Below are 137589 nucleotides of genomic sequence, written 5' to 3'. Positions count from 1 at the left end.
CGTGTTGCAGGTTTGGGAGTGGTCATTGATCTCAGATCATCTGCACATTCATGCTGTTTGCAAGTCCTTGCAAACACTAGGGTGAACTCGGTGGCAATGGGAGAACTGGCAGCCCTTTTGTTGGCTGCAAAAAAATAGCTTCTGCCTTGCAGGTTCCATCCATACAGTTGGCTTCTGATTGCCTTCTTGTTGTTCAGTATCTGCAAAAGGCAGTCATGATGGCTCCATGGAGACTTAAACCATACATTTCAGAGTTCCAATCTCTTCAATCGACGCGTACCTTTCAGGTCATTAAAAATCCAAGGTATCAAAATAAAGCTGCTCATAATCTGGCTGCTCGGGCGAATTCTGGAGCCCTTATGGCTCTTGTAGTCTTTCTTGTACTACTTCTAAACATCTTCAGGATGACTGTGATGTTCTGTCAGCCTTGCAGTCTTTAGCTTCTTGGGGTCCTTTGGACCTCACTCATGTACTGTGTTGTTAAGTTTAAATGAAAGCTCCTTATAAAAAAAAAAGTGTAAAGAGGTGCCTTGACCTTGGCTGCGCCTCCATTCACGACGGGCCCAGAAAGCGGGCCCCAAAAAGCTCAGCGGATTCAGACGAACAGTATAACAAGTAGCAGTATAGCGAACCTGTGGAAAAATGTTAGCGACAAATTAGAAAGACAAGTCACAGCAGTCACATGCACGTCTGGCATGTTACGATGAGGATGATTGGATGAATGAATCAGCAGATGTACATGAATGAAGCAGCTGGAATAGGTATCAACAAATTGCAAATGTAATTCGCCAAAGCAAATTAGCTTTAATCCACAAAACTGAAATAGGCATGTCAAGTTATACAAATTCAGCATAAAAACTACAGCTGCTGCATATCTACTTGTACAGTTTCAGAAATGTTTGATTCACCATTCATACAGCCACAGCAACGTGCATGGGGGAAAGTGTGCCCAAATTTTAACTGGTCCAACAAACTAACTGGTTGGGCAGAACCAGGACATCTACAACAATCCTGAAACTTGCAACGTGCACAGGGGAAGTGTGCCCAAATTTGAAATGGGTCCAGCAAACTAACTGGTTGGGCAGAATCAGGGCATCTACAAAAATCCTGTAACTTGCAGCCAGGGAAAATCAGTATCGCCGGATGTCCTTCGGTGGTTTGAAGTTGATGGGATGAGTTTCTGGTGTTGCGGTTAAATCCTCTTTCCACATCTTTATAGTTTTATCTGCCTCACAAGACACAAGTCTAGATCCACTGACATCGTAAGAAAGGGCATATATGCATGCCTCACTCTCCAATGATCCTGAAATTGGAGATAACAATAGTAAGCATGGCCAATGGAAATTCAAGTTTAAACAAACATATGCAATTGTGCAACGTGCAACGCCTAGAATTTGGCAAATTTCTAGCTAGAACTCATGGTGAAAATTTCAGCAATGATTGATTTAAGCAAGTATAAGTGTATAACCACTGCTACCAGAATTTCTGAAACAACTGATGCTCTCAACCTCCACTCGTAACAAGAAATATTGCGGGGCAAACAGAGGTGTTCTGCCTATCGCTGATCCTATTACCAAATCAATGCATGATGAAAAGCAATACTTACCCGGCTGGACTATAGTCTGCTCTTGTTGGAAGTTATGGCCACTCTTCCAGTCCCAAAACCACATACTACCATTATCCCCTGCACAAAACGCAAAAAGAAAAATCAAATAGTAAGAAGAATTTAACAGTATACAAGCAGATTTGCTATGAAGTCTTGCTGCCTAAACAAAAAATATTGAATGCTCTCTCTAAGTGATTTGAAACTATGGAAATAATGAGATGACCAAGGTCATGATTATTTCACCAGAAGAAACCAAAACTTACTAAATATTGATCTAAATATTGATCAAATGTTGTTCTTCTACAAGTGGTAAAGAAACAACATAAAGCAGAGTATGATGCATACAGTAAGTATAGATGGTAAACTAAACAATGTAAATACAAGCTGTTCCAGAGAACAGCATGGTATCTAAATCATAACTTGGGCCGATAATTATTTTATATATATTTATAAAACATATAAAACCATTATATTAATGAAACTTTTTTATCAGTGCAAATTTGATCTTTCGTACTTCCAATCTAAATATTTAATGATAGTGATAGTCTGGGTTTCACAAGTTTGACTGCATGTACAATGACATGTTTTAAATTTCATTGTAGGGAGGTCCTTAGAGATAAAATCAAATTAATAGAATACGCCACATTTTACAGTACATACCTCCAGTTGCCATGACACCATCCTCATTTACAGCCATAGCATTTATAATAGTTTTCTGCTGAGACCTAACATTAATAGAGATGAGAAGTGTCAGTGGCATGCAAGCAGAGGTTAGCCAGTCAAGAGAAACTAACTACAACGCCAAATGATGAAGTGATATTCCAAGCGAGAACAGATGCAACATGGCAGCATTTAAAGCTCTACTCATTCAGGAACCACCATTATATTATTTAGTAGGTAAACCTTTTTGCATTTATCTTGGGTAAAATTGAATGTCAAGGAGGAAATTAACGAGTTCCCTTTGCACGTTCCACAGAACGAAAGTTAGAGACACTCTATGACTAAAATTAAAAGCATCACTAATCAGTATAATAAAAAGGGTTTAGTTTCCTTGCCATGCCAAATTTGTTTCACTTTGAAACTAATTGAAAATGGTAGAGTAATTGTTGATTTTGAATTGAAAATGGTAAGGAGAAAATAGCCTTTTATCCTTCAAAACACTCAAACCTACTACCTGGTGCTTTTTGACCAAACAGTGCAGAGCTTTTGAAGTTAAAACCAAAACATTTAACAGGGTAAGTACCACGCAAAAGATTCTTTTAAGCCATCAAGCATCTGGGTATGATATTACAGACTTGTTCGGTAGGGTTTTGAGTAATTGATATGTTGCGGACACATTCTTTGGCCGGAAGTTCCAGCGCAGGAAGAAAGGGTCAGCATCAACAAGTGGCTAGTTTGATGCATATTAGGTAAAAGTTTGTTAGTGGCTTGATAAGAAAGATTTGGAAGTTGCTTAAGAGATTTGGTTAGTTAATCTGTTAGAGCCGGCTCTATAAATAAAGAGCTCAGCATATCTATTAGGTTTAAGCAGAGATAAACCCCAAAGGCTCAGAGCCTCCCTGGAGGGCGAGTGAGGGTTATCTCTGCCATTGCTGTTCATCGTTCAATAAACAAGCCACATCATGATAAGATTTGTTAGTCTAGATTTTACTATCTAGGAGAAAAACGCAAATGCCTCTGTACATGTTTGCTAAGCATTTTTTTAGTAACTGAAACAATCAGGATTAGTCTAGATCTTAGCGTCTTACGATCTAGAAAACAACACATAGATATATGGGACATTAGACTCCAAACTACAGTAGAAATTACACATGGATATTAAAATTCATTACTCACTAAATAGATAATAAAAAACATCTAAAACTACATAAAGAAGATAGAGAATTAACCACAATCAGCACATATATCAAGCACTTATTTGCAACATTGTACAACATGCAAGGTTTCTTGGCTTTGTGGTACACAACCCTATGTTAATTGATATTCAAAGGCATTTTAACCTGACATCATACCGTACACATTTTGAATATCAGTCAAGTAGCAATTAGCATATAGTGCAATGTTAGATGTGATAGGCAAACATATAACACAAGTGCAAATATAAGACACTCACAGCATGTTGTGGAGGAATTCCCCTTTGGGCAGGCTAAACTTCTTTATGTTGTCCGCTGATGCTGATGCAAATGATTTCCTGTAAATGAGATGTTATTGCAAAGGTCTATAACATCATAGATGATATGGAACTGAACATGGGTAAAAACTAACTCCTTTGGATGCATCGCCATAGCCCGAACAGACTTCTTATGGTGTGTAAGAGTACACATAGTCCTCCCTGCACGAAGAACAAACTGTATTGGAAAAGGAAACAGAAAAAAATTCACTAATTTTTTTTAAAAAAACATTATAGATAACTTACCAGCAACAAGATCCCAGAGTTTGATAGTTGTATCATGTGAGCCAGTTACAACTTGAGGATCCTGAGACACAATCAGGAATTTAAATATATCCGAGAGTAGGTATTGTGATAGGAAAATAAAATTTAGAGTGGAGTAAATTACAGAAAACTATAAACATTTGCAATTTAAAAGTACAAAAACTACACCTTTGTGTGGTGAAAAACACAGTGAATAGTTGTAGTTTTGTGCAAAAATCATAGTTTGTGTTACTAGGGGCACAAATAGTTGTAGTTCTGCGAAACCGGTCCAGATATTGTAGTTTATTTAATGTTGGGTACTGATAGTTGTAGTTTTGTGAAAAGTACTCCACAATTTATGACACGCACAATATACACAACCTAAAACGTGTCAAGATCATTCTTTCTGTTGCTAATCAGACTTGAGTAAAACTAAACTGTGACAGATACCAGATCCCTTAACCTATGATTTGGCAAAGAACAAGAAATTCCACATGGGTGTTTTGCACATGATCAGATGAAGAGAATACTGTGTAGCAGAAGAAAATATTTCAGATTAGTTGCGACAATGTGAAATGTTGAAATGTTTTCTTACCGTAGGCCGAGCAAACACTGAACAGACAGTGTTATCATGACCTGTCAAAGCAGAAACATGTGCTTTCGTCCGAATGTCCCACACCTGTATATGAAGTAAACCAGATCAATCGTAAAGCTTTGTATGCTGCTAGACCTTTTTCACAATGTGCAATCATTAGAGATTATTTCATACCCTGCAAACTGAATCTCGACCGCCAGTTAATAATACATCAATAGTTGGATGGAGAGCTAGGCAGTAAACACCGCTCAGGTGCCCATGGTAAGACCTAATAACCTTGAACATTGAATACAGATAAGATGTGAACAAATGTTTATATGCAATATAATTACACTGGATTAGAAGTACTAACCTTGTTTTGTTCAAGATCCCAACATTTTACTTGTTTGTCATCACCAGCAGAAAACAAATAAGTATGCCGTTGGCTGACAGCAAGTCCTACATCAACATGCATTATATTACATCCACCATAAATCACTAAATTTCAAACTGGGACAGGAAAGGGTACTGTAAGGGTGTTGAGTGGACCTGGCTGACCAAAACCAAGAGAAACTTACCACGAATTTGTTCAATATGACCAGTCAGTGTAAGCTTCAGTGTTCCTGATGCAAGATCCCATATCTACAACATGACATTAGTTCCAGGAATGAGCAAACTATAAAATACACCAGAATGCCATGGTCGGTTTATGGCTTACTGTAAGAGCGAAGTATGTCTTGCAAGAGGACGGAGAAAAAGCTGAGATGTAACATAACTATCATTTGAATTCCATGTTGTCCCTAGAACAGTTAAAAGTATTGACAACAAACTATGATGTTGTACTAGACGAAGTGGTAGTTTATAAACATGCACTAGGAGTAAGGGTACAAAAATACACTGCAAATCAGCCTTTGTTGCGGTCAGTTTTCAGAACCCAGTTTCACCCTTCAAACACCAATCAAGTTGCATCTATTCAAATAGCCATTAGAAATATTTACAAAAAATCCCAAAATTACATTCCAAAATTCTGAAACAACTTTCGAAAACTTGTAAATTGACAGTTTTTCACTTCTTCCAATCTCTGCCAAGTTGCGGTTATTGTGTGATCTAGTTTCTCAAACCCTACAAATGCATCCACAACATGGTACTTACAACTAGAATCCTACTAGATGCAGCAAGTTTCCACAATAGAATTGAAATTATGAGATGCAAACAGAATAGTAAGGAAAAGGTGTACTTCAGACAGTGGACATCACCTTTATTGTCCTGTCAGCTGAACCTGTACAGAACCACTCATTGCCTGGATCAAATGCTATAGAACGCACCCAACCCAAGTGGCCACTAATGACCTGTGTAAATTTACAAGAACCATTAATATTAATTTGGAGAAAAAAATTAAAAGCATTTATCAGGAAGCAAAGAACATGGAAAGTGAAAGCTCTTGTCATAGCTCTGCGTTAGTGGTTTAGGCTGTCAATAGTAGAACATGCATTCACAAAGATGGAACCTATCTCACTAGCAAGGTGGAATCAAATTTCCAGAAACCTTTCACAAATGTGCCAGATTTATTAGGTAATAAACTATGGAAGTTTGCACTTGGATGGAAAAAAATATACCCGATAGTTCTTCCAAGGAGCATGCCATGCAGGCCTTGGCCATCTACTTGGTATTCTTTCCATCAGTGCAGATGTAGAAAATCTGTAGGATATATCAAGACATCAGCAATTACAAGTGACTCTTAAGTTATAAAATTGCATCAGAAAGTAATGATTGAGAAGTGAACAGATATCTGGGGGATTTGCTTGTTTTCTTGAGAGCATATAAAGCATTTTTTTTATACGACAATATGGATGCACATATATTAAGAAAATACAAAAGATGGCATGTATCCATGAAAAAGAAACAGACACCAGTAAGATGGTTACACCGATGGTTTTCAAAGTTTTTCTAGCATCATCGAATACAATTATTCCACTGTTAATGTAACAAGTACAATACCATAAACAATACTCATGTCATGCTACATGGTACAAGGGCCAATCACTATAAAGCAAAGACAACTGAACAAACCTGTCAGATGATCCAGGAATTGACAATGTTGTATTTTTGCCAGGAATTGTAGATTCACTGAAGATAGTTCAAAAAGAGTAGTTAGTTAAGGGGAAAACAGTACCGTTTTCAACTAGTTTAACAACAAGCAAGGCAATATGAATGCGCTTACGGTGCTTTTGGTAGCATGAGAGGTGCAGGGACAATGGCATTACTAGTGTCTCCTCTCTGAGCATCTTTAGTTTGTGTGCCTGAAAAGATGATTGCAAGCTCAGATAAAATAAACCAAAAAAATGTGTTCACAGCTGCTAGCAAGGAGGCTGCAGTTTGCCAAATGGTTTGATTTTCCAGCTCAAATTATCAGGGTGGATCACAATTCCAAAGGGGCTACAAAAATATTAAAACACTGATTTCACCAGGAAGCGATTCACCACGTTTAGAATGTTAAAATACTGAATTTTAGTCAGAAGCTTGCTAGAAATTTTAACACTGAAAGCAGTTTGTTCCTGTCCCAAATATACAATTGCAGTTTTTTCCTTGCTGCATGATTAGGAATAATCTATTTCAACGGACAATCTTGACAATATCCAGTTTCTTCAATGGAAAGATGAGATGAACGTGGCTTCCAAAAATAGGTTCTTGTAGTACTTGGTCAACATATATCCAGATGTGCTCTGGAGACATGTTGCCAGCAGGACTAAGATCTTATGGAAAGCAAAACTAACTACATCTAAAACATGAAGATCTACTTGTGGCAGGCTATTCAGAATTAAATCCAGACGCTTTTTTGTGAGTTCCTTTGTGAACACTGAACACTAACATAGAAGGACTGAAGGGGCAGGGAGAAAAAAGTTTACACCAGATGGGTTTAGCTGCTGTAAATGTAAATCCTTTAGGAAACATTGCAACAGAATGAGAATTGAGGTACTGATTTGAACCCCATCAATGTTCTGCTTCTGCGTAAGACACTTTTTCTACTGCAGCAGTGATTGTGTTTGCTGAATGAGAGGAATCAGACCATTTATCGGACCACAGGACCAGTTCCTAACTCAAGAGCCAAGACTAGTAGCTTGTTTTGGTGGTAGTTCAGTATCATTCAAGGTTGCTCACTGTTTTTGTTTTGGGTAACTTAAGCAGGGGATGTAGCCTGTCAGCCACTAATGAGTTAGGCATGCCTAAAAACTGCATTTTTCACAAGATATGCCCTAATATCTGGTGCATTTTTTAATAGTGTAGATGTTAATATATTTCTCTACAAACTTGGTCAAAATTAGAGAAGTGGTAGTAGTATGTAAACAACCTACAATCAATCAGTTCCACTAGCTCTAGAAAACTACGGAAAAATAACGAAATCATCACGCGAACTGTTCCAAAAGACCTAAAAACATTTCTTCTTTGAAGAGCAAGAGGTCATTGTTTTTTTTTCCTTGTGATAACAAGAAAGAAAAAAAGGAACGAAGCTAACCTGGCAACGCCAACGCCGTGGACGGCGCCGCCGAAGTCCCATTGCCCTGCCCGCGCCCCTGCTCAGCAGGCAGATCCTTCACCGCCCCGTACTCGGCCCTCACCTTGCACCCAGTGCGAATCCTCTTGCTGCCCCCACCCAATCAACGATACCAAGAGAACACGCAGTTAGGATTCCGTCCGCGTTAGGGTTCTGCGGCTGCCACGGAAGAGAACGGAAGGGGGCGAGCTAGGTTTACCTCTCGGCGTCGGGCGCAAAGAGGAGGGAGTGGGCGGGGGCGAAGAGGTCCAGCGAGCGCTTCAGCGACTTCAGGCTCAGCTTCTTCAACGACTGCGGCTCGACGGGCAATCCATCCGCCGCCGCCGTCGACATCGCCGCCGGCTTGCTCAGTCCGCTCCGCTCCCTTCGCACCTCGTCGAGTCGGCGGCTCGCCTTTGTCCCTTCGGACCTACCTGCCAGTCTTTTCACCAGGGCGGCAGGGCGGTTGTCGACGAGGGCGGGCTCGGAACTGGATCAGATTCAGGAGCGGCGGTTTGGTCAGCGTGGCCCGGTCCAGGTTTTTACGGCCCATGGATCATAAGCCCAGCGAATAATTTACGTGACTCGGCCCATTAGGCGTCTCTTCTTCCCTACCAGTCCACCAAACCCTCCTCCAGCCCCAGTCCGTCCACGCTCCGTTGGCCTTGCTACGCTACGCCGCCGCCGCCTGCTCCGTCCCCGGCCCTCCAGCAGCGGCGTGTGCTCTCCTCACCACAGGTTAGTCGGCTCTCTCCTGTGCGTTTTCCCACCGTACTTCTCGTTGGATCCGCCTCTGTAGTTTCTGTGTTGGATCTAAGAGGTGAAATGGTGGGTTGTGGTTGGGTTCTGAGGTGCCGCAGTGGGTTGAGATGGAGTGAGATCAGGCCATGGATTTACGGGTTAGTTGTCGGAACACTGGAGGAGGGAGCCTGTTGGTATGTTGTGCTGATTTGTGCTTTGGACAAGTGCTGAGGTTCGCTAGATTAGCTGAGGGCTCCTCCGGTGCCCTAGTACCCTATAATACAACTGTGCAAAGTTTGGTCTGAATGTTATTTCCTCGCAATTCTGTAGTTACCATTATGAGCAGGCTTGCACGCCTTTCCTGTTTTCCCCCATTTCTATTAGTTTTTTTTTTTGTAGTTTCTGTAGAAAATTTTGGAGACGCTCTCTGTTAGGCTTCCTCCATTTGTTCAACACCCCAAATCAGCTCCTGGTTTGGTCTATTCCTGTAGTCTGCATGTCCCTACAGCAATGTTGAGTTGGCAACTGTTCTTTTGCAGGCGGCATGGTTCATTCTAACACTGCCGCACCAAAGGTTGATTAAACTGGCGTTTGTGGGAATCTCGGTCTCCTCCTAGGTCGATGCTCTAAGCTTCATTGTGCTAAGTTCAAAATTGCTGCTAAGTTAGTGCCTCATTAGTATGCTGTGTCAATTAAGTAATCAAGTGACGAGTAGTAATATCAGGGAAGATTGTTGATTTATTCGTTTGCAGCGGAATGGCTGTTAGATTGATCAGGGATGGATAGCTACACCTTTATAAGCAAGACTATAGAAAGTTTCCTAGTATGGCACCGAATAACTGCCCGCTGCCCAGGCAACTGATTTAGTTTGATAGTATAACCGTTACTGGTTTCTCATGGACTATTTAGGCTGTGAAGTTTATCTGGCATTGTCAACCCTGTTTTTTATACTATTCGGAACCTTTTTTCTGAAACTTCCACTGCTGCCTCTAAATTGGTTTGCACACTTTTGCACTCCCCTTGTCTGACCATGGGTTTCTCATTGTTGAAAAAATGAAAGGTATGACAGTTAATAGTTCTTTTCTTCTTGTTAACTTGCAGCGGTGAAACCAGTGACCATGGTGATCCCTCCACCAGAAAGGGCAGCAAGAGTTACCCGTTTTCTGAAGCCCTACCTGTTGAGGATGCATTTCTCAAACAAGTATGTATCCGCTCAGGTCATCCATAGCCCAACAGCGACTGTTGCATGTTCTGCAAGCTCGCAGGAAAAGCTCCTGAGACCAGACATGGGGTCGACCCGTGATGTTGCAGCTGCTGCGAAGATTGGAAAGTTGCTCGGTGAGCGCCTTTTGCTCAAGGGAATACCTGCAGTGTCCATCCACATGAAGAGAGAACAGAAGTACCACGGGAAAGTCAAGGCTGTAATAGATTCTGTTAGAGAAGCTGGTGTTAAATTGTTGTGATTGTTATGTTAAAATTATTGATCTCCAGTTAGCATGTGACCTACATTGAGATGTGTTTCTGAAGTTTGCACCAGTGCAAAACGGCGTGAACTTTGCTGTTTTGAAATATGGTGCTAAATGGGATAATTTCTAAGTCAATAAAAGGACTTTGTATTGCTGAATGCCTTAGTTTTGTGTTAAATTGACATGTAATGCTGTCCATCTTAGTCCATAGACTCTTGTCGCTGCTCTCTTTTGGACGATGGTATATCTTGTGATATGTGATTGGAAATTGTGTATTTTTGCGTATACAGTTTCATCGAATCATGCTTGAGGTAATTGCGTGATGTGTTTGCTGTACAACGTAGAATTTGCCATGCTGCTGCTCTAGCTGGTTTTATGATCAGAAAAACGCAGGTCCCGTGGACCCTAACGATAACGAGATACGGGGACAGGCCTAAGAAGCCCAAAAAGATCGGCCCATCGCGGCCCACTTACATCTCCCACAGTAGCAGATGACGGTGGACGGTGCCATCACCGCTTGCGCACCGCCGCCCGCCGCACGCCACCGCCGCCGCGCGCAGATTCGCCGGCTGCGACACCCTGTGCCTCTCTCCGTCTCCCGGTGACTTGGCCGCTCGTCTGCACCCGGCTCCTCTCGGAGAGGGGCGAGGAGACCCAGGCTCTTCGACACCGCGGCGGCGGCTCCTCACGGAATCGGGGACGGTGAGAGGTCCTGGGCCCCCCTTCTGATGCTTTTCTCTTTTCTGATTGCGCGCTTCAGTGTCCTGCGATCGAGGCGCGCTGTTGACTAGCCGCTGAGCAGACCAGGCTTGCTTCTGAATGGCTTCAAGCGCCGGGGCTGTAGTTTCTGTGAGATTGTTCTGTGTTTTTTTTTCTTTTCATCTATCTATGTCGATCTAATCCTTGCCTGCTCTTCAATTGTGGAACTGAGTGTGTTATCCGATTGCAGCTCGAGTTTGCTCTGGGCATCCTCGGTCTAATTTTTCCACAACCCACATCTGAATTTGTAGCTTACAAGACTACAATAGGTCCCGACTCCTGAACGAAGACCAAACCGAGCTGTTTGTCAGTGAAATTCTGGTCATAATTTCGGTTATCATTCTTCCAATACGTCTGTACCGAAATTTCGTTCCCAGCCCTACAAATCTTCAGCGAGTGCGGAACCTGGAAACCAAGCAATGCAACACCCACACCACTCTCCTCCAAAGTACTGCCTTGGCCATCTAGCCAGTGCCGCCATCTTCCTGATCATCTTCACCTGAACCTGCCACCGGCCAGGTTGAGTGAACGGAAATACAAGGACTTCAAATTTCCAGAACAAGCACTGAGGGTTGTCGGAACAGGAAAAATGCTTTTGCTGTATTTTTTTCCCACTGCAAATCATATCTGCTGATGAAAGCAATTAATTAATACTGTGTTTTTAATCCAAATTATGTCACAGATCAAACTGATCTTGCCACTCTGCCTCCCAGCAGGTTGCATACTCTTTGTATGACCCTGAGACTGGTTTAGGCAGCTTGTACAGGTGGATGATGAATTGCGGTCAAGGCTAACACTGCCCAAAACAGGGGAACACCTTTTCGAAGATAGGTAAATTGCATAATACATGTGCATCTTGTCAGTTCTTTGAACTCAACATAAGCTCCTGTACCTCTCAAATAAGTTCTCTGACACCCCCCCCCCCTCTTACATCACCATTCACAGGCACTGGTAACAGATTTTGGTGGTGCGCCTAGAGTTTGCACTGGTACTTTCCTTAAACCATTAACAAATCTTTAGCAATTCAAGCTTAGCTGAATGTCAACTTGCCTCCACATCCAAGGTCCTGGGAAAATTGCTATGTCTCGTCCGGTAAGTACAAAAGAGCAATTATTTTCTATGGTCCACTAGATTTTACTACTCTTACCTTCACTGAGAAAATACAGATGAGCAATTATTTTCTGTGGTCTACAAGATTTTACTACTTATACTTGTACTGAAAATGGAAGGAGCTATATATTTGACAACTGCCGCACCTTTTGTTTTTCCATGTTTTCTGCTTGCCTGGTTGCTGCATCATATTATTCATTTTTTATTCCCAGCTGCCGGGAAAAATGAAACTAAGAACTAATATATTCTGATGTGCACTCCCTGTTGTATGTCTTGACTCTTGATGGATTACATTGACTTCTAAAGAATAGATACCTTATGATAAATTTGTAAAAAAAATATTTAATATAATTGTGTACACCCTGGTACCTGGGAGAGGTTATCTGATGTAGGTATGCAAGAGTTTATCTTAGGTGTAATGTCTTAGCTTATATAAAGCCTGGTGAGGGAAGTGCAATGTGATTCCCTTGTTGTGCCAGATTAAGAGAGTTATGAGAAATGGAACTCTTAACTAAGTCATGGTCTCATGGAGCAACGGGGTACCAGATTAAGAAAGTTATGAGTACTATTATAACTTTACCCAACTTCCCTGTCTTGTAAAACAAAATAGTCAGGTAGGCAATCATTGTCATAGACAGTTGTACCATGATCTCTATGGAGCATTGATGTCGTAGAAAGCAACGTGCGACTTGAAAGACATGATTGATTGTGGATTTTGCTATCTATCATTTTCCACAGTAATGAAAAATGCTCTTGGCTCAACATAGTCTGTTCAGGTTCTGAACTTCTAATGCCAAGAAACTACAAATATGTTCATTTCTGAAACTGCAATACCACTTTGGTAGATTCTGTAGCCTTCTATCATCAACTTAGTATGTCATCTACAGCAATCACAGGATGTATTCTCCTAATTATGTATTTAGGCAAGGAAAACAAGCCTAAAAGAACTAAAGCACAAGGATTGCAATGTGAGAACAAAAATAAATACTCACATTACTTTGAGAACCTGCTGCTGAGACAGCATAGCCTCGCCATGTTGCAATAAACTTCCTTGCAAGTTGATTCACAGCAGAATCATTTTCACCTATCTCATACACCACAAATTGGAATAATTTATTAGCACTCTCTTATTTAGTGAAACCAGTTCTAATTGAATCTTGAGAAACTTACAAATTCCCAAAGGAGTACACCTGTAATCCTGTTGCAATTTTTATCTTCATTATCAACGTCCATCATTGCTGGGTTGAATTTGACCATGCAATGCTGACGCACCAAGGATCCATTTTTAATTGCTTGCAGGGTGAGCACATAGGCGTCTCTTCCAAATGATAACTCCACCCCTTGTCATATAATACACTATTAATATCTTATCTCATCGCATCTTTGCATTCCTTGAGGTTTGAACGTTGAAGGTGCACATGTCGGTCTATGCTGCTTTGTTTGCACTGTGATTACTATGATATATTTTAATCCAATGCTGAGATTTAGTTTACAGTCTTGTTTATGCTTTCTTGTTTGGCAGCTTGATTTTGCTGTACTTAAATACAAAAATCAAAGGCTTGCGGAACAACTGGAAGTCCACAAGTTTGAGTACCGTACTCTCGAGGGTAGATTCAATGATTTAAAAGAGAAGCAGAGGACACATAATGAGACACTTGTCCTAGTCAAAAGTCATTGGGAGCGAGTAAGTTATTCTAACCTGCATACTGCCATAACTATGTATTATAGGCTCTCTTCTGAAATTCCCTTATCTGAACAGCTTCTAGCAGATCTTGATTTGGTTTCTGTTTGCAAAAATGAATCTTTGCACTCGAGCTGTGGTACAGGGCAGAACAATGTACAAAAGGGTATGCAGCTGTACTTTATGCATTATGAATATTTCGGAACTCTTGTATTGTTCTAGAATCATACATGGATGAGCAAAGAATTATATGATTTTATTGGCTTATATAGGGCCTGTTTGGGACTGCCTCACTCCACTCCAAAAACTCCACGGTGGAGCAGCTCCACCAATTTCTAGAGCACCCTTTACCTGCTCCACCAAATCCACCAAAAATAAGGCCCTGTTTGGTATGGCTCCAACTCCGGGTGGAGCTGCTCCACTCCAAAACTCCAGAACTAAAATGGGGTGTTTGGCTAGATGGGTGCTCTCGGCTCCAAAAAAGATCGATTTCAGTGTGGATTGCCATTGTTGCCCCCCAATTAAGGCCCCACTTGTCATCCTCTCTATCCCATCTTCTTCTTCCCCTGGATAGTTTTTCCAGTCGGGGCAAGACGGGCGGCGGGGCTGGGCGGCGACGGGCGGCAGGGTGGGCGGCGACGGGGGCGGCGCTAGGCGGCGACGGGTGGCGGGGCCGCTTGGGCGGCGACAGGCGGGGCGACGGGCGGCGACGGCGATGGGCGCTGGACGGGGAACAAGTAGAATAGAACGAAACGTTTTTTTCCATAACCAATGGCATTGGTGGGTAATTATCCACCAACTCCACGAGAAGGTTCAAAAGAGAGGTTTCTGGAGCAGCAAAAGAGGTGCTCCAAAACTCCACCTCCATTTGCACTACAGCTCCATGGAGTGGCAACTCCATGGAGTTTTGGAGTGGCAACTCCATGGAGTTTTGGAGTTGGGGTGTTTGGCTGAATTTTTTGATGGAGTTGCTGGAGTTTAGGAGTGGAGCCGTGCCAAACAGGGCCTAACTAGGGGAAGCCTCCAGCTCCTTGGAGTTGAGTTGGCTGTTCCAGAGTTTCATCGAGTTGGGGTGTTTGGGATGGAGTCAATTCGATGGAGCTGAAAAATGTGGAGTGGAGCAGTCCCAAGCAGGGCTAAACTTTCTACTAAAGAGCAGTGAACTAGCAATATTTGAGGTGTTTGTTTCATTGCTCTTTTGAAAGGAATTTTGTAACAAATGGTTTACATGCTTGTCTGCAGAACTACCTGTTATCATTTGATGATTATTAAAAAATAAATTATTTATTCGAATAGCAGGCTAACTAGATGGCCCTTGCGATTTTATGCTGTCTGCTTTAGATGTTTCTTATTTTGTCCTTCATATACATGGAAATCTTATTTATCGGATGGAATATGCTTGCCCCCCTAGAAAGGGACTTTTTAAATAGACTTTTGGAGGCTGGTGCCACTGAAAGTTCAGGTTGTTTTCCCAGTCACCATCTGGGAAATGGTGTCGCTCCAGAGCAATCATCAACAGTTAATGTTCTGCAGAAGGCCTTCCTTCCATCAAGTGATCTGTGGCATGTGAATAATGACTTAGTTTATGTTGCTCTAACTAAGTTGCCAGAAAATGGTTCGTTCTGCACCATATTTTTTGTTGTAGAATAGCTTTCGCATGTCACTTATGTTATACTAAGATGTCCTCAATTTACTCATGTAATGTAGAACACAGCAGGCAACTGCACAGTGCTACCAGTAACATATTTTCCAAGCTTCATAAGGTGATACATGCAATAGATAATCTTCACTTGGAACACAGGCAGCTGGCAGGGAACTATCAGAAGCAAAGAGATTCGAGTGCCTGGAACAGAGCTGAACAGAAACGGCTGAAAGGTATTTTTTCTTTGTTTTGTGGATGATTATCTTTTGAGGGGGTTTCAATTTCAAGTAGTATTGGTGTCATTAACTGAAAGTTCTGTTGTGTACCTTGAACCATCAAACAAGTTAATACTAATCTCAGTCAAAATCACTGAAAGTCTTGTGGCACTAATATGTTGTGAAATTGTAATTCTTTTTTTCTTGCAGTGGCACTGCCACCAGCTGACACACTGATACTAAATTTTGGTTCACTATCTGTACTAGCTATTGTGTAATGGTAAAACTAACTCAGACATTTTATGTACTTTCCAAGAGGAGTTGACCAGTGCTGTTGCCAAGTTGGAAGAAAGCAAACACAAACTGGCAGCACTGAAAGCACAGGGAGACAATAAGCATGGGACTCCGGTCCTTGTTCCTAAACTGGGAAACAAAGATGTGTCCGCAGAGAAGGTGAGAGATAAACAAAGAGAACTGCAAGATCTTGAAGCTACCCACAAGGAGTTAATGGTAATAGCAAGTTCTTATTTTAAAGTTCCAAACTATTGTCTAGACATGTACTTTAAGCTTGGGACACGCTAATATGAGCAGGAATTAATTTCAAAGCGTCTGGAGGAAATTAGGAGACTGCACATGGAGAGGATTGAAATTTTGAACAAGTTAGCGACTTTTCAGGTTTGTTGAACCAAATATATCTGATCAGGCACAGAACGCACAATTGCATTATAGTTTTTGGATTCCCATACCTAATTTTTATTGTGCGGTTGAAGGTTAGACCTTGTAATGACAAACCCTATATGACCTGTTTCTTTTGTTGCTCCCAGGATATACTGACAGGTTTCAGAAACATCCGTTCTTCCAAAGCTTTTGAACTTGTTAATGACCAACTTCAGAAGTCACAAGCAGAATTGGATGATCACCAAACATTGTTAAAGAAATTACAGGTGGTTACTGGTCAGTGCATTCATATGTCTGTCTAGCAGATGCGTTTCCCTAAAAGATCTTGTCTTTGGTTAACTTCTAATTGCCATGTTTCTCAGGTTGATACGGATAGCTTTGTTTGGCAAGAAAGACAATTTAATCAAAAAGTTGATCTGGCTGAAATCCCTCAGAAGGTTTCTGCATACTGTGTGTCTAGAATTGCTGACCTTGAAAAGGATGTTCTGAAACTATGTAATGAAAAGAATATGCTGGTGCTGAAACTTGAAGAGGCTTCAAGAGAACCTGGTGCTGTAATTACAACACAGCATGCTTGAACTACTTTTCCATCTGGTCATTGTTTAAAGTAGGAAGTAATAAATTCTTTTGCAACTGTCAGGTCGGAACCAAGTTATCTCAGAATTTAAAGCTCTGGTGTCATCACTACCAAGGGAAATGGGTGCCGTGCAAAGTGAACTGTCCAAACACAAGGATGCTTCCTTACAGTTGCATTCTTTGCGAGCAGAAGTTTCTTCACTTTCTAGCATCCTAACCAGGAAGGTAAATTTCATTTGTTAGTTTACACAATCAGTGTGCAAGTGTTGTGGCATTGGTTTGCCGATGCGTCAATTCTCTATATTTTTTGTAGGAACAAGAAATTGAACAAACATCATGCAGATCTGCCCATGCTGGATCTGATATAAGCCAACTTCAATCTCTGGTAAGTGTTTTTTTTGTTGATCTGATTTGTAACTTCAGAACCTTTTAATATTTTCTGTACCGATTTAAGAAGGTGCAATGGTTTATTAAGGCAATGTTGTTTATTAACATGTTTACATATTATAGGTCCTTGATCTGAAGGAAAACATAAAGGAGCTTAAGCTGTTTGTGGAATTGTATAAGCATGAGTCCACTGATTCCAGGTAGGTTCATCTTATTTCAAAATCATCATTTATGTAACTTCTATATGAGTGATATTTATTGAATAGGGTACTTCTTTTCAGTTCTTGTTTATGAAAAATGTTGAGTTAGTGTTATTCTTGCAAGTTAATTGTTTATGGCATATTATCTCTTGTAGCTTGTTTCCAAGTCTCGTTGGCCGATGTCTGTTATGTTAGCTACTGTAATCTGTTTTTTTCATGAAAATAAATAATCCACTCCTGTTTTTAGTGATGGAATCATCTATTGACCATTTGAACATTGTCTAGTGTCCTGTTCATTTATTTCATGGATACGAATTTCTTCTATCTTCACATATGTTTTTACTCTTTTGTGGCAGACAGCTGATAGAATACAGAGATAGGGAACTCTCTGAATGGGCTCGAGTCCACGTACTCAAATATTCTCTTAATGAAAGTAAATTAGAGCAGCGTGTAATTGCAGCCAATGAAGCCGAAGCAATGTCTCAGCAGAGACTAGCAACTTCTGAAGCTAAGATTGCTGAATTAGGGCAGAAGCTGGAAACTTCTAGGAGGTATTTTATTCATTCATTGTTCACTCTTCCTGGTATTTAGAAATGCAATCAAAAAGACAATTTATTTCTATTTTTTTATAATGGGGGCTCAGGACTGTTGAAATAGTACGGAAGGCATATTTTCTTTTATAAACTTTTCAAGTAAAGTGATATGTGCTGCATTTCTATGGCTCAGAGATCTAGTGAGACTATCTCATATACTGAAGTCTAAATATGAAGAATGCGAAGCATATGTGGTGGAGATTGAGGTGTGGACACCTTTCCATTCCGGGTATGATTATCAATATTATATTTTCAGGTCTCAATTTTTTTTATTACAGAGCATAGGCAATGCATATGAGGACATAATGTCACAAAATCAACAATTGCTACAGCAGATTATTGAAAGAGATGATCATAATACCAAGGTGATAGTTCAAAGAACTAATTTAAGCAATTACATTCATGTGTTATACTCTCAGCGTTATTGTTTATGACTCTTGTATTATTTTACTTGAACGCTTAACTCCTTAAGAAGAGGTTCTATTTTCTCAGTCATGAATTCAGTCTGTGCAACTCATTTTCTTCAGTATTACTCTGATTTGTGCATTCATTTTGCCTTTTCTGCATCGCCGCCTAAAATTTATGAAAACAATTTAGAAGATGATTTAGAGGAATTGGTTCATCTAGTGGAAGAATAAGTAGAGGATGTGGAGGATAAGGGACCACCATGGCTAGGGAGAACCATCAGGTGGGGTAGGTCACTGGAGATGGATGGTCACTGGCAAGTTCAGCAGAAAAAAGGGAGCAGTTTCTCTGGAGAGGGTGGCGTGTTTGGTTGAGCAAAGAGGTATGGGTTGCCTCTGGTCCCTAGGTTTGAGTAATGCTCGTGCAAGTTCAGGGCTGTTGTCTGATTAATTAGCATCATGCTGGGCCATGTCTGTTAGTGGTCGGTCCATATTGTATTACCCCCATCCCCCCAATTCCACCCCTTGGTTTCCCAAATGTGTCGTGCCCCTATATGGTATGATTATCATGAAATGTCACCTTGATGGCAGCTTGGCCTCTTGCCAGCAATGCTTGTTCGTAGCTTTTTGGAGTTCGATTTAGCTGCTAATTCAGGGATGGGATTGAGATTTTCTGCTGTTTGTAACAGGGATTATGTTGTGGGCTTGTGGATAATCAGTGGTTATAGTTGGTGCCTAAAATAAATAAATAAAATGAAATGTGTTGCATGGAAGCCATAGGCAGGAGCACTGACAGATCATTAAGAAGAGGTGAGAACCTGCTTCGAGCAGGGCAATAAATAAAAATTGTTATGTATTAAAATAAATATATATTAGAAGAGTAATAGAAATCCAAAGCTGGCAGTATCTCAGGTTTTCCTTACTCTGATAGCAGGTCAATGCAGTACCAAGTCCCAGTCTTTTTCTTTCTTCTTTCTTTTTGAGAGGAAGTCCCTGCAGTACCTCAGGTTTTCCTTACTCTGACTGTAGGGACTTCCTCTCAATAAAAAAGACTGTAGGGACCTGGTACTGCATTGACCTGCTGTTAATTTAAACCAAATTAGGAAAGCAATAACCAATACATGAGGCTTTAAACCCTGGCAAATAAGCTCCAACGGCTATGGAAACAATGGTGGTTTCCTGGATTTGTATTACTTGCTGACGATGGAGATAGGTTCTGGGCCAAAGGAATTTGGCAACCTGCGAAGTTGAATAATGTAGAGTTCCTAAAGAAAGGGGCATTACTGGGATTCACCTGGAAATTGTGGTTACCATGATTTTGATCAGCAGATTGTAACACAGGAGCTAAGCATTGTGAGCAATAGTCCTGGGCTCTCTGTTCTAGTTTCGTTTCATTGAATGTGCTGGAGATATGCGTGCCATTGTTTGAAGTAGGAATAATGCCAAGATCTTCTACTTCCCTTTGCTTTCTCTTATTTTCCTTATCGGTGACTTGTGCTGGTTCTTTTGGACTTAGATTAGTGGGTTACCAAGGTCCCTAAAAAACTAATATGCATTATCACTTAAGTTTTTCTCAATTAATCTGTTTAAGATGTCTTAGCATATAACCGTCATGAGATGATAAGGCATCATAGTTGAGTTAATGTTTTTGTGATCTTAATCTCAATGTGATCTTTCTGGTAGCGAAACTTGGCTACTTATGATGTATTGATTGTTAACTGAGAAGTTGAGAAAATTGTATTGAGCATTTCAACAAATTTGACGATTAGACCTAGGTTCTTTTGAATTTATTATGATGAGAACTATCTCCATTTATGAAGTTGTAAGAAGCATACCCTTTTTTGGATAAGTAATACCTTAGTACTGAATTGCTACTGCAGCTTTTCATGGAGGGTGTTAAGAAAAAGCATACCATTTTTTGGATAAGTAATACCTTAGTACTGAATTGCTACTGCAGCTTTTCATGGAGGGTGTTAAAGCAAAAGCATACCATTTTTTGGATAAGTAATACCTTAGTACTGAATTGCTACTGCAGCTTTTCATGGAGGGTGTTAAAGCAAAACAGTCCCATGATGCTTTGCATTTGGAAGTGAGCTCCTTGAAACGAAATTTGCAGCATGCAAGCATGTTGATGGATCTGTACAACAAGAAAATTGTCCGCCTAGAAGACCAGGTTGGTGGCGCATTCATACTGAAGCTATACCATTCTGGCATAGAGCTGAATATTTTTCCTTATCAATTTCCAGCTAAGGGGTTGGTCAGAGCGGGTGAGGAGACTGTCAGAGGATGGAATGCAGCAATCTATATCATTGGGAAATTCTCAAAGAAAGCTGGCTGGTTTGCATGGAGAAGCTCCAAAGCTCATGCAGTCAATGGATGAACTACAAGCAAAGGTTGGGAGCAATCGACTGGAAGTTGCTGAGCTGCTTACAGAACTAGAGAAGGAGAGGTGGTTTATACAAACATTTCCTTTTCTGTAAGGCATTAGTTTTTTAATATTTAGTCTAACAAGATCAGTCTTGTTCCAGGTTCAGTAAGAAGAGAATAGAGGATGACTTGGATCTAATGTCAAGTAAAGCCAATTCTCTAAGAGAGAAGAAAGATAATTCAGCAGTCCTGCAAAAGCTTCATCATGAAGTCAAGGAATATAGGGGAATATTAAAATGCGGTGTCTGTCATGAAAGGCAGAAAGAGGTTAGTACTATCTTTAGTTGTGACATACTCCAACAGCGGAATGAACATTTGAATGACATAATTTTTATGATTGTAGATTGTGATTGCCAAGTGCTACCATCTCTTCTGCAATCAGTGTATACAGAAGTCACTTGGCAGCCGTCAGAAGCGGTGTCCATCCTGTGGACTTAGCTTTGGTGTTAACGACGTGAAACCTATCTATATATGAAACAGAACGTTGAAGTTTGTGTGGCACGCATCTAGGTCAACTGCTTTTGGTGCTTACTAATTTCAGATATATGGTAGAGGACCATGGTGGTTTAGTTGGTGATGGAACATAAGCTTTTGTAGCTTGTACAACAGAACGTGTAAGATATACTAGATGTGATTACTGGTGCATGCAGGCATGTATAATGCCGGTGTTGCTTCATGCACCTTGTGTAAAGTCTGTGTGCCCTGCCCAAGCTGGTAGACAGAATAGCCTGACCACATCATCTATTCAGTTCTTTCAAGGGGGTAGAAAGATCCAGCACAAATCAAAATATAGAGCTATCAGTATTGAAACTACTCCCACTATCTAAAAAAAAACTTTATATATACTCCCACCGTCCCATAAGTGCATTTTTAGAGTTCAAGATTTGTCCCAAAATAAGTGTACATTTAGGAATGGGATCTTTTTTCTACTTTCTCTCTTCTCCCAAAGTGCAATGATTACATCTTTACAGGGGTATATATGTAATTTCTCAATCTTTTCACCCAAACTTTAGAAGTGCAATTATTTTGGGACGAAGGGAGTGGGTAAAAATTATTCCACTCACTTTAACAATGTAAAATATATATATTATAAAATTATTTATCATGGTGGCTGTCGGCGGACCCGACGGTGCAACCGTCGTCTCGCCTCGCTGCCGCCCACTACTATCCTCCGGAACCTTCTACATCTATCGAAAATAGAAATTGTCGATCGTCGCCGCCTCGACAACCTGAACACATAACCCCGCTGGTGATATCCACCTCTGGCGATGCGATGGTGCTATCGCCGCCCATCCATCCACCGCGCTCCACCGCCACCTTCATCAGAAAAAGCCTCGCTGGATGTTCCCGCCACCATACGTTTCAAAAAAAAAATGTTCCCACCACCACCTTCAGCGCCGCTCGTCACGCTACTCGCCCAGCCGTTACGCTCGTCGCAAATGGAATCGTTGGGCGCAGCCGCCACGGGGATCCTATCTATACTGTGGAAGATAGATAGAGGTTGAAACTTCCAGTCCACCCTGACCGGTTATAGCACATTGCAGCGCAGCCCACCAAATACTATTTAACAATAAAAATGATGGATGCAAAAATATTGTCAACACTTAAGAAAAGCCGGAACATTTTTTCGCCAAACATTTCTAAAGTTGAATTCAATATTTTTCGAAAAAAAGTTACACCAATATTTTTTAATAAAAGTTGACTAACATTTTTTTCAATCTTCTTCTTCGGCTCTAGCAGCAGGTGGCAAAGAGGCCAGCAAGGGCGGCGACGCGGGGAGGCGCGGCGGGGAGTGCCCAGGGGAGGCGAGGCGGAGAGCACGCCGACGCCGGGGAGACGTGGTGTTGCCGGCCGCGGGGAGGCGCGTTGAGGTGCCAGTGGTGGCGTGGGGAGGCACACTGGCGTGGGGGGAGGCGTCAGGGGGTGGCTCGAGGAGGCATGCCGGCGTGGGGGAAGGTATGCCGGGGGGCGTCAGCAGCGGTGCAGGCCCCACAGTGGGCGGCGGTGTGACACGGGAGGGGGTGAGGCTAGGATTTGAGTGTGGGGATTCAACGGATATGGGTGTTTGCACGAATCTCAAATATCGGGAAGTTCAACCTCTTCCTACCTTCCGGAAGATGATAGGATTCCCGCCACCACCCTCCGTGACCTATCGTTGAAAATTGCTATGTATCTATCAGGCCGTAACGGCCAAACCGGCCACATTGAAACGTGGCCCAACTTAATTACGGTGATTCATTTGGTCTTAAGTCGGTTCGGCCCACCTAGACCCGGCGGCGGCGCTCCGGTGAACAATTTCTCGACGCGTCTTCCGAATCCCTGTTTCCTTGCTCGCTCTCTGCGCGCCGGCAACCTCCAGTCCCCGTACGGCAGCTGCAAGCTTCTCCCTCCTCTGAACTTGGTGGGGGAGGGCGAAGCGGGGTAAGGCCCCCTCCAAGTTGGTGAGGATGTCGGGGTTCGGCGATGGGTACGTGGGGATGGCGCAGGACGCCGTGAAGATCCGTCAGCTGGAGAAGCAGCGCGAGGCGGAGCGCCGCAAGGTCGAAAAGCTCAAGAACAAGTCCTCGGATGGCCAGCCTGGCCTCCTCCAGTTCGGCTCCAGCACCTCCGAGGTAATCACCGTCATGGCGCGTCTCACTGTAATATTCCAAAAAAATTAATATTTGCTTGTATGAAATTTGCAAAAATTTAAAACTTTTTGTATGTATTGTGTGCTTGTTTGAAAATGATAGTCAATTCCCTTCTTATCCCTACATTCTATTTCAAGGAGAATTAACTCACATGCAACAAGTGACAAACTACATTCATATTTGGGAAACACAAGGTAATAGATCAAAACTTCTACTGCATATTTGCAAATTACATCCTATTTACGTGTCATTTTGACATCATGATTACCTCCAAAGTGTTTTTCTCGACAATTGTCAGATTATATGTCCTACTATTATGAGATTGACACCATTTTAATGATTGTGTTCGAAATACTAGCTGTCATATAAGGTCCAAACTATGTAAATCAATTCTAGACTTGACTTTACTGAGTTTTGCATCCCTATAACAGCCATGATGATTTTAAATTAAAATCTTCGGTTAACATATGTTGACCGGTTGTGGATTACTTAAACTCGCATTTTATGATTACAACTATCCAACATGAACCATGTTCGTTAACGTTCAACATTGTTCAGCTTCCCGTGGGCTGGAGTATGGGGTGGCATCCTCTACTAAAGGAGAGCAACCGTCGTTCAAATCAACTGCAAATTGTTATGCGTCATAAGATATCATATCCATCAGGATCTCATATTTTTTAAGTATCTAATGGAGGCCGAGTGTTTTACAGAAACTTCTCTAGAAGTATCTAATGGATCTCATATTGCAAATGGCATAAGACATTTATTTTTGCCGAAATCTTTCCTAAATAGACACAATAGTCTCTAGAACTTCATGTCCATCAAAAAGTACAACAACATTGTCCATGCCATCTGCTCAAAGTTGTGCTTTAGCAAAAAGAAGCTAGGTAAGAGGACAAGATGGTTGATCAATGATGCCTTTTCCCTCTAACTGTTGAGTACTTTATCTATTAATATGCTCTACCTCAACTTCACTGGTAACTCCTAATTATATCTGGTTTTCTAATAAAGTCGGGAAAAAGATCTGTTTTCTAAAAAAATATGGTTTTCTATGTTGTTGGTGTTATTAATCAAATCCTCCACTAGTGATCATTAGTCCCAGTTGGATAGCCTCGTATATCTCGAATATCCAACCGGGACTAATTTTTCGAGACTAAAGCTCCCCATCTTTTGTCCCGGGTCAGTCACCCGGGACTAAAGACACCCTTTAGTCCCGGTTGGTAGGGCCACCATGCATGCCAATGCACGTGGCCCTTTTGTATCGGTTGGTATTACCAACTGGAAGTAAAGACCTTTCTTCTTTTTATCCTGATTTCTTTTCCATATTATGCTAATTGTTGCTTCACCTATATATATATATATATATATATATACCTATATGTATACATTCTTAGCGTATACTGCTTACACGTATACGCTCGTATTGTATATGCGTGTCGTATATATATTTCATGATAGTGTATGCATAATATTAATTATAACTACTATACACACACAATTCTTATTATATTATACATATCAAACTAGTATTTATACAATAATTTGTCCTCTTCGTTCTTATAATCCTCCCGTCGTGGTGTTGCTAGGTTAGGCTATTGAATGTCCATCATAATAAAATTATCCTTTGGGTATCACCTCGTCCACCAGGAATCCTAGGAGAGCTTCTTGGATTGCCAAAAGTTTCTCCTTCTCCAAGAGTTCTTCTCTAATTTTCCTTGGACTTGAAACCTCCGAGTTCCCCGGATTGATGAGATCTTAAGATAGACAAAATCCCCTTCATTGAAGCTCAATTCTCGTCTCCTCTTGTTCGAGTAGCTCTTCTGCCTGGACTGAGCTGCCTTCAGCTTCTCTCTGAAATATTTCAGCTACTCTGTCTTTGGCCTCTTTTATAAAGGCGGGTCCGACTAGGGTGCGTTCTCCCACTTCCGACCACATTAAAGGGTTCTGCACTTTCTCCCGTAGAGAGCCTCAAATGGCGACATGCCTAAACTGGCCTAATAGCTGTTGTTATATGAGAATTCTGCATAGGGTAAACTCTGCTCCTAGTCCTTGCCATAAGTAAGGACACAAGCTCTCAACATATCTTCCATAATTTGATTTACCCTTTCTGTTTGGCCATCAGTCTGTGGGTGATAAGCCGAACTAAAATCCAGTTTGGTGCCCATGGCTTTATGCAGGCTCCTCCAGAATCTAGAGGTGAATTGGGTGCCTCTATCCAAAACAATTTTGCTAGGCACACCATTCAGCTTCACTATGTTGTCCACATAGAGCTAGGCCAACTTTTCTCCACCATAATTGGTCCGTACAGGTAGGTAGTGAGCGACCTTAGTGAGTCGGTCCACTATTACCCATATGAAGTCATTCCCTTTTCGAGTCTTGGGCAAACTAACTACAAAATCCATACCAATCTCATCTCACTTCCAAACTGGGATGGATAAAGGTTGTAATAACCCTGCTGGCTTCTAGTGCTCGGCCTTGATTCTTTGACAGGTATCACAATGGGCGACGAACTAAGCAATGTCCGCCTTCATCCCATTCCACCAGTATTTTTGCCTTAAGTCCATATACATCTTGGTGGCTCCTAGGTGGATGGACTAGGCCAAATTATGTGCTTCATTCATGATGATTTGCCGAAAATCTCCTTCCTTGGGTATGCAAATTCTATCCTTGTACCATAAGGTTCCTTTGTCGTCGACTCTGAAATATGGCGCTTTATTCTCTCCAGTGTGCTTACGGAGTTTCATTAAACCTTGATCCGAACCTTGAGCTTTTCTGATTTTATCCTCCAAGGTAGGCTGAACACTTAGCTTACGATGGGGATTATGGGGGACCATGTGCACATTTAATCGTGTCATTTCTTCTTGTAGATGAGCATTTCTGGGTCCAAGCTGCCCATAAGATTTTCTACTTAAGGCATCAGCTACCACATTAGCTTTGCCGGGATGGTAATGGATTTACATATTATAATCCTTAACTAATTCGAACCACCTCCTCTGCCTTAAATTCAGATATGGTTGTGTGAAGATATACTTTAAACTCTATGGTCGGTGTAGATCTCACACTTATTTCCAATTAAATAATGTCTCCAAAATTTGAGGGCATGCACTACGGCTGTAAACTCCAGATCATGGGTTGGGTAATTTTGCTCATGGGGCTTGAGCTGGCGGGAGGCATATGCCACCACCTTCCCATTTTGCATAAGGACACACCATAATCCTTGTTGGAATGCATCACAATAGATGATGAAGTCCCGCTGAATATCCAGCAAGGTTAATACTGGGGCGGTCGTCAATCTTTTCTTCAGCTCTTGGAAACTCCTTTCACAAGACTCTATCCACGTGAATTTCTTATCATTTCTAAGCAGTTCTGTCATGGGCCGGGCTATCTTGGAAAATCCCTCAATAAACCTCCGATAATACCCAGCTAACCTAAGAAAGCTTCTGATTTTGCTCACATTAGTGGGTTGCTGCCAGTTGGAGACTGCTTCAACTTTCTTAGGGTCAACCGCTAATCCTTCAATGGTCAGAATATGGCCAAGGAAAGCCACTTTCTCAAGCCAAAATTCATATTTGCTGAACTTGGCATAGAGTTTGTGCACTCTCAACTTTTCTAGCACTACCCGTAGATGCTATTCATGCTCCTGGACACTTTTGGAGTAGATAAGTATGTCGTCGATAAAGACTACGACAAACTTATCTAACTCGTCCATAAACACCTTGTTCATGAGATTCATGAAATATGCAGGTGCATTGGTCAGCCCAAAGGATATCACAGTGAACTCAAATTGTCCATAGCGGGTGACAAAGGCTGTCTTCGGGATGTCACTCTCCTTAACCTTAAGTTGGTGATAACCAAACCTCAGGTCAATCTTGGAGAAATACCTAGCTCCCTTCAGCTGATCAAAGAGATCATCTATCCTGGCGAGAGGGTATTTATTATTGATGGTGACCTCGGGATGGAGTAGACTACGGTGGCGGTGCAGCAGCGAGAAGAGGCAAAAATCCTAGCTCGATTAGATGTGTTTTCGGTAGAGGCCGATAGGTCATATATATAGGAGAGCCCACGATCTCATGTCGCGATCGTGATCTAAACCGATTAGGCTTCCATATATCTCGCTGGCTTAAAGACGAAGTAACAAAAAAAGCAAAAGGAAACCGCGCCACCGCAAGGTAGGAGGTTGGATTTCGGTGGACCATTCACGCAGGTGTTGCGCGCCTACGCCCCTTCACCCCCTACCCCGCCCCTTCAAGTTCGTCCATTGACCAATTTAGTACCTCAACTTTCATTTTTTATCAGACTCATCTTTATGTTAATGTGGTGCTCTATATTAGCATGAGACTGATGTGTATGTACGTATGCTTTAAAATTGATATTGACATGTACTCACGTACTTGTGGTATGGTATACATGCTCCACATATGTATTCATACCCTCTCGATAAACACATATATGCTCATATTTATTTTGGATCATACTATTATTGTACTTGCTCAAAATCAAAAGACTTTTCACATTAGTTCCATGTAATATGGAGTCCCGTATCAGCACAAAGGACGAGTTTGATCAAAAACAAAAATTGAGGGACTAGATTGATCAATATGAAAGTTGAGGGACGAACTTGACCCTTGGTGCAAAGTTCAAGGATCCAAATACCTATTTTGCCATAATAAAATTCCATCCGCGATGCTTCTCCATATAAGAAGCTACAAACACTATTGTATCTGCCACATAAGCTGCCCTCGAAACTTTGTTCTTGCCCATACTTGTGTGCGCCAATTTGAGATTCTTGTTGACGTGCTACACTAACCAGGGTGATCATTTATCCCTATAAGAAAAACAATCTGCTTTGGTTAAATAAACCTTTTTGTTTTGGACTATATATTTGGAATTGCAAATTCGGAAGGTTAAATTAGCCACGGGAAAATAGATTGTTTTATGTGTCCGCGTGTAACCAAGCCACTGCTCTTTTTCGTGCGTGCCATCTTCATATTTGCAGGTTGCATGAACACACGCGTTCCATCCAAAGGAGCGAAGGGAGAAGAAGAAACGAGGATCTAGACCATCCATTACAAACAAAAGGCAACCAGGCCTGCATCGCCCCGCTCGGGCGACTCAGGCGGTGGCCGCACCACCAGCCTCCACCACCCCCTCCCTCCCCCCTCACCTGCCGCCGCTGGAGGGGCCTGCCGGATGTTCGCACGAGACCCTAGGATGGTGGTGGCGGGGCATTTTCGCCGGCGAGCGTCGCTCCCAGGTGGGGGAGCGGTGTGGACCAACCCTGCCGGCCAGGGTGACGGTGGTGGTGGATCCGAGGTCTTGGGGACCGAATCCGGCCCCCCGGCTGCTGGATCCGTTCGCGGGCTGGCTCGTTGACGGCGCCGGTAGGTCGGCGACCGCCTGCGTGGACTCACCGGCGAGGGCGCGTGGTTCGTGGAGGCTGTTGTCGGCTGCAGCCTGGAGGACGTCCTGAGGCGATGGGGAAGCTGGTCTGCTCGACGAGCCGCGCGACGAGGGTGTTAAAGCAGCACGGCACCTGGTGCGCGCCGGGCAAGGCGAGGATGCGGCGGAGCGCCGCCGCCAGGGACTCCCTCTAGCGAATGCCGTGGATGGACTCCTCGGTGGCGGAGTAGGGGCTGCGCGCGGCCATCCTCACGCACCGATGCGGCTGGCCTGCCCCTCACGCTAGGTGCCGGCAGTGCCCTGCCCGACGCCTTGTGCGGATAGGTGCTGCCACCGATGGGAGAGCGGCGCCCTCAGCCTGGCAGCCGCCTAGGTGAACAGGGAGGAGGGCGCGAGGCTCGGGAAGTGGCGCCTGTGGCTGCGTGCGGGTCGGCGCTAGGACAGCTGGTGGTGGGAGCGGAGGCAAGGTGGCTGACACCACCTCAGCGTGAACCTTTTCTTCTCCTCGTCAGTGACGCAGGTCTGCAGGTTTGCAGCGCCGCCATGGCGGTGGGACCAGAGGGTGCAGGGTACACTCAAGGCATCATAGTGGTGATACGTGATGCGCCGGGCCATCCTTCTAGCGCAAACGTCGCGGAGGCAACGGGGAGCGAGAAGCTGCTGCAAGCAAATACCCATCGGCAAGTCGTGAGACGCCGGGAGGCGCGCCACCGCTGGGAGGAGCGCGCAACCGAGAGAAGTGCGGTGGGAGAGCGCGCGGTGGTGGGGAGGAGTGCGGCGGCCGGGAGAAGCACAACAAGCGGCCACACGGCGTCGACAGGAAGGTGCAGGCGGTGGAGGGAGCTGCGCGTGGGCAACGATGGAGGGCGGCAACAAAAACGGATGTCGAGATACGGTAGCATGGCGAGTGGAGGCGCGGCGCCGGCATCGCCTCGGCTGGGTTGCTGTAGCAGTGGTCCGGGAGTGCTGAACCATGTACGTGCAGCGAGGGGTTGTATTGCTCCGGGCGAAAACCCTCCCCCAGCCTTCGTGCTGGTGGACATGACGGCGGCATCCTAGGATGTCGTCTTCCCCATTGGGGGCGTCATGTTGGAACTACGACCTTGCTGCACGGGGTTCTCTGTGTGAAAATCCTATCCAGATCCTAGACGAGCGATGGCGGCGCTATTGGTGTCGTGCCCTCCTTGAAGGCGTCATCTCTAGAGACCCAACTTGGTTCATGGCATTGCTGAACTATTATCATGGGAGGTCACAGCTGAGGGCGGCAACTCCGTTCCGTGGTGAGCTGAATGGGTGTTGCCGAGCCCATGTGCAGGTGTTCGAAGTTAGGGTGGCGACCAGGCATTATCGCATAGTTGTCGAATTTGGCTGCTTGCAGCGAACCATGGCAGCTGACGTTGCTTAGCAGCGATAAGTGCGGTGTGGGACTGCGTCGAAGGACGGCGCTTGCGGCAATGGCAGCGTGGGACGACTAGGCTTGCAGCGGACCGCGGCAGGTTGCTCAGCTTAGCTGGGCTATCCGATGCAGTTCATCGTCGGAAGATGGCGCAAGTGACTTCTCTGACTTGTTGACACAGCGGAGAAGGCTATGTACACGGGTGAAGCAACGAGGCGAGGTCGACACACTGCGGTGGCTTGGCTGATCAATGGAGATCTTAGGGAGCGGGGCAATATCGCTCAACACTGTGACAGCGATAAAAGAAATGAATCCGTAACGTGGAGTACTGCGGCGGGCATGGCGAGGCTCCCGTGCACGGTGTATCTTTGAGGCAATGAGAGAGAGGCAGAGTCCAACGGCGGATGTGGCGAGGCTCTCGCCGTTGTCTTATCGAGGCAGCCTGCGAGAGGTCCGGATTCGGTGCTATCACCCTATTAGGTGAAGAGTGATGTTACAGCGGCACTACGGCGAAGGTCCTGCATGACGGTGGTCTTCTCCATGCGGTGCAGTCTGCTTCTCAGTTCAACATCGACGTTAGGTTACGCTGGAAGGTTTCGGCGACTTCTTGACTGTGTGTACGGTGGTACGGGCTACGGTAAGGCTTCGATTCTGTCGCCAAGGTAAGGTGTTGAGAGGAGTGGAGTTCGATGACGTTTGATGTCCCAATCCAACCTGCCGATGTGTTGTAGAGTTGAGTTGTATGGGAGGGCGTGATGCGGTATTACATTGAGTACCCAATCCCAACCTGTCAATGTTTGCATCGTTTTTTTCTTTTTTATGTTTTCATCCAATCTAAGCTTTATCTTTTTTATTAATATAATCGACAGCTCTTGTAGTTCGTTTCAAAAATGTCTGCAGGTTGCAACCGTGCATGCTTGGTCCAAGCAAAGGCTCCAGCCTCCAAGCAGCCATCAAGAAAACTAGGGACCTTTTTCGTGCAACGAGAGAGCGCCTTTGGTTCATGATCGGACGGGCGACGCGCTGCACGTTGACTGACACGTTGGCACGTTGACTCGCACGGCCGGAGGCCGAAGCACCTTGGCCCGCCTTGCTTGTTTTCGCTCCCGAGTCCGAACCCACAATACTCCGGAGGTTGAAATGGCGGCGGCGGCGGCGGAGATGGAGAAGCCCGTGGCGGTGCGGCGCGCGGAGGAGCTGGTGGAGAGGGAGATGGCCGGGCGCGACGCGTCCCACGACGCCGCGCACGCGCTCCGCGTCCGCGACCTCGCGCTCTCGCTCGCCGCCGAGGAGGGCCTCTCCGCCCCCGCCCGCCTCCTCACCGTAACTGACCACTTGCCTCCTTTGTTGCTCGGCCCGATCTCCCACTCTCTTCTCGCGATTTCTATTCGGTTTGCTGATGCGCGTGCCGTTTGATTGCCCCAGGTGGAACTGGCCGCTCTCCTGCACGACATTGGTAACTACCCCCAATTATCCTCTCTCAATTTCATTTGCTTTAGCTCTCCATTGGAATATGATTGGTTTTTTCGTTATTCAGGAGACTACAAGTACACCAAGTAAGGGGGGATTCTATCGTCTTGTTGACTCGTTTGCTCCTTGCATTAAGAGTGAAAGGAAGTTGAGTTTGAGTTAGTGTACCCCTTGTGCTGTGGAGAATATACATTACTTGATATACTGTTGACTGTTGTTGAGGAGGGAGATTGATTCCGGATACGTGAATTTGACTGCACTAATGGATATTGGATAGGAACAATGTGGAGGATATGAGCGTCGTCGAGAAGTTTCTTGAAGAGGTAGGATTGGAGGAATGGCAGAAGGATGAAATAGTGTCAATTATTAAGGGGATGGGTGAGTTATTGAATTGTTTGCATTTATGCATCTGCACTTTATGTTTCTTCAGTGGTACAACTCACATGGGGCACAATCTGGTTCAAAAGGCTCATTCCTCTTCATTAATCATTATGCATGTGTGCATTTTATTATTATCTCAAATCTCAGTTTATTTCTCTTCATGCACTTTTGTTCTCCCCTATGGCAGTCTGCAGCAGTCCCAGCAGAGCATTTTAATTCATTCTTACTATACATTCTTGAAATTATGGCTGCGAAAAATTTCTGTCTAACCCTTTAATAAACTGCAGGATTCAAAAATGAAGTTTCAAAGAAGTCTATTTTTGAGCCCACTATTGAGTTTGCAATTGTACAAGATGCAGATCGCCTGGATGCAATTGGTGCAATTGGTAAGTACTCCTTAAGCAGATTTTTAAACTCTTCATAACCAGAATTTTTTCAACAATCACAATGCAATACAAGTCAGCAAACTCTAAAGCAACAAAGCTTTTTAGTCCCTGACAAGTTGGGGTAGGCTAGAGCCAAAACCCAACACGAGCCACTAGCAAAAAAGGAAACAAAAGAGAAAATGACTAGATATATAATAGAGGACCTAAAGATTGTCCATGCGGAGATGAAATCCAAGATTAACAAGCTCTAGAATCTAGATATACACAACTTTTTTTCAAGCAGTGGCATTTAGCTCTTTATTTTAGTTCTGCTAGAACAAAATCCATCGTACATTTGCCTCACCATTAGTTTACCAAATATACTATTGTGGGAGAATGCCATTACCTGTACATTTAAAGGCACCACAAACCAGTAATATAGCTTTCTCGCACCTACTTGTAGAGGCACTACCTCTCTCAGAGCTGTCATACACATTTTTTTCATTCTGAAACTTTTGCAGGTGTTCAAATAGCATTCATTTACAACTTACTGTAGCTATCCTCTCTGATATGCAGTGGTATGCTAATTGTAATATTGTACCGCTCCTACCCGTATAAAGCTTGAACTAAACATTATTAGCATACAGGTGCGAGATACATGTATGAATTTGAACTGGAAAAAATATCAAAGATAAAACATCTGATATTATACTAGTTTTCATGGTCTTGCATTGTGGAATGTGGATCCTATTTTTTTGGCTTTTAACACAAACGCTTACACTTCCGGACAAAGAAGACCAAAGATGCTCATATATTTGGCTACCCTTTTTTTAACACAAACGCTTACACTTCTGGACAAAGAAGACCAAAGATGCTCATATATTTGGCTACCTTTTTAGTTCAAATAAGAATTATGTGTTTTAATCTTCTCAACTGATACCTGCAGGTATTGCAAGATGCTTTACGTATGGTGGGAGCAAGAACAGCGCACTTCATGATCCTAGAATACTGCCACGTGATAACTTGTCAAAGGAAAAGTACATGTCCAAGGAGGAGAAACAGACATCGATTAATCATTTTCATGAGAAGCTTTTTAAATTGAAGGACATGATGAAGACAGAGGTACTGGGAGCTTTGTTATAGAAGTCTTCTTACAGCTGCATATCTGTCTTGTATAAAATTTCAGGAAGAAAGCATTTCTTACACCTACTGAATCTAGTAAGGGCTGTAGAGCGATGTTTGGTCTAGTTTGCTTCGTTTTTCCATTTTTAGGGAAATTAATTTGCTTCGCTTATACCGAGTGTATGGAAATTAGATTTGTATAGTCCTACTCTGTCATTATGGAATGATTTCATGATTAACAGTCACCAGTTATTTGTTCCCAATTCATTTTTTTTATGCATGGACCATAGTTTCAGCAATAGTTTACCCAGACATACACTCGTTGTAATATTCCCTTGTCTGCTCCATGCATACTGACACATAGTTTCACACTGCGCATAGGCCGGCAAAAGGAGAGCAGAGAAAAGGCATAAGTTCATGGAGGACTTTGTTGCTGAATTCTATGAAGAGTGGAGTGGCAGGGCTTGAAGTTGAACAACCAGGTTTTGATGCTGTATGAGAGGCTGAGAGCGGGCAGTTGGCCAACCATATCTCAACAACTGATGATGCTGTTCGTCTACCTGGCCTATCTTCTGCTGGTGAAATCATGCAAATAAAAGTGTAAAGCCTATAAGAGTTGCTGAACAATGATACGGCTCTGTAATAAGCAGTCAACCCACTTGCCTGGACTTCTGGAGTCCGTAGATGGCGTTGGTCTGCCAAGTGCCCAAGTGCATGGTACACTGTAATGGGGCATGTAGAGTAGTAATTAGTAAATAGTATTGAGTCTTTTGATCTGGAGCAAATTTATTCAAAGAGATGCCGTGGCATCTTGCTGCTCTTGTATTGAAACAATACTGCTAAAACATACCGGTTACATCATCTGAAGCTTCAGTGTTTTGCCATCACACATATTGACATTTACATATACAGAAGTACTATACTCCCTGTACTTGTCTACACTACATGTAAACAGAACCAACCAATTACTTAATAGAAGTAGGACTACAAATAAAAGACGAAACAGAATGAAAACAGAGAACATCATTTCACACAGAATCATCCACTTCCTCTCACCCACAAATTCTTGCAGACCACATGTGCATCCGAAAGCAAACTCCGAATGGTGTAGTAAGCTCTCAGAGCCTGGTGGCCTTGTCCCTCTTGGCCAGCGTCACCTTGAGCCCGTGCTTCATGTACATGGTGAGCGCAATCTTGGGCGCGACGGGGTGGCCCTCGACGACGTGGACGCGGTAGCGGAGGAGGATGGACGCCGCGGCGAACTTCATCTGGTAGTAGGCGAAGTCCTTGCCGAGGCAGAGGCGCGGCCCGCCGTTGAAGGCGGTGAACTTGTAGGCGGACTCGCTCGTGAAGCGGCCGTCCCGGAGCCAGCGCTCCGGCCTGTACTCCCGGCAGTCGTCGCCCCAGATGCTCTCCATCCGCCCCATCGCGTACATGGCGTAGATCACCTTGGTGCCCTTCCTCAGCACCGTCCCGTCCGGGAACACCTCGTCCTCCACGACCTGCGCGTGTATTGCAGCGTATCGTGATCAGCACTTGAATTAGTACTTGTTGTTAGTAACAAAATGAAGATGATCCCAAAGTCTTCTCTTGTTGGCCAATGACCTGTCGGCAAACAGTAACTTCTTTCGTTTCACCTATTCAAAAGATGTGATGGTGAGCTGATCTGGTTGCACACTACTATATGTCGAGATAGGAGTAGCTAAATTAAAGGATGGGTACGTGCAACTACTGAGCGACTCAACTGTTGGGTTGGCCCGACACCCGTCTCTGTCGAAGCCACACAAGATACCCAAAAAAGGAGAGAAGAAACACGAGATGTAGATGGCCAACTTGCAACCTGTAACTCTGCTAACTCCTGCTGCTTACGTGCTGTTCTCCCCCGTCCCCTCCCCCCCCACAGTGCCCAACTCCCCCATGGGCCACGCCGCATTAATCAAACAATGCTTCAGGATATATTATCCAGGCCCATTGCAGAATCAGCCTATCGCGTCACGGTCAATTCATGGCTCCCGTGTGCGTGCAGCTCGCCAGCTAGCTTCCAGCAGCTACTTTTATGTTTCTCTGTCGCTGCAGAGAGTCCGGTGCAGCAGCACACTGGCATCTGTCCAACATCTTGACTTTTTTCTTCTTTTTGTTTTGTAATTTGTACGTATGCTCATCCTCAATGTCCACAGATCACTCTTCTTCCTCCTTGTCATTTTGTTTTGTTGGGTTGTTGTGGGACGCCAATCTCGTTGGTGTAAGTTTTATCAGTGCTCAACATGAATTCCATGCCAGTTCCCTAGTAGGATCTCCTGGTTTGACTCCCAATTTTCTACTCTAATTTTGGAACTCATGCAAATTGCAATTTCCAAGCATCGTACCTCATGCGGATAGAGCCAGCTACTCACACACTTGGGGACTTTGACAGTATACAAGGACGAGTTAGTTTTACCGAACGGCAATGGAAATGTAAAGCGCGTGCAGTGTGCCCATTGTTTGTAACGTAGGAATTTCAGGTGAAAGCAACTCAAATCATATGGGATTGGGAGAAACTCCTTTTTTTTTCAAGAACTTATATTTTCGTATTTCAAACGAGACCGTCTAATAGTATATACTCCTTCTGTCCCAAAAAACTATTCGTTTTGACTTTTTTTTACATAGCTCTAGACATATTATATATATATATATGTGCATATTTAAAACTATGTAAAAAAAGTTAAAACGAATAGTAATTTCGAACGGAGGGAGTAGCATTCTAGCCCCTGTATTCGTTGACGAGTAGATGTGTCTATCCAAAAAAATAAAGTAGATATCGAATTAATGAATACGAAACGTGTGTTTGTTTGTGTATGCGTTACCTCCTTGTGGTCGACGGGGACGGAGGGGTAGAGCCGGAGCGCCTCGGAGAGCGCGGCGTGGAGGTACTCCATCCGCTTCACCTCATCCGGCTGGAACACGAACTCCTCCTCGACCTCCCCCGGCGCCTTCCGCGCCGCGACGATGCCCTCGATCTCCTCCAGGATCCTGGCCTCCACGGCGGGGTTCTTTCCGAGCAGCCAGAAGAACCACGCGAGCGCCACGGAGGAGGTGTCGCGGCCGGCCAGGATGAAGTTGACGCAGATGTCGCGGAGGAACTTGTCCGAGTAGGCCGGGCGGCCGTCCTCGTCGCGCATCTTGGTGAACACAGTCAGGAGGTCCGACCTGCGCCCGGCGTCGTAGCCGGCCTCGAGCTCCTCCTTGCGCTTGCGGATCACGTCGTAGGCGAACTCGTCGACGCCAGCGAGGGAGCGCTGGAGCACGCGCTCGTTCCCGACGCCGAGGGCGCGCATGGCGCGCCACACCGCGGTGGGCGTGAGGAAGCGCACGATGGTGGCCTCGGTGGCGTCCTCGAAGGCGCGCGCGAATGGGATCTCGGGGAGTCCGGGGCGGATGCAGCCCGGGTCGACGCCGAAGGCGATCATGCAGACGTTGTCGAACGTGAGGCGGAGGAGCACGTCCTGGAGGTCGAAGGCGCCGCCGCCCGCCTCGGCGTCGGCGAGCACGGGGAGCAGGCGGCGGTGGACGAGCTCGACGAGGGAGCTGGCGGTGAGCGCGCGGAACTCGGCGGAGTGGAACTCTAGGCTGGCCGCCTTGCGCTGCCTCCGCCACACCTCGTCGTCGGCGCCGAAGATGCCATCGCCGAGGAGGTCCCGCACGTTGTCGCGGAAGTAGGGGCCCTTGGGGAAGCTCCCGAACCGGGTCTTGAGGAGGTGCTCCAGGTTGCGCGGGTCCGCGGTCACGACGCAGTGGAGGTTGGTGAACCACGGCCCGCGGAACGTGAAGGTGCCGCCGCGGGCCTTGAGGATGCCCGTGATCCACTCGTACATGTCGCCGCGGAGGCCGAGGAGCAGGGACGGCAGCATGCCGACGAGCGGCCACGTGGGCAGGCCCTGCGAGCGCCGCTGCCGCAGCGAGTGGATGGCCACGAAGATGGACACGGCCACGAGCAGCTCCAGCGTCTGCACCTCCGGGAGCAGGCTGGCCAGTCCGCCGCCAAGCTTCGCCGCGGCGGCGGCGTCCGTGGCGTTGTGCGAGACGGCCGTGTCCATGGCGCCGCTCATGGCGTTGGCAGCGAGGCTTAGGGGCAGAGAAAGGTGGTGGTGGTGAGCTGTGGGAAGGGTGCGTGGGTTTCTGGAGGGGGTTCCTGGGGTAGCTCCAATATATAGGTGGGATGCCGGTGTGGTTGCTTGATGGCAACGTGCAGGGCCGTTTTGATTTGGTGAGCTGAAAGTCTAGCTCGAACGAACTCCCGTTACTTGATTCTGTCACGCGCGCGAGCTTTATTTCAACGTTAAGCTTGCGCTTAATTTGGGCCTTTTTCCAAAGTGCTTAATAAGTGATTGTACGTGCATTATCCGATCGTACATATGTGTCAACTTGTTTTAAAGATCGCAATGACAGCTGATAACCCTGCAGCGTAAGGCCTGTTCAGAGTCGAACAATTTCCTATAAAATTTCGTGTGATACTCTTGCGCTTCGGAAAAAATATACCTACTTGTTTTTTTAATGATTTAACTATTTAAATACCGGCCAGGAGCTAAAGAAAGATTGGTATGTGCATATATACGAGTATACATGTGAGCGCAGTGTGTTGTGTTTATGCACTAAAGCTCACGCACTTGGCAAATGGGAAAAATTGTGAACATGCACGAATGCTAATTGCGTGACCGTGACGTGCTAATTCCGTATGGTTAAACCAACCACGCTTTTCCTAAAGTTCGGTCATCACTGGACTCGAATTAGCGGTACCCAAAGAGGCAAGCATAACTGTTGCCTGAAAAATCACCGAAATATCTCGACTGTTATTCGCCGATCATCGTGTCGCTGGCGCACCAGGGCGGACAGGGCGGGTGGCGGGTTGGGTGGGTGAGCCGAGCGCTCTGCCTCTGCTCGCCCCCCGTCCCGCTCTCCTGCCCTGCTCGATCGGCGCCCGCCTCTCCCGGTGCCGGTGGTGACCAAACGCAACCACTGCCCCGACCTGTCCTCCGGCCACTGCATGCCGCCTCCGGCTCCGCGCCAGCAGCCTCCGGTTCCCGAGCCGTTTCACGGGTCGTGTCGCCGTAGCTGTTCGTGTCGTGTGTGACCACGAGGCCGGCCGGGGCGTCGCGATCGCCCGTGGTTTCTGCTGGTTTTTACTGCGTTTCCCCACTATTGGCTGGCACGGCAAAAGGTCTCGTTCTCGCTACGCAGGGTGACGCACGAGCGAGTCGCCGGGTCGGTGAGCTAGATCGTGGAAACCGAGTTTCGTGTGTCCGGGCCGGGTGACGTCGTCATCCAGCGGTCAAAAGTCAAAACCCTACCATTCCTTCAGAAAAGAGCCCTCAAGAAGACGCCTGCCGTTACGTAGGTTATAGTAAGATGCTCTTATTACAGTATGCAGCAGTCGGCATCTGCAGCAGATCGGTGTGCAAGCTGCTGAGGATTATGAGCGACTTTGCTCGTCTGATTGGGCGGTGGAATCGCAGTTGCTTCACTCATTGACCTTTAATTAGTCTTCCCACATTGCTATCCGAGTAAAATATATCGGCGGTCCATGAACTGACAGCGAGTGTCATCTAAGTCCCCAAACTTCCAAAATGCACATCAAAATCCCTAAACTTGTTAATTAGGCCCTGTTTGGCACGGCTCCACTCCTAAACTCCAGCAACTCCATCAAAAAATTCAGCCAAACACCCCAACTCCAAAACTCCATGGAGTTGCCAACTCCATGGAGCTGTAGTGCAAATGGAGGTGGAGTTTTGGAGCACCTCTTTTGCTGCTCCAGAAACCTCTCTTTTGAACCTTCTCGTGGAGTTGGTGGGTAATTACCCACCAATACCACTGGTTACACAAAAAAACGTTTCATTCTATTCTCCCGAACCCCACTCGCCGCCAGAGCCCCGCCCGTCGCCGCCCCCGTGGCCGGCCAGCCCCGTCGTCTGTCGCCGCCCCGCCGCCCGGCGACGCCCGTCGCCCGTCGTCGCCTACCGCCGCCCGCCGCCGCGCACGTCGCCCGTCGCCGCCCGCCGCCGCGCCCGTCGCCCGCCGCCGCCCGCCCGTCGCCCGTCGCCGCCCGCCGCCCGTCGTCGCCCGTCGCCACCCACCCCGCCGCCTGTCGTCGCCCGTCGCCGCCTGTCATCGCCCGTCGCCACCCGCCGCCCCGTCGCTACCCACCCCGCCGCCCGTGGAGGGTCTCCCGTGTGCGGCACAGTGCAGTGGAAAAAGGGGAAGAAGAAGATGGGATAGAGAGGTTGACAAATGGGGCCTTAATTGGGGGGCAACAATGGCAATCCACACTGAAATCGATCTTTTTTGGAGCTGAGAGCACCCATCTAGCCAAACACCTCATTTTTGTTCTGGAGTTTTGGAGCGGAGCTGGCTCCATGTGGAGTTCTGGAGTGGAGCAGCTCCACCCGGAGTTGGAGCCATGCCAAACAGGGCCTTAGTTCACATAAGATCCAAATCTCCATAACCCTCATTAAACTGCATGCGTGGCACGCTGACTGTGCATTAACGTGGACCTAATATGTGAGACCCACATGTTAGGTCAACCTACCCTCTACCTTCATCTCTCTCTCTTCTTCTCGATCTCCCGCCGGCGGCGAGGCGCTCGAGCTCGGGGGTGCAGGTGAGGTCAAGCGACGGGGTGGCGTCGGCCCGCAGCCCCGCCCGGATGCTCGCGGAAGGTTGCCGTCCTTCCCGCGTGGCCGCCGCTGCCGCCACCGTCATCCCCCCGTGCCGAGCTGCTGTCTTTCCTTCACCGTGAAGCCTTCTTCTTCCTCCAAGTTCTAACACAAGCAGCATCGTGCAGCTCCCTGCCCCTCTTATCGCCATCTCCAATCGGTCAAGCAAGCAAGCAATGTAGCACGCCGGAATCCATCTCCTCTGATTCAACTCTACCGAGCAAGCAACCCATCAAGTTCCCTCATGCCTCGTTCCAATTTCTCTCCAATCTCTGAATTGCTCCACCGAAGGAATCAATCAGCCACATCTAGTTGCTTTTCTCCCTCCTCTGATTTCTCGGACGCAAGAAAAGTAAACCAGCAGCTTGAGCATCCCCTTCCTCGCGAAGGGCCACCGTCGACGTACCCCTTGCATGTGGGACACGCCGTTGCTCCACCCGCACATGGCCGCCGCCGTACCCCTATGTTGGACCACCACCATCTGCTCCATCCACGCCAGGCTGCAGCCGCCGTTCGTCCCCGGCCGCCCCGCGCAGGGCTGCGACCGCCGCCACCGTCCGCCCGCGCACGAGCACCGTCCACCCCCGCAGGGCCTCCTTTGCCGCCGGCTGCCTCGACTTAGGCCCCGAGCTACTACTGTTGCTAGAGCCTTGGAGGAAAGAGGAGACAAGGGAGAAATAGAGGAGGAGGGTCACACCTAGCTCCACATCAGCATACACATGGAAATTTAATCTAAGTGACTGTGATTTGGATCTCATAAGGATCGATTAAGGATCGATTAGTAAATTCAAGAACTTTAATGTGCATTTTAATGTGCATTTTCAGAGTTCAAGGATCTGGACAACACTAGCTGCCAAGTTCATGTACCGGGTTTATTTTACTCTTTCTGTCTATCCGGAGTATGTATGTTCCTCGTAGGTGATCCATCGCATCGACCCTTGGATGAAAGGTGCAGCCACCTTTTTTGTTTGTTTGTTCGAAGAGAGATGCAGCCACCTTTGACCCTGATGACGTGATCGTCATGTACAAAGTGAAAAAGTAACGTGCACAGAGCTAATAGCCGTGTCCAACATTGCCAATACTCAGGTGCCCTGCCCTTAACCTGCGAGGATTCTTTTTTGGTGACTGGGAATGCATCGCTGGAGTCCTGTTTCTACCTGCAATGCACCCACGGCCACGTCTCGTTCGACGCGTCCCGAGGTAGCTGCGATTGGTTGTCTAACGAGTAACGACAACTGACTAGAGGCCCGGGCACAGGCACACCGGTTGTCAGAGTTACACTTGGGCACTTGGCGTGTAGCGACAGCTTGTGTGCTTAGCAGCCGTATGCCCGTATCTTCTCTTTGGACTGGGGCGATGCAAACTATAACTACTCTAGAAGGAGATGATGCCCATCTTTCAGACTTTCACTGCTGTATTACTCTACGTGTAATATGCTTATGCAAACCACATGTGTCACTGTCACTGGAGCAACGCAAATGAAAAGGAATATAACCTGATGAAGGGGACAGAATAAGCTTCACGATGCAGGATAAAATACTGGAATGGGAGAATCGAAACATCAAACAATTCAAACTGCTGAACTGAAGAAACTGCACAGAAACAGAGACGAATATAACAGAGTCAAACACAAACAACACACATGCATAATCTCATAATCCATTACAGAGTACACAATCCAAATGATAGTTCTAGTTAGTCTCGTTACTGCAATTACACATATATACAAACAACTTAACAGCACAAACACGGTTCAAAGTTCGAGTATCACTGCACATATATGTTTGATGATAATGCAGCAGCAGCAGATATTTCAAAGTTCAGACCATAAGCATGCTCAGCCAGCCATTGAAGAGTGGACATGCACTTCAGGCTCCTCCGTTGAGCCTGAGCTGCCGGAGGTGCTGCTTGCCGGCGAGGTGCTGCTCGACGTTGAGCCCGCTGGAGAGGTGGACGTTGCACACCGGGCACCGCACGTTCATCTCCCCGGCGAGGCAGGCCGCCTTGTTCCGGTGCTTCCGCCCCTTCTCGTGATCCTCCAGGTGCCGTGCCGTCATGCACAGCACGCCGCAGAGCCCGCACGGCACCGAGGGCTTCTTCTTCGCCGCCGGGTGCGGCGGCTTCTTCGGCGCGGACCTTCGCTGGAGTGGCGGCGCGACGGTGTTGTTGTTCATCGCTGGCGCTGGTACCGCGGCGCCCTGGCTGGCGTGCGGCGGCGGCGGCGGGAGGGACGTGCCCGGGGAGCGGTGAGCGTTTGGCGCCGGTTGCGGGACGTGCTGCGGCGGCGACCTCTGACACGGTGACTTCAGCGGCGGCAGGCGAACGCCGGCGAATCCCGGGGGCGGTCCGGGCGAATGCCTCTTTTCCCATGTGGAATGAGGTGGTGGAGGTGGAAGTGGAGGCGGAGGTGGAAGTTGCAGTGGCTGCTGATGTACCTGAAACAGGGATGGAAACAGTACATGATTGCCGTGACACCATGAATGCAGAATCACAACCATGCAAGTTGTGCCTTTATGCATTGGAATTTGTAGAGATGAAACGACCGCGGGTATCAAAGTTTAGTATGAATGCAGCTAACAAAAACTTGCAGTAGATTATGATGTCTTCTTTGCACAACTCTATTAGTTTTTCCAGAGGATTGATGATGCAAAAAAGAAATGTGCTATGCCAAAAACTGTAGCTGCAGCTGTGAACATAAGGACACAATCTGACTATTTTCATACCAAGCAGAAGTTTCCAAGTTCCAAGAATAGTAAGGTGATATGTTATGGTCCTATAGGGTTTTCTTTTCCTCTGAGCAGAGTAAAAAATGTAGAGAGGAGAATACGTGATCTTTGATTCTGAGAAGTCTTAACAAAGTAAAAATGCGGAGAGGAGGATCTGTGATCTTTGATTCTAAGAAGACAATTTTTTTTGTTTTTTTTGTACTAGCTGTCTCCATTGGTGTTTCGTTATAATTTAGTGCAGTACAATCTTCAATTTCTTGTTTCTTTTAGCTGAAAAGTGGAGCTGCAGAGGATAACTAAACTATTTCACTATGAACTAGTGTGTGATAGTGGATAAGCTGCAGCTGTGAGTTAAAAGGGCAGTCAGCGGTGAGCTATCATTTTTTTTAAAAAAAAAAGCCAATGCACTATGATAAAATTAACAAGAGACTGCCATTATTTTCCAAATACTTAGATTTCAGGGTATAAAAGTTTTGGATTTTCAGTGTTGTAGGATGTCCTACCCAATTGCAAACGAACTATCTTATCTTTTGTAATTCTTAATAAAAATGTGAAACTGCAGAGAGGCCACTAGACTTTTCAAATGGCTTCACAAATTCAAATCTACAGGTTTGTACAGAGAATCAGAGAGAAGGAAGCGATGGACAATGCCTCACCGGCGGGGGCGGAGCAATGTTCCTGAACCTGTCCATCAGCTCCTGGTCGCAGGCGTGCCCGTAAGGAGCGTGGTTCCCTCCATCTTCAATTTTGATAACTTGCGGCATTGTCCTCGGAAATGGCGTCCCCACGCGCAGAGCAGATGATGGCCCGATGCGCCACCAAGGCTCGCTGAAAATCTCTGCTATCTGAAGCAGCGTTCAGTTAGAACTTAGAAAGCTGAAAGCATTTCAGAAGGCCCACAAAAAGAAAATCCTAAGACACAACTCATAGGGCAAGAATCAGTTTCTGGAAATAAGGGTCAAGAACAAAAGAAATTCCAAGACATTTAACCATGGGATTCCAGAAAAATGGCATGAAATCGAAGTGCTAATCAAAGTTTCTTCTGGAAATAAGAGGCAAGAACAAAGAAATTCCAAGACATTTAACCATGGGATTCCAGAAATTGCCATGAAAAAGTGCTAATCAAAGTTTCTGGTGGAGACGGAGAGTAATCTAGAGCTCACCAGTAAACTCTTCAAAGCAGCCTTTAACGAGTCTGCCGGATCATCCAATGCTCCAGTGGGCAGACAAGCTCGGTAGGAACAGAAGCACTTAACGAGACGGACTAAGCATAAAAGCACTTGTTATATACTCCGTGTCTTTGTCACGCGTTTGTTGGGCTCACGCCTTCTGCATCGTGACCACTCTCCATCCATGGAAATCACAAAGAGAGATGGAGCGAGCATTCAGCCTGTTGAGTCCGTGATTGTTTCGTAGAAAGATGGGGCCCAGGTTCGGCTATATCTTGAGCCAGAAATTGACAATTAGCTCAACAACAAGCAAATTCTATATCTCCGCACTGAGATCAAACCCAACTCGAGAGGAGCTCGGGTATAACGAGATCGAAAATTAGAGATGACACTGGAAATTGATAAGATAGTTAATTTTGATTTATTTTTACCTTCCCCTACATTCACGTGAATTAGATGCTAAAATACTAAAAGAGATAGTCCATATCCGTCACAATGAAACGACGCCACCTCAAAGCACCTACAAAATACTCCTCGATGCAGCTCATGTGAGCGGTGAGCAAGATGGAAGCCGAGCGGGCGAAAGTAGTGGCAGAACCATGACAATCACCTACGACAGCAATTGTGCTTAGCTAGCTAGCGACGGTGGCTCCACGTCCGACAAAAAAACAGCGGACTATTATCAAAACAAGATAATATGGATAAGAGGCACGCTAATTTACAGGCGGACGGAACGCTCTCCGTCCGGTCAATTCCCAACAGCCTGTAGCCGGCCCCTCCCACGTGTATCTCCCTTTCCCATTCTCTTTTGAAACGCTTGAGGAATATATGTAATAAAAAATATGCAGAAAACTTTTTTAAAAAATCTATATGACAAAAAAATTTATACAGAAATTATCCACACGTGAAAAGTTTGTCAACGAACTTTTGTGAAAGAGAACTTGAGGAAAAAGTAGGAAAACAAACATTTGGGAAAAACGTTTAAAGAAAATTTAGAAAACTTTAGGTAAAATGTTCTGGAAAAAATTGTCAGCAAAAATTTAGGGACAAAAGATTTGTGAAAAAAATATAGAAGCAAAGATTTAGAGAAAAAATTTGGAAAAAAAAGAAAAAGAAAAAATCAGCTCGGCGCCGGCATCGATGGTGGACGAGCACGCCTTGGCCCAGCGCCGTCACTCGCGCCGGCACTCCCCAGCGGACTCCCGCGGAGGATGGCATGCCACCATCCCGACAGGAGGCCTCGCTCCCATGGCGCCAAAGTTCCCCGCGGGGAAGCTCGCCCCGAGGACCGCAGCGCAGCCGATTTCGGTGATGGAGCGGGGGCCGCAGCTCGCCCCTGGCCAGCGTGCCACCGCTCCTCGCGGCGCGGTGGGGGACGATATCCTGGCCACGGTGCGCACCCCTGTCCGCTGCCGAGCAGCTGTGACTGCGCGCGGTGCAGACCTCGCCGGCCGTAGCAAATCTCGAAGAGATAGAAGGACCTCGCCGGCCGTAGCAAATCTCGAAGAGATAGAAGAGAAAAGAGAAGGGGAGAGAGAGAGCACGCGGTGAATGAGAGGAGATGGAGTGAAAGTGATAAGGTTGTTCTACAACAGGACTCACTACGTGAAAGAGAGTAAGAGGAAATATAGTAGGAACGTGGGATCAACCGCGTGGGAGGGAGGTTATAGGCGATTGTAAATTTAATTTTGCAGATAACACGTGAGTAGCAATAATTGGATGGTAGATTTTTTTTTCTCCAGTGCAACGTACGGACATATTTACCAGTCAGTGGAGTATAGTACTACTTATAAATACCATGTGGGCCCATGATGGCAGTGGCTTCTCGTTTCGTCGTCACCGTCGTGGCGTTCGGATTGGGACGAGCGAGCAACCTCCGTAACCGTGAACACGAGTCGGACAAAAGCAGCACGTACATCAATCCGCCGCGTTCCTCCGAATCGGATTTGCTAGTCGATCGAGTTGCGTGACTACTACTCGCGTATTTAAGCAGAGCCAGGGGCAGAAGAAGTTATCCACCACAGCCGCGTCCCTAGCAGCTAGCCAGCGCACCGATCGACAGCGGCCAAGGGAAAGCAACTTGTACGCCGCCGTGGTGCCGGCTCGGCCGACGAGCCAGTACTGTGGCAACGGAGGACAGCCACACCTACCATGGAAACCACGGCGAGCCGTAAGAGGACCAAGGCCTCCGCGCTGCCCGACGAGATCGTGGAGGAGATCCTCGCCCGCCTTCCGGCCAAGTCGCTGCGCCGCTTCCAATGCGTCTCGCGGCCATGGCGCGAGCCGATCGCGTCCCCCCCCCCCCCTTCCGCGACCTCCACTACTCCAAGCGAGCAGGCGGCGGCCGCCGGCTTTTCATCAGGCCAGCTGGGTACTGCGGGCCCTTCCACGCTTGCCGCCATCCCGCCGGCAGCCCAACGACGACGACGGCCGTCGAGGAGGAGCTCCTGAGCTGCTCGCAGTTCCCACAAGGGAACGTCTTCCCCGTAACCTAATCCTGCCGCGGCCTCGTCCTCCTGCGCTGCGTCTAGTACGACGCCCACTACGTCTGGAACCCTTCCACCAGGGAGACCCTGACCCTGCCTGACAGGACCCCATTCAGGATGTGGTCAAGCTAGTAATCCTGAGTTCTCGCTCGTCTGTTAGTTGTTAGTTTCTATCCTAGCTATTCGTTGCATCAATTAGTTTTCTGTTAGCTAGAGTTTTGGGCTCGGCTTGGACTTCATCCTCCCGAGCGCCTCATGTGCATCGTGTGCATGTTGTGCGGCATGATCTGCATGTGGGATGGCACATGCGCCTGGATCATGCCGGGCACAACGGAGGGCACGAGTAGAGCTCGGCCACTCCTTCCTGAATAAGCATTGTACAAATACGTTCGCAATACATACAGAAAAGCTACAACGGTTTAGCGCAGCACAAAAACACTTCCCTGTGTTCATCTCTGCCCAACAGAGCTCGCCGGAGAGAATTCCGGCTAACATTTGGCCTCAGAGCTATTCGATCCCAGGGACCTGATGTCTGCCAGGTCGGAGCCGCGCGGCGGCCTGCTCTGCATGCCGCCACGCCACCGTCGCCCCTCGCTCTCGCCTACGCCCGCCATCCTGCCGAAGTGATCATCCGGCGGACAGTCAAGGAGACCGGCGCCACCGTCCAGTACCCCACGCTCACTCGCTCCAACTATCAGGAGTGGTCGATGTTGATGCAGGTGCACATGGAGGCGGCGGGCATCTGGTACGCCATCAAGCTAGAGGAGGAAGACGTCATCGACTACCGTGACGACCGCCTAGCAATGACGGCCATCCTGCGCTCCGTCCCGCCGGAGATGCTCCCCTCGCTGCGTGGGAAGCGCACAGCGCAAGCTGCGTGGGACGCAGTGAAGACAATCCGCGTCGGCGTTCAGCGTGTGCGCGAGTCGACTTCCCAGCAGCTCCGAGAGAGTTCGCGACGCTGGCATGGAAGGAGGGAGAGACGGCAGAGGACTTCTCTGTCCGCATCACCGGCTTGGCGAACAACTTGCGCATCCTCGGCGATGACATCGCGGACGTAGAGATCGTCCGCAAGATGTTGCAGGTCGTCCCCGAGCATCTCTCCCAGGTGGCCATCTCCATCGAAACTCTCCTCGACCTCAACACCATCACCGTCGAGGAGGTGACCAGGCGTCTGCGCGCCGTCGAGCAACGCCGCAAGCCAGCCCCCGTCGTCGACAACCAGGGCCGGTTGCTCCTTTATGAGGAGGACTGGCTCGCTAGGCTCAAGATCCGCGAGTCCGAGGGAAAAGGCGGCGGGAGCAGTTCCAGCAGTGGGAGCGGCGCCGGTGGCAAGAAGCGCGGCGGCCGCGGACGCGGCCGTGGCTGTGGCAACTCCACCTCACGCGATGGCAACCGGGGCGAGTCCGACCCAGCACCGGCCAGCAACTGCGAGCAATGCAAGCGGCAAATACGGCCATTGGGCCAAAGATTGCCGCAGCAAGCCCAGGGCGGAGGTCCACGTCGCGCAAGCTGAGCAGGATGTCGAGCCCACCCTGCTGATGGCCCACGACACTCTCTTCCCCAACACTACGGCTCCTCCACACACCGCCACGGCCGCCGCCCCACTGCTGTTCGAGCAACGGCCCCTATGCATCGTAGAGGCGAAGGCAGCAGCTTGATGGCGACTCGGAGCGCGACGATAGCCTTTGGTACCTCGACAGCGGGGCGACAAATCACATGTCCGGCTGCAGCAACGCCTTCATCGACATCGACACGGCGATTCGCGGCACTGTCAAGTTCGGCGACGGCTTGGAGGTCGCCATCGAGGGGTCCGGCACCGTGCTGTTTGAGGGGAAGACCGGAGAGCACCTCCCCATCACGGGGGTGTATTTCATCCCGAGGCTGACCACCAACATTATCAGCCTCGGCCAACTCGACGAAGGAGGCTGCGACGTCCACACCAACAAAGGTGTTCTTCGGATCCGCGACAACCAGGGCCGGCTAATCGTGCGAGTCAAGCGCTCGCCGAATCGGCTGTACCAGCTGCGGGTGAAGATTGCGCGGCCACTCTGCCTGGCTACGCATGCCACCAACAGCACGTGGCTCTGCCATGAGCGCTACGGTCATCTCCACTTCGATGCCCTGTGCAAGCTCGAGCAACGAGGGATGGTTCATGGATTGCCGTACATCGATCGTGTGCACCAACTCTGTGCCGACTGCGTCACCACCAAGCTCAAGAGGACCCCGTTCCCATCGCAGGCGAAGCGGCGGGCGGACGGACTGCTGGATCTGGTCCATGGCGACTTGTGCGGTCCCATCACACCGGTGACTCCCGGTGGTAAGCAGTATTTCCTTCTGCTGGTTGATGACAAGAGCAGGTACATGTGGGTGGCACTACTCACCGCCAAGAGCGACACTCTCACTGCCGTGAAGAAGTTCCAGGCACGAGTGGAGGTGGAGACAGGTCGGCGTCTGCGTGTTCTGCGAACGGACAATGGGGGTGAGTTCACCTCCGTCACGTTCGAGACCTACTGCTCCGAGCGCGACATTGAACAGCAGCACACCGCGCCGTATACGCCGCAACAAAACGACGTCATGGAGCGAAGGAATCAGACAGTTGTCGCCACCGCGCGCAGCCTCCTGAAGAGCAGGAACATGCCGGCGATATTTTGGGGAGAAGCTGTAGCCACCACCATCTACTTGCTGAACAGGGCACCCACCAAGGCCGTCGACGGCATGACGCCGCACGAGGCCTGGCATGGCCGCCGTCTCGACGTCCACTACCTGCGCACGTTTGGTTGCGTCGCTTACATCAAGGTGACGAAGCCAAACCTGAAGAAGCTGGATGACCGCAGCACGCCGATGATTTTCATCGTTTATGAGCCGGGCACCAAGGCGTGGCGCTTCTACGACCCGACGTCGCAGCGTGCCGTCGTGTCCAGAGACGCGGTCTTCAACGAGCCGGCATCCTGGACTTGGAAGGACGAGGACCTGAGCACCGGCTTGAACTTCGTCATTGAGTACCGCGACGTTGATATTGCAGCTGCCTCGCCTGAACCCGCAACGCCACCAACGACATCGCCACCAATAGCAAGTACACGCACACCAGCTCCGACAGCGCCGCCACTACCCCTGGCCGAGTTCGTTTCTCCACCACCTGACACGGAGAAGTACCTGGACGCCGACAACGACGATGACATCGAGCCGCGATATTGCACCATCGACAACATCATCGGAGCCACGACAACACCGGGCTATGCCACACGGTAGGTAGCTTCTGAGCTCCATCTGCAGGTTGAGGAGGAGCCGGCCTCTTCGTCGAGGCCGAGAAGCACCCATCCTAGCAGCGCGCCATGCTAGAGGAGATGGACTCCATTGAGAGCAACAAGACGTGGTAGCTGACACCCCTTCTGCCCGGACACCGACCGATCGGGCTGAAGTGGGTTTACAAGGCGAAGAAGAACGCTGCCAGCGAGGTCGTCAAACACAAGGCGCGGCTCGTGGCAAAGGGCTACGTCCAGCAGCCGGGTGGGGACTTCGATGAGGTGTTCACGCCCGTGGCCCGCATCGAATCAGTGCGACTCCTGCTCGCGCTTGCTGCCCAGGAGGGGTGGCCGGTGCACCACATGGATGTGAAGTCCGCGTTTTTAAACGGGGAGCTGGTTGAGGAGGTGTACGTTCGCCAACCTCCCGGTTTCACCGTCGCCGGCCATGAAGACATGGTACTGCGCCTGGACAAGGCACTTTACGGACTCCGTCAAGCACCACGTGCGTGGAACGCGAAACCTGATGAGATGCTGGTGGCGCTCGGCTTCAGCCACAGCGCGTCGAAGCACGCCGTCTACGCTCGCGGTGTGGGCACTTCTCGGCTACTGGTGGGGGTCTACGTGGATGACCTCATCATCACCGGGAACGATGCCACTGAGATCGCCAAGTTCAAGCAGCAGATGTGCTCCAGGTTCAAAATGAGCGACCTTGGCTTGCTTTGTTTTTACTTGGGTATTGAAGTGCAGCAGGCAGGCGACGGCATCAGGCTCTCTCAAGCGGCTTATGCGCGCAAGATTCTGGAACGCGCGGGCACGGGGTCCTGCAACCCGTGCCACACTCCAATGGAGCCCCGCCTGAAGCTGTCGACGGCAAGCACGGCCACGCTGGTGGACGCCACTGAGTACCGGGGACTAGTTGGTTGTCTTCGGTATCTGGTGCATACAAGACCGGACATCACCTTCGCCGTCGGCTACGTGAGCTGCTTCATGGAGCGGCCCACCTCCGAGCACCTCAACACAGTGAAGCGAATCCTAAGGTACATCGCTGGCACAATGGACTATGGATGCCATTACAAGCATGGTGGCCAAGAGCCAAAATTGTTGGGGTACAGCGACGCCGACATGGGCGGCGATGTTGATACAAGAAAGAGTACAACTGGTGTGTTGTTCTTCTATGGTTCCTGTCCAGTGAGTTGGCATTCTCAGAAGCAAAAGGTCATCGCGTTATCTTCCTGCGAAGCTGAGTATATTGCAGGGACAACGGCAGCCTGTCAAGGAGTTTGGCTGGCGCAGCTGCTTGCAGAGCTAAACAGCAAGCGGCGCGCTGCTTTCATTCTCAAGATGGACAACCAATCGGCTATTGCACTCAGTAAGAATCCCGTATTCCATGATCGTAGTAAATATATTGATGTGAGATTTCACTTTATCCGGGAATGTGTTAGAGATGGGAAGCTGGACATTGAGCACGTCCGCACCGAGGAGCAGCTTGCTGACATTCTGACGAAGCCGTTGGCGCGTGATCATTTCTATGTACTACGTGTGAAGCTGGGCGTCGGCAAGATCAGTAAGGAGCTTCAGGATTAGGGGGTGAAATGTGGTCAAGCTAGTAATCCTGAGTTCTCGCTCATCTGTTAGTTGTTAATTTCTACTCTAGCTATTTGTTGCATCAGTTAGTTTCTGTTAGCTAGAGTTTTGGGCTCGGCTTGGATTTCATCCTCCCGAGCGCGTCATGTGCATCGTGTGCATGTTGTGCGGCATGATCTGCATGTGGGATGGCACATGCGCCTGGATCATGCCGGGCATAACGGAGGGCACGAGCAGAGCTCGGCCACTCCTTCCTGAATAAGCATTGTACAAATACATTCGCAATACATACAGAAAAGCTGCAACAGTTTAGCGCAGCACAAAAAACACTTCCTTGTGTTCATCTCTGTCCAACAGAGCTCGTCGGAGAGAATTTCGGCTAACACAGGACGGCTGGTCGCAGGCCTCGCACGTTCGCGTCCTACGGCTTGGGGTACTGCTCCGTGACCAACGAGCACAGAGCAGTGCGCATGTATTGCCTCGACGTCGATGAGCCACGGAGCACCACCACGGTCTGTGAGGTCTTCACACTCGACAAGTCCACCCACTAAAGGTCGGCTGCCACCGAGCCGCACGCATGCCGCCTCCGGGTTAGAGGCAGCTAGGGAAGCTGTGCTCTACAATGGGAACCTGCACTGAGGTCTCATTGGATCGCCCCGCTTGCGATGAATCCCGATGGTAAGAAGAAGAAGGTGATGTTTGGCACAAGATCTTGCAAAGTGTTTATCGTGGACCCTAGCGACGGCATCCCGACGATTGCATTCTCACTAGACGGTGTGCAGCGCGATGGCCAATTCCCTACCATGGGGTTGTTTGAAGAGAGCCACATGTCGGTGGGCTGCGCAAGCGACGAGATCATCCTGCTGTCGTCGCCGTCTGCAGAGGCTTGGTGCAACGTCCTCTCACGGCTTCCGGCACGCACGGTTGGACGGTTCAACCAGGTTCGCAAGGACTGGCGCGCCATGATCAAGAATGAGTGCTTCATTGACTCACATCTACATCAGGCGAACCAAAGTAAGAGCCCCCAAGTCATGTTCACCGTACCGACGGCAAGCCCCACATTTTCAAATCCTGCTTGGAGAATTTGATCATCTGTTCGAAATCCTGCCATGGGCTCAACACAGGAAGCTTCATATGCTATGACTTTGTGTGCAATCCTCTCACCGATTACTACAAGGGCCTTCCATTGGGCGACAATAGAGAGTTGGGGGAACTTCCGTGTACACTGTACAGTGACATTGCGAGGAGGTCGTCGGACCGGCGGCGGCGGTGGCGGTGACGACGCCATGTTCACTGGCCGCTTCGAGCTTGGGTATGATATGGAGATGGGCACGCATGTCTTGGTGCGCATCGCATACAAGGAAAGGAACTTACGACACGGGATTATGAATTGGAGTGCGAGATCCGGAACATCGAGGACATTATCTGGGAGGAGTTGGACCCTCCGCAGAGACCAATTGCTGACACGCCTCCTGCCTACGCAAACGGCAAGCTCTACTGGATAGCTGATGGTAAGCTCAGGCATCACAGATCGTCGTCGTCGTCAGGTCATGAAATCATCGCACTAGATGTTAGCGCCCGCAAGTTCGAGCTCTTGAAAGGGCCACCGCGCATGCACGAGGACAGCGATTAGTGCGTGTCCGTCGTTGAGCTGGGCAAGTTTGCATGGCGTGCTCACACCTGCGCAAGGGCACCCTGGGGATACGGGCAATGAAAGACGATGGTTGTTGGACCATGGAGTGTTGTATAGAGTTTGGGAGGCTCTCACCGGAGTACTCCTCGTTAGTTTTAATATCATCCAACTCGGTCCAACGACTGATTCGGACTCGATCGTGCTTTGATCGGGAGCGCCCAACCAAACATGGTTGGCGGGTCCCCATCGCGCAGCACTATAAAAAGAGAAGGTGGGAGCTGGGAGCACGCATGCCAAGGTTCGTCATGCCCACCGAACCCACCTAACATAACCCTAGACCCTAAACCGATCGATCTAGCGTTGTAAGCGGCGAGAAGCACCACCACCGCCTCACCGTGTCGCCGCCGCTCACACTCAATTGCCGACGCTGCCGTCACCACCATGGCAAGCTCGTCCTCCAAGCCCGATGGTCGGTGACCCTACTCTCTCCCACTCTCTCTCTCTCCCCCCCTCTTTCGATTGTTCTTATTTAGACCTAAGATATTTTTTTAGCCTAAAGATCAAGTCGTCTATCCGCTAGATTCACACCTAGAGATCCTAGAAATTTATCAATGGTATCAGAGCTCAAGCATATGGACATGGAGCTCAAAGATGAGTTTGTAGTCCATTTGATCTTTGCCTCCCTACCCAAGGAATTTGAGGCCTTTGTTGTTAATTACAACTCACAACCAGACAAGTGGGACATTGAAAAACTTATTGCCATGTGTGTGCAAGAAGAGTAAAGAATTAAGGGCTCATGTGGTAATTCTATCAACTATGTCAGGCAAAATAAGAAGATGAATTATCATAATAATAATTCTAAGCCATAAGGGAAACCTCAGTGGGACAATACCTCTTCTTCTAAGGCACATGGAAAGGATCCATAAATGATCACCATCAGAGATTACAAGTGGTGCAAGAAGAAGGGACACTATCAGAAGGATTGTGTGGATTTCCTGAAGCATCTGTGTAAGAAAAGTGAGGACCTTATTACATTCGTAGATGAGTCCTTGTATTGTATTTAAGTTATGCAAAATCTACTTGGTGGATTCATTCAGGTGCAATTATTCATGTTGCAAATTCATTATAGGATTCCATACGACAAGGACCCTGCAAACAGGAGAAAGAAGCATTAAGATAGCAAATGGCATCGAGGCTGAAGTCGAAGCCATTGGAGAACTCCCGTTAGAATTAGTTGATGGTTTTGTATTTCATCTACGAGATGTTCTCGATATACCCTCTTTGCGAAGAAATTTAGTAAGTGTCTCACGCTTGGACAGTGATGGTTTTGCTTGTCACTTTGGTGATGGATAATGTAAGATTAAGTTTAATAACAAGTGTGTTGGTCTTGCATTCAGACAACATGAGTTTTATTTGCTATCACTTTGTGAGAATGTGAATGTTGTAAGCGCTGAGAATGTGAATGCCTCCTCATCTAATGTAATAAATAAGCGGAAAAGAATTGATGATATAACTTCAAAATTATGGCACTGTCATTTATGCCATATTTCGAGGGGGAGAATTGAACGATTAATTAAGGAATCAATTCTTCCGCCCTTAGAATTTTCAGATTTAGAGCAATGCATCGATTGCATTAAGGGAAAGTATGTTAAGAAAATTAAGAAAAACACCAAACGAAGCGTAGGAATTTTAGAAATAATTCACACAGACATCTGTGGATGGTTATGATTAATATATAACATTCACATATGATTATTCACGTTGTGGCTATATTTATCCAATTAACGAATGATCAGAAGCGTTGGATAAATTTAAGATATTTAAGGCTGAAGTAGAAAATCAGCATAATTTAAAGATTGAGATAGTAAGATCCGACCGCGGAGAGGAGTACTATGGTCGACATACCCCATATGGCCAAGTTCCTGAACCTTTTACAAGGTTCTTGCAGAAAAATAGCATAGTTACCCATTACTCTACACCGGGTGAGCCTCAACAGAACGGAGTAGTTAAAAGACGCAATCATACCTTAATGGATATGGTGAGAAGTATGATAAGTTACTCCACTTTACCGATTAATTTGTGGATGAAGGCATTAAAAACCGCCATTCACATTCTTAATCGGGTTCCTAATAAGTTGGTATCTAAAACACCATATGAGTTGTCGACTAGAAGAGAGCCCTCACTGAACTATTTGCGTGTGTGGGGCTGTCCGACTGAGGCTAAAATATTTAACCCAAATATTGGGAAACTAGATCCTAGGGCAGTCAGTTGCAATTTCATTGGCTATCTAGATAAGTCAAAAGGTTATCGTTTCTACTGTCCTGACAGACATACTAAGTTTGTAGAAACAAAACACGCTATTTTTTTTGGAGGATGAGATGAGGGGGAGCACGGTACACCGAGAAATTAGCCTTGAGAAGAAGTGGGTATACGTACCCACTCCGATGATTCAAGAACCGTTTTTCTCGATACTTGTTGCTGCTGCACCGACAGTGCAGGACACTATGGTAACATCACATGTTGTTAGTTCTCCCATCGTAACAACAAATGATATGAGGAACCTGTCCTTCAGGATCCTATAGAACCTATTGTCACACATGAGGAAGAGCTGCAACAGCCCCATATGGAAGATGCGCCAAATGTTGAGGCCCCCCAGAAAGTCCAAAGAGTTAGAAAGCCAGCTATTCCTGATAACTACAAAGTCTATGTTAGCGAAGAAGTTCAAATGGAGGGAAATCCTACCTCGTTTGAAGAATCCATGAGAAGCGCTCACTCATCAAAATGGCTTGAAGCCATGGAAAATGAAATGAGATCTATGAGTAGCAATAAAGTCTGGGATTTATAAGAAATTCCTAAAGGAGCCAAGATAGTAGGCTGTAAATGGGTCTACAAAACAAAATGTGACTCCAAAAGAAATGTTGAAAGATATAATGCGCAACTTGTGGCAAAAGGCTTCACACAGAGAGAAAGAAAATAGATTATAATGAGACATTTTCTCTAGTCTCATGTAAGGATTCTTTTACAATCATAATGGTTTTAGTGGCGCACTATAACTTAGAATTACATCAGATGGATGTAAAGATGATATTTCTCAATGGGGATTTGAATGAAAATGTTTATATGGCACAACCCAAAGGTTTTGTCATGGAAGGAAAAGAATGTATGGGATGCCGCGCGAAGAAATCTATTTACGGATTAAAACAAGCCTTGAGATAGTGGTATTTGAAGTTTGATGAAACAATAAGAAAATTTGAGTTTAGTAAGAATAAGGAGGACAATTACATTTATGCAAAGTTCAAGAATGGAAAATTCATTTTCCTCATCCTGTATGTAGATGATATCTTACTCACTAGTAGTGATGTTAATCTGCTATTGGAGACGAAGAAGTTTTTTCCTCGAATTTTGATACGAAAGATCTCGGTGAAGCATCGTTCGTTTTAGGAATTGAAATTCACCGAGATAGAAGAAAGGGGTTTTAGGATTATCGCAAAAGGTATAATTGGAAAAGATTTTAAAAAAATATAGTATGCATGCGAGTAAGCCTACGTCTGCTCCCATAGTCAAGAGCGATAGACTTGGGAAATTTCAGTGTCCCAAAAACCAATATGAGATCGATCAAATGAAAGTGGTTTCATATGCTTCAGCTGTCGGAAGCTTAATGCATGCTCAAGTATGTACACGCGTTGACTTAGCTTCTGTGACCGGGATACTTGGCATATATCAGGATAATTGAGGAATAGATTAATTGAGAATGGTAAACAACGCTTTGCGTTATACGCAAGGCACGAAAGGTCTCATGTTAACGTATAGAAGAACTGATTCCCTGGAAATAGAAGGGCTCTCAGATTTCAGATTTCGCGGGAGATGTAGATGATAGAAAGTCCACATCAGGTTATGTATTCACTCTCGCAAGTGGAGCCATATCGTGGAAAAGCTCCAAGCAAACCGTCATTGCATCGTCCACGATGTATGTCGAGTTTGTAGCATGTTATGAGGCCACAGGACAGGCAAAATGGCTTAAGAAATTTGTACACAAGTTGAAAGTGGTAGACAACATTGGCCACTCAAGATGTACTGGGACAATGAGCCAGCAGTTTTTATGCTCACAACAATAAGTCAAGTGGTGCTGCCAAAACACATTGACATCAAGTTTTTTGTTGTGAAAAATAAAATTCAGAATCATACCATTAGTCTAGAGCATATAAGAAAAAGGAAATGCTCGCGGATCCACTCATGAAAGGTTTACCGCCCAATGTGATCAGAGAACACTTAGCCGACATGGGTTTACGGGAAAGACTATGATCCCTGGATACTAAGGGCCCAGAATAAGTTAAGAATCTATTTCAAAATAGAAAGATGTATTGTAGCTATTGAATCTAGTAGTACGTAACCGACTATTATTGCGAGGCATGCTCTATACACTGATATGTGATGAAATGGGTGCTAAGTTAAGTATTCTAAGTTTGAGACTAAGTTTAAGTATAAGATGAGATAAGGGGGAGAATGTTAGTTTTGATCTCATCCGACTCGGTTCAATGACCGAGTCGGACTCCTTGATCGCGTCCTGATCGGGGGCCCCCAACCAAACATGGTTGGCAGGCTCCCGTCGCGCAGCGCTATAAAAAGAGAACGGGGGCGGGGGCACGCACGTCAAGGTTCGCCGTGCCCACCAAACCCACATGACATAACCCTAGACCCTAGACCGATCAATCTAGCACTATAAGTGGCGGGAAGCACCACCACCGCCTCACGGCGCCACCGCTGCCCACACTCAACCGCCGACGCCGCTGTCACCGCCATGGCAAGCTCGTCCTCCAAGCCTGATGGTCGGTGACCCTACTGTCTCTCTCTCCCTCTCGGTTGTTCTTATTTAGACCTAAGACATTGTTTATAGCCTAAAGATCAAGTCGTTTACCCGCTAGATTCACACCTAAAGATCCTAGAAATCTATCACTCCTCGAAGCTCATGACCCAATAGCCGTAGACTCGAGAGATGGAAGGATCTTGCTAAGCACGGGAAAGGCGTTGGGCTACTACGATCCTAAGACAGCCACGATGCAAAATGTTTACAGTTTAGGGAAGCACATTAAAAACAAGAAGTTTGTGCCCGGCCATTCTGTTCCAAGAAAGCCTGATCAATCCATGCGACCAGGTCCTTTAGAATGATTGACCAGCCTTTCTTGGAAAAGTACTACACGAGTAGCTGGGGCTCGAAACTTTTATGTGTAATATAGTAGTTACAAGACAACTCTTCTTTCTTGGTGCTTTCTTCGTTGTGTCTTAACATATTACTTAGAATGTTGTGTAGTACGCACAGCTACAAAAGGACAAGGCACTCACTGAGCTCTCATTGAGATTGTTGTTACAGAACAGTCGACATGAAACGAAATCGAACTTAAAGCCACGGATGTAGCACAACCATCTTGTTAGATGATTGGACTGTCGGAGGGGTACACACAGGCCAGAGTTCTTGTTTGGTGCATGGTTACCAAAATCTTGATTCTATCATTAATTTTACAACTTTACAATCAAAGTCAGAGGCTTGATTGTACTTTCTAGTTAATAGAATCGACTTGTTGCTATTCCTATCCTAATTAAACACACCCGATTCAGTTCCATCTATGATTTTAGGAGTCTTAGGTCCCGTTTGGTAGGGCTTCTCAAGCTTCTCCCGAAACCCTGCCAAATGGATGAAATCAAAACGGCTTTGTCCAATAAGCCCCACGATTTAGGGTGAGATGAGCTAGGAGAGAGAGGAGGAGCTAAAAAAACTGCCTACCCGCAGCTCCTCCTCCTCCTCGTTTCCCACTTGCCCTTGTGAGGAGGGCCCGCGGGTGGAGCTCGAGTGGAGGCGGCCATCGAGGACTGTAGGAGGCGTGACAGGAGGCGGGGGTGGGCCGGCTACGGGAGGCGTGGCAGCGCAGCGGCGGAAGGTCGGGAGCCGGAGGTGGGCGACGGAACTGGAGATGATCGGAGGTGGAGGCGGCTGACGAGGACCACGGGGGCGGCCGGTGGCGGGAGACTGGGAGGCATGGCGACGGGGGCCGAGGGTGAGCCGGTAGTGGGAGGCCGGGAAGAGAATGGGAGCCGGCGGCGGGAGGCCGAGAGCCGAGGTGGCGTCCAGAGTGTGGGAAGAGATTGGATAGGGAAGAGAGAGAATGGGAGAGAAGAAGTTGAGATAATGAAAGAACATTTTGGGAAGGAAGAGAAAAGAAACAAGGAAAATAAATAGGAAGAAAAGAAAAGGAAAAGGAAAGGAAAGGGTATTATGGGTATTTCATCTTCTTTATCCATTTTAAGCTGCATGGAAGAGCTGTTTTGCCAAACGGTTTTCTAACTAGATAAGCCAAAGTCAAAAAAATCGCTCTATCAGAGAAACCACAGCGGGAGCCGTTTCAGTCACAGCCACAGTCGTGCTAAACGAGGTGGCTCTATCACACATTGCACCCAACCAGCATTTAGTTTGAAGCGTTAAGAGCCAAAAGGTAGCTGCCTGGGTTCACTTGTCAGATTTTCACCACTGTCTCATGCTTTTGCGAAACACTGGTTGTTGCCGTTGGATCATTGTAAATAACAAGGGAGACATGAGTCACCCTTGAGATTATTATCTTACAGAGTTCCAGAGACCTGGTGAATGGACAGAACAAGCCTCACGATGCAGGCTGCAGTCATTCAAAAGGATACTTAAATAGGAGAACTAACACATCGATATGAACGAAAACAAGCATAGTTCAATGTTCAAACGTCACACGAAATACATAGTAGCATGACACCACAGTTTCAGTCATACATGCATTTGGTAACAGTGTTATGAACGTAGAAGACACTGCAAAGTGCAAGCCACAAGAGCACCCAACGCCACTGAGGTGTCAAATGTGGCCGTGCATTTTTCAGGGCCCCCCGCTGAGCTTGACCCGCCAGGCGTGCAGCTTCCCGGCGTAGTGCTGCTCGACGTTGAGCGCGCCGGAGAGGTGGACGTCGCACACCGGGCACTTCACGTTCATCTCCCCGGCGAGGTAGGCCACCTTGTTCCGGTGCTTCCGCCCCTTCTCGTGCTGCTTCAGGTGCCACGCCGTCATGCACAGCACGCCGCAGAAGGCGCACGGCACGGTGGGCCTCTTCTTCGCGGCCGGGTGCTTCGGCGGCTTGGGCAGCGCGGACCTTCGCTTGAGTGGTGGGGGCATGGCGCCGCCGGGGCCGGCGCGCGCTGGCGGCGGGGCGGCGGGCGGGGCTAGGGCGCGGCATGCGTTTGGCGCCGGTTGCGGAACCGGAACGTGCCGCGCCCTATGCGCGTCCACCGGCGGCGGGCCGGGGGTGCGGTGGGCGTTAGGTGCCGGTGGTTGCGGCTGGGCAGGCGCCCTCTGCCCTGGTGGCTTGCGCTGGTACTGCTTCGGCGGCGGCTGGCGAACATCCGGGAACCCCGGAGGCGGCGCGGTGGCCGGCCTCTTTGCCCATGGGTGATTCGCTGGTGGAGGCAGAGGAGGAGACGGTGGTGGTTGTACCTGTGGAGCGTCACACAACAGTGATACAAAAATCAGTGGTATTCAAATGCAATTTTTTTTTGAACGAAGTATTCAAATGCAATTTGTAATGAAGGTGAAATGAATTTAGGCATAAAACTTCAAATCGGTACGGTCAATTATTAATTGGCTAAAGATCTGGTAGTCTTGAGAATTAGGATCATTGCAAAGTTATTTTTAGAGGATATATGTAACCAAAAGAATGTGTGCAGTAGTAGGAACAGCAAAATGTGACAGTAGGTAAGTAAGCTGTGACTGAAGCAAGAAAGCAGAAAGGAGGAACTGTAATATTCGATTTGAGAAGTCAGACTCTGTAACAATAAACTACTGTTTACAAATTTAGTGCAATATAATCTTTCTGCGTTATGTTTGTTTAACTGAAAAGTACAGCTGCAGAGGATAATTCTACCAATTTGAACTACTATCATTTGAGCCAAGGCTACTGAACTACTCCCTCCGTTCCAAATTATAAGTCATTCCAACTTTCTTGGAGAGTCAAACATTTTTATGTTTGACTAAAATTATAGAGAAAATCACAAAAGTTTATGGCACCGAATAGATATACTATGAAAATATATTTAATGAACAAACTAATGGTACCTATTTGATATCATGAATGTTAGCACTTTATTGTATAAATTTGGTCAAACTTGAGATGCTTTGACTCTCCAAGAAAGTTGGAATGACTTATAATTTGGAACGGAGGGAGTACCTTTCAGGTTTGGCAGTTTGGCATTAATAGATGATGGTAACAGTCAACAGAGAATGAAGATGAGGCTGTACGCTAAAGGATACAGTTCTAGCTGTGTCAAACTGTGTGTTTTCACGGCTACTGCTATTCAAGTATGGGACGTATGTCACATTGCTACTCAGAGATTAAATCGAAACATGTACGCGAAATTAGAATGAAACAGATGCAGTCCAAAAACAAGAGTTTTCAGTTTCTCTGAAACAACCGCAGAGCTATCTCATCTCATGCATGCCTATTCAAGAAAAATGCTACTACTGCAGAGAAGCTACTCAACCTTTTTTTCTCTGAGGTGACATTAACTGCCATGCTTAGACTTGGCACAAACAAAACCAAATATACAAGCCCAAATGCAAAACTGCATGCTTGAATCCGAACATGACTTCAGAATTCAAACTCACATTCTTCAACAGAAAGGAGGAAGTGATGGATTGTGCCTAACCGGTGGCTCTGGGGGAGGCGGCGGCTGGGCACTGCTGCCAGAGGCGCGCGGGCCCCTCTTCCTGAGCTCGACCATGCGCTGGACGTCCTTCCCGAACTTGTTCCTCAGCTCTTGGTCGCTGAAGGCCAGGCTGGACAACTCATCATCTTCCTCTTTGATCACAGCAGCGGTACCCGGAAACGGCGATGCCATGCTCGTCGGTTGCTCGGTGCACTGACGAGCGATGAAGATCTCTGCAATCTGAAGAAGAGTTCAGTTACAAACAGCAAAATCATCTCGTGAACCAGAAAAAAAAAAGATAGCACCCAGGAATAACACTGCTCTACTCACAGGGCAACTGGGCAAGAACTGCTTTACAGAAGAAAAGGCAGGGCAAGAACAAACAAATCCAAGGTATGTTTATACCATACTGCTCCTGTACTGAGGAAGTGAGGAGTGCCTTTATCCCGCGTTGGTTAGCCTCATGCCTTCTACATGTCAGCGCGATTGTGTTGGGCCCAGCCATAGGCTAGCCAAATCTCCGTTGGGCCCTAGTTGCCCCAGGCCTTGTTTAGTTGACTAATTTGGGAGATGCAAAATTACTGTGCAGCATTGTAGCACACTGTAGCGTTTCATTTGTATTTATGAATTATTGTATAAATATTGACTAATTAGCCTCAAAAGATTCATCTCGCAAAGTACAACAAAATTGTGCAATTAGTTTTTAATTTCATCTACATTTAGTACTCTATGCATGTACTGCAAGTTTGATATAATAGGAAATCTTCTTTTTACATAGTATCAAAGTTGGGAGCTCATCAGCCCAACCTGACTTCTTAGACGTTCAAACCAGGCTCGACGGAGGTCGGCATCGATAGGCAGCTGCGAGTCCTGTCTCGTCCACGGAACGTTCTACCGGCTTCGAGTCGGTTCCGTCCCACTCGGTTTTTATATTCGAAGGAATCCAACGGCTCCACCGTTTGTCTTCCCCCAAATTCCAGTTCCTCTCTCGCCGCCGTCTCGCGAACCGGGGCAGCGCGGAGATGTCGTACCTGCTGCCGCACCTGCACTCTGGGTGGGCGGTGGACCAGGCCATCCTCGCCGAGGAGGAGCGCCTCGTCATCATCCGCTTCGGCCACGACTGGGACGAGACATGCATGCAGGTAACGGCCCCTCGACCGGCTAACCCTAGCTTTCTCTACCGATGCTTGATTTGTGAAATTCGCTTGCGTCTAGTTGCTATTCCTGCCCGTGGATTTGTTTGCGGGTGAATCGTTGGCGTGTGGGTTGATGGTGCGGGTGCGGAGTTCGTGAAGTTGGGGCTAGGATTTGTTGTGGAGATGATGTGGATAGGGTAGGGCGAGGTTTAGCGTAATCTGGCCTAGGAACCTGCTTATTGATACATATGAGTAGTGTCCCAATTTTTGCGAATTTTGCTGCTTAGCAAAGTCGATTAAAGATCCGTTGATGTTGTAATACAGAAGGGGGAAATAGATGACCGGGGATCTCAGGGCAGCAGTACTACTTAGCTTACAAAATATGCTAAAATCGATTTTATTGATGAAATTGTTATCCTTCAGCTGTGCTATTACTAGGAGATATTTTGTTTGTCTGTGGGAAGAGTTTAGTTCCTCGCTACCCCTTAAAATAATAATAAAAAACCTTGTGTTATGTTAGTAGTTTGATAAACTGACATTCCACTTCACCCAAAGTCTGAAGTTCTCAACAAATTTTGCTCAAAAAGAATTGAATTTAGTTGGTACTTAGCTGATGCACGTTTGGTCTCTGAAATTCTGTTGTGTAGTTGCCTTCTACACTTTGTGTGAGTTTCTTCTTGTCTTCTGGAGCTATCTGCCAAAGTGCCAATTGGACATAGACATGGTATGTGATGTTGAATGTGGTCTACTTCGGTCATGAATTTGTAGTTGTGTGGCAACAATGCAGACTTGCTGATAGATTAGAATGGGGGTTTGATATGGTGTCACTTAAGCTGGTTATTACTGATGCCAAAGAGAATTATGAATTGCAGTGATTTTGCTAATTTAGATTCAGTTGCAAAGTTTGAGAAGTTTTGGCTTACTACTAGGTAATGATGTTCTGGGACCTTGGGATAGCACTTCTACTAAGCTGATTTAAATATGAGAACAAACCATCTTACTACTCAAACCCAGCCACTCCCTGGGTTATTCTCCATTGTCACATCCTACAGGGTTGCTCTCTTGAGCCTTCCTATTATCATAGGGTATCTGATCAGTTTGAATTCGAAACAGAAGTGGGAAGTTCAGAGCGTTTCATTTTACAGGAAATTGTCTAATATTTAACTCATGCTAGATTTGAGATTCTCTTCCACATATTGGGATTTTGATGTCATTCAAAAGTAACTAGGTCTTGTATTTGACTTTCTTTTAATGTTTTGGTTGCACTTTGACTTTCTATCATACTTTGGTTCTCAACAATTTGGCACTGCCATATGCTTCTATGACTCTTCCTATATCCAGCATTGTTAATTTCCTTATCCAGCATTATTCTGACTCCATTTTTATCTTATTTATGTTTAGATGGATGAAGTGCTGGCTGCAGTTGCAGAGACTATAAAGAACTTTGCGGTTATCTACCTTGTTGACATCACCGAGGTTCCTGACTTCAACACGATGTACGAGCTGTATGATCCCTCGACCGTGATGTTCTTCTTCCGGAACAAGCACATCATGATTGATCTTGGGACAGGAAACAACAACAAAATCAACTGGGCCTTGAAGGACAAGCAGGAGTTCATTGACATTGTGGAGACTGTGTACAGGGGTGCCCGGAAGGGCCGTGGTCTGGTGATTGCTCCAAAGGACTACTCCACCAAGTACCGTTACTAAAGCCATTTGTGTTGGCTATTGTTGTGTAAGTAATTTCTGGCCTACCATGTTGGCCAAGTTGCAACTCGACTTGGTGACCGACTCCAGGGTTCTGAGTGTTGGTTAACTTCCTTGACATCTAATAAAATTGTAGCTGAGCTGATTGATGGAATATTGAAATTGTCTCCTTGGAATACGAACGCCTGTTTTTGTGTTCCACTCACTCTCCTGCAAGCCAGTCAATCACACTGGTCACCGAAGTTAGGAATTTCATCGGTGACAACTGGCTAAAGGAATTTTATCAAATGATTGGACATCTAGAATATAATTAAGCTCTTATATAATGGCTTGTTCTTAAGGAATTTTACTGGATTTCTCACACAAGGTCAAAGTTCTAAACGAAATTCACTTATGCCTATCATTCTATTCTAGTTCCTCTGACCCTATCGTTTTCTTGATCTCCATCCAAACGTGCATTTCTACAGTATCCAACTTTTATCCCGTTCCATTGAATTTGAGGTGTGCACTCTAATCATGTGTTTTAAGAATCTTCTCTTCGGCCTTTTCGGGACCGAAGAAGAATTTTGGGCTCTAGGAGGCGAGCCCATCGGGTCATCACCATTCACCAGATTTTTTTATTTTTTTATCTTTTTTTTCGATTTTGCAGAAAAAATAATCAATCGAAAAATTTGCAGGAATGGAACGGCGGTAACGTGGCTACCGCCAGTTGAAACGACGGTTCGAGGGTTGCATCACTGCACAGCCTCTTACCACCGTGTGAAACGGCGGTAGCCTGTTACCGCCATTTTGTACGGTAGTATCGGCAGGCTCCAAGGGCCTGGTTTAGCCGGGTTTATTTGGGTGTTGGATGCTATAGCCGGTTGAAACGGCTATAGCTGTTTGAACCGGCTATAACTCTATTTATTTTTTATTAGTTATTTTTCGTGTATTAAAAGTGAAATATATAGTTTCTATGTAACTTCGTAATCTGAGAGAGGTAGAGTGATTGAACGAAATAATTGAAAATGATTTAACTCCCGGTCATTAGATACATAGTTATTTCCAGCAAAGATTAAAACAGATATAAACGAAATTCATGCATAACATACGAACAACAACGACTCTAGGGTGAACAATTAATTATAGATTGCAGTGGCATGTGCGGCACGGATGCTATCCTAAACCAATGTCGTTGATAAACCTAGCATGCTTTAAGTAATTGAAATAGTCGGGGAAAGAGCCATGTCTACTTCCTAGTAGAACTGACTCTGCGAGAACTGTGACAGTCCAGCTCCATAGTAGCCAGCACCCCCAGAGGATGGCGAAGACGGGGGCGATCCTTGTGGTGGTGGTAGGGGCACTTGCACCATGAATCGCTACAAATCAAGTCACCTGCGATGTTAACCGCCCAAAGATTTGCATCAACTTTGGATTGAAGATCCTCGATCTTACGCTCCAGGTCAAAGATCTTGCACTTGAGGTAGTGTATGTACTCTTGGGTTGGCTCAGAAAGTGGTGGATCGACCCATTTGACATAGCGTCAGTTTCCTTCATCGAGATAATATTGAACGTGATGTTAGTTTGTAGCACGAGAAGCTTAGAAAGACTAATGAAGTAATAACTTGACTCACCAAGCCATACGGGCATCAAAAGAAACCGCGGCTTCCATTACCGTAGCCATCATAGAGCTGGATGACACAGGCCACGCCATGATGACACATTGGCCATGCATCCTGATGTCATAAGGCCTAAGGGAGTTTGGAGGGGCGTAGTTAGCCCTGTCCTCCAGAGGGAACTCGTCGAGGGGTGCCTCATACTCCGTTGGGCCAAAAGAACCTGGCCAAGTAATGGTGGGAATAGGAGCACCCCCTCCTCCTCCCCTCCTCCTCCCCTCATCCCACGACCTCTCCCTCTTACGGATGCCATAGTTCTTACTCATGCTCAGTGGCGTGGAAGGATATGGGAGAGGGGGGTCCAATATAAGGAGTGCTGAGATGGAGATGCACTGTGCCCCCATGTGCTCGGTACCCTGTCGTGTTCAATCATCCTGAGAAATGGTACATATAAGCTTCGCAGGTGCAGGGACGTAGGGGTTAGTGTGGAGTCCCATCCGCCTGATAAGGCTTCACGTTCAGGGTCCTTGCAGTCTATAGTGTAGGCTTTTCAGTGAGGGTTCATGTCAACAGTGGCTATTTCAATACAGTACTGCCGCAGAGTAGTGTAATGGGAATAGTGTGGAATCTCAGTACTCGAAGCATGAAGATGAAATGTTATAACAGTACAAGCAACAGTACAATGGCATCCGAGGCACCCAACATGACAAACCTAAAGAGCACCTTCCCTAGGATAAAATGCATTAGGTAATGTAAATCGGTGGAGGACAAATAATGGTCTATTGGGTGAATCGAGGAAGTTTCCCCTTCCCGCTGTTTTGGAGGAACATTCTGCCTCCTGCTTCTTTTGTCATTCTTCTTCCTGGAGGAGCTGCGTCTGACGAGCTTCGAATTCTTCCTCCTGCCGTTTCAGTGCTGCCTCTCGAGCACCTAACTGCTCGCGCCGTCTCTGTAGTTCATCCTTCTTGCCCTTCAAACAGATTTGTTTTTGGCGAACACGTCGTTCTTACTTGAGCCGAGCAGCACGTGCTGCATCTTGAGCCGCTTCCATCCTACCATAGTATTGGGCTTTAGTCTCTAGCACCACTGGGATTATGGGCACCTCCCCTAAAGGCCTATTCTCGATCCATTCCATGAATGTGCATGCCTCCATGTTTATTCCTGATTAGTTCAAGGTACCGGTACGTAGAACACATATTTCAAATATTTACGAACAGACTGACCTTGAAATCATTGTCAATGTCGGGGCACTTGAAGTACCTACACCCTTCTTCCTCCTAGGTATGCGATCCTCCCATACCTGCAACCACGCACGGAAGCCGCGGTGGAATTTGGGGTGCTCATTCCATGGTGGAACCCCATTTCGCTCCTCCCTCCACGACGACATTTCATAGAGGGAGAAGCAACCTCACTGCAAACGGTGGATTCGGGTTGGGAAGTGTTAGTAGTGCGTGTGAACGTTGTCTGAATGTCTCATATATAGAACACTACTGAGATGATTCATGGACCATGTCCATAATGGCAAATGGAAAAGGACATCGATGCACATCGTAGCCTGTACCGGCCTAGCTATCAAAGTCTCTGCACCAGCCTACATAAAGTCGATAACATCGTAGCCTACACTAGCCTACATAAAGTAGTCTGTGAATGAGCACACATCATAGTCCACAGAATCGTACACATGATAGCCTACATCGGCCTACAAAAAATAAAGGAGGTCCTATGCACTAAATGCGTCCTCACTTGAAACGAGACTCATCGCGACCACGACCATGCCTTGCTGCCCGCTGCGCTGCTCTGGTCTGGTACTGGTCGTATGTGAAGGGCTCCGGTGGGGCAACCTCACAAGGCAGACGTCCTGGTGCGGCCGCAGGTGGTGTCGCGAAGTCTTGGGTGGCGCCCTGTGTCAGAGGCACGAGGGCGTCACACAACTGTGAAGGACCTAGCTCGTCAGGGTCGTATTTGAAAATGGAGTCCACCCATGCCGAGCTCGACCTCTGGATCTCCTCCTCAACGAGATCCTCATTGGTCCCTCTGCGGCCTGTGTACCTTGTTATCGAACCAAAAAAATGTTATCGTCAGTTTCGTTCCGTATTTAAAATGGAATAGAAACCATGTATTTATGATGCACTAAGCTCGTGTAGCTCTGTACCCGGTGGAGCTGAAGACAGTCCCGCTGCATGGTAAGCTCAGTAGTACTGCGGAGTTGTGTTACAACATTATAAGTTAGTATGAGGAATTGGACAATATTTGACCAATGAAAAATGACAAAGTAACGAACACGTACCTGTCGGGGTCAAGTACTGCAGAATAATCGACGTGCCGGGGGGAGGGGGCTACCCAACACAATGCTCGTGGAACAGTCAATGGCCCGGGGGTGAGTGCATGTGCCTATGGTGCACAAGAGGGGCCGGGGTACAGCGTACGAATGGGTGCCGGAGAAGATGAACCATGCTTCTGAGTAGGAGCTGGAGAGGACGAACAGGGGTAGGCAGCCCGTGGTGGAAGCACGACGTCTGCGTGACCACCACGATAGTTGATGGCCCTCATGAACCTACTGCAGAGACCCAATGCCCTCCTGTACAATGTCTCGTGGTCTCTCATATTCATGTCGTGGAAGTGCTTGACGTCGTAACTCAATGCCGTCTCTACCTCTGCAATAATGTTGTACTTTTGCCAATGATAGAGTTCAAGTTAGGCACACCACATAACGTAGTTTGAGTAACAAATGATGCGGAAGCTTACCTTGATGTCGAAGTTCACGTCCCTCGAACACGGGTAGGTCTGCATCATAGGTGCGGTCTCCGTCGGTGGCTGCCTCGGAATGTACATGACGCGCACACATGTCCTCGGCAAGAACCACCGCAAGTACACTACGAAAGCATCATCGTCATGTGGCCCGTCCTCGTGCACCACCTCCTCCAAAGCGGCCGCCCACATCTTGATCCACGGAACCATCCTCGGACCCCACAGGGTCATAGGCCCACCACCACCCTGACGGGTCCACTTAACATAAGCATTGTGCAACGGGTTAGGGCAACGAAAAATCTTTATTACAAGGAGAATGATTGGATGGGGTGTACCTGTGAACGGCGTCCGGGACAACATGAGTAACAGGGACTAGGGACTGCTGGTACCGGCCGAACTGCCTCATCACATGGTGCACCGCGTATTCCTCGACGTGGATGTCGTACACCAGTGGCTTCGTCATCATCCAGTACTCCATGTCTCGAAGGCACAACGAAGAGAGCCCATGCGGGGCACGAGCATGCACCTCCGTTGCGGTGTGGGGTCTCCACCTCACGTCAGTGTCGATAAGAGCGTCGAACTGACCGATGAAGTCTAGGTATGACTTCTTCTTCTGCACCCCAACCCACGATCCCTACAATAAATAAATTCATGAAAATGTTCACTAATCGAAACTTGAAAGCATGCATCATATGAATTGAGTAATTGTAGGTGTAGTACCGTACCTTTCTCAAGCACCACAACGACCCCATCGTGGGCCTTTCGGCATCATCGTGGTCGAAAGGCAGCTTTGGGTAGGTGGCCAAGTCAATCTGTGGCTGACCTATCGGGAAGCACTCGTACGACCACAGCTGAAGCAGCAATGGGCAGCCAACAAAGATGGGCTCCATCGAGTTTACCTTGCAACAGCTAATGCAAAGGCCCCTGTAGGTCGCTGCCAATACAGCTGAACCCCAGCTGTGCAGTGGAACCTCGTCGAGCGAGGCCTCTGATATGGCCCTCCTGTAAGGAAGTAGGTGCTTAGGCACCGAGTTCCCCTGAGACATGCAAAACATGATCCACCCAAAGAGCCACAGCAGGTACGTCTCCAAGTGCCGCGCAACTGTGGCGTCGTTGGTGTCGGCTCTCATGTAGTTGACCTACACAACACTAAAAGTTAGTTGACAAATTCGCAAAACTTAGTGAAAACGATATGACAAGTCAGGTAAATAGCTACTCACACTGAACTGCATGAGCCACTTCTTCGTGGGCCCGTGTGTTGTGCTGAAGGTCTAGTACGGCTCGGCCCGATTGTTCCACTGAACGTGGGCAAACCGGGCCAAAAGCTCCTCATGCCAGCTAACTAGCATATCCTCTGCAGCAACGGCCCTCCCGACACATGGAAGCCCAAGAAGGAGCGAGACGTCCTCAAGTGTCGGGGCCATCTCACCCGATGTGAGGTGGAATGTGTGCATCTGCTAGCAGTGACATGTCGAAGTGGAAGCGTGTTGACTTCTCCGCCTCCCTCACGCCGACGTCGACCGTGTCTCCCTCAACCAACCTCGCTAGAGGGATGAGGCCCACAGCGTGTAGCCTGTACCATGCATACCATTTATTAGTTCAAACAACGCAGTGTTACAACTTCAAATTTATTTAACTAAGTAAATTGTACCTCGAAATCCAACGGGCGTCGATCGACATCGTCAAAAGTAGGACACATGCCTGAAGCGTGCCGAGGTTGGCACCCCGTACGGCTGACATAAACGACCTGTGAAGGCCGTCCAAGGTAGGGTCTAGCAACTCGGGGGGTCTGATACCCCTCTCTAGCCTCCTCCGCCATACCTGCAACACGTAAAATATTAGTACATGATGAAATAATAAAAGCGCAGTACATTTCAGTTACTTCAAATACTACATAAATCAAATAGAATGCGCTACACATGAGATATTCGAAAGACAGCACAAACAAAAATAGTACATGATATGGAAATATTACAATGTCTTACTACTACAACATAGGTTACATTCAACAATGTAAGAATTACAGGAGTCTCTCGACATACAACAAACGTCACGAATTACATTACATATGACAAGATTCGCAAAATGTACGAGTTCACAAACATACAACACACTTGATTACTCCCGCCTCCATATGTCATTGCAGGGCAGTTCTTGTAGGTGTGACCTGCTTGATGACACTTGGAGTAGAGGCGGACATCATAACCGGCTTCAGATTGATTCATGTTGTTCCGAATGCGTCTGTTCTTGAGTCGCCCGACCCCTTGGAACATTTCTAGATCAGGGTCAGGGATGTAGCGCACGGCATTACCAGGATTGTTTATGAAGTTCCATAGTAAACGATATCCATAAACCTTGTTCCTCCAAGTGTGCCATATAATTTCCTTCAAGAAGTAATGTGGCATGAACCGACGAGGCTGAAGTCCCCCTGCCTCGTTGCATGCAGCAATGACATGGGTGCAAGGCCTGTGCAACAACCTTGGCTTCTGACAATAGCAAACACACCCTTCATTGGTAATGATGCACTCCTGTGTGTGCTTCTCGCGCCTCCCCCCAAACGACCTTTGTCCCTGCAAACAACCTCGAACCGGTGTTCCACGGCACCCACTTCATTGACACGATACTTATGAGCCTTCTTAATCGCCTCCACCATGTATTATGTCATCTTGTACCCATAAATTTTGTGATTGTCGCGCATTTAGTTATCAGCCACCACGTACCATTCCCTGAAGTACTTCATGGTGCAGTATAAGAAAAATTCCACGATACCAACAAGGGGCAGTCCCCTAACACCGCATAGGACCCAATTGAAAACCTCAACTAGGTTTGTAGTCATTATACCCCACCGAGCACCTCCCTCATCATAGAGTATTGCCAAATTTTCCTTTGGCTCATGCTCAATCCACTATGAGAAGCTCTTGATGGACCTTCCCCGTCTTCGCCTGACATTCGGGCCATCCAGTCCAACGTCCTCCAGAGACACAGGGTGGTCGGCCTCGCTGTTTACCAGCCTCTTACCTAGTTCTTTGGACTGTTTTTTGTAAGGTAATTAAGTTTCTTCCAAAATAGGTTGAATTTCCTCTCCTGATTTTGGATACACAGCCACTTAAACATTTTTATAAGGGTCTTGTTCTTAAGTTGACTATAGAAGTTTGCCCCCATATGCCTCACACACCACCTACTCTTCATGTCCGACCATATCGGCACCCTGAAACGCTCCACACTGCCATTATGTAGGTCGTCGATTGCTTGTAGAATGCCTTTGCGCCGATCATGAATTAGACAAACACCCTCCACGTCCTTCACAATCATCTGCTTCACCCTCTCCAGGAACCAATACGAGGTATCTCCAGACTCCTTCTCCACAAAGGCGCGCCAGCGGCAACACTTGATTGTTACTATCGGACCCAATAGCTGTCAAGATTGTGCTTTTATACCTTCCAGTTAAAAATGTGCCATCAATGCAAATGACTGGGTGGCATCGCTGAAAAGCCTCAATGCAAGGACCAAAGGCCAGAAATGACCACTGCAGGACCTATTTGCCTATAAACTGAGCACATGGATAGACTTTCAGGTCGTAGTAGCTTCCTAGGTTCCTCTGGCATATAGTGTGCAACAGGAGAGGGAGGTTGTCATACGATGTTTCGTACGTACCCCACTTCATCTCCAACACCTTCTAGTTGGCTCGGTAAGCTTTGTGGTAGCTAATCTTATACTTGAATTTCACCTCTATGGCACAAACAATCGACTTAGGCACGAAGCTGGGATTCTCTACTATCTGAGGATACATGTATTGAGCAACAAAATCAGCAGTGAGGTTATGGTGTGTTCCTTCCAATTCATCCAGCAAGCATTGGTGCTCAACCACTGTAGTCATCTCCCAGTAATCCTTTCACTTTCCCTTTAATGCGTGCACTCTAAACGGTCAATTGCTTCTCGCACAGCACACATCATACACTGCCGGGTTGCTCTTCATCACCCTGAACCGCCATTGCAAAGACAAAGTGGACCATCGCTTCACAGTTGCCTTCACCTCATCCCCACTAGGGTACTAAGGCATCCCCACATAAGTAGAGACTAAATGCGATACAAATATCAGTCCCAAGAGGCTGATAACACATTCATTCAACAGATGGTTCAAAAACCGTACAACTCCCGAAGGAGCGGGCGGGCAAGCCACACCCAAAGGAGAAACAAACCAACAACGATACAGATCCAAGTTGCAGTCCAGTCGGACCCCGGGCTACAATCAAAACTAAGCGATAGCGGAAGCATTCTGCAAAAACCAACACCACAGGCAGCGTTGGGTGCGGAAGCGACCTCCTACTCGAAATCTTCGGCGATGAAGTCCGGGTCTTCCTCTGAAGCAACAAAACAAGGATGAGTACAAAAAGTACTCAACAAGTCCAACCCGAACCACGGAGGGGGATACAAGCAAGAATGTGCATAGGATATAATAAGGATAATGCTAAGGTTTATTTGCAGTAAAGCTAGATTTTAACACATGCAATGGTTCATTTTCAAAAGAGTTTTCACAAAGCATTTCTTTTAGTAACCGAATCATTAAGTGGGGTTGATCCTACATAAAGGATCCAAGTTTTAATGCTACTGGACTTCCCGTCCGCAATAGCTCACGACACAACTGTCGGACACTTCCAAAATCCAACACACGCCATGAAAAACATCCAAGCACTAGTTATGTGACCAAGCCGTAACTCGTCCAATGCCGTGGACACGGCTACTCAGATAGGTTTTAACTCTGCAGAGGTTGTACACTTTTCCCACAAGTAGGGTACCGCAGCACGATCATCTTAGTGTTGGTGCAGATCATAACAAAGCCATTACCCACCTTAGTTAAGCCTGACTAGTCAACATGGAAGCAACCAAGGGGTTAATGACCCACCAACGAGGTCTTAACTGGGACCTAAGTTCACACAGTTCTTATTCTTTGTCCATGGTCTCCCGTTGCTCACCAGCTCTTCTGATGACTAACAGACTAGCTAGTGGGATTTATGCTAAGCCGTTACCGCATACAACGGTTGAGTGGAAGCACGATGGTTGGGTTAGGCAAGATGACACATCAACTCGGTCCTTAATTTGTGACAAGATGGATATCTCCCAACCTTGCTCAACCACCAAGGTACGAGCCCAACTTATTCATTTCACACAAGAAACACCCATCCATCTCATCCAAGCATGTCTTTCCTTCATTTCCGGAAACCCATTTTCCCTTTTAAAAACACTCACTCGTTTATTCTTTAACAAAACACATTGTAGTCATGATTGAATTGAGTAAAAAGACCCTAAGCATTCTAGCAGTAATTATCATCAAAACAGAGAAAATCATATTTAGAGATAATTATAGGACAAGCAAGGAATAATCATAAGAATCAAGGGGTGGCTATCCAACCAAGTTTCAGTGGTAAAACAATATGCAATTTATAGAACAGGCCAATAGGTTGTGTTTGAAAAACTAGGATCAATATGCATCAAAAGGTGAGATTGGACTTGCCGTCCTCAAAGCCTTCCGGGAGTTCCTGCTCATGGTGCTAGTCTTCAAGCTCAGGCTCATGACCAAACTCCTCCCCGTCCTCCTCCTCGGGTACTCCGTGATCTACGGCACACAAAATCGGGCACACAATAAATAAAAGAAAATTAAAACTTTACCCGTTGAGCTCGAACAAAGAACATGAAATTTGGAGATGATTCGGCGGAAGTATATATTGGAGGATGTCATGGTCGAATTTGGGATTAATTGGAGGAAGTTTGGCGCATGAAATGACGAGTTAACGGAGCGTTAGGGGCTTAAAACAAGGTTTAGGACTAAACTGTGAGAACTAGGGACCTATTCACGAATATTTTTGGAAGGTGGAAGGGCATATTCACGAGAGAACTTTGAGAGAGGTGGGAAGGCTGGTTTGTGAATATGCAAAAGGAGGGGGTTAGATCGGAATTGGAGGGAATTTTTCCCCTTCTTCCCGGCGCATGAGCACAGGGAGGTGGGGGGGGCAAATTCAGCGGCAGCAGGCCCGCCAAGCTCACCGGTGGCGAGGTCCATGGCGGGGGAAGGGAAAAGGGGTCGTGGGGGACCTATTTTGGCCCTCACCTTGGGCGGATGATGACGGGAGAGGGGACACCGACGGTGGACAGGGAGGCGGCGATGGTTGACCTTGCGGCGGTGCGCAGGGGTGGTGAAGCAGGGGGCGGCGAGCTGGGAGGTGAGGGTGAGGTGGTGGCGAGGGACGGCCGGGCCTTGGCCCTTTCATAGTCGGCAGGAGGGGGTAGGCGACGGCCGGCGGCGTTAATGGCGGTCGTGATTCCCGGTCGGTGGCGTGGTGGAATGGAGCTCCGCGTGGAGGGCGTGGTGGGGCCGGGCTCGAGCGGTGAGGAGCATAGGGGGCGCACAGTGATGGTGGCTGGCGTGGGGAGGCTTGCTAGGAGAGGGGTGGCATGGTGTGCGGCAGGGGCGCGGCAAGGCGTCGGGCGGGCGGCGTGCGGGGCGGGCGGTGCGTGCAGCGTGCAGGGCCGCGGCGAGCGGCAGGGAGCGGCCTGGGCAAGCGGGCGCGAGGCCGTGGTGGCATACGGTACTGGCGCGGGTGGGCCAGGCGCTGGTGCTAGGTGCCAGGAGGAAAGGAGGCGGAGGAAGAAAGAAGAAGCAAGAAGGAAGAAGGAAGAAAAGGAGAAGGAAAAAGAAGAAGGGGAAAAAGAAAAAAAGAAAAGAGACGGAGAGTCGGCGAAAAATGCAGAAACGGTCGGGCACGCGTGACAGATTTTGAGGGCACGTGGCGAAATTTGCGGAGGAAGTAAAGGTGGTTGCCGGCATTGGGTGCCGGGACGGCGAAGTCACCGGGAAGGAAAGGATCTTCGGGAGCTCAACGGTCAAAAGATTTTGAAGATGAATTTTTAGCGGATGATTTAAGTTAGTAAATTTTACGAATGTTACAGGTACAAAGCACCCACGCAAACCTCATTCTCCCTATACTCCCAAGGGACATTTTCCCCTACGTTGACCTATAGGACAGAATGGTCATAAGTTGACCAGTTCCGTGGGATAGGGTAAGCATCTTACTCATCCGACGAGTCATCATCCATGGCACCATTGGCCTTTTCTCCTTCCCTCTCCACATGCTCAACTAACTCAGGTATGTCTTCCCCCTCATCAGCCTCCCCATTTGGCTCACGGGTTGCAACATCATCTTCTGCATCTCCCTCTTCTGCCCCATCTTCATCATTTTCTTCATTTAGGCCATCAGTACTCTGCACACCTTCCTCGGTTTGAACTTCAGTACCTCCCACTTCTTCTTCCATCTGACTGCTAGACCCAACCTTCATTAACACTTGAACATACAATATGAGCGGTAAACCACGCTTAGTGCAACCATTCACATAAACCCGGTAGTTCTGGTTCCTTCAATCGGGATCAGCTCCCAAAAATTTATGTCAGGCCGTCGCCTCACTACAGCCCTAACAGATAGATCCATTTGATCTCTATCAAGATCGAAAGCCTTACAAAGTAACTTGCATATTGAACACCAATTGCTCTCTCTTGCTCTTGGTAAATTCTTGCAGAATGACTGAAATTCAGACACATTTACCTCCTTTTGGACCATATCTAACCTCCCTCGACCATAGAACATTTGGAAAATAAATCGACATGCTTGCCAATATACACGACACGAACAGTGGAAATTACTCTCAAAAACTTAAATTAGGTAACTGCAACGACACCTACACTTCAATATACGGTACAAACATGTAACTCTATCATCGATAGTAATAACCATTTTAGAGTTATCCAAAATTACAAACTAATTCATTTCATTTTACCCGATTAATATACACGACACTACCATAGGCAATTAGTAAATATTACTAAATTAACCTAACCCTAAACAACGGGTCAATATACACGACATGAACAAAAATTCAAACTAAATCTAATAATTCCAACTACCCCTAATACAACTACATTCATAATACCTATACATAATATAACCCTAGCATTGCAAATAATATTCATCTAAAATTAATCTAAATAAATCAACTAACTAATTTTACCATCACCTAAATACCTAAGCTAAATCCACTAAACCAACTAAGCTACGTTTTTCTATGTCTCAAATCCACTATACTAACTAAACTACATTTTTCTATGTATCAAATCCACTAAACTAACTAAATTAACTACTAGATCTATCTACTACGAACTAACCTAAACTAGGGGATCTAACGAAGTGAGGAACGGGTCTTCAATCTCCTCTCCCCTCCCTTCCTCCCTCTCTTCCTTTCTTTCCCTTCTCCTCCCTCCCTTCCTTCTTCTCTCCCTCCCTCCCTTCCTCTTCTCTTGCGCAAGCTCGCTCTGGCGGCCACCCGACGCGTTTTAAAGGCGGTGGGAGCTACCGCCGCCTCAATTGGCGGAACCTTTCCCACTTCCGCCATTTCAAATGGTGGGGCCTGCTACCGCCAGATGGCACGGTGGTAACAGGCTTCCACCAAACGAGCCGGCGGAATAGGCTTCATCCCCCGTGCCATTGGAAACTGTGTGCGGCTCGCCGAATGGGAGGACGGTAAGCGGGATTCTGCGCTGACATGGCGGATGCAGGCAGCTACCACCATTTCACCCGGCGGTAGCTTCTCTTACTGTCGGTTGAGACAGTGGTAGCCCGTTAGCGTCGTTTCAACCGGCGTGATAGGTCTATTTCTGCAAATTTTTCGATCGACTATTTATTTATGCAAAATCGTAAAAAATAATAAAAATAAAAAAATTCGCATTCACCACGACCGCATGATGCAACGCAACTTCCGGAATTCCTATGTGTTGGGAGTGGACTCATCAGATCATTAGCTCTGAGATTCATGCTAGATGCAGATGGACCGTCCGATGTACTCCTTACCTCCTCTCTTGTCTTTCTCGCTAGTCACCCACTTACCGTACGACGATGCCGCGGCCACATTGGACATTCCTTTTTGGTACCGTGGAAAAAAAATTCATGAGGACGGACGGACGGTCCCTAAACTTCTGTCCGTGAGCATCCACTCCGATCCATGGCTACTACTCCTATCTGACGACGGCAGCAGCAACGGGTTCCCAGGACCTCGCTCGGCTGTATTGAAGCCTAGAGCCTATGAGCCGAGCAATGCGAGGGATACGCCGAGCCTGGCAAGCATCACCAGCAGAGGCATCGGATGACAGCAATAGCCACGCGTCGCTCATCCAGGGTTTGTCCTCACGGAAAGCAGTGTGGTGGGTCAGGTTCGGTCTGCCCCTGGCTCTGCTTAAATACGCAAGGTCGCGAGGAACCCGCACGCAACTCGACTAGTAAAGCCCTGTTATGCATGTTATGTAGCTTTATAGTTTTTTCTGAAAAGCTATTGTTGGCTTTCTGGTTCTGAAAATCTAACACTAACTTTTAGAAGATGTGTTTAGCTTGTTGGACTCAAAAAACTACGAAAAGCTGAGAAAACTGAGCTTTTCAGCTTTTCATATAAATTCAACTTTTCTGAGCTTCTGACTTTTCGAAAACTGCACGAGAAATTTGATATTTGTTTGAGCTTTTCACGCTGAGAGGCTACACGAAACACAACAAACACAACCTAGATCCGATTCGGAGAACACGGATGCTGATGGCCTGCGGATGGTTGCAACTGTTGTCCGAGTCGTGTTCCGCCAGTCCGACTCGGTTCACCGTGCCGGAGGTTGGTGGACGTGGACGGGCTTCGATTTTTTCTAGCCCGTTGCCGTGTCCGACTCGTGTGCGTTGGCTGGGCTGGGCTAAATCATACTACGGGCTGGAAATCTTGTGGGCTGGGCTCGAATGCTTACCCAATACGATTCAACCGATCGGAGCCTAATACGATTCAACAATAACTCTCCGCGTACCATTCAAAAAAACAAATCGTGCTGTATGTTGTGTCAACGCGGCTATCTTTGAGCCCACTTCCAGAATCCTCCGAACTTTTTTCCCAAGACAAAACAATGTCCCAGAAGCGCATCTTCTAAAAATTCCTAAAAGAAAAAGGGAAGAGAAATCCCAAAAGCGCAAAACCCCGCATCCCCACGCGACTCGATCGATCGGGTCCTCCGCGGCGCACGTCTTCTTCGAAACGACTCCTCCAGAGAGTTCGAACCCATCGTCGCGTCGCCGGAGAGAGATGGTGGTGATCGAGCTGGAGCCGGAGCCCGAGCCCGAGGAGGCGACGCGCCCCTCGCCGCCGGTTCCCGAGGAGCAGGTGGCCACCGAGGCCGCCGGGGAGGCGGCGCGCCCCTCGTCCCCGCCGGCGCCCGAGGAGCAGGCGGCTGCCGCGGCCGGCGGGGAGGCGCCGAGGGCGGAGGAAGGGGAGGAGGAGGATGCCTTCGAGGACGCGCTCACCGACGAGCAGCTGCGGGAGGTAGGCCGCCAGCGCCCCCAAAATCCCAGCTTCCCCCTCTTCCGTTTGCAACCGCTGTGCTCAAATCTGAAGTTCAGTTGCTATAGCAGCTTGAAATGGTCATTCTAGTTGAACCGATTGCCTGATTCCTGCGATGACGTGAAGTAGCGGATTTGTCAATTGGTAGTCCGGTTGGGTACTGTAGATTTGGTTGCGGGTGAAGTCCTCAATTGCTGCCCCTATTTGTTTCAAACTACTGGGAGATGGTGCTATGTTTAACTAGTGCCCAGTAGCTGAATAGCTAGGATCTTCATGGCTTACATTGATCATACATCTAATTCTCTATTTTGGTCGGTCCTTTTCATTTCCTTGCCAATAATGTACAATTCTCAGAATGCAAGTGGTCCAGAGGTTTGTTTTGTGGTTTGTTTATATCATAGCTTTTATGGGAGATACTAATTAGTTGTCTGTTTGGTTATAAGTACAAACTGAACGCAATAAAGGCTAACTATCTGCTAGAAAATTATGCATTTGTGGTATGCAAAACTGATTTGGCTAGCGCTGTACAAATTGTTCTTTAGAAAATGATGCATATGCATGTGAGATATGCAAAACTGATATGACTGGCACAGTACAACTTGTTCTCAAAATTTGCTTACCATTCCACATTTATAACTATCCATTTGCAAGATAACAATAACCCAAATCTTGTTATTGGCATATGCAAAAGTTCAGCAGAACTAGTTGGGAGTAACTGACTGCACATAGTATAAATGGTGGGTTGATTCATTGTCATATAGGAACATTTATGATGCTACTGCTTGGATCTGATTATATTGTTTAAGTTACTTGCATTAGTTTGGGATCAGATCATGATTAACCTTTGTACTTGCTGCAGAAAGCTAGAAGCCAAGCAAATGATGCAAAAGCAGAAGGAAACAAGCTTTTCAGTGCTGGACAATATGAGGAAGCATTATCACAATATGAAATGGCTCTGCAAATTGCTGCGGAGCTGGAATCTGCTGAGGATATACGCTCCGCGTGCCATTCAAATCGCGCTGTATGCTTCTTGAAAATGGTGAGATGTTTTACCTGGTTGGACCATAACTGTGATGGATGTCAATAAAGATTCATATTTGTGTGGCTTAATATTCCTTACTGTTGTGAAAGTTCAGTAGTGCCACTGTAGCTATGTATTCTCATGAAGATGGTGCCCTACTATCACTACTCGATTATCCTTTTAACTTTTATTAACCTATGATGGGTTTTTCATTACTTCCTGTGTAAATATTCTAAGAAACACTTTTAGAATATGCATATGCTGTCTGGACCTGCTAGAGTAGAGCAGGTGTATCTGGTGTCTAGTACTTAAATCTTTGGTCGTTGCTCCTACCTTTGCCAAAATCTTGTTGTTAATTAGTGTAATTTTCAAATGTTTTGTACTCTTGACCTTAGTCCTTTATTTATTTACTTGGACCAGCACATATGTTGAATAAAGTTTATTTTTTATCTCCTCACAAGCATATCCCAGTGCTGACTCTTGAGTTACTAACTCGTGTTATTAGGGGAAACATGATGAGACGATTAAAGAATGCACAAAAGCACTTGAGCTCAATCCATCGTACCTGAAAGCCTTGCTTCGGAGGGCAGAAGCACATGAAAAACTCGAGCACTACGACGAAGCTATTGCTGGTTAGAATCCTCCCCCCCCCCCCCCCCCCCCCCACACGCACACACACAGTGTGTTTGTTTTTTTAAGAGAAAGGAATGACCTCCATAATGTGTTTGTGATATGTCAATTTCACATCATTGTTTTTCACATGAACATGCATCATTTCAGTTCACTAGTTCTGATTGCTGTCAATTTATTACTGTTCACAGATATGAAAAAGGTTATTGAACTGGATCCTTCAAATCAACAAGCTAAGAGGTCACTGTTCCGGCTTGAACCTCTGGCAGCTGAGAAAAGAGAAAAGATGAAGGAAGAAATGATTGGTAATATGCTGCCTTTTTTCTCAAGTATTTCAAAATAGGATTATCGGCTTGTGATCTCATTGTGGAAACCTGTAGACATCTTAGTATTTCAAAATAGGATTATCGGCTTGTGATCTCATTGTGGAAACCTGTAGACATCTTTTATCTCATGAGGCTTGTTAGTTTGAGGAGTTCATGCAAACCGAATCAGTATCTACTTTCCAGAAGAGTCATTGATGAAATCATTAGGATGTAGTATGTGCAAGGAACATGGCAAAGCTTTTTATTGCTCGTACAACTTGCACTCAACCAAATGATTGCTCAGTGCTCTCCTTCCATTATCAGGATTTGTTCATTTTATATTAATAATTTTATTGTGCTGCTGTGCATAATGAGCAAGGCGCGTACATGTATCTTTCAGTGTACCATTTTCCTCATTGCTACTAATGGACTCATGTTATCTGTTGCAGCAAAGTTGAAAGATCTGGGGAATTCTGTGCTGGGGCGCTTCGGAATGAGTGTTGACAATTTCAAAGCTGTACAAGATCCAAACACAGGCTCTTACTCCATTCAGTTCCAGAAGTAAACGCAAGGTGAAGAAATACAGGGGTGAATATGGCTGGGAGGCATATTTCAAGTTAATGCACTCACTGGACCCTTCATTGTAATTGTTCAAGGTGCTTCCGCGTCACAATCATATACATGGTCCATGTTGTTCACGGACACCGTTCCCCTGCAAGAATCTTGCAAATCGTTCTGAACACGAGGGACCCTGGAATATTTTGTTTGCACTTGTTGCACGTTAGAAGTGATTTCCCGAGTGCGAACTTGTATGATAATCATTTCGAACTTCTGGTATATTTTCCCCGATACAAAAGTCGCCTGAGATGGAACATGGAAGTTTTCCCCTGTTGTGAAAGGCTTCTCTCCCTTTTTTTCCCGTATCGTAACAGCGCCTTCTCCGTTGAAGTAATGTAGTTTGTTTCAGACTTTCAGTGCCTTCGTCACTACTAATACCCGCAGAGGCTGCGTCTTCCACATCAACGTGACGATTGACGAACAGCAAGCGAATGTGCCATCCGTCCTCTAGGCTCTAGCCCAGGTCGGGTGACCGGCGGCAACGCCGCGGCCCCCCCGGTGCCCCCGTCCGGCGACATTACGGGTCATTTCTGTCCTGACTCCTACAGAAGCAAAGACTTCGAGGCCAAGAAAAGCATAGGTCGCGGAGGCAGAGAGAACAGCCGTGCGCCGCGCCTGGCTCCCCGTCACGTCCAATCAACAGCCCCGCCGCCGCCGGGCAAATTTGCTTGCACCCGTCTTCTCGTACGCCGTCAGCTGCTCAACGCAGACCCGCTCGCTGCTCGCCCGCACCACTGGTGCGGCAACAGCCTTTGCTCCGCGTCGTGTGCCCGTGCACGGTAGTTGCCGTGTACACGGTCCGGTTTTACCGATTTCTGGTTAAAAACCAACCCAGGCCGCCGGGTTGTATGGGTTCCACGATTTACGCAAATTATTTGCTGCCAGGTTTGGAGGCGGCGCCGCGGTGGCACCAATGTCCATGATGGGCCATGGGGAGGTTCTCCTGGAAGTTCTTGGCAATGGAGGCGTCGAGCGCCTGATGGTCCTGCTTGGTGAGCTGCACGCGTCCGCCATGACCGGCGCCGAGCGTCTCGAGGACGCTCTGCACGTCCACCTTGATGCTGTCGACGCTGCCGGCGGCGAGGTACGCGTGGAGTTCGTCGTAGAAGCGGTACACGGGTGAGCGAAGCCGAGCCCTTGCAGGGTGAGCATGTCGGTCGTCATCCCGAGCTCGTTCTCCACGACACCCGGTGACACCTTGGGAAACTGCTAGCTCGAGCAGTAGTGCTCCCTCCCGGCCGTGGGCCGCGTCCGGACGGACGCTGCCGCAGTAGCTGGTGATGGCGTGCCAGGGCCCACGGCCAGGACACTGCCGCAGTAGCTGGTGACTTGAGTGCGTACTCCTCCTTCACCGCGCGCACCACCGTCTTTTGATGCCGACGGCCGGGTCATCAGCGTTCTGGAACTTGCTGTTCTCCTTGATGCCGATGAGCCTGGACAGGCGAGGCGGCTCGTCCCCGCCAGCGGGCTCGTCGGAGTCGGAGTGGTCGCCTGGTCGGTGTGCCGACGGACTGCCAGCCGTCGTCGACGATGACGAACTTGGGCGGCGGCAATGAGGCTGCGGAGCCCGGCCTCGACGCCCTCCTGGCTGACGTCCTGGTAGAAGGTGTCCCAAGTGCACCAACCGAAGTAGTTGACGATGCCCGGGAGCTTCTTCTCGGCGCGGATCCGAAACGTCTTGAGCGCGGACTTGACCGTAGCGATGGCGGCGGCGAGCGCACACGAAGGCAGGGCATGGGCCATGTTGGCGGCTGAATGTTGAACGGGTTAGATGGTTCCTAACCTGACCCAAACCAAACCGCAATGGCTTTCAGAAACAGTTAATCACGGGGTGGTTTCACGGGTTCACCGGGTTGGAATCGAACCATGCACAGGGCTACACGTTAGGAGTAATATAAAGCGGGAGGGCGACGGTGTGCCGGAGTCTGGCTGGATGGAGACTGCGCGCGAAGCTGCTGAATTTTGCCGCGCCGTGTGCGAAGGCTGATGAATTTTGCCTGCACGTCTTGCTGCTGTGCTGCGTATTTTGGCTCAAAGCTATCGGACGCTCGACGATCCGCGCATTATTCTCACGGCCACGGAGCTTGCGCGCTGTGGAAGGGGTCAGTGCATCAGTGGTGTTGTGCAGTGCAGTGCAGCTATCTCCCCAGCAAAAGTTTATCTGGAGTGTTTCTCCGAAATGCCCAAGTCTGCTCTAGAGATGAATCCTCCTTGACCCCAGGTCTCCCAAATACTGTCAACGGCGAGATGACCCTTGACCAGACCATTTACGCTGACTGGAAGAATACACGTCGTACTAGCTGCCTAGCCAAACTGCTCGTTCGAGGAGTCCACTGGTGCCGGCGCAGAAGCCAGGACAGCACCCCCACCCAAGCGCCCAAGCCCCCCGAGGCCCCGAAAGAAGCAACAGGACGCAGAGCAGGACTCGAAAAGCCGCGGGAATCAAGGCCCGAAGCCCCGAAGCGGGGTGCGCACTGCACCCCGTGCGGCCAGGCGGGCGGGCCGGCGCGGCGCCCGACAAGACCCGCGCGCTTTCCAACGTCCACACACGCCGCGCCGTCTGCCGTGCCCTGCTGTAGCGGCAGCGCGCGCAGGCGCAGCCCGGCCGCCTCGCTCGAGCAGGGACAGGTCGAGCCGCTGTCAAAATCAAATCAATCGCCGCTCGCTCGGCAGCACCGTCCGCATCACATCAGACCATCTGCCACACGCATTCGATTTCCTCCGCGCCGCCCGCCCGCCCGTGGTTGGACTCGTGGTACCTGCGCATTCGCGGCGATCTGCAGCCTCCTCCAGTCCTCCGTCTTTTTAAGCTGCGCCCCTGCGCCTGCCGGCCGGCCTCTGTGCCCCGGTGGACGCGATGGCGGCGGCGGGCTGGACGTGGATGGCGGAGGTGGCGGGCGAGGAGCTGGCGAAGCTGGAGGCGGCGCACCCGGGCCGCTTCGCCCCGCTCAAGGCCGAGCTCGAGCGCCTCGTCGCCGACCCCGGCCTGGACGCGGCCGCCTTCCCGCTCGTCTCGCCGGCACCGCACGCCGTCGCCACCACCACCGACGACGCCGACAACACTCCCCCCTCATCCCAGGCTGCTCCTTCCCCCGCGGACGCCGTGTGCACTCAAGGTTCGTCCTCCACCTGCCTCCGCTCTACGTCATGCCATGCGCCTCCTTCTTCTGTCCCGTGTCACTGCCCGATCGAGCAGTCGTCGTCACCCGCGCACTCGCTCACCACGCGTAGTCTTGCTGGAACTTTGTGCAGAGTCCTCGACCCGGAAGAGGAAGCCGCCGGCCTCCATGAGGGAGCGGGAGGCGGGGAAGCGGCGGAGGCGGACGGGCACGCCGCCGGGACCGGGAGGGGCAAAGGACAGGGCGGAGATGGCCATCGAGCGCGCCGAGCGGTGCCTGGAGAGGATCCGCGCCATCAAGCGGGGCTTGCTCGCCGCTTGGATTCACTGATCGAATGCAGGGGTGGAGAAAGAAGAGCAGGGGAGAAGTAAAGTCAGGCGATGGGAAGGGAAGTCGAGTCACCTTCAGCCATCGAGACTCCATCGCTCGATAGCCTTCTTTTGTTGTAAAAAATGTCTCATTCCAGTTTCCAACTGCAAGTGTTGCTGGCTTGCTGTGCACTAAACCGATCGATTTCCAGTTCTTGTGATACCAATTGGGGACGGATTCAGATCACTCCATCCAATTGGCATCAAGATATTCAGCACCGAGATCTTCCTCCAGCGACCATGCCAGCATCGGTAAAATCGACATGTAACGCAGCAGGGGGAAAAAAATCAAGGGAGTTTTGCCAAACGTAAAATTTGGAATGCAATAAGTTTGCCAAACGTAAAATTTGCAAGGGAGCCTACGAAAATGGATCGGAAAAGGGGGGAACTGTTTTAAACTGAAAGAAAGGAAATTATCACTTTGGGCCTCTGCGGATGGGGCTGGGCCAAAAAATCAATGCGGCCCTCTTGAGCAGTTGGGCCTTGAGCCAACGGGGAACACAATAAGTTGCATCCAAAGTTTCCGTATTCGCTGTAGCCGATACGGCGTTTTAGACGGCACCAGTTCCGGCCAACGCGTTGCTCCGACGGCCGCCGCGGCGGGCGGAAGCACCGACGAGCGCCAGCCGCCTGCCACCCCCCTTCCCACGGAGGGACTGGAAGGAATCCCCGATAAGGAGTTGGGATGGTCTGGGCGCTGACCCCCGTCGACACAGTGCGCGGTGCGCCGCCTCTCCTGTCGAAATACTTATCGCCTTCCGATTTTGCGGTGGTTTTTCTGTGAGTTCGGATCGACCAATGGCTTGTTGAATGTTGTTGCGTTTCGCAGGGACGCAGAAGTATTACATCTTCGCCGCCGGGACCTACAAGGTCGGCCGCAAAGGTGCCTCCTTTGGACCTTCCCCCTGCGTTTCTATTGCAGTTTCTTACTTTTAATTGGTGCAGCGATGAGCTAGGTCTGCTTAGCGCTTGGTGTGTCGCGTTTTACTAAACGGAGATTAGACCATCAGGGGAAAAAATAACTAAACGGAGGTTAGGCATGATGTTTTGGTTCCACGGATTAAAATGGCTATGTGAACTAGGAGAAGTTTTATGAATTTGTGTTTGCTACTTATTGAATCAGCAATGCAGAAGAACAAGCATCCTGGTTTTATGGTTTCATTAAAGTTTATCTTGCTTCAGTTCATGCTTGACCTAGTACACAGAACCTCTTTTTTGTTGAGAAACACAGAACCATATATTGATGTTGGTGATTTTCCACTACAGATTGTGATGTCATTGTTCAAGCTGACACATCTATATCCCGGGTCCATGCGGAGATTGCAATCGAAAAGATGGTTGCCTGGGATCCGAATTCTGGTGGACCTGCCAGTCCATCCTATGTTCGTGTAGTCGACCGATCAAAGTATGGCACATTTGTCAACAAAGTACATGAAACTCAGGGCAGTCGTCTACATAAAGATGAAGATGTGATGCTTATTGATGGGGACACTGTGACTTTTGGAACTGGGAATGCGACATTCAGGTGAGCTCAAGTCAAAATATGCCATACATGTGCTCCCTTGACTTTTTGCTCATTCTTTTGCTATGTAATATGTTGCTATGCATAAGAACACCTATCAATACATGATGTTGGCATAGACTTTTTTTTTGTTAACTCATATGTATCTTCGTGATCCTTTGCTGTGAAAGTTGAATGCATCAGTTGTATTAATTTCTGTTTTCTATCTACCTGACAGGTTGTCATTTGTTCCCGTAGTGGCCTTTTTTCATGGTGGAAAGTCAGCGCGAATTGATCGATCATTGCATGCAGTCATGACATCTATTGGTTAGTGGTGTCAACACTTCCATTCTGTACTAGAAGCACCATTGGTTCATTAGAAAGCATATTAGGTTTTTTCCTTCATGAATACTACAGTTGTTGACACATGATAACCTCTTGTTATTTTTGCATACTAATGATGGCCACCATTTTTCTGTTGTAAGGTGCATACGCTACTCGTAAGTGGAGCGATGAATGTACACATGTTCTTGCTGATGAATCATGTTCGTTGACGCCCGAGCTCCTTGATGCAGTTATTGGAAAGAAGCAGATTGTTCTGGGAGACTGGTTTAAGGTATTTGCTTTCCCCTATGGCCATACTTCCTATATGCTCCAGTGAATTGTTATTGAACTAGCTGGCTGCATAGTAGTAGGTTAAAGAAATCATGTTCATACAGTCATACAGATGATCCTGAAGAGGTCATGGTTTTAATCCTTGAAGATTGAACTCCTAGTTAACATGTGCCAATATAAACCATTCTTATAGTGCATGTCTCAAGCTTAGTTTTTCACTATATTATTTTAATCTGTTTCAGGCAATGGCTGAAAAGAACATACGCACAGAAATCCCTTCTTGTACACAGTAAGTTGTGGCAACCATTCGACGCTTGATAACATAGTTTGTGTGTATCCTTGTATCATGTTTTGCTTGCTCTATGACCATAGACAGTGAAGTGCTATTGTTGGAACTTGTCCAGATACATCCCAAACTTGACTCTTGATGGGACAGTAATCAAGATGGTGGAGATCAACCTCATTCAGAATTGTCTAGCAGGCTACACTTTTATCCTGGGGCCATCAGATAAGGTGGTGTGCGGTTTTTTTTCTGTTGAAAGAAAAAAGATCATTATGCACTTTATTGTTGGCTAATTCAATTCATGTGCAGTATCAATTTGGTGAGAAACTCCATGGATTACTGGAATCAACTGGAGCAAAATATCTCCACATTGATGAATTTTGTCCAAACAGCCAGGTAAGTGCTGGTGAACCATTTTATAGTTGTTGTCTTTACTCTTTAGAAAATGTGAGATGTGTAATCTGTTTTCTCCAACAGGTTTGTAGCAAAAATTGACATTTTCCCTGCTTGTTTATGCCAGTAGAATTTTGCATTAGTTATTCTGGTTCATTGCTACATTGCTTTTTGGTGCTAAAACCAATTTCTACCGTATTGTTAACAGGACTCAGTAGCTGGAGATACTGATCAACAAATTCTTGTAGTTCCTGCAAGGTATCCTTTGGAATTCAGTAAGATACGTGTGCTATTTCCTTTGTCAAAGATCAGTGATGTTAAGCTATTTGCTGCCATGTTGTCTGGCCGCTTGGAAGCAACTTCTATTGAACCACCTGCTTGTAAGTACTAAAAGAACAAATTCATTCACTACTTTTCTCTTTTTCTTTACCTTTGATCCAGCATCTTTGATGCCTTTCTCTGCATAATATCAAGCCTATATGTTCAGATGTTCTCTTTATTCTATTTCTGACAGTCATTGTTACATCCTCAAATTCGACGGATGAAACTATCGTGGAGGATTCTGATGTTGAAATGGAGACGGCAACTTCTAATCCTACTGGTGCCGCGAACAAGTCTCAAAATCACATTGAGAATATATCTGATGACGAAAAGGAAATCACAAATATAACTGATGAAGCTGCTGTAACTGTCAGTGGAACTAAGGCTAGCGTTGTTCAACCAAATGACCCACAGAAAGTTGAAGCTTCAAAACCTATGGAGGATGATGTTAAGGTCATAGAGAAAACAGCAATATATAGATCCAAAGCTAGAGATGAGGATGTTCGTGTTATAAACAAGGTGCCAAAGGATGAGAATTTGGACATCAGCAGGGATGGGGCTTGTGATGTCATATTTAGTCAGGATCTGGTTGTCAAAAGACTCCCTCGGCCAGCTCCTGCTGCAGCAACTGAACTTAGAGGTGTTAACTTCAAACGCTTTAGGAAGGTATATCACGTAAATGTAACATTTTTCTCATGCAATCGTTTTTGTCACAAACAACTGAATGTGGCCATGTTTACTTCTGGCCCTCTGACCTTTTACTTCAGAGGGAAACAGTGTCCGGAAACAGCTTCAAGGACCTTGTTCCTTTTGCACGAGAACCATACAGGCAAGAGCTAGAAAGACATCCATTGAATTTTGAATGTAGGCGTGAAAGTCTAATGAGCTTTTGTTTACCGTCTGCAGAGAATCTGATTATGAAGCGGGCACAGTGACTGATTTCATGCGGGAGGAGAAGCAGCGGAAACAAATGGAAGCCATTGCAGAGGACCTCTTCAACAACGCAAAGGTACCTGGCTATACCTTATGCGTTCTCCCTAAGCTTATCATGTGCACAATTTAACCTCATGGTAACCATGGAATTTCAGTCAAAGAAACGGGCAGCTGCTGGCAGTTCAATTCAGACCCTACTTACCGGCTGCAGATGAGAGCCTGCAGGAGAAGATCACCAGTGTATGTACATATGCTCCGCCTGACTCTTCATTCAGAGGCCTGGAGAACTGCATGCTCATTTGCTAACCGGATGACAGTCATCTTCGAAGCACCTTCGACACTCCACTTTCACTGAAGTTTTCTGGAGGTGTGAGAAGCCCGTTTTGCTCCAGGGCTCCTTTTTGACCATGGTGGGAGAGGCTGAGGCTGTGGTAGATATGAATTGTACCTTAGGGCACGTTCGCTGATCTAAGTTGGGAAGGCTGTTTGAAATGGATCGTGTTGTGGCTGACGGCTAGTTTCCTGCTGTGATTCTGGGATTACATGTTGGACACGTTTAGCGTAGTAGTCCAGAATTTACCAGTTCTCAGTTTTTGTTTGATCACATCGAAGACCAACTTTGGTTGAGTGTTGCGCGACTAGTCCACGAAGAGTGCTTGATGTTGCCGTTTAAAAAGGAAAGGTAAGGGAAACCTGCAGCCTTTTGCGCGGCTGGACTGTACTTCTCCCTTGCATCAAGATATAGCAAAACATGAAAGTAGAACTCTCTTGTGTACAGCGTCACCATTGAAAATCATCTTGGACCATTACGAAAATTTCACAAAACTGCAAACTACTTGCACACCACCCACCGGTCAGCCAGACAAGCCCATGAAAGTTCAATGGACAACAACAAAAACAAAATTAACAAATTGAGGTGCCAAAAACATAACAGAAATGGCCATACACGTCGAATCCATTGTGTGACGGGGAAAAAAATCTACGCTGCAAGTTCAACACTGACTTCAAAATTACCCAACGCTTGTTCAAGACCAACTCCAAATTACTTGATGTTTGATGCGGCAGGTTGGTTCAGCAAATTATCCGTGACCCTGCAGCCTTTGCACACATGACAAAAGCAGCTATCATTTCCCTGTGCTTCCCTAATGCTACAAACTAAACCATCCATTCATCCCACAAGGCGGAGACAAGACACGCATCCAAAGCTCTCACGAACTTGGGCCAGGTGATGCTTGCCTCAGCTTGGTTCGTAGCAGCAGATCCATCTCATCTGCTATGGCTTTCTTTTTCGTGGCCACCTACACCGAAAGTATAGAATGTTCATCACTAATAACAAATATCCAACTTTTTAATATCAGCTACAAGCAATCGCTCATTAACTCAAATTATATCACACACACCATACAGAGCTTTGTGTTATAATTCTGTCTATGGGACAGACGATAAGTTCAGCGAATGGGGATCTAGCAGTTGTACTTGTGCGCCCATAAGACAAAAAGATGACTGTACCATAACAAGATAACTCATGCAGCTACTGTTTCAGAAAACAATGCAGTTGTAGTTTGTTTATTTACTCTGTCAAAAGTTCTCTTAGCAAGACACAAGAACCATACTCCCAGAAACTAGTAAAGTTCTCATCCTCACAAAGTTCTTATAAAAAATGCACAGTACGGCGGTGCCTAAAATTGTGGCTGAGAGGGTAGTAGCAGAAAAGCCATCAACATAAAATTGCACCGACTTCAAGTTTATATGCGTTTTTTGAATTATAGTTGAATACATTTCATGCATTATGATTCATAGTTGACTAAGCATCTACTTGTAACATATGTACTGAAGTATATTTTGAACACATATAAATGATTCAAAAAGCAGTGGCAAAATTTCCAGTTAGTGCCATATGGACACATTGGAAGGATGATGATTGTTCACAATCTAAGTTACACAATGAAATAGAATGGCAAAAAAGCTGCTTTAGGACTGAAATTCCAGCAGCTATATCAAACTTGGTGACAGAACTGGTTTACCCAGCATGCTATGGGTATGTCAAGAGAAGTCACAGCAAAATCTGAGGATATAGAACATTTGCAAGGTAGCTAGAAAATTTAAGAATACGAAACTTCCTCCGAATCTTATGCCAAAATCATTTTATACCAAAGAAACTAGAACATCTCAAATTATTCTTGTGGGTGCCAATACAATTAGTACTGTTTATCCGTAATGAATAACCCATGCCGTGAACATGAAAAGAAGCATTTGCTCCTCCAGGTGGGAAGAATGGCAACGTAGACAAGAGCAGAGCAGTCAAGCAAGAACATGCTACATACCTCGAGCAGTTCATCAAAATTCGACTTCAATAAATTAATTTTCCTTTCACAGTATTCTTTCCCTTGATCCATAGTTTTCTGCACAGCAAACAAATGGAGCATTTGAGGTTTTGAGTACACATACTGTTTAACTAGGGTAATGCATCACTTGAGTTGGTTGAAATATGTTTAAGATAAAATGACCTACAAGCATGCATTGCATATTTATGCTCGAGCAGATTGAAATGGTTCTTCCACTAGTAAGACAGAAGCTGAATCATGAGACATCACTGATGCCTACAAGGCTAGTAATTGTATCTTCCCCATCAGAAAGGTTGAGAGAAATGTATTGTGCTACATAGCAACTAATCTTTTCCTTATGCAATTATCGATTTTCCAATTCAACATGATGATGCGATGCCAATTAGTCAGTCACCGTGGATATTGGATATCAGAATGCCACGCGTGTTGAACCCAAAAACAGTTTTAGGTACAATCGAAGAAGCTTTAGTGGTTCAAATCCGTATAATGTCCTAGATAATAACTTTACTGAAGTAAAGCACATGCTACCAATCTGAGCTGATCTGTCAAACAATTGCAACAAGCGAGGTTACCTCAATGAAGTAACCAGTGCCGACGTCGACGAGGACCTTCTCGGCGTCATCGAGCGAGCCGGGCACGTAAAGGGACGCCGTGAGCGGCACAAGCATCTTCTTCCCTGCACACCCACCACCGAAAGAAAGGGCTAGCCATCAATCAGCGCTCACGGGACGAGGAAACGGAGCGCACGACGCAGGGAAGCAACGGGGATTGGAGAGGATGCGCACCGTGGGGGCGGAGGGATAGGTCCTGCAGAGCGGCGGAGGCGTTCTCGAGGCGGGTGATGGCGGTGCGGATCTTGGTGAGGCTGTCCTGGAGGAGGTTGACCTCCAGATCCGTCTGCTCCTTGAGCCCCTTGAGCTGCTCCACGCTCAGCTTGTCCAGTTCGATCCGTCCCGGGCTCGCCATGGCTCCGGCCTTGCTAGTTAGGCTTGTGCGGCGCCGGCGGCGTCAGGGGAGGACAGGCGGCGGCTGTAAAGGCGGGGGGAGGAGTGACGAAGGGACGCGGGCGGCGGGCAGTAGTAGTGTAGGCCTGTAGGGGCGGCGAGATCCAAAGAGATAAATAAATTCTAAATTAAATCGTAAACGCATTAGCCCCTATAGCTCAGTGGTAGAGCGTCAGTCTTGTAAACTGAAGGTCTGTAGTTCGATCCTGCATGGGGGCATTTTTTTCATTAATGTTTTTTCCTACAACTGTCCATTATTTGTTTTTTCCGTTTCAATTGACAATTTTAAAACCATTTCGTTTTTCTACAACTTTTAAACCAAAATTTAATATTTTTCTTTTCAAATGGCAACTTTTGAATAATTTCATTATTTTGTTTCTACAACTTTTAAACCAAACTTAATTTTAGACCATTTCACATCCCATTATTTTTATCTTCTTTTCCTTTTTCAATTGACAAATATAAAACCATTTCATCATTTTTTTTCTACAACTTTTAAATCAAACTTTATTTTTTTTCTTTTCAAATGAGAACTTTTAAACCATTTCATTATTTTGTTTTTCTACAACTTTTAAATCACACTTAATTTTAGACCATTTCATTATTTTTTTCCTTTTTTTTCCTTTTCAATCGACAAGTTCAAAATCTGTTTCCCTTTTCTCTAGGCACAAACGTTTACGTTTCTTAATTGGCAACATCCTAAATGTTTTGTTATTTTCTTCTCCTTTCTCTGGACACAAGCTTCTTTTATTTTTTTCAATTGGCAACTTCCTAGCTATTTCATTATTTTTTGTTTCCCTTACCTCTAGACACATATCTCCAACGCTCACCATGAAGCCTGACGTAATCTCCATTTCTTGCTATAAGACTGCATCCGTCGAGCGTTGTGGAGGGGTTGACACAAGATGATTGAGCAGTTGCTACAAAGGGACATTGTGCAAGCTGTGCTCCAATAATGGGCCACATCAGTGACAAAACATGGCCGTTTACAATGATCTCTCATGTTCTGATAGCGTCCAGTGGCATCGACCAGTGAATCCCCCCACCTAGCCGCAAAAGGCTGCTTGCTACTTATTTTTTCTTATTTCCTTTTTTATACTGGATGAAACCAAACAACACTTGTATTTGGTTACATCATTTACATTACGAGTATTTTTTATTACGTTTGCAATGCCGTTACCCTTCCCAACCAAACACTACCTATATCTCTTGGCAATCAACATCATCAAGAACACGTGTAGAGCATGCAACCACATATTTAGACCTGTGTTTGCCAAGTGTTACTTATATGTAATGGTGTCAGCGTTTATGTGTCTCATCCTATTGCATGAATGACATTGCATGCTAAGTGCACCTAAGAACACATATCTCGCGCAGCACTGCACATTTAGCAATCACCATTAACGTCTGGAGTTTTGCACTCTGCCAGTGTCGGTTACTGTATGATGCACTAGCGCACCACCACAGTGGATCATCGTCTGTGCCCCAAGTAAGGCTTTAAGAAATTGTAGCAAATTTGAAAAAAACAACAACACATAATCCATTACCCCCTAAAACAAAGTTGTCTGTAAAGAAAATGCACAATTTTACTCCTCAATTTCCATACCAAACAGTTCTATTTTTTTTACGGTGATGATGCTAAAAGGTATTTCCTCCGTTTTATTTTTTCTAGATACATAGATTTTACTAATGTATATCTACAATTTCGAGGAAGTAATAACATACTGGCATTTACTCTCTCTCGTAAAATGAGATCATACTATTTGATTATCGTTGAATAATCTATATCTCGTTATATTTGTATATCTCTGGTGGGAGGCTATCGTCGTGCCTCATCAATTTTGTTGGAAATTCATTCAGTTCTATGTTAGGTCAAGTTCTTAACATGGAGTTTTGACTCCGTGTGTGTAGTAAATCACTGTTGATATGAATTGTATGGTGCTATTATTTTGTTGACGAAGAGTCCCGAAGAAAGACTATCTAACAGTTTTTTCTTGAAACGTGACTAGTATCTAGCAGTTTTGCTACGATCTGCACCTACAAAAGTGACGTTTCGGTCCAAACTCAAACTGCGACTGCCGTGTTCGACCCCAAGTGAAATACCGCGACCGGGCGGTGATCCTATCCGACTTCACCAAACCAAACAGCGTGTCCTCCGCTAGCCCCGTGCCCCGACGCTTCTGCTTCGCGAATAAATAAATCCGGAGGAAATCCGCTCCCAACAAAACACAGCACTAGAAAATCGATGACCTAAATTCCATAAAGAGAGAGACAGAGGAGAGAGGAACAGGAAAATCCCAATCCCCGCCGCCGCCGAGATCGCCGGGCGCCGCCATGTCCACTCCAGCCGCCGCCTACTTCGCCGCCGCCGCGCGCAAGCAGTACTTCTGCTACCAATGCAACCGCACCGTCCTCATCGCGGCCTCCGCCGCCGCCGCCGGGGAGCTCTCCTGCCCCGACTGCCGCGGCGATTTCCTCGAGGAGGTCACCGTCCCGGCCCCCACCTTCATCCCGCTCCCCTTCCCGTTCCCCTTCGCCTCCACCACGATCCCCGCCGCCAGCACCGCCCCCGCCCCGGCCCCCGCTGGTGCCCCAGCCACCGGCTCCGGCGGGTCCCCTTCCCTCTCGTCCTCGTCCTCCTCCGCCGCGACCTCCCCATCCAGGCACAACGACATCTCCTCCATCCTCCACACCTTCCTCGGACTCCACGAACAACCCGGCAGGGTCGGCGGGGGCGGCAGCGTACGCTCCGCCGCCGGCACGGCGACCCCCGAGAACGAGCCGGAGCCCTTCGACCCGGTCATCTTCTTCCAGAATTACCTCCACAACCTCATGGATGGAGGCGCTAACATCCAGGTGCTCCTCGACGACGCCAGCGTCAGCCTGGGCCCTGGACTTGGCCTCGGCCGCGTCGGCGGGGCAAGCTTCGGGGACTACTTCGTCGGCCCGGGCCTCGAGCAACTCATCGAGCAGCTCGCCGAGAACGACCCCAACCGCTACGGCACACCGCCGGCCGCCAAGTCGGCCCTTTCCTCGCTCCCTGATGTTGTTGTGACAGACACCATGGTAGCTGCGGCGGAGGGCGCCGAATGCGCTGTCTGCAAGGAGGATTTCTCGCCTGGGGAGGTGGCCAAGCAGATGCCCTGCAAGCACATCTACCATAACGACTGCATCGTGCCCTGGCTGGAGCTTCACAACTCTTGCCCCATCTGTCGCTTTGAGCTGCCCACTGATGATCCTGATTATGAGGGGCGGAAGGCCTCTAATCCACAGCCGCCTGTCGGTATCGCTGCAGCAGCAGCTCCATCTGGGAGCTCTACTTCTGCTGAGGGAAGGATGGAGGAGAGGGAGGAGAATGCCAGGGTGGTTGAGAGGAGGTTCAATGTGTCACTGCCATGGCCGTTCAGTGGATTGGGAGGGCAGGCATCACAGCAGGATGGGAACAATGGAGGCAGCGGTAGCAACTCTCAGGGCAGTGGCTCGCAAGGTGGAGGCACACCCAGCAGCAAGAATTGAGCACATATCAACCTGGAGGTATTTGCGTAGTAAAACACTGCTACCGTTACTGGCTATATTTTTTCGAAGTAGATTGGAACGTAACCTGTTTGGAACTATCTATTCTCTTATCTAAGTTCAATTTATGAGTTTTGACTGTAGAACAACTGTTTTCTTCTTAACCATAATGGAAGGAAGGAATCGCCTAAATTTAGTGAAAATGTGGTCAAACACTATGGCCTTCCTGTATCCTAAAAGGGCATCAAACTTATGGAAGTCTTTTAGAAACATGGATAAAACAGGAAAAGCTGGAGAAGCAGTAGTATAGTTAATTATTCATATCCAATTTTTAGGTGTACCTTTGATGTAGTGACTGTTACCTTCCAATGTCATACAGAAACAGTGGCCTATGCTTGTTCACTTTTCAGGATTGCAATAAGTCGTCATACAGAAACAGTGCTATGCTTGTTCACTGTTCAGACTCGCAGTAAAGTTTTTCTTAAAAGAAAATAAGAACTTGATGCTGGGATTATGTTTACAGAGAGAAAGTAAGCTTCTACCTGTAGAGGTCATTGGTTCAAATGAAACCCCTTCATGAGAAATTCCCTGATTCCTATTGTAAACGTAGTGGTGGAACAGTGGATGGTAGTACTCTGTATGAGTATGACCTTAATTGCACTAACTGCCTTAGAGATCAAATGTGTTGGTTAAGTTCTTTGGGTTTATGATCCTGGTTTGTACATATTAAATGGAACTTTGTCTTGGATTTTTGCTTGATATTCACTTCCATTGTTTAAACACATGATTAGGGATCAATTCTTTATTTGAAGCAGAGGAAACTTCAGGAATCTAACACAGCCTATGCTTCCAACCTGTGTAAACTAAGTTACATTGATATGTGATGTGTCTCTTCCTATAAAAAACTTTTATAGGAATAATTTCTTCCTTTAGAAAGGCCCTCTTTTTTTTAATAGGAAAAAACTTTTTGATTATACACAATATAACTTCAGATGGTATATCTAGCACAACTGTAGGGATCAGTTGTCCTGTTAGGAAGATATGGTTTACGGACTGAAAAGCTTGTCATCAGCATGATTGCATTTTCTCAATTGGAACTTCTAGATCAAAATATCTCTACTACAGTAAGTGATGCTTCATAGTTTCAGCATCCTCTTCTGGTAATCGTATCTCTATATAGCTAATTTCTCCTTTTCCTAGTTATCAGCCATCCTGTGGAACTTGATATATTCTACTTCCAACTTTTTCCTTCTATCTCTTAGTGTGATTTCTGGAATGTTTCAAGATGCAAGTGTCATTTCTAGCAACTAGAGACTAGATTTCTTATAAAAGGGCATCTAGAAGACTAGGAGATGAACAAAACCAGCATATAGAAAATGCCCCCCTTTCTGCAGAAAGGGTAACTGAATAATCAAATAAGTTTTTGCGTGGCATGGTTTATACGGATGTCGTGCTTTAGATCTTCTTTCAACATGGTTCCCATGGATTCTATCAATTATGGCGATTATGATCAGTCTTTGCTTTACTTGTTGCATAATTAGTCAATTACGCAATGATATATTAAAGGTATAAATGAAGGCTTGCATTGTTTATAAGGGCTCAGCTGTCCATCCTTTTCTTTGTGTCCTTCCTCAACCCTGGTAACAATTGTCAATCTATTAACATTGGATTGGATTTATGGGTGTTTTTTCTAATTAAATTCGGGTGGTTCTAGTTTGTTCCTATTGATTTTAGTTTGCTTTATGTTTTTTGTGGCCTGATGGTTGATTCAAAAATAGGGTCAATCAGCAGAACCATTTACTTAGCTTGGAGTATCTTTGTTCAGCATTTCCCTCTTTCTGCATTTTGTTAATCACTTAACCACCTTGCACAAATTCAGTCAATCAAAGGTCACTGGATTTTTCCTTTTCTTTTTCATTGTTTAATGTATGAAGTGTATATCTAATGAAAATGGAGGTCTATGCACATCATCTGTAACACTAGTGATAAGATCTCTGTCTTTTGACAATGAAGCTCATAATTTTCTTGGGCATGTTATATTTTAAAATAGGAACTGTAGAGTCCTGTATTTTCTAGAGGACTATTGGACATAGAAAAATTCAACAAATGGAACACTTCTGCTAGAATAGACATTGTTTAAAGATTAAAGAACCACTTGCTCTAATGAAGTTTCTAAACTGTCTCCGGAACATGCTAGATCTTTCTGTGCATAGTTTTCTTTGTTTGCTTGTGCAATGACTTGTGTTGCCTTTGCACCTCAACAGTTTTGTGGTTTCTTTATTTTCTTAACACCTGCTTTTGTGCTTTCTACCAACAAGTACTAACAGATCTTTCTTTTTTCTGCTTGCAGGTTCACCTCTTGGCGATCCGTCCAAAACCCTTCAGTATTTATGTGCCGCTGGTGACTATACCTACAGACATGAAAGAACCAAAGGAATTTACAGTCTGTTATGGAACAATCTGTTCATTTTAGCTGTACCGTTGGTGTTCATTAGGTCGTGTACACAAGGCGCAAAAACTGCCCCCTGCAGCAGAATCTGCGCGTTGAGAGAGTCCGAGACTTTTATGTGCAGATTTGTTGATTGGTCCTGCTTCATTAAACGGTGTATACTAAATCCACCTTAACCCGTCGGCGTGTGGGGGAATGCCAGGCGCGCTGTGCCTGCCGTGCAACCTGTATGTGCTTGCGTGCTCGTATGGTTGCAGAGCTGTAGCCTGTAGGCGTCGGCGCCCACTGCATCTGGCACTCCGCATGCTATGGAGTTATGGACTGTGAGTGATGGGTTCCTTGCCTTGCTCTGGTTTCATCTGGATTCTGTGGAATGAAGGGTGGGATCGGAGACGTGCGCTTGCGTTTTGGTTTCACTGTCCAGCGAAGCCCGTGCACTTAATTCTGTTCTGCACGCACAAATGAACCATTTCAATATTCAGAAAGCTTCCCTATACGAATCGATGCATGAACCGAACACAACTATAATTTCCTGTAGTCTGCGTGGAGTAAGCAAAGGCGTGCGAGATCTCGACCAATGACCCAAAAATAGACCGACCTGGCTTCAGCTGAGTAGAGCGATGAGCGATCGGTTCAAAGCGTCGCAGGCGCGAACGCGCGAATCGGATCGCGCCCCGCTCTCTCTCCATTCCCCTCGCCTCCTCCGCATTTCCGACCACCCCGCCCCCGGCGCTCGGGAAGAGGGCAGCGAGATCGAGGAAACAGCCGGGCTCGTCGTCGTCGTGGAAGCCGAGCGGTGACCGAGTTCCAAGCCGAGGTGAGCTATCCCGCTCCCCCTATCTCTACACATTGCTGGTTGGCTGCTTCCTTCAATTGGGCATGCATCCCCATCCCGATGCCTTTCCTTTCAGACCACAAACGCAATCTGCCTCTAAGATGGTTCCTAACTGGTTGTCAGGAGAAACTGCAAGCGTGATATCAGCAAACCCCTATGGCTGGGGCCCATGAGCAACGGATCGAAGAACGTTTCGGTCGTTTTTTCTGCTTCGATGAGGATTCTGAAAGGTACCACAATCACAGTAGGATTAAACTGGAGCTCTACTCTGAGCAATTGCATTGTACTCCCTCCGTTCCAAATTGTGTTTTGACTTTTCTAGGTTCATAGATATTATTATGCATATAGACAAATACTATATCTAAGTGCATAGTATGCACCTAGAAAAGTCTAAACGACTTACAATTTGGAACGGTGAGAGTAAATGCTATCTCACCCAATGATATATCACCACACCATTGGATTTTTTTTCCTGGACCGTTCTAACAGTGAGGATATATCGCTGGATGAGTTGGAGGAGGAACTCGAAGAGCACAAGGACTATGATGTGAGTCAAGGGCCATTGATATGCCTCTCTCTCCATTTTATATGGCTACTGATTTGCACGTTATTCGGTATTGTTTCCACGCATGTCAGATAACTGCCAGATGTTTGGTATTTCTAAAAGAATGAAATAAATCTCTAAATGATGTTTGGCATTTCTAAAAGAATGAAAATAAATTGTCTGCATTTGGCTTACAATACACTAATACCTGAAGTACATAGGACTTGAACTATCTGCCCTTATATGCTGCTCTCTGTTGTCTCCAGGTACTAATAACTATTTTAACGAATGGTGAAAAACAGCGTGGTATGGCGACATTGGTTGAGGGCAACCTAGGCCATATCGAAGAAGCTCTGATTCAAGTATGAGTTGCTGAAAGCTTTGGCTAGGCCACTGCTACCTTTTTTGAATGGGATCCACTTTGGTGGATGTATATTTTCCTTTCTGGAACTATATTGCCCACAAAGAAAAAAGTAATGATCATTTCAGGATACTCAGGCCAAATATCATCACCAACAATATATCCTATGCAGTTTTTATTCGAGCAGAGCATAACAAAACTATGTTTCGTTTCTTATCTATCATTATTAATTATTTTATTTGTTCACTAGAAGCCTAGAAGCTAAGTATAGATCCTAGTGCCTAGCCTCATTCTCTTGCAAATTATTAGGAGCCCTAAAGTATTGCCAATTCTGTCTTATTATCTGGCTAAAAAAGTTGTTCGTAATCTTAGTTAGCTTGGATGCTTTTATTGAACACTTGGCTTCCTGATGGATTGCTGTATCATGTTGTTTAACTGCTAAATACAAGGGAGTATCATATACTCTATACAAGCACCTTGTAAAAGTCAAAATCAGAAGCATTCAATATTTCAATGTTTTACGCAACTGGCTCTTATGGACGAAGACAGAGAACTTTGTTATCCCTAGTTCTAGTGCCTGGAATGGCATATTCTGATACCCATTTTTCATATAAAAAGTAGTATTTGATTGGTACCATATAAGATCTTTGGATTGTAACTTATTTTGACGGTAGCTTTATTCAATATAACTTTATGAATTATGAAATAACTATGTATATTTTTCGTAGTCAGCCATGTCCTGTTGTAATTATTTTAACCTTGTGCTCTGCTATTTTGCATATTTTTTTATCTACCCATTCTGAATTTTTATGTTGAAATATTGCGTCTAAACACCTGGGTCTTAGAGAATGTTTATTTTATATCTTCAGGACTATATTGAAGACAACGACAGCCTTGCTCTGTTGCACGATCAGATTCATGAATGTGACATTATTTTGTCACAGATAGGATCAATTCTTAGTGGGTTCCAGGTAGGTGAGGTACATTACTGTGTGGATATACAGAACATGGGCCTTTTTTGTATTTGTAATTCACAAAAGTGTTTCATTCTTCTACAAAGGTCGTGGCTACCAGGTTGTGTTTGCCTATGATATTTGATAGAGCTTTCATATTCTCTTAAATTGGGCTTTCACTCCCTCTGAACCTGATAACTTTGCCTTTTCATGGTCATACAGGAGAGACATTTTCGTATTTAATCTCCTCCTTAGCATTGCAGTAACCTTATGATTCCATTGGCTTCTGGCCCAGAATATAAGAAATCACCAACCCAGGGTTTTCAAAGTTTTCGTGACATTTTTCATTTTTTTCCTGATCAAGGACAAAAACACCTGTGTCCCTTTTTATTAAAAAGGAAAACCAAATTACTAATTGACTTCTTAGAATGTAGTGTTGCTTTACAAGTTACTTGTAGTTTTTTTTTACATTTTACTAAATTTGCACAGAGATGTTCTATAGCAGCTTCCGCTCAAAGCAGCTTTTGTTTATGATCAAAACACTGAAATTAGTTTTAATGATTTTTTTCTCAAACACGCATGAGATCCACGCATATTTGTATTAAGAGAAAAGATTTAATGATTCACTTGGCAGGTCCATATAGGTTCAATAAGCTCGGAAATTAGAAGCCTCCAGGTGAAATCCTTGGATATAAGTGTGAAACTGAAGAACCGCAAGGTCAGGACTAAGGACAAGCCTGCATATCATAGTTATAGATAAAAAATTTCCTGTACTTTCACAAATTAGCCTACAAGTAACATGATTTTTTTTCACAGAAATTTGATCGATTCTTCCATTTAGAATACCTTTCTACTCTAACATATGGTGCACTCATTTTAGCCTTGATTATCATTTATCATTAAATGTGTTCACATGAAAGTTTAAACATGTACAGTTGGTTGAGACAAAGCTTGCTGGATTTGTTGAAGAGATAATTGCTCCTCCTGGTTTGGTAGATATTCTGGTTAATGGAGAGGTAAGTTTCCCACAAAAAACTCAGATATTTGATGCTATAGTTTTGCATTATGATTGTTTACTTCCAATGTTTTCTTCCACGCTGCAAATTGGCACAGTTTTTATCAGCCATGACTTGCTGTTCTGGTTTCTTTTGTATAGTTCATATGACTTGCTATTCCAGTTTCTTTTGGCAGGTAAATGATGGTTATGCCAAAAGTCTGGAGATTTTGAGCAAAAAGTTGAAATTTGTTCAAGTCAATCCACTGATTAATGCATCAAAAGCTTTGAAAGATATTAAGCAAGAACTGGAAAGGCTTCGACAAAAGGCACTATCCAAGGTTACATCATCTGGGATTCTGGGTTATTCACTGTTTCTGATTCTAATAGACTATATGTTTACTTCCTCTTAATTCTGGATATGTTCATTAGGTAGATTAATATGTGCTGTGGAGTGATGTTTCATGGCAATCTTTCCCTGCATTTACATTTCAGGTTTCCAGTCATATTATCGAGATTTTCTTTGCTATGAGAAAGCCTGGAACTAATATACAGATATTGCAACAAAATTTGCTTCAGAAACATAGGTACATGCAGTGCAAAACTAAATTTCATTTAGATGAACTAATACTATCTTCTAAGGTGTTAACTTCTAATGCACATGGTCATAATGAGAATCTTATTCATACACTTCTCGTTCTTTGATTTACTCATGTCTGCTACACTGATGATGTTTTCATGCATAACTGTTCTTCATTCTTCGTCTTTTTATTTTGCTCATGTCACCTTCCCCCTTTCCCTAAAAAAATTACACTGCTGCTCCTAGAAACATTTAATACATTTTTTGGAGACAGTTTCATGCTTGATAATGCTTCAAAATGTAAACTTTGTATAGAATCTATTCTGAGTTATTGTATTATTATTATCATTATTATTTTGGTGGTGGCGGGTGGGCTGACAATGTGACTAGGGAATTCCGAATTTAGAATATGAAAGACTGTTCTTTTCATTCTTGATTATCTACATCATATATGTTAGTCATATGGCTGCATTAACCGTAATGAAATTAAAATGATACACTTAGTTTCGTTGTTTGTTTTTATAGTCATGCCACTATTGTCTATGCAATACAATGCAGACTACTTTCTGTTCATTTACTGCAGGAGATAATTGTTACTTACATGGTTTCTCAGGTATCTCGTTCTGTTTCTTAAAGAGCATGGTTCCCGCACATATGGTGATTTGTGTGCATCGTATGTCGATACAATGAATAAGGTAAATGTGTATGATGTTCTAGTCAGTTTCTCCACGACTAATTCTGTTTTTTTTAAACGAACCAGCAGAAGAGCTTCCTGTTTTATTAAAAAGGAGGAGGGTCCAGACAGATCAAAACTGTACAAGAAAATACAACTAATTCTGTATGAACTGTTGATGAGTCTGAAAAGGGTTTTCGAGATGTGTCTAGTGTCATGCTTGTTGGGATGGGTGGTGTTGAGAGGTATAAGCCTCAGTGGTTGGAAGTGATTTGACTAGATGGAGGCAGGATGAGCCTTTGGTCTGTCTTTTTAAGTTTTCGTGATTGCATTGACAATACAAAAACTTCTGCATCTGGGTATTGGTTTGCATCATCAAAACTGCAGCTAGACTTGCTTTCATCTTATTTCAGCTAGTCTCCAAGACTCTGCGAATATGAGTTATGATTCGTTTTATCTGGCGTCAAGCTCCAGCCTCCTTCCACTTATTGCACTTCAGCTTTTGCACCTTTTTTTTTTTCTACTGTGGTGTCGATGGAACATTGGAGCTGTCATCCCTGAGCATCTGATGCACATTGTTACCTAACCTACAAATATGGTGATGCCCCCTGACCACTGTGACATCAATTGGACTGTCCTTTTGCATAGCCACCTAAAATCACAGTGTCATCATTCATCAACAAACATACTGCTAATATGTCATTGTGCAGTCAGTAGTTTACATGCTACCTAGTGGTGATTTGGTTCTAAAATTATAGGTATCCATGAATTTTCCATTCATGAAGAAAGGTTATGAATTCAGAATATGATAGAACACCACTTATTTTAGTAAGAAAAACTGACTGTGTATCTGCTTTTTGGTGCCCATAGTCATTGTGATCTGTCACTATCAACATAAGTTGTTATGCCAGATAGTTATGTTCCTTGAGACCTTGAATCCAGTTTGTTCTTACCTTCTCTTCTTTGCAAACAGGTACTGAGTACATACTTTCGGGTGTATGTAGAAGCACTGGAGAGGCTGAAGCTAGATATTGGTGCATCCAGTGATTTAACTGGATATACCAGTATAATTGATATTATAACAAGGGGAAGGGAGCATTTGAGAGATCACCGTTTTATCTTTTCATTAGGTGAACGTGCAAATATTTTGAAGGTACATTATTGAACTCTTAAAGAGGGTGGCTTTACTCTGCGAACATTCTTTTAGCGTTGAGAGCAACATCATGGGAACATTGATTTCAAATGCAAATTTTTGTGTTTTCTTTGGGCCATAGGCCCCAAGGTGCAACATTGGGCAAAGACCGCTTTCATATGATTGATTTATGACTCTATCTATATTCTCGTTTACCTTACTTTTCAGGAGATTGATCAACCTGGCTTGGTTCCTCATATACCTCAAGTCAACTCTCGTAAATACCCATATGAAGTTATTTTCCGGAGCCTTCAGAAGCTTCTGATGGACACTGCTAGCTCTGAGTATCTATCGATTTGATCTAGAGTCAAGTAGCATAAGTGAGTATGCTAACATTACTCATAGTTTCGTTATTGTGCTTTTCAGGTATCTTTTCATTGAAGCATTCTTTGGAGAAGAGTCACTGTTTTATCAAGTTTTTGAAGGTACATTCTTTTGTCGTTTTATGATTCATTTGTCTTCTCTCCACTGTCTTCAGGGGACACACTATTTAATTCATCAGGGAAATGCCAACATCTAATATGCATCATTTACCTTTTAAAAGAATAGATAGGACAAACTATAGCCATTCAAACGTGGCTATGTATAGAGTGAAACATGAACATGTCAAGCAAATGGGGTAAATGTGACTGGATTAAGCAGATGTGATTAAAATTTGTGTTACCTGTCTGACCTGACCATGGACATGGCAGGAGTAGTTGGGTTCTTGGTACAAGCTTGTCTCCCCTCGGTATTTTGACTAAAAACATTTGACATAATACACCCAAAGTGGGGAATCCTGAGTGCACAAATCAAGATTGGCAAATCTTGTATTTCATTATTTGGGACAGAAAATCCTGAAAAGGGCAACCTTTGGAGGGGAGAATCATGTTAGTTCCCGAAGCATGGTGTGGTAAAAGCTTGAAACGTTGTGACAAACCTCATATCCTCTTCATTATTTTCAGGACCTTTTGCTGTTATTGATCAACATTTGGATCTTACTCTTCCAAATTGCCATGATGCTATATGCCTGATGCTCATGATCTGCATAACTAGGAAGCACCAGGTAGGAAGGTATAAGCATTTGTAGTCAGCAAAAAAAAAGGGGTGCTATTGCTGATAACACAGATTCTAGTTGCTCTGAAAACTATTTCTTATCTTTCTAATATAACACATTTCAATCTTTAATGCACCGTGTTAAACTACTTTCAAATGTTTGAACTCTGAACAATGAGATAGCATGAGCCTTATGACATTTTTTTTTTTGGTTTCAGTTGGTTATGTCCAACAGACGGCTTCCTTGTCTTGAGAACTACTTTGATAAGGTTTGTAATGAGCCAGCAGTTTGTGCGAGCTCTAGTCAACTTCCACTTCTTGACTGTTTTCTGTTTCATATCTTGATTGTGACCCTCTCCTATATACTTTAGGCTATCATGTATCTTTGGCCACGTTTCAAGGTAGTGTTTGACATGTACCTTCAAAGCTTACATCAGTGCAATGCAAAAACCTTATGGATAGATGGTACCCATCCGCACCATATTGTAAGGTGCTACGTGGAGTTCACAGCATCCCTTGTTCAACTTAATGCCGAATGTGGAGACGGTCAGGTTTGTTGAATTATATAATACCTGTCTTTTTGATATGGCAAACAGCTGTTGTATATGTTCTAAGCGCATATTGTTAAAACTGCACTTTTCATATGGTTACTTAAATAACTTTTGATGATCTACTTACACATATCTAACTTTGAAGTTGTTGATTTAATCATTGTTACGCAAGTATATTGTCTGTCTGCTCGTCATATTTGAAATAAGGCAACTCACAGGTTTTCCAGAAAATCCATATAGTGGACTGCCAATGAAATCTTTATTCAAGAATAGGGATTATAGTACCTGATGCTACCCACAAAATCAGATTTGTATGATGGAAGTTTGGTCAAAGTACAAACAGGAGCTTGTTGGTATATACCATCCAATGTGTCATTTACATGATGCTCCCAGGCCACATGCATGCAATTTATACATCTTTAGAAATGACAAAGAGCTAATTAGTTCACAAAAGCGCAAGAAAAATAGAGGTTATAGCTAAGAAAAAATTCTCATTTTTTAATAAGAAAAACATATCTCCACCAAAGTTTCTGCGATCCAAGGATTATTGTGAAATTAGGAAAAGGCCAGCCATTTATTTTGAATTTAAGTTGAAAATTTTCATAGAAAAAAAAATGCGCCTTCACAATTGGGAAATCATTGTCTGGCCGCTGTGCCGAAGCACTTATCTGCTAGCCTGTCTTTATTATACTTTTTCTTTAGTATCAAACACAAATATAAAAGAGTTTTTAACCTTTTATAAAAAATTGTGTGGCAGGGGTCGGCAATTCCAGTCCCAGATTCATTCCTAAATACTCCCTCCATCCCAAATTACTATTCGTTTTGGCTTTTCTAGATACATTGATTTTGCTATCCACCTAGATATATATTATGTCTAGATACGTAGCAAAAGCTAGGTACTTAAAAAAGCCAAAACGAATAGTAATTTGGGATGGAGGGAGTATAATATTATTTTCATCATTCAGCTTTTTCAATAGCGTTCCTGCTTCTTTTTTCAGAATACTCTTATTAGGTTGCGAGCTTATATGATAGTAATGATTCATAATTTTTGCAGCTTGATATGAACTTGGAATGCTTGTGGTCAGCTATTGATGGCCTACTTGTTAGGCTTGCCCAAAATTTTACAACTCCCAAGCTACAGCACCTTTTTGTTTTGAATAATTATGACATGGCTATCTCTGTCCTAAAGGTTCATGCCTCAGTTTGTAATTTTTCATCTTATGTTCCTTCTAATTTTTACAAAGCTTTCTTATACATATTTTCCTTTTCTCAGGAAGCTGGTGATGAAGCCAAAAATCTTCAAAGATATTTTGAAGAGAAGCTAGAAAGTAATATGATGGCTTTTGTGGTAAACCATTGCTCTCATGTCTTCAGTATCTGGCTATGTACAATTATTGAGCCAGTTATCATACTAACAGACTGGTAATAGCTTGAGGGTTATGCTGGTTTGGATTGTTTCTGGTGGGATATGGTACTTTTGTTTAAACTTTATGCTAGGTTTGATTCCAATCTCCACTGTAAAATCTGCAATAGCCGATTCATCATAAGTTTCAGACAGCAAATGGGTGATTTTGACCGTTTACAGTTTGTCTTATATGTTGACGCAATATATTTATGGATACAAGAAAAATAACCATTTGAAAATAATTGGTACACAAAACTAATTCAGCATCTTTATTAGAATTACTTGCATAGTACCCTGATGCAATCATGCAGGCACTTTATTGTTGGTAACTTGAGGGTCACCGCCCATTTATTAAGCTTTGGGAATGAGTAAATATATGCACACTTTTTTAACAAAAATATATGCACACTAGATATTGATATATTTCTAAATCTTAATTATTCTGATTAATAACGTTTGTTGACTACATTCCATATGGTAAATGGATGTGAACATTAAGATATGATGACAATAGAATGTTTACAATCATTATTTGTATGTACCAATGATGCGTATTTCTCTCAAGCTTTTCTTCATTTTCTTTTACCAAAATGCCCAGCAATCAAACCCAGGTGAGTGGTTGAATAGCCTCCCCACCACTAAACCACTGGCCTATTTCCAGTTTTCTATCAAGATACATATTCTTAGGCTCCATTTTTAACTGAAATTAATTTACTGAATCCTTTCAACAGAAGTTTTTGATATGTTTCTTATCATCTTTTTTGGGCGTACAGGATGATTTGCTCATGGAACATTTCAGAGATTTACTTCAATTTGTGAGGAGTCGTGTTTGTAAGTTGCAGAAAACTTAAATGCCAGTTGATGTGAATGCTATTCAAAACTGATTATTCTTATTCTTTTTTAGCTGAAGACCTGGTATTTTACACTGAGCACTCAAATATTGCTGAACTTGAGCCAGTTGTGAAGAACTTTGCCATGAAATGGAGAAGTTCTCTAGAGGTCATGCACAATGAAGTTGTAACTTCTTGCAGTAACCTTTTGTCTGGGATGGCGATTCTAAAAGCAGCAATGGCTCAGTTGCTTAATGACTATAACAGGCTCTCAGAATGTGTGAAAAAAATCCCAGGGGGCTCAGCTTTGAACAGATATCTGGTTTCCATCACCTCAATTTCATATGAAATCAGGAAATACTCAAGAGCACTCTAGTTGCTTATCATGGTGCCCAAGAAATTCTAAACAAAAACATCACCATTGAGACCTTTTTAAACATTCACCAAATAAATGTGCCAGTTGACAGTTATAGTTTGATGCTGAAATTAGGTATTTGACACTTTTAGTTTGGTATTGAAATAGGTATTGTCAATAAAATAGTTTGGACAATTATTTATTTATGGATGTCACTATTTTTATTGCTCATTTTTAATGTGCGATGATACTACTACACTGGACAATGGTGACCCACTCATAGTTTCATATCACTTTCCAAAGTTCATCGACTACAAAAATTATGTGGTTCCTCATGAAAGAGAAGTTTGTTAGTAGTAACAGATGTAGTTCTTTTTTCGTTGTTTATGATTTTTTATTTTATTTTTTTCCTTTGTGCTTTTTTTTGTGGAAAATTGTAAAGTATTTAAGATTATGCAGCTTTCTGGTACTTACTATTCACCCGAAGCTGGATTATATTAGTGAACTACCCTAATATGGGCTCCATAAAAGTCCATCCCTATGTTAGCTTCGTCCTCTAGCTATCCTAGAGACAAGATATGGCAAGCTCGGACCTGACATTTTGATCGAATGGTTTCGGTTTGCATATCACTGTCAACTGTTGACAAATAGGCATGTTTTAGTTTTTCTTTTTCTCTCTTACACATCAACATTTTTTTCTTGGATTTATAGATTTGGAACAGGAAATGCATTTTCGTGAAATTACTGGTCTTTGGGCCGGTTGAGTTGAAAATTCTATTTGCTAATCTTGTAGGTATCCAAATTCGTCTAGTGTGAATTGAAGATTTCCCTAGGCAGTTATTGCATATTTGCATAAACATGATGTCCTAATCTTGCTTTTGCACCCCGGCCGAATGCTGACTGAGTTCACAGCTATGGATCTAATGGTGAATCAACTCTTGCACAGCTGACTAAATGAGTCATAATATGACTAAAGAGATGGCCGCTGTTGCCAGGATCTCAGAGCTTGCAACACCAATTATGGGATCCCATAATGCTATTTTCTTTCAGATAATACACAGGAGGGTTACATTACATGCATGCCTTTTCAGAAAGGCTATATATTAGCACAAGTACCTAAGAAAGATGACAACCCATGTTCCAGCGGTCTCCTTTTCTTGCTCCTCAGCATCCACCGGCCACTTCTGGATTCTGATGGCTGTCCTCTTCAATCCGCAGAGGAAAATCACCGATGAAACATGCAATCCATGACAGAAAGCAACCCATCCATCACGTCCCCCATCTTGATCGTCCAATCTTATCCGTTCATCATCTGGTGCAAAATCCTCCCAAAGATATCACCGGATCAAAAGCCGGAGCGCCAGGACAGGATCGTCCTGAACGTGAGCACGTCGATGCCAAAGGTGATCACGGTAAGATTATAAGATGGTAACAAATGTGTCGATGCGGAACTGGGAAGAACAGAATGCGATGGACGAATGACTGCTACAGCATATAAGCTCTGAGTTGCCCTGGCTCTCAGGCTCGCCGCACGCGTACCATCAAACACCAGGTAACTCAGGGGAGTCACAATCACCTGGTGCAATCCGAGGAGTTTACCACGGACCCTGAGCTGTCAGGCCAGCTGTTCTTGCCTACGCGACCTGTGTCCCTGTTTCCCTGTAACAATAACACATCGTTTCAGAAAGCGAGGCGCTGGTTTTTGTGCTAGCTCTGCCGCTAGACGGCGGCCGGCGGCGATGCATGCGTGCGTCTCGCAGGAGGCACCGGGCCGGAAAGCGGCAGCGCTGCGGCGGCCGGAGCGGGACCCCCTCGCCGCCGTCCATTGTGTCGGGACGTGGGTACCTATCGGTCCACCTGGTACGGTCTCCGTGACCACGACCCTTATCCGCCGTCGATCTCGCGTCGTGCGCGAAAGAAACGAAACGAGACACGGGAACTAGCTCCGGAGGACGGTGGTTGCTCGCCCGGCGAGGCGGCGCCGCCGCCGTAGGGGTGCGTCATGTCACGTTTGGTGCCTAGCTTGGCTTATCCTTCTCCACATCCAAACCTTGTCGCGGGAAAAAAGGGAGAGCAAATGCTGGTTTGCCAACCCTTTTCCCCTGCACGTACGGTGAACGCGCTGGAATGGAATCCAGCCACAGTCGGCAGAAAGGGAGCCGCCGGGCCAAGGGTGGCAGGGTCGTCCTCGTCTTGTCCGTCCGTCGTCCAAACATCCTCCTGGCTCCTGGATACGCTCGTGCCCTGTGACTGTGTGAGGGCAGTGATGCCCTCCTGCACATTCCTGCTGTTCTGTTCATAATCCTCTTCTTGAGCACAAGAGCACGAACAGCTAGGTTCGAGTTCAAAATCTTAATTATCCTGGCCTCTACCTAAACTTTGGATAATGTAAAGGCAATTCCTATCTCTACCTACAGCAGCTCTATCAACTACAGAACCTCAAGCTGTACCACCACTACTGCTTTTGTCTGGGACCTGCTCTGTCACAGCGGTACGGTTCTCGCCTGAATAATAATGCCAAGATCAGCACATAAACAAATTGCTTTGCTTATCCATTTTCCTACGCGCCAATCTCCGGAAGACACGTCTCCCACTAAGTACACACGCATGATCATTGCGTATGGTTGGTTAATCACAAGTTCACAACATAGATTTTGGGGCATCATGCACGTACAACATGTATAGTAATATACTAGAGCAGACTTGAAGATTCCCTCGCAACACATCGTATGCGCTTGTGTCAGCAGACTCGGGAGGTTGGCTTGCAGCTCCCAAGAAACCGTAGTTTTCCGCTAACAAATATGTCCAGCTCCCTACCAACCGGTTGGGATTGGATAATGGGGTGCAAACGAAACCGCACCGGGGAATTATATTAGAGAAGGCGAAGCCGCTCGTCGGGTAGCGGGCGCCGGGAGGAGGGGGCAGGTCGCGCCCATGTGCCGCGGGACACGGCCGGCCAATGGGCTCCGGCGGCGTGCCGCGGGTGCGAGATCGGTTGGCCCGTCCCGTCGCCGACGAATATTTCCCCGCGAGCCGCCGCGCGCGCATGCATATATGCAAGCGCTTCCCTCTTCTTTTCATCTTTTCAGTAGCCGCCGGTGCGGTGCGGTGCGGTGCGTGCGTTTTAGATGGCCGCAGCCCGCAGGGTAGGCGGTAGGCCGGTGGGTGCTCTCTGCTCGGGTGGCCGGGGTTGGGGCGGCCGCGGCGGAGGGGGGGGGGGGGGGGGGGGGGGGGGGGGGGGGGGGGGGGGGGGGGGGGGGGGGCCGGCCCGTCCGTGCTTGCCGAGGGCGGACGGACGAGATGGAAAAGCCGGCAAGCTAGCTTTGAGTTGGAGCTCCTCCCATAGCCTAGAGAGGGGGAGACTGGAGAGGCCATGCGGGATCCGACGATGTCCTCTTCTGTGCCCTAACTCCAGTTACATGGCGTCCGTTATCCCATGATCGAGCAGTTAAAAATGGTGGTTAGTTATTAGACAATGATGGTGATTGCGTACCCATTTATTGCAGTGAAACAGGTTTCACGTTCGACTAGTAGGAAGATAATTAAAGGCGCCCGCATATATACTACCCGGATAAATGGATAATGCAGTGCTGACGGCCGGTAAAGCGCGCGAGCAGCATCTTCGACCGCAGGAACAACGAAAGTTAATTAGTCGGTCGCTCACGGAAGGTACGCGTAATGATCGTACTTGACCGACTAATTAATAACAAGCTTGGCGAATTGTATATCAACCAGATGCGCGTGTTGACGCCTCGGCCGCTGACATGCGGGTGCGCGCGCGCTCTTTTTTGCCCTTTCCCTTTCCCTTTTCTCGCCTCGAGAAAATAAGATTTATTTAATACGTGCAGTGGCAGTGCAGGCGATGGCAGACCTGTTCGGTGCTCTAGAATACTAGACGCAGCTGTAGCTGTCACCGGACCGTGGCCCCTGAGAAATTTCACCGGCAACAGCACCACGAGCTTGGTGAATTAATGGCGATGCTGCACGCAGGGTTGGATCGGTAGTGCTTGACTGACCCTCGCGATCGAGACGACCGCGGACTTGTAGTATATACGTGTCCCCGGATCCAGCGACGTGCTATCAACTCCGGTTAATGCTTCTAGGGCCTGTCGTCCCAGCTCTTGGTTGAGAGAGACCTTGGCAATCTGTGAGTTTTTTCCCGGTGAAAATCGGAAGAAATTCTCCGAGTTTGTGTGGCGCGCGCGGTTTAGTTTGGTGTTCGTTCTCACGTGTCGAGTGACTGTGCGGTGGTGGTGCGAGACTAGTAACCCATCTCCATCTCTTTCCACTAGTACTATGTAGTGTAGATCATTGTCTTCGTGATTTTTTTTCCAAAAGAAAAGAATTGACGTGTTCCAGATATATATGCGCTGTAACGTGACAGGTAGTAGTAACACTGAGTGACTGACGTACGTGCAGTAATTATCCGATTCACTCTGAGTGACTGCTGCAATCAAAAGCCGCCTTCTCAGTTCTCACTCTAGCTAGCTAGGCCCCCGGCTCCGACAACCGGCCGGCTCCGAGCTTTATATAAACCACTCGCCCGTTGGCTTGGCCTTCACACGCCACCGAACAGCGCAACCACTCCCTCCCTCCATGGACTCCTCCCTCCTCAAGGCGACGGCGGTTGCCACGGGGTTGGCCGTCCTCGCCGCCACGGCGAGGGCAGCGGCCGGCTCCTACATCCCCACAATCGACGCCGCCGACTTCTTCCTGTGGGTGGCAGCCAACGCCATCGTCGTCGTCATCTGGCTCCTCTCGTCCTCCTCCCGCCGTGGCAGGACCGACGACGACGACGACGGCTCCTCGTCCTGGGCCGCCGCCGTGGATAGCAGCATCTACACGTCCTCGTCCGAGTACGAGGCTGCTTTCTCCGACGCGGGCAGCAGCAGCGCCCGTCGTGCGGTCGAAGTGCCGGCGTCGAGGAGGAGGATGCCCCGGGACCGGGAGGCGAGGGCGGCCGGGAGAGCCGACCGCCCCCGCGTGCGCAAGAAACCGGCCGGCCATGAGGTCGTGCCGAGCGCGAGGGCGGTCTTCGCGGCGGCGGCACGCGAGCCTCATGAAGACATACGCCGTAACCGCGAGGAGACGCTCGCAGCCTTCGCCGCCACGGCCGCCGAGCCCAACAGGCCCGGCGGCGACGGTGCCGACGACGACGAGGACGTGTCCATGGACTCGCTGTGGGAGTCCATCGTGCAGCGGCGCGCGGCGCGTCCGGTGGTCGTGCGGAAGAGCGAGTCGTGGGGCAACGAGGAGCTGCCCCGGCTGAAGCGAGTGGCCGAGACGGCGGCGACGACGGCGCGCCGGGAGATGCGCAAGTCCGTCTCGGCGGTCAGCAAGGCTTCGGTTCCTCCGCCGCCGCCGCAGCCGGCGGCGCCGTCGGCGGTGCGGCAACTGGGGTGGCGCACGCGGGACGTGCTCGTGGCGATCACGCCCGACGAGCTGCTGCGGCGCGCGGAGAGCTTCATCCGGCGGCAGCACGAGCACCTGCGCCTGCAGCGGCAGGAGTCCGAGCAGCGCCAGCTTCAGCTCCAGCGCCGCCTCCACGCTCCCGCCCTCATCCGCGTCTAGACGACGACGGTGCCGCGTCCGGTCGGCCGGCCGGCTTCTGACAGACACCGTACCTATGCAGGCATGCTTCATCAGCCGACGATCGATGCCCGTGGCGGCGCAAGGCCATGTACAGAACCGTCTACACGTGCCAGAGGCCGCAGCCTCGGCACCAGCATCGATCGAGAGGCAAAGAGGCTGCAGCCTTTGGACGATCGAGCGACAAGATTGGAAGAACTAGTTTTACCTACACGTAGGAATTTGGATCTGGCCATGTTTGAGTGCATCGGAGCACTAATCAAGTTTTTACTACACTACATCCTCTTTCCAATGTAGATTACTTAAGTTAAGGAGATCACTATGAGCAAGTAAGATCATATGTTTGCATTCAAGTACGCCATAGTCTCACTGCTTATATGGCTATATGGTTGTACCATACATATGTAAATTTGTATATCCTCAATAAATGGAGAGTTGTGCATACTACACAAAGAACCATATTTCCTTATTCTTGATACTCCCTCCGTTCCAAATTGTAGGTCGTTTTAGTTAGTCTAGAATTTGGAAAAACTAAAACGACCTACAATTTGGAACGGAAGGAGTTATCTAGATAGAGTATATGTCTAGCTAGATGCATAATAATGTCTATAAATCTAAAAAATTAAAACGACCTACAATTTGGAACAAAGGGAGTAATCTTGATCATTTATGCTAACTTTTAGCGGTTAATATGATAGCACATCTAAAATCTACCATGTGTTTACTCTAGTAATACTAGCATAGTACAACCTAGAATATCATGGCTCACTGCTACAGTGCTACTAGCTAGAAAAGCAACATCACAACAACCAGGCATATTTGCTACTGTTAGCACTTAGCACTACGATAGCCAACAAATTTTTTGGCTGCGTCTGCACTTTGCCAAGCAACAATCAAGCAGCTGGATTTGTATGCAGGACGAGCCGGCCTTTTTTCCTTCACGTTGAGGCATGCTGTCGGGTGGAAAGAGCCGGATCGCAATCGTATAGGCTCTCGTTCTCGTAGGGGAGACAGCAGGGCTCACGCACGAGTGAGGTCGTGAGGAGTGACAAGATGCAAGCCCTGTACCAGCAAGCTTCCCTTTAATCTGCACCCGGCTTGTGTCACAACAACAGTACGCTAGCTGCACTAGTGATTGTTCTGTGCTATGACACTATGAGCATATGCACTGCTGGCAGCAACCAATTCTCTCGGCACGCGACAAAACCTCTATCTCTCGATCGAATTTTTTTGAAGCTTAGTGGTTTCCTTTAAACAGTATTAAAAAGCATGTTCGCCCACAGGAATTTCGTAGAATCAGAGAAATTGGATAGGGGTTTGCCTTGTTTTTTTATTTCTCTCACTCATGCAGTAAAACTAACTAAATGCTGTTCATAGTGATGCCAGTCCTCTTATCTTTTCTAAACATGTTTTACAGGTGCAAAATAAAATTAAAGAATCTGAGTTCTAAAGAAAACAGTAAAGATACCCGATCACTCATATACTTTTAAGTTTGAAACTTACTCCTACTACACAGCACGCTACAGATAGATACACAGTTTAAATTAAAGCCGCGTATACATAAGGTCTGACTCACATATATATAGTCACATCACACGTGTTCTGAATTTCTGATTGATACCGGTTCTTTGTGGTATGTATGATTAACTGACACTTGCATCTAAACGCAACGTGAAAGACTAGTCAGAGCATGCATGATGCAACCTCATTAACCAATTACTAATTACGCCCTAGAAAACGAACTACTAGTAGTAACTGGAGAGCAAGCAGTGCCATTTGCATCGGTTAGGATGCCAGATTCCTTCTTACAAGAAACTATATATTTTCTTCGGATGTTAATTACCAACGATCATATAGCTGGCAGATGCATTATTTATATAATTATTCCTAACGAATGATAATACTCGTTATTCATGTAGATAGTCATGTATCTAATTATTCCAATCTTGTATAGGCATGTGAGTATATGGTAATTATATATTGAGAGGTGAGTTTTCAGCTGATAAGCTCCCTACCTATTCTTAAAACTGAAAATTCAGTTTTCTTCGTCATCGCAAGCGACCGCTGTCGAAGCAAGAGGGGTAACTAAGTGTGGATCTCAGTACTGAACGCCAAGCAGTCAATCAAGCTATTACCTTGTTACAAATGTAGTGGAGGAAGCACTCCAATTACTCTGGGAATCTGAACCATGAGATTTGCCATTAGTTTAACGCAAGTGGTTGCTTGCATGCAGTCAAGGACAAAAGCTGATGTGGGTGTTTCTCCCAATCCCGCGAAAAGATCAATCTTGTTATTTAGTTAAAAATACTCTCACTCCTCTCATTTTCCTCTAACAAAAAGGGGCCTAAATCTCTAGGTTGGATTATTGAGTGTTGCCAGTGGTAAAAAAGGGAAGTCTGATGTGGAAGGGTAGCCATTAGTAGTTAGGTTGCAGCATGTCACCAAGCCTTATCTCCATAGCCTCTCTAGAAAACCATTGTCTCCCTTGACTATTGACTCCATGCTGGCATAAAGCATAGTATTACTCCTCTGATGCTAACACCTGCTTTGGTGATACACACCTATTGTTCTTGCCCTTTCGGTGCCAAATTTCCCCCTTCCATGTGGGCCATGAACTAGTCACTTCACTAGGTACTATCACTTGTTTGGTGCTAATCCATTCAAGTTAATTACTGGTTCAGTCCATGTTTTTTTTACTATGCCCTAGTGCGTACTCATTGTGCTCTCATTGGTCTCCGTGCTTCCATTTTCAAGGTGTCTGTTGGTGATGGCAAATTGATCCTTAGGCAATCATGCAAGAAATCAAATCCATTTGCTATTATTTTACAGTGTTTTCTCTCATTCTATTTGGTGCATGCCTAATAGTGATCAGCGATCTTATAACAAAATAAAAAAATTTAAAAAAAATCAACAAACACCTTAGATGAAAAAACAAACGTAATTATCCTACCTTTTGCCCTTTTTGATCAGTCAAATATCGAGGCAAATATAAAAGGTTGTCGCTTACCCATCACTACACGTCAGAAACATAATTTTTTCTCTCTCTTCTGAGCTATCGATCTCTCTGGACGAACAGGCTTTCGTGACAGCTTACGCTTTTCATATTTAAGCATTGACTTAACTAGCCTGATCATCTACTGTCTATGTGTACCACCACCAAAGAATAACTGTTGCAAAATATCTTCAGCTCGATCGTGTAGTGATATTTCACTTAGCATCAAGTTAGGACTCTTATTACGTACTACATGAACTAGCAATATTTCACTTATTAAACTTAGTCATGCTAATTGGAGGCAACATATTGTTTTTCCCTTGGAGGCTACAAGTGTATGTTTTTTAGAACGTCTGCAAATTCAGATTCAACTCGAACATGCACCAGCTCAATGATTTGGCCTGCAATTGCGGCACAATTTATAACACGGTCAGTCCATCACACTGGCGTTCCTTCATCAAATGGCAAGTGATTATTAAGAGTAGCTAGCAACAATTGGACAATTGGACCCCATGAAAAAACCATCCGAGAAACAAAAACGAGGAGTAGCGGACAAGAGTGATACTTAAAAAGAGTTTGGCATATTTCTCTCTCAAGAAAGACAATGAAGTATATCTAATATACGCGTTCTTGTATTCAGACATGGATTCTGAGCACTGATCTTATGAAGGGGACATGTGACTTATGGCAGATTGGCAGGCGGCTAGAACCATACTGATCGAACTCCAACTTGGCAGTTAGACAGCTCTACAAGGATTACATATATATCATTCTAGTCTGCAGAAGGCAATAAACTAGGTCAGAAAACTTGTAAGTTGGTCATATCCAAGTCACATGGTTTTGATTTCTGACACGTCGCAAAAGGTATGCATCATTCAGGGATTTCATTTGATGGTTCTTAATCGACGCTATTACCAGTCTTCAGGTCATGCTAGAGTGACAAAAAAAAAACAAATACGTCCATTATGTTTCTAACACATAATGTCCACTAAGGAGTTACAAGCAAACTTGAGTGGCGGACATTATGTTTCTAACACGTCAATAGACTAGACATTATTCAATTGACGTTATTCATGCGCAAATACACGTACCTCACACTTGAACATATGTATGCATTTTTCCTCAAATGTCCAATTTGAGTGGTCTCTTTTAAGATGGGCGGCTGAAGCTAGAAGTGTACTTTACAGGCAACTAGAAGCACTTTGGAACTATATAATATGTGCCACTAGGATCATGGGTGCTCAACTTTCGCTCCAAGAAATCAATCTAGTAAGATTTTCCTAGGATTAATCTAGCTATTGTGAGATCCACATAGGCAGACCGGTAGTGTATTGCTACTGTTGGAGAATTGGCCATGTTACTGTACGGAGTTCAACGCGCCTCAGTCTCCTGCACAAAGTCAGCAGAGGGCACTGCACTCTGAAGTCATCCAAAGATCGTCACAAGAATGGCGTCATTCATTGCACATCTCGATCATCTGCTTGAGTTAACTTTCGATTTGTCATCTACAAGCATGTTACCCTCTCCTGTACATGTAGATGGTGTGAACACGATCGATGTGGATTTAGTTACTGACAAAGTACCAGCTAAAAACTGAATCTCTGATCTCTGGTCAATCTCTACTGAATCTACTGAACACAGTCGACACAACAGAGGATGAACCTGTTGAGCCTCTTGCTCAGGATCAAATACTAAAGACTAACAAACTAACTGCAGAGACAATACGATATAAAAAAAAAAGCTCTTTTACGGTAGACAATACTAGGCTATACTGGTGTTAAAAAAGGACTAGTATAAAAATATCCGACGGTTGAGATTAATTGTATAGTACCAGTGGTATGGGTAGTATATGTGCTACAAGGGTATTATGGGAAAAAAAATATAAATGGCGTATACGTAATATATTTTTCTTGTTTTTTGAGATGCATGGCCCATTAATATTTAGTAGTAATTACTATATTACCCTTTCTCTATACTGTATACCAATGGTAGTATCGTACCGTTAAAGAGCTCAAAAAAATTGGGAGCTACAGCGTTATCTGTACTCTGGAGTATACTAATACGCTGCAGTTGGTCAAAAGCATATCCTAGAGTTGGTTGGTCGATAAGCTTGCAGTTGGCACAGAGTCAAACCTGAAATTGGTTGGTATTTTCGTGCCTTGTCCTTTGGTGTTCTTGACTTGACCTGATCCTAGCATTAAGGGCTAGGTTTCGACGCCTTAACCACTTTAAGTTGCATATTCCATTCAGTTCATGCATTTATTATGCAAGTCAAGCAAAGGAAGTCTGGTTGAGCGATGACGCTAACGTACATCCATATGGTACTTGTAGCAATCTGAATAGCAATTCATTTTGTTCTTAGTCGATTTTTAAGCGTTTTTTTTTCTCAGTTAACGAAAACATCGTGTTCAAATATATAAAAAAGAACTGCAGATTTTTCATTGATTAGACTGTTCATATTCTTTCTGAGAAATAATCTTGTCATTTCCGCAGCTGCAAGCCAGCAACCTCTCACCATCTAGATTGTAGAGATTTTACTTTAGGGGACTGGATACTCTTCGCAATAATGGAAAATAGTAATATTTGTTTTTGAGACAAGGCTGACCCCATTTCCATTAACCACAATGGAAATACAAGATTTTGGGTTACAGAAAAAGGCAGCAGAGTTATTTGATGCTCATTATCAAAAGGTCACAAAATTATAACATGAAAGTCCACAAATAATCCTCTGAAAGCCGCAGTGACGTAACAGCAAGAACTGGCTGACGTCTCCATAACCATAAGGCTTACCAAAATAAACAAGGTACTGTGTGCCTGTCAAATAATGTAGTGCCTATATGCAAACATTATATAACGTCTCATTCAGCAACAAGCACGAACAGACTGAAGATATAAGATGTAGCAAAGCTGGCGTGTATTTCGCATGTTGTAACCTCTCAAATCATTTGGAGTAGGATACTCAGATACTCAGTGAGTAGCAAACCTGTGATTGAGCCGGCAAGAAAGCAATCAATCGATCAACAGCAGCATGACCTGAAACATTTGTTTACAGAGCCATGGGGCAGGGCTGCCTCCCCTTCCCGAAAATCTTAAATCTGCTGCCTGAAAACGAGCTGTGTATTTTATGGCAAATTGTCGATGATTGATGCTGTTTGGACGATCTGGGACGAAGCTAGACTCTTTGATTTGTTCAAAGCAAAGACGTTTCAGACGGTAGCAAAAGTAAAGAACGAGTGCCGAAGCTAGTAGATGCCAATGGCGTTTTCAAGCTGGTTTACTTGATGCAGAGGAAATTTCCTCATTAGTTGCCCGGTTTGAGGAGCCTGCCTCACGCCATACCTGCTGAGTCACCTAAGTCCGTCACCTGAACGGCGTCCAACAATGCTGATGTGTCGTTCAAATGATCTGCTGCACCTCACTCAAATGTGAACACCTGCTACTAAACCAAGTACAATTAATCTGCAGGAGACCTTTTCTCTTTGGTAAACTGCAGGGAGTAAACATTGAAGGCAAACGTACGTTATCTGCAGTGAACTGCGTGGCACTTGCACGGGGTTTATTGCTTTTGCCGCTGCCAGAGTTGCTCCGTTCCTTTTTATCTGTCGCTTGGGAAGTGTGCAGTAACTTCTTGATCTTTGCATGCCTTGTCTTTGGTCCTTGACTTAGATATCAAATTAGTGGTACGTTTCGGCGCGCTAACGGCTTCAAATTGTTAATTCCATTTCATGCGTGGATACAGGTCAAGCAAGAAAGCTCATTCCGAGTGACTAAGTCAAGCGTCGATACCCATTTCATGCTTTACCAAGAAACAATCTGAATAGGATCCGATCCGTTTCCCCTTCCAATGGAAATATCTTGTTTGACATGGATGGTTAGAATTAAACACAGAGATGTACTCTATGGTTACCTCTCTTATCTAAGACAAAATACAGCTTTGCACAAAAAAAAAAGAGGCAAAATACAGCACAGCAGTGACGACAACAGTAAGAGGGTCGCTGACGCTCCCAGTAGCTCTACTCGGCAACAAGCATGAATAAAAAGAATATATGAGGAAGCCGGCGCGCATATTTCGCATGTCTGTACCATCTCAAATCATTACCAGACGGTATTGAATTCCTCGACAGGAGCAAATAAACTGAGAGGGAATTAGTTGGTGACCTGGCGATGCAAATTGCCAGATCGGCCGACGTGATGGAATCGGCAACCAATTTATCAACAGCAACATATGATCGACCTGAAACATTTGTTTAACAGCCATGGGGCAGGCCTGCCTGCCTGCCTCCCTTCCTGGAAATGTTCAATCTGATCCTTGAAAAAGAGAGGTACAATTTGTTTATCAGGGATCACGTATAGTTTCTGATGAATTGCCAATGCTGTTTGGCCAAGCTCGGAAGCTAGATTGCTTGATTTGTGTAAACGAAACCCGTTTGGGGTCTGTGGACACTGCTTACGTGCTGGAGCCTGACATTGATGGCATTTTTATGTTTATATCTTAACTATTATTAAAGTAAGCAACATTTCTGCTTAATTTTTTGATTTGATCCAACATTTATCCCCGACGGGGTAACCTACTCAATGAGAACCAATGAACAACGCTACATGCTAACCTACTCAAATACGATGAGAATCTAATAATATAATATATCCGTGATCCTAATCTTGCACAAACGTGAGCATTGCAGCACATAGCTGAGTTCTTTTTATCTGTAATTTGTATTGTCCGTAGTAATGATAACCTAAATCTAATTGGACTAATTGATCTTCCATTATGATTAAGAATTAGATAGTGAAAAAATAGAAAAAAGTAGCGAACAAATATAAAAAAAAAGAGTTTAAAAAGTGGTTGCTATGCGCACATGTATAACACCATCTGATGGTTGTGAACGTCACAGAGCTCCATCAGTGGAGACGTCGAGCCGATGACGAACGATTTTTGATCCTCATGATTTGTAGTTGCAATTGTGCTGAAAACAACTCAACGCAAATTGTTTAAAGCTAAGCTTGCACCATGATCTTAGTGGGCAATGGGAAGAGAACCTAGTTTTTTTTAGTAAATAGCTAGCCAACCTGTACTTCTACATAGGCAATTGCAATTGGAACAAGTTTAAGAGGAATAGTTTGTTTTTTGGGTGCATTGCACCTTCATATGTGTGTTTGACATATATTTTAGTTAAAACAAGATAGCTTGAGAAAACAGATATGCTCATCGCTACATACATATACATATGGTCTAGTGGTGTCACATATCTTTGCAGAACACATTGACTTTTGTTCATCTATATTGACAATAGCAGGTGGGTAAAGCTAGTGCTATGGATGTGCTAACATAGAGCTTAAATCTAGACTTGTTGCATAAATACTTTGGAATAATTTTAGAATAAGCAGTGTTTGGACCGAAGACTCCTTGTGCTGGAAGATTCTTCACTTGCATTTCGATGGCGCCCACGTCTTGTAGATCAAGGTTTCTAGCTTAGTGTCCACTGCTCCATTAAATTGTGCCATATATGACGACTTACTCCCCATTTGGATTTAATTGCCAAACAATTTGATCCGGGAAGCCCGGTCTTAATTCTATTGACAGCAGTCTTGTCCAGAGGTCAACGAATTCTGCGAAGTGTTTGAGAAGAGGTGAGCATCAGGATCCTAATGTTTAGTCTATTGAATAGAGACGCCCGCGTCGCCCCTGCTCGGCGACTCGGGCGGCGACCGCACCACCGGCCTCCGCCGCCCCTCCCTCCCCCCTCCCCTGCCGCCGCCGGAGGGGCCCGCCGGAAGTCCGCGTGGGCTCCTAGGATGGTGGCGGCGGGGCATTTTTGGCGGCGCACGTTGGTTCCGGGCGGGGGAGCAGTGCGGAGCAGCTCCACCGACCGGGGTGACGGTAGCGGCGCGGGGCGGCAGATCCGGGGTCCTGAGGATCGGATCCGGCCCTCCAACTGCCGGATCTACGGCGTGCGGCAGCCAACGTGGGGTGGGGAGTTGTGAATGCGATGGGTGGTGGTTGCGGCGAGTTGGTCCCCGGTCGGCGTGGCGCGTGCTGGGTGGCCCGGTCGCGCGACTATGGATGCGTGCGGGTCGGCGCCGGGATAGCTGGTGGTGGGAGCGGAGGCGAGGTGGTCGGAATGGTGCTAGACACCACCTCGGCGCTCCCCTTCTCTTCTCCTCGTCGGCGATATAGGTCTGCAGTTTTGCGGCGCCATCGTGGTGGTGGGGCGGGGTGGCCTGTGCTGGCGTCAGTGCAGGGTATGCTCGTGGCATCATGGTGGTGATGCGGGATGTGCCGGGCCATCCTTCTGGCACAAGCATCACGGAGGCGACAGGGAGTGAGAAGCTACCGCAAGTGATGCCCGGCGGCAAGTCGTGAGGCATCTGCCGGGGTGGGCCGTGTACGTGCAGCAGGCATGGGGTGGTGCTCCGGGCGAAAGCCTATGCCGGTGTTCTTTCTTGCCGGTGGCGATGGTAGTTGGGGGCGTTATTGTGAGGCTTCCACGCCTACTGCACGGGGTGTCTTTGGGTGAAAACCCTGTCAAGCACGGACAAGCGACGGTGGCGCCTTTGGCGTCGTGCCTCCTTGGAGGTGTCGCTTCTTGAGACTCGGCTTGGCTTGCGGCAGTGCTTGTGTCGCCGGTGGTGGGGGAAGGTAGCCAAGGGTGAAGGCGGTTGATGGTGGTGGTGGTGGTAGTGATGGTGGATGCCCACGCACGGCAAAGCGGCTGCGAACTGCGACGAGGTAACCCGCATCGGCGGTTGCATGGGCGAGATGCGAGCGGAGGTGGTTGCGAGTGAGGAGGTGCGGGAAGGGACCATGTCAATGAGGAGGAGCGGAGGGCCCATGCTCGCTGGAAGCTTTGGGTCCGCATGTGTGGTGCAGCTATGATGTCGGTGACGGTAAGGTGAAGGTGAAGGTTCTGGAGTGGCTCGGTGGTACCAAGTCACCCCTGACGGTGAAGCAAACCCGGATCCTCGGAGAGTCCAATAGCGGGAGAGGCGAGGCCCCCGTGCACTTTAAGGTGGTGTGTCCGAGGAGTGGTGTGCAGCGATGGATGTGGCGAGGCCCTCATGCGTTCTGCGTTGCCTTTGAGGTTCAGGATCCGGTGCAGTGCTTCGGTCATTTTGGCGTGTAAGGTGCAACAATGGTACTTTGGCGAGGGATCCTACATGGCGGTGGCCTCTTCGGTGAGGTGTGGTGGGCTCCTCTTCTAACTTCTGCCAACGCAAGATCGTGGTTGGGAGATCGACGATCGTGTGTGTGGCCTGAAGATGATGCTAGCATGGTGGAACAGTCGTGGTAGCTACATGGCTTGCAGCAGACTGCGGCGGCCAGTTCTGCATGGCAGCGGTTGGTTGGCGTGGGACATCGTTAGGAATGACAGCGCTTGCGATGAGTGTCACTTGTCGGCTTTTCTTCCGGGTTGTGGTGGTGTGGCGTGGTGAGTTGGATGGAGTTGAGTTGAGTTGCAGCCGTGTTGATGTCTCAATCTAACCGGTTGTTGTTTTGAGTTGGTGTTTTGCGTGGAGTTGTGTGGCTATGTTGATGTCCCAATATAACTAGTCGGTGTTGTTATTCTGCTTTTTGTTGTTGTGCCCAGTCTAGATGTATTCTCTTTTTTACTATAATCGACAGCCTGACTAGTTTGTTTCGGAAAAAAAAAGACCCTAATGTTTCGCACCAGTGTGTTGTCCTGAACACCATGTGTTGTCCTGAACTGCAGGCAAATAGAATTGGTGCCAAATCTTTTGGTGCTTGGCCTTCTTCGATCCACGCTGACTGCCAGTATTGGGCTTTCTTCCCATCTCCAATGGTGATTGTAACCTCCTCGCATGCCTTAGGGCCCGTGCAAACTTCCTTAGGTCGAGGACCCCGAGGCCCCCTAGTTTGGTGGGCCTGTTAGCTCCGCGCCAATTGACTTTACATTTGCATCCCGAAATCCATCGTGATGATTAATGCGAAGGTTATAAAATATAACTCTATAATTTGTAGTAGTAAGATAGGATAAGGTGGAGCTCCTTGATTAGATAAAAAGAAGTTAGCTGACAGTAGAGTTAACGAAAGGCTTGATATTGATCAACAAATTGGTCCTGCAAGAAAAGTTACGAAGATGCACTGATTTCATAGGCTTCTTCAGGCTTAGGTTGCCAGTATGGGCCTCCACCAATTATATTAGTTACAAGGTCGAATTTTTTTATTTTTATATTTTTTATTTTAGCATTTTGCAAAATATACTGTCTAAACAAATTGCAAATCTATACCTATACCGCCATACTGTTTTAAAATATTGATTAACTAAAAATTATCGACTCAATAAATATGAAAAATATTGAATTGACATTTTTTTATAAAATGTTGAATTCAATTTCTTATGTAAAAAAGTTTGATTCACTACAAATATTGAGTTAACAAATTTGTAAAAAAAATGTTAGGTCAAAATTTCTTGGAAAATATTAAATCGTCAAACAAAATAGACATGAGAAATAAATATCGTAAACAGGAAAGATGTGAGACGTAATCGAACAAAAGGGAAACAAGTAGGAGGAAATTGGCAAAAAATAATATTTCAATCACTTTTCATGCCGCGTGGCTGCCATGTCACAAGGATGACACAGACGATGAGGTGAAATGGTGAAATGACGACCTTGGTGGAATCACTTGTCATCATTCTACAACATGACGCATATATATGGTTCCTTTATCAATTTTAAAATCTGTCAGCCTAATTTTCGGATGTGATATTCTTTTAGTGACCTTGTCTATTCTTACACACCGCTGAAACCCTATCGCTGGGTAAAGATCTTCCTCCCCCCTCCCTAGAATCTCCCTCCTTTTTTTTTTCTTTATCACATCTCTTTCTTGGCTTCGCGCTCTTGTTGTTCCCGTGCTCTGCTCTTCCCTTTGCTGGTGACTGTTTAGTAGCTTAGCCATTTGATGGTTTGTGCCGGTTGGTGCTCATTGGTCAATGGTTACTGGTTAGTAGTTTGATGTTACTGCCTTACTAGCTAGCTGGCATCTTGGTGATTATTGGTTACGGCTAGTGTTTTCTGCTATCTGTTAGTATTATCCTGTAGGGTAATCATTCCTCGTTAGTGGCTTAGTGATTTGCACTGCTCTGTTAGCATAATGACACTGGACCACTTGTAAATCACATGTCCACCAGCCCCATGCTACTGTTATTTTCCTCTTTATTCCATTTTGACAGTATATGCTTGTGGTTTTAGTTGTTACCACCTTGCTCTAATTATTGTGTTTTTTAAATTCCTTGTTGGAACACCCATAAGTCATTGACTAGTTGTCCAAGTTCACAAGTCACTCTATTCATGCTTCTAGTCTGCTGAAACCTTCTCGATCCTTCTGCTTGCTGCAGGAACCGAGCTATCAGCTTGACATTATATGCGGAGTGTATGAATCCAGATCCTTGCGCTCCCCGAAATTCTACCATGCCAACTTTTTGGCGAGCAGAGATGCTGCTGCAGCTGATAGTGGTATCTCATTGCCCCGTGAGCGCACACTGTTCTTCGCTGAATTCTGGGAGTTAAATTGGTATCCTGAGCTGTCCAGCTCCAGCTCCAGCTGCTGCCCTGTATATGACTACCATGCATGTCTTGGTGAGTCCTCCCTACAAACATAACTTCATTGTAGTAACCATGTTCACTATCATGATAAGCATCACCAATCGGAAAACAACAAAACTGGGAGACACCCAGTTGGGTAATACTAGCGTCGATAGGTACCACAATATAGTTTATTAATGCCTAGGACATGAACATAGCAAAGCTTAGTGACATAGATTTCTACATCATTGCTATGCTGTAGTTCTGAATACAAATTGTCAAAACCATCATGCTTCTATCAGTATGGAATTAAGGACAGCAGCATGACACTGTCGATTACCATCTCTTGATCAATGGCATTAGGCATGCAGCATGCTATCAACAAATCGAGGACCCAGGCACTACAAGGTCTAAAATAGCCTTTGGTCTCCAAAAACTCCCATGTATCTTGAACACTGGTTTACAGTTAATGTTAAAGGCTTAGAGCGCTAGAAGCCCTTTAGATCCTTTTGCATTCCTAAAACATTGCTTTTCATGATTCATATGGATAATTCCTTAGTAGTGAGACATAATAATAACAAAAATATTCTGAGAGCAAAGAGAGCTACAGATTTTGTAGCTGGTGGGACTTTTCTGTTCAAACTTACAACATTGTCAATTCTCAACTTCTCACTTTCTTTCTGTGCAGGCCATTATTGCGCTGCTTGTGAGCTTGCATCAAGCAAGATTGTGCATCCACCGTCCGGAAATCATTCTGGGACTAAAGATGCCGGCTCGATTAGAGTTGGAGAATACCGGATGTCGTACAACTCTGCTACCGATCGTTTCGAGAACTTGCTGGAATCCGACTATACTATTTCGATCCTTATAGAGTCAGATGTCGACCTTGCGAGGCTTATCAATTATGTCACCATGCCACAGATGTTTTATCCGCCACCAACTTCTTGATCTTTGGGGGTTTGTCAGCTTAAACCTGTAAATCTGTAATCTGTAAATACTTGACTACTTGTTGAATTACGTAACGATGCCTCAGAAAGTGCTGCTGGGCATTGAGCTAAACGCTGTTTGTACACAACCCAATGTATATCTACGGAGAAAAAAAGGAAGAACCTTGTCTCTTGAGTGTTTTCGTTACGTATTTGCTTTCTGTGATTATGAAATGTTCCGTTTCTTGAGGTTTGTTCTGCGCGGTTAGCTTCTTGGTGCTTCGTCATTTTTATTTGGTCAGAATCCAAAGCAAGCCTTGCCTCGAGTCCTCTTCAAAAGCAAGCTTTTCCTACCATCAGTTGAGACCACATGATGCTGTGCAGAATTCCTTGCAGTATGTCCATCTGTGCAGATCGTTCGTTCCCAGATCTCAGATTTCTTGCGGTTGTTCAGTTTCTCCACGCAATCTGCCAATTCTGCCAGATCTTGTTGCGGCGGTTTCGACCGTAACACACGGGAGCTTTGGTACAAGCGCATCAGGACGGAAGCCTAAACTGTTAATTACGTGCTTGGATGCTTGATTCGCACCAATAATGCGCACTTGGTTGGTTCTGAAGGAAAGAAAGAAGGCAAAAAAAAAAAACAGGCGGGTCCCAAGCTTGATCCTGAAGCAAACAGCAGCTCTTTTCCAGGCGATGAAGAGCCACGAAACGACGACGCGCCCGGATCTCGCAGCAGTTTGTGCGTGTCTTCTTCCGTCCTCTGCTCCCCTAGAGACTACTCCAGTAGACGTCTAGACCAGCAGCCACAGCCACAGGCCGAAAAAGGTAAAAGGAACGGGATCGGTTTTGTATTGTATAGTAAAGAAACTGAAAGTCCTCCGTTCAGTGTCCCGTGCGCCCTGAAGAAGCTTCTTGGTTTTTGGGTTTGTGAAACTGAGTGCTGCGAAAGGAAACTGTTGCGCTTGGAGCTTGGATTGGCAGCACCAAAAGGGAAACCCAAGGACACCCTACGAAGTATTAGGCCATTACACACCTAGAGAGTGGAGTGGGGGTGCACATTCCTTGTGCCTAATCGCGTCGCGTCGGCCGCACATGTTTGGTGGCGGCGACTCGTACGCTCTCCTACTGTTCAGGATTCAATCCGCCAGCTCGGCTCCTCAAGTCACTCCATGGCCTGATGGCCACCGCCAGCCAGAGTGAGCTCCGCGGACGGACCATCAGTTCACCACTCGCTCTCCCGATCGAGCATACGTAGTAACCGCTACTACTCCATCAGTTAAATTCTTAGAGTCAGTTCGAGGCTAGCTGCCTTTTCCTTTTAGGCTAAGCTCTCATGTGCATCAAATGCACGTCACCGGCGTCAGTTACCAGTTACGGTTAGTCATTCGCCGGGGCAATGGCAACACGCCGGCCGTATACCCCAGCTGTTCACCGACACCACGGGAAGGAAGGAAGTTGCCGTCTGGACATGTCCGCGCTCGCGAGCCCGTGCAGCGGTTCAGGATAATGCGGCGAATTGATGAAGGATCGATCGTCGCCGACCCCGCGGCCCGTGCGGGCTTGAATTCGTGTGCCGAACGCTGGATCCGGGCACTGTTGGCGCACGCATCCGTGGCTCCTAGTACCGTAGGCAGCTAGGCTGGCATGTGCGCCTGTGGCAGTGGGTGATCGGCGGCGGGCATTTTATTGCATCCACGGAACTAGTGACAGTTGGAGTTATAGTGTTATTCCTACGTTATACCTCCGAAAAAGGACGATCTATGTATTACAGGCAGAAAGAAAGTTGTACTGCGAAGTCAATGCACATTTTACCTGCACAGTGCGCACGGCAGGAGTACTCTGCTCATCTCCAAAAAATGAACTGCAGACCTCCAAAGACAAAGCTGTGCGCAGTCATTCACATTGTACTCTTGGGGTCGTTAAAACTGGGCTGTGCAAATAAGAAGACACATGGTGCACACCTCCAGAAAAAAAAAAAGGTGCTTGTAAGATGAACAGGGGAATGATAAGTGTATATCGTTTAAAAAAATAAGAAACAAAAATGGAGATGCGGGGTATCGATCCCCGTACCTCTCGCATGCTAAGCGAGCGCTCTACCATCTGAGCTACATCCCCGGTTATGATAAATTAAATTTAACCAAATACACATTTCTTGGTACCGGTTCATGGGCGCCCCCGCAAGGACGCAAGGTCACGTCCCCTTCGGCCCGCTGCTCCCTCTGCTCCACACCTTTGCATGCACGCACACTGGACACTGCCGATCACGCGGTACTGTTCGATCAATTAAAAGCTTCGCGTCCGCGTCAGCGTCTCGCTTTCCAACTAGAACATGGGCACACACTCCGGAATTATACGCACGAGCCTCTCGCCTAGTGTGTGTGTGTGTGTGTAGCCCCTGCAGGCCCAGACCAGAGGAGATCGACGCCGACGCTTCAACAACGGATGCGCCGAAACGTCCCCATCGAAACCAATAATATCCATCTATCAGAGAGGATTCAGAGGAGCTGGAACAAGGACCGCGCCCCCCGGTCCCAGCTGATCGATGAGAGGAGCATGCATGGCAGATCAAAACCCGGCGTCGTCGTGTCGATCGATCAACCCATGCATGCATGCTGGTAGCTAGAGCGCCTCACATGTCGGGCCGGGCCGGTAATCCGAATATTAATGGTCCATGCAGGCAGGCCACTTCACCAGCTTCGTGTACTTGCGCATCGAAGCACCGAGCAGTCTCGCTCGTCTTTGCACACACCTCCTGAGTCCTGACCTCCTCCTCAACTAGCGGAAGCGTCAGGCGGCGGCGGCGGCGGCAGCGAGACGCCGAGACCTGAATACCCTGATCCGTTTAGGTCGCGCTGGCCCGCAGGCAGGCTTCGTACCAGCGTCCAGCGGCACAGGCAGCCCACTCTACAGAAAAAGAAAGAACCGGGCGCCGGGGCCCTCGGATGTCCGGATGCGTGCGCTGCCTCGCGTTTCGCCGGCAATCTCTCGGCTCGAGTGGGACGGGAGGGGGGGGCCACTCGTGTCATGTGCGTGGCGCGTGGCGCGTGGCACCTGCACCTGCACGGACGCATCATGCACCCGCGCGAGCCCATGCCAGATGTGGCCCCTGCCACCTTTAATCCTGTGGACACATGATCGTCATAAAGCGCCACGCACGTATGATCACGCTAACTAAACAATCATTCTTCCTCCTCCTTCTTCTTCTTCTTCTTTTTTTTTCTGTTATGCATCATCAGTTCCCTACTTCAATAACAGTATATCCGTGGCCAATTCAAGCAAGGTAGTGTAGCGGGTTAGTGACATGCATTTGGGAGATCATCATGTACATCACAGCGATGTTTAATTTGGAGCGTAGAGATTTACTGCGGACCCGTGAACAGTAAAAGCTGCTTGTTGCAGAAGTACGTACTACCACCGTAGAGAAGATGATCGAGATCAAATTAAACACAGAAAGGGTCTGACGCCTGCGAGGGACACATGCGAGCCAGCAGAAAGAGCAGTGTATCAGTTGCATCCTTTGATGATTATGATTGGATTGAGAGACACCCGATGAAAACATTTCCACCTACTGGAAGAAGGTAATTTGTCATTTTCTTTTCTTGAGAGATAAGGAAACTTGGTTCTCACTCATTATTCCGTGAGGTGGATTGGCGGACCGGCGGGGTGCAAGAACCTAAGCCTATCTTATCGTGAAGAATTGGCAAACGAATATTCTTTTCTCCTCGTGCATACCAGTATAACCACTGCCATCACATTTAGTTGGCGCATTCCTATTATCCTAGCTATAACTCGTCATTTTTTCATAAACCAATAATCAATCCTTTTCCCTGTCCTCTTACTAATTATTAGCACAGCGTCGCCAACCGCTTTACTTGGTTAGCATGAATATTTCGAGAGATATAGGTAATTACTAGTCCCGTTTCAAATTGTAAATCGTTTTAGCTTTTTCTAATACATGACTTTTACTTATATATCTAGACATAACATATATCTAGATGTACACCGAAAGTTATATATTTAGAGAATCCAAAATAACTTATACAATTTAAAATGAAGGATGTACCATCTATAAGAGTTGTACAAATCATTCATTAGAGTTCTCGTAGGCAGCTGGCTTGACATGTTGGAGTCATAGGTACTTGTAAGAATGCCGGTAAGCTCTCAAGCATTTTCTCTCTTCCTTCAAGTACTTCCTCCATTTCCTCCATTTCAAAATTTAAGTCATGTTAGTTATCCTAAGTCAAACCTTTATAATACGAACTGAGCATAGCTCAGCTGGCAAGGTTCCTTGTGGTGGAACATGCTCACCTAGGTTTGAGTCCTCGACTTGGCACTGGTACTCGTATTTTTCTGGATTTATTTCAGGATTTAACCAGCGCTATTTTTTCTGTGGTAGGCGACATGCCCGTTGATGCGAGGCGCCAGTGGTGACTTTGTTAATCTCGAGGATTTGCCAACTCATTCGTAGTGGCGAGTGTGCGTGCATGTATGTGAGCGTCTGCGTCTATACTGTGTGATTCGCAAAAAAAAACTCTATAATTTTGACTAACGTTATAAAAAATACACCAACACCTACATCACAAAATTAATTCCACCAAAATCATAATAAAAGTACCTTGATAATGCATTTATTTAGTATTATTGATCTTAACATATCTCTCTATAAACTTGATAAAATTAAACAAATTTGACTTAGGATAAAACTAAATCATCTTACATCTCAAAACAGCCGGAGTAATAATAGATTGAGTTGATGTGGAGTTCCAAATAGTGGCCTGCTAACGACATACCATGTTGTAGATGCTACTTCTCAAGCGGAAGTGATGTGACCATATGAAATCGGATCGGACTCAATCTACGTTGTTAAATGCTGACCTATCCTTTTTTATAACAAAACATCTGCCACTTCTATCAGATCCCAAGGATGATCTGGATTTCTGGAAGCCTTCTTAATTGTGGATTTGTGATCAATACATATGCACGATATCATCAGCCTTCTTATATGTAGGGCCCGAAACCCTGAATCGCAAAACGATAAAAAAAATTTCCTCTCTAAATTAAAAAAAAAATGTCCTTCAACATAGGGAGAGCTCGTGAGAAAAGCTCACAACCTCACATGCCGAGCGGCGCAGATCGGGCGCATGCACGAGGCTCTGATTAATTACTTGCGACTCGTGCTGTGGACACTGGACACCAGGGAAAAGGCAGTAGGCAGTAGTATAGTAGTATTAAACTCCGAACGCAAGGTGCTCAAAAAGGTTGGGGGTCAACATGACAAATATTCGCCATTGGCAGGTGCCGGTACGGTAACCCATATATGAGCCGATCTTCCATTCTTCCTGTGTGCTTTTGAGCCAAATACATAAAAATTCTTTAAAGTTTGTTACGAATTTAGGATATCTCGACAGTGATCTGACCAAACCACGCCGTCTCGTATGGCATCGTGCATTCGTGCTTTCATACGGGGTACGTACTGTCCTTGTGTAGAGAACGAACTTAGTTTATGCATGCCAGAATAATCGTGGATGTAATTAGGCGTAATGTTTTTTTTATCTCGTACTGATAGGAGCTTTGGCGGATTTGGGACCAGCGTACTCGTATAGGCAGAACAGGAAAAGTGTTTTTCTTAAAATGGTCCTCCCTTTTTGCATTGCCTGTGATTTTCTGCACAGTGGTCCTGGACTAGAGCATAGTAGGCCCAGTTGGGTGTGTCACTTGGGATCATGTGGGTTGTGGCCTTGTGGGTTCAGTGCACTTTCTGTATGGCGTTCCCTCCACGTTTTTCAATGGATTGAGTTGAATTAAGGTCCCGTTTGGATACACAATGCTAAACTTTAGCACTCCATTTAAGGGTGCTAAAGTTTCATCAGGATATAGGAGTTTAACACACTCTTGCAATAAGAGTAGTCAATTGAACGAGGACAACACCGTAAGCTGAGGAATATTCCGAGTAAATGGGACCGAGTAGCAGCAGCATCAGTAGACCAAGTTAAGCCCCGTTCAAACGAGGACTAAAGTCAAATGTTTAGATATTAATTAAAAATATTAAATATAGGTTAATTACAAAACTAATTGCATAAATGAAGGATAATTCGCGAGACAAATATATTAAACCTAATTAGTCCATGATTTGACCATGTGATGTTACAGTAAATATGTGCTTAATCATGAATTAATTAGACTTAATAGATTCGTCTCGCGAATTAGCCATGGCTTATGCAATTAGTTTTATAATTAGTTCATGTTCAGTCCTTCTAATTGGTATCAAACATCTGATGTGATCCGAACTAAAAATTAGTCCATGATCCAAACATCCCCTAAGTTTGCTCTTAAATTGTGTGTTGGCTTTTGACTTCTCTCACCGTCAAGTTTCTGACATGCATAATAATGGAGGCCAAAGAAGAAGTAAGCGCAGGGAGAAGCTATCTTTCAATTATGACGACGGTGGACCATTTCCAAGCCCCAAAATCCTAACTGACTCCGCAAGCCAACCAGGTAGGCAGGTACGAATCAAAGGTCTCCTTTAGTACGGTTTCTTAAAGTATTTCTTCACCGGCTTTTGGTGAAGCTCTACCAAAGGATCAATTTCAAAACGGCTCCATCACCGAAGTCGAAAAGAAGTCGCAAAACGGCTTACACTGGAGAGGAGGAGTAAAAAAATGGGCTTCTCCTCTCTCCAAGCACTAAGTGATCGTAAAATTACTCATATTGCCATTGAGAAGCTGTTTTCCCAACGTTTGGCAAAACGGCTTCAGCTTCATTAGAGAGGCCACTCCACCAAAGAAACCGGAGCTGAAGGCGTTTTGTGAGAAGCTGAAGTTCTACCAAATGGAGTCGAAGTGTGATGCAACATGGTAACGCCAGACATGCATAACTCATTATTGATCCGATCTATGACAAGCTGGCTGTTTACATTTTTTTTTGGCGAACACTTAATTTTTTCTTGCATCTACCTAGAAATTAAAAGCTCTAGGATCTAGCACGGTAATACCCATCTTGAGGCGTTGGCTAGCTAGTTTCAATTCTAATAATTTGCTACTGGGTCTGGAACATGACATCTACGGTCATTGATGATTATCTTGTTGTGGAAAGGTGTATGGGCATTTTCACTTATATGATAAGAAATGGAAAAGGTAATCCAAGCTGACACTTGAAAACACACTTTTAAACAAACGAAAAAGCATCTTCCTTCCGTGTCTTTTCTGCTATCCACATCAAACCTTTGAACCAGAAGAACAAGACCGACCATTTTGGATGACACGGCCGGGGCTTACATAATCAACCCACCCCCTCCTTTTTTTTTTCCTGAGATGCCAACACACCCCCACCCCCCAAATTTAAATGGCTCGCAAGCAACCCGACCACCGTGCTGCCGTCATGTGGGCGCACGGGGACTCGTTCTCCTCCCGAGCCGCACATCGCGACCTCCGATGGACATCCGCCGAAATGAAATGGCAAAAAGAAAAAAGAAACAGCCTTCCCATCCGTCGGATGGTCATCCGGCGGCTGTGATTCAAAGCGCGAGCGAGAGACGTTGGACCGCTACCCAGTCAGAGGCCCGGTATTTGTTTACCGACCGGCGGTCACGTCACGGGCCAGATCTCCGAAATCCTGGCGACGGATACGAGTACAAATTCGCGTGGGTTTCGGAGCGCGTGAAGTCACGGTCTTGCCCCTGGTGGTGTCAGTGGTCACTGCTCAAAAAGCAGGGGTCGCTACGTCATTTTGCCGAAACCGTTAAACTTTAAACGTCTCACGTGCTAGAGGTCACAGAACTCCCGCTCCCCGCGCGCTGAGAGAATTTTTGCCGGCGGGGCCCACGTGTCATTGCAAGAACGGCACGGGCGTAAAGGCGCAACGCGGACCGTAAAATTCGCTTTCCTCTGCCCGATGGCGTGGTGTTGGTGTTGCCTGCCAAAAGTGCCGCGGAGAGGCACTCGGAACACATCCAGTGGATGGCTCATATTCACCGTTAATATTAAAATCCTACCATTTAGAAGATTTTAAGATAAGAGGGACCTCTAGCAGACTACCAATCCCTTCCCTAATATCAAATTCTTTTAGTAACTGCCAAAACTCACCTCCTCTCCCCTTGATGTAGGGGAGAAGCAGCCCTATCCACCCACTCCTCTATCGGCGGTTGGTTTTTGGCGCGCGGATATGTCTGCTCCCTCCGGTACCCTTGCTCGGCGATTGACGCCACCATGTGGAGGATTGCCGGCCATTTTTGCACACCCGAGCCCACCCAGATGAGGGAGCTACCTACCTCCGGCATGGGGAGTAGGGGCGGGCGTGGCTTGTGGCTGCGGAGAAGAGGAGGAGCAGGAGGACGCCGTCGGCGGGAAGAGCTACGCTTGCGCGGGCGAGGAGGAAGGAAGTGGGCGCCACTACTGGGGCGGGCAGGCGCGGCCGACGCGTGGGAGGTTGGGCCGGCGCCGCCGTCTGGAGAGGGGGCGCGGCTTGCGCAGGGAAGAAGAAGAGAGCGGCAGATTGAGAGGGGGCATGCGTGGAGTCGAGAGGATAAGAGAGGGACGGTGAGGAAAAAAAAAGGAAAAGAAACTTTGATGTGTGGACCCCACGTCATAGGTTGGTATTGGAGATTAGTTTTTGGTAGTCTACTGCAGCGGTGATCATCTGAAACGCAAAAATAACTATTGGGAGGGAGAGATAAAGTATTTTGGTAGTGGGATATGAGCAATGTGCTCTTAAACTGCTCTTTGTAATAGCGGAGCTGATCACCAGCCCGTACTCTGACAGGTCTGATTTCTAGAGATCATTTCGATCTTAATTAAGCAATGAGCGACGTACTTGGTACCTCCCTTGGTTAATTAGCAACAACCTACGAGCTACGACCCTTCCGCATGTGAGAGCTAGATATGCGTCCTAGCAAAACATTCAATGCCTAGAGGAGTTGAGCTTCTTACGGTTTGTTCTCCGTTTCTATTGTTGATGATAGTACTCGTCCCAAAGTGTGAATGCGTCTAAGTGAGTATTGTTTGTTTCAAGTAGTCAATGTCTTAGCTTTGCTTCCGCTCATAATAGATGTGAGCCCATTTTTAAGACGAAATGGGCAACATGTTATGAAGTTGAAAGCACATTTTTGTGATGATGAATCTACTAATATCAATGCTATGTTGTCACCCTACCTAATAATGCGTTGATTTGAAAAAAACTTTAAAAGAGGAAAATCAAGTGAATTTTGCCATA

The 137589-nt window shown here is 46.1% G+C and overlaps 16 protein-coding genes, 2 non-coding genes and 1 pseudogene across 25 annotated transcripts; 12 read left to right on the top strand and 7 right to left on the bottom strand.

The window, feature by feature from the left end:
* Positions 1–784: 784 nt before the first annotated feature.
* LOC117838604 (protein pleiotropic regulatory locus 1) lies at positions 785–8557 on the bottom strand. The gene is made up of 16 exons (XM_034718698.2): positions 8346–8557; positions 8108–8235; positions 6815–6893; positions 6664–6720; positions 6210–6291; positions 5850–5942; positions 5172–5235; positions 4967–5052; positions 4789–4890; positions 4615–4698; positions 4023–4083; positions 3872–3938; positions 3720–3797; positions 2267–2331; positions 1607–1684; positions 785–1303 (listed from the first exon to the last, which is right to left on the bottom strand). Exons 1-16 carry the CDS (start codon positions 8477–8479, stop codon positions 1131–1133), a joined length of 1431 nt encoding a protein of 476 aa, XP_034574589.1. The 5' UTR covers positions 8480–8557; the 3' UTR covers positions 785–1130.
* Positions 8558–8702: 145 nt separating this feature from the next.
* On the top strand, positions 8703–10490 carry LOC117835342 (uncharacterized). The gene is made up of 2 exons (XM_034714700.2): positions 8703–8863; positions 9968–10490. The coding sequence occupies exon 2, from the start codon at positions 9985–9987 to the stop codon at positions 10327–10329; it is 345 nt and encodes a 114-aa protein (XP_034570591.1). The 5' UTR covers positions 8703–8863; positions 9968–9984; the 3' UTR covers positions 10330–10490.
* A 326-nt stretch (positions 10491–10816) lies between these two features.
* LOC117838602 (E3 ubiquitin-protein ligase BRE1-like 1) lies at positions 10817–21695 on the top strand. Of its 7 annotated transcripts, XM_034718693.2 has the most exons (22): positions 10817–11041; positions 11808–11922; positions 12037–12079; positions 12155–12183; positions 13724–13885; positions 13961–14048; positions 15294–15497; positions 15590–15757; positions 16056–16249; positions 16331–16414; positions 16564–16683; positions 16780–16966; positions 17058–17218; positions 17307–17378; positions 17504–17580; positions 17937–18131; positions 18307–18379; positions 18452–18538; positions 20613–20750; positions 20824–21026; positions 21106–21271; positions 21348–21695. In XM_034718693.2, the coding sequence occupies exons 4-22, from the start codon at positions 12172–12174 to the stop codon at positions 21477–21479; spliced, it is 2523 nt and encodes an 840-aa protein (XP_034574584.1). In that variant the 5' UTR covers positions 10817–11041; positions 11808–11922; positions 12037–12079; positions 12155–12171; the 3' UTR covers positions 21480–21695. The 7 variants fall into 7 exon arrangements, with proteins under 7 accessions (XP_034574584.1, XP_034574582.1, XP_034574581.1 ...); XM_034718691.2 differs by having other exon boundaries at positions 10817–11034; positions 12037–12183; XM_034718690.2 differs by having other exon boundaries at positions 10817–11034; positions 11805–11922; positions 12037–12183.
* Positions 21696–22974: 1279 nt separating this feature from the next.
* On the top strand, positions 22975–31469 carry LOC140221310 (protein XAP5 CIRCADIAN TIMEKEEPER-like). 2 transcript variants are annotated; one of them, XR_011897061.1, is made up of 2 exons: positions 22975–23616; positions 24193–28743. XR_011897061.1 is itself a non-coding variant. In XM_072290751.1 (2 exons), exons 1-2 carry the CDS (start codon positions 23452–23454, stop codon positions 31394–31396), a joined length of 231 nt encoding a protein of 76 aa, XP_072146852.1. In that variant the 5' UTR covers positions 22976–23451; the 3' UTR covers positions 31397–31469. The 2 variants fall into 2 exon arrangements, 1 of the variants encoding a protein (XP_072146852.1); XM_072290751.1 differs by lacking the exon at positions 24193–28743 and adding an exon at positions 31331–31469 and having other exon boundaries at positions 22976–23616.
* A 100-nt stretch (positions 31470–31569) lies between these two features.
* LOC117839373 (uncharacterized) lies at positions 31570–34635 on the top strand. The gene is made up of 7 exons (XM_034719687.2): positions 31570–31753; positions 31856–31886; positions 31968–31986; positions 32178–32278; positions 32569–32667; positions 33593–33768; positions 34150–34635. Exons 1-7 carry the CDS (start codon positions 31571–31573, stop codon positions 34234–34236), a joined length of 696 nt encoding a protein of 231 aa, XP_034575578.1. The 5' UTR covers position 31570; the 3' UTR covers positions 34237–34635.
* LOC117839372 (cytochrome P450 86B1) lies at positions 34554–37916 on the bottom strand. The gene is made up of 2 exons (XM_034719686.2): positions 36612–37916; positions 34554–35270 (listed from the first exon to the last, which is right to left on the bottom strand). Exons 1-2 carry the CDS (start codon positions 37851–37853, stop codon positions 34887–34889), a joined length of 1626 nt encoding a protein of 541 aa, XP_034575577.1. The 5' UTR covers positions 37854–37916; the 3' UTR covers positions 34554–34886.
* Positions 37917–42069: 4153 nt separating this feature from the next.
* On the bottom strand, positions 42070–44615 carry LOC117840240 (uncharacterized). Its single transcript, XM_034720711.2, has 3 exons — positions 44344–44615; positions 43837–44025; positions 42070–42889 (listed from the first exon to the last, which is right to left on the bottom strand). Exons 2-3 carry the CDS (start codon positions 43942–43944, stop codon positions 42323–42325), a joined length of 675 nt encoding a protein of 224 aa, XP_034576602.1. The 5' UTR covers positions 43945–44025; positions 44344–44615; the 3' UTR covers positions 42070–42322.
* A 15468-nt stretch (positions 44616–60083) lies between these two features.
* Positions 60084–61877, bottom strand: LOC117835341 (uncharacterized). Its single transcript, XM_072290430.1, has 3 exons — positions 61827–61877; positions 60569–60802; positions 60084–60445 (listed from the first exon to the last, which is right to left on the bottom strand). The coding sequence occupies exons 1-3, from the start codon at positions 61875–61877 to the stop codon at positions 60191–60193; spliced, it is 540 nt and encodes a 179-aa protein (XP_072146531.1). The 3' UTR covers positions 60084–60190.
* Positions 61878–62913: 1036 nt separating this feature from the next.
* On the top strand, positions 62914–65031 carry LOC117836081 (thioredoxin-like protein YLS8). The gene is made up of 2 exons (XM_034715441.2): positions 62914–63152; positions 64548–65031. Exons 1-2 carry the CDS (start codon positions 63033–63035, stop codon positions 64854–64856), a joined length of 429 nt encoding a protein of 142 aa, XP_034571332.1. The 5' UTR covers positions 62914–63032; the 3' UTR covers positions 64857–65031.
* A 5590-nt stretch (positions 65032–70621) lies between these two features.
* On the bottom strand, positions 70622–83920 carry LOC140221105 (probable galactinol--sucrose galactosyltransferase 6; annotated as a pseudogene).
* Positions 79218–82457, top strand: LOC117836096 (uncharacterized). The gene is made up of 5 exons (XM_034715468.2): positions 79218–79585; positions 80463–80642; positions 81130–81256; positions 81446–81559; positions 82009–82457. The coding sequence occupies exons 1-5, from the start codon at positions 79349–79351 to the stop codon at positions 82122–82124; spliced, it is 774 nt and encodes a 257-aa protein (XP_034571359.1). The 5' UTR covers positions 79218–79348; the 3' UTR covers positions 82125–82457.
* Positions 83921–84573: 653 nt separating the features above from the next.
* Positions 84574–86090, top strand: LOC117838721 (uncharacterized). The gene is made up of 2 exons (XM_034718855.2): positions 84574–85293; positions 85430–86090. The coding sequence occupies exons 1-2, from the start codon at positions 85035–85037 to the stop codon at positions 85624–85626; spliced, it is 456 nt and encodes a 151-aa protein (XP_034574746.1). The 5' UTR covers positions 84574–85034; the 3' UTR covers positions 85627–86090.
* A 117-nt stretch (positions 86091–86207) lies between these two features.
* Positions 86208–90337, top strand: LOC117838720 (nibrin homolog). Its single transcript, XM_034718854.2, has 14 exons — positions 86208–86386; positions 86494–86547; positions 86931–87189; positions 87404–87492; positions 87651–87781; positions 88023–88069; positions 88185–88293; positions 88373–88459; positions 88665–88836; positions 88971–89443; positions 89545–89606; positions 89684–89786; positions 89866–89950; positions 90028–90337. Exons 1-13 carry the CDS (start codon positions 86350–86352, stop codon positions 89923–89925), a joined length of 1683 nt encoding a protein of 560 aa, XP_034574745.1. The 5' UTR covers positions 86208–86349; the 3' UTR covers positions 89926–89950; positions 90028–90337.
* Positions 90338–90592: 255 nt separating this feature from the next.
* Positions 90593–93122, bottom strand: LOC117838722 (prefoldin subunit 5). Its single transcript, XM_034718856.2, has 4 exons — positions 92841–93122; positions 92628–92731; positions 92035–92112; positions 90593–91008 (listed from the first exon to the last, which is right to left on the bottom strand). The coding sequence occupies exons 1-4, from the start codon at positions 93019–93021 to the stop codon at positions 90919–90921; spliced, it is 453 nt and encodes a 150-aa protein (XP_034574747.1). The 5' UTR covers positions 93022–93122; the 3' UTR covers positions 90593–90918.
* Positions 93123–93206: 84 nt separating this feature from the next.
* Positions 93207–93278, top strand: TRNAT-UGU (transfer RNA threonine (anticodon UGU)). The gene has a single exon. It is a non-coding gene; the product is annotated as a tRNA-Thr (tRNA).
* Positions 93279–95393: 2115 nt separating this feature from the next.
* Positions 95394–96575, top strand: LOC117838673 (E3 ubiquitin-protein ligase RING1). The gene has a single exon (XM_072290429.1). The coding sequence runs from the start codon at positions 95394–95396 to the stop codon at positions 96573–96575; it is 1182 nt and encodes a 393-aa protein (XP_072146530.1).
* Positions 96576–96577: 2 nt separating this feature from the next.
* Positions 96578–109560, top strand: LOC117838671 (vacuolar protein sorting-associated protein 52 A). The gene is made up of 21 exons (XM_034718795.2): positions 96578–96593; positions 98923–99838; positions 99980–100086; positions 100346–100403; positions 100667–100762; positions 101631–101732; positions 102349–102432; positions 102650–102730; positions 102906–103049; positions 103204–103295; positions 103902–103983; positions 104935–105114; positions 105322–105437; positions 105520–105578; positions 106098–106198; positions 106407–106457; positions 106560–106739; positions 107794–107928; positions 108013–108087; positions 108918–108975; positions 109049–109560. Exons 3-21 carry the CDS (start codon positions 100013–100015, stop codon positions 109348–109350), a joined length of 2070 nt encoding a protein of 689 aa, XP_034574686.1. The 5' UTR covers positions 96578–96593; positions 98923–99838; positions 99980–100012; the 3' UTR covers positions 109351–109560.
* Positions 109561–113871: 4311 nt separating this feature from the next.
* LOC117835340 (uncharacterized) lies at positions 113872–115362 on the top strand. Its single transcript, XM_034714698.2, has one exon. It carries the CDS (start codon positions 113926–113928, stop codon positions 114898–114900), a length of 975 nt encoding a protein of 324 aa, XP_034570589.1. The 5' UTR covers positions 113872–113925; the 3' UTR covers positions 114901–115362.
* Positions 115363–130424: 15062 nt separating this feature from the next.
* Positions 130425–130497, bottom strand: TRNAA-AGC (transfer RNA alanine (anticodon AGC)). Its single transcript has one exon. It is a non-coding gene; the product is annotated as a tRNA-Ala (tRNA).
* Between the last annotated feature and the right edge of the window lie 7092 nt (positions 130498–137589).

The sequence above is a fragment of the Setaria viridis genome, chromosome 9 (assembly GCF_005286985.2).
Source record: "Setaria viridis chromosome 9, Setaria_viridis_v4.0, whole genome shotgun sequence".
NCBI lineage: Eukaryota > Viridiplantae > Streptophyta > Magnoliopsida > Poales > Poaceae > Setaria > Setaria viridis.
This window is presented reverse-complemented; position numbering and strand designations above follow the sequence as displayed.

Bases quoted from the DNA above. Each gene is read 5' to 3' on its own strand.
- LOC117838604 (XM_034718698.2), bottom strand. From the start codon at position 8,479: ATGTCGACGGCGGCGGCGGATGGATTGCCCGTCGAGCCGCAGTCGTTG. The intron at 3,798-3,871 runs GTTAGTTTTTAC...TCTCATTTACAG, and splicing joins ATGGCGATGCATCCAAAGGA to GAAATCATTTGCATCAGCAT. The intron at 2,332-3,719 runs GTGAGTGTCTTA...TATTAATGTTAG, and splicing joins GAATTCCTCCACAACATGCT to GTCTCAGCAGAAAACTATTA.
- LOC117835342 (XM_034714700.2), top strand. From the start codon at position 9,985: ATGGTGATCCCTCCACCAGAAAGGGCAGCAAGAGTTACCCGTTTTCTG.
- LOC117838602 (XM_034718691.2), top strand. From the start codon at position 12,130: ATGTCAACTTGCCTCCACATCCAAGGTCCTGGGAAAATTGCTATGTCT. The intron at 17,379-17,503 runs GTAAGTGTTTTT...TACATATTATAG, and splicing joins TAAGCCAACTTCAATCTCTG to GTCCTTGATCTGAAGGAAAA. The intron at 20,751-20,823 runs GTTGGTGGCGCA...ATCAATTTCCAG, and splicing joins TTGTCCGCCTAGAAGACCAG to CTAAGGGGTTGGTCAGAGCG.
- LOC140221310 (XM_072290751.1), top strand. From the start codon at position 23,452: ATGTCGGGGTTCGGCGATGGGTACGTGGGGATGGCGCAGGACGCCGTG. The intron at 23,617-31,330 runs GTAATCACCGTC...AAATGTCTGCAG, and splicing joins TCGGCTCCAGCACCTCCGAG to GTTGCAACCGTGCATGCTTG.
- LOC117839373 (XM_034719687.2), top strand. From the start codon at position 31,571: ATGGCGGCGGCGGCGGCGGAGATGGAGAAGCCCGTGGCGGTGCGGCGC. The intron at 32,668-33,592 runs GTAAGTACTCCT...TGATACCTGCAG, and splicing joins GGATGCAATTGGTGCAATTG to GTATTGCAAGATGCTTTACG. The intron at 33,769-34,149 runs GTACTGGGAGCT...CACTGCGCATAG, and splicing joins AGGACATGATGAAGACAGAG to GCCGGCAAAAGGAGAGCAGA.
- LOC117839372 (XM_034719686.2), bottom strand. From the start codon at position 37,853: ATGAGCGGCGCCATGGACACGGCCGTCTCGCACAACGCCACGGACGCC. The intron at 35,271-36,611 runs GTAACGCATACA...ATACACGCGCAG, and splicing joins TCCCCGTCGACCACAAGGAG to GTCGTGGAGGACGAGGTGTT.
- LOC117840240 (XM_034720711.2), bottom strand. From the start codon at position 43,944: ATGCCGCAAGTTATCAAAATTGAAGATGGAGGGAACCACGCTCCTTAC. The intron at 42,890-43,836 runs GTGAGGCATTGT...TCCCTGTTTCAG, and splicing joins ACATTGCTCCGCCCCCGCCG to GTACATCAGCAGCCACTGCA.
- LOC117835341 (XM_072290430.1), bottom strand. From the start codon at position 61,877: ATGGCAGTTAATGTCACCTCAGAGAAAAAAAGGTTGAGTAGCTTCTCT. The intron at 60,803-61,826 runs GTAGTAGCATTT...GACGCTCCACAG, and splicing joins GGTTGAGTAGCTTCTCTGCA to GTACAACCACCACCGTCTCC. The intron at 60,446-60,568 runs GTTCCGCAACCG...GCGCTGCCCAAG, and splicing joins ATAGGGCGCGGCACGTTCCG to CCGCCGAAGCACCCGGCCGC.
- LOC117836081 (XM_034715441.2), top strand. From the start codon at position 63,033: ATGTCGTACCTGCTGCCGCACCTGCACTCTGGGTGGGCGGTGGACCAG. The intron at 63,153-64,547 runs GTAACGGCCCCT...ATTTATGTTTAG, and splicing joins GGGACGAGACATGCATGCAG to ATGGATGAAGTGCTGGCTGC.
- LOC117836096 (XM_034715468.2), top strand. From the start codon at position 79,349: ATGGTGGTGATCGAGCTGGAGCCGGAGCCCGAGCCCGAGGAGGCGACG. The intron at 79,586-80,462 runs GTAGGCCGCCAG...TACTTGCTGCAG, and splicing joins CCGACGAGCAGCTGCGGGAG to AAAGCTAGAAGCCAAGCAAA. The intron at 81,257-81,445 runs GTTAGAATCCTC...TACTGTTCACAG, and splicing joins CTACGACGAAGCTATTGCTG to ATATGAAAAAGGTTATTGAA.
- LOC117838721 (XM_034718855.2), top strand. From the start codon at position 85,035: ATGGCGGCGGCGGGCTGGACGTGGATGGCGGAGGTGGCGGGCGAGGAG. The intron at 85,294-85,429 runs GTTCGTCCTCCA...AACTTTGTGCAG, and splicing joins GGACGCCGTGTGCACTCAAG to AGTCCTCGACCCGGAAGAGG.
- LOC117838720 (XM_034718854.2), top strand. From the start codon at position 86,350: ATGGTCTGGGCGCTGACCCCCGTCGACACAGTGCGCG. The intron at 86,548-86,930 runs GTGCCTCCTTTG...TTTCCACTACAG, and splicing joins CTACAAGGTCGGCCGCAAAG to ATTGTGATGTCATTGTTCAA. The intron at 88,837-88,970 runs GTAAGTACTAAA...TATTTCTGACAG, and splicing joins TTCTATTGAACCACCTGCTT to TCATTGTTACATCCTCAAAT.
- LOC117838722 (XM_034718856.2), bottom strand. From the start codon at position 93,021: ATGGCGAGCCCGGGACGGATCGAACTGGACAAGCTGAGCGTGGAGCAG. The intron at 92,113-92,627 runs GTAACCTCGCTT...TTTGCTGTGCAG, and splicing joins GCACTGGTTACTTCATTGAG to AAAACTATGGATCAAGGGAA. The intron at 91,009-92,034 runs GTATGTAGCATG...CTTTCGGTGTAG, and splicing joins ATTTTGATGAACTGCTCGAG to GTGGCCACGAAAAAGAAAGC.
- LOC117838673 (XM_072290429.1), top strand. From the start codon at position 95,394: ATGTCCACTCCAGCCGCCGCCTACTTCGCCGCCGCCGCGCGCAAGCAG.
- LOC117838671 (XM_034718795.2), top strand. From the start codon at position 100,013: ATGGCTGGGGCCCATGAGCAACGGATCGAAGAACGTTTCGGTCGTTTT. The intron at 102,433-102,649 runs GTCAGGACTAAG...AAACATGTACAG, and splicing joins TGAAACTGAAGAACCGCAAG to TTGGTTGAGACAAAGCTTGC. The intron at 105,579-106,097 runs GTACATTCTTTT...CATTATTTTCAG, and splicing joins GTTTTATCAAGTTTTTGAAG to GACCTTTTGCTGTTATTGAT.
- LOC117835340 (XM_034714698.2), top strand. From the start codon at position 113,926: ATGGACTCCTCCCTCCTCAAGGCGACGGCGGTTGCCACGGGGTTGGCC.